This window comes from Motacilla alba, chromosome Z (genome assembly GCF_015832195.1).
Source record: "Motacilla alba alba isolate MOTALB_02 chromosome Z, Motacilla_alba_V1.0_pri, whole genome shotgun sequence".
In the NCBI taxonomy this organism is placed as follows: Eukaryota; Metazoa; Chordata; class Aves; order Passeriformes; family Motacillidae; genus Motacilla; species Motacilla alba.
In genome coordinates this window covers 43173709-43297748 of record NC_052046.1, presented here as the reverse complement: position 1 = coordinate 43297748, position 124040 = coordinate 43173709, and the positions used below count along the sequence as shown (strand labels likewise).

Below are 124040 nucleotides of genomic sequence, written 5' to 3'. Positions count from 1 at the left end.
CCTCTCATGCCTTTCATGACTCATCATGAAACCAGGGATGAATGCTGGGGTTTTTTAATTTTCATTTTATTACCAATGTTTAGGGTTTTTTCTCATCCATCTTCACTATGGGAGCTGCCCTCCCTTTTTCTTCCCTCACTCACTTCTCCTCACTAGGCTTTTCTGCTGTTCCTACCACATTGAGCCTAACACCTATTAGACCTGGAAATTCCTCACCTGCTTCTGTGCACACACTGCAGCTGCTGCCGCACACATGCGAGGTATGAGCCTCTGTCCGATCTCTTTATTTCTTTTTCCATCTGTGGGACATCATGAAGACCACATCTCCTGTGGAGGGTTGAACTGCAATTGTTTACCATCTCCAGATGTATAAAAGGATGTTTGGGGGTTTCTTATAAAATCTTTCTAGGAACTAATGCAAGGGGGAGAGGCAGAAGGGACATAATTCTCTGCCAGTTACCGCCTCATGGTGGGTGGCAACTGCATTGCTCCCCTGAGTAAAATGCACCTGATTTCATGTGGAATTATTTATTGTCAGTAATCATATTTCTTTATTTTGATTGCCATCTGCTGGCAGAATGATGTGTTCATCACTATTTCACACTTGTGCCACATAGGGTTTTTTTTAATACTAAGCATTTTGAATGTGCGTGTTGCAAAAAAGAGTTGCTTTTAGATGTCTGAATTCACAGGCTGACAATGCTGGAGGCAGAGCTCACAACCCATGAGAACAGATGCTCCACTAAGTGGACAGAAGCAAGTAATCTATGCTGGAGGATAAGGAAGAGGAGACATGCACCACAGGAGTCTTGAAACTTCAGGTGGGGATGGACACACAGACTGGAAACAGCATAGGAGAGCAAGGGGCTGGGCAGTAAGCATCCAGGTAGATCCCGGGGCTGTGCCCTGCATGTGCTCAGCTTGTGGTGAGTAGGTGTGACCTCAGCACAGACATACAGTATTTAGAATGCAGGTACTCAGACAGCTGCAGTGGGAGAAGGAAGAAGAGACTAAGCACCCAAAGATTCCAGGCAATGCAAACTGCTGTACTGTCCTAACATCTGCTCTGAGTAACAGAGGCTGTAAAATGAGGCTCTGACAGTTCAGCCCAGCTGCTTCATCTGTGGGGAGGTTGTTGAGGTGACTGGGTATGAGGTTCCCTAGTGACCGCAAAGGGTACCTGCCTGCACGGCCCAGCACTAGACCCAGGGTGAGCATCCTTAACAAGTGCTCTCATAGAAAGGCCCATTTCCATGTAGTGTTCCTGTGCCCCACCATGAATACCACAAAACTAGTCTGGTCAGCATCTTGAATACTCAAACTCAGCTTCTGAATCAAGTTGTGTCCTGGAATGTTTCCTGTCTGAAAAAAAAATGTCCACAGCTTCAAAGGAAAATTTACGTGCATTTATTAATCCCTGTGCAGGATGGTATAAAACTCAGACCAAATGACAGCAATTCAAAAGGATTTAATACCAACAAGACCTAAAAAACAAAGTTTGAGTTTTACCTGGATGAATTACTGGAAACTGCATCTTTAATATGATCAAGCATCTTGTGTAAGGTAAATAAAATCAGATGAGCTTCAACTTTTAATTCCATTGCTGTGAAGTGTAATGTCTCTGCTTCAAATGAGAAATGATAAATGCTGTTCTTTAATTTCAGTGCTATGCAAATAGTATTAGATTGCTTCAGATGCTGTATGATCAAAATCTGCTGTATTTTCCAGCAGATCTTTAGCACGGACTGGAATTCCTGTTGCTGTGACCCATGGTGGCATTTAATACTTCATATCTTTTTCCATAGACAGGCAGAAAGGCAAATACATTTCCCAAAGATATATCTCCTGGCAGTGTTTGCAATTTCTGCAGAAGCATCCAAAGAAGGAGATGTTAGAAGACCATGCTCTTATCCAGAATTGTGAAATGAAGCTCCAGTTCTGCAGAGCTGTGGTGTACCTCTTTATTGTCTAACAGGAAAAAGGCTGCATCAGTTTTAATACACAGGAGACAATGCACACACCTGCCTACTGTGCCAACTTTGTCCTCCAGACCCACCCCTGCATTTTCTTCCAGGAAGTCACTAGAGTTCAACATAAAGAAAACCAAGCGATTTTTCCTTACCTTTCTCTTAGAAATGGCTTGAGTTTTCCCTCTATGTTGTGTGGTATTTGTGAGGTCCCCAGGACGAGGGAGGAATTGAGAATCTGACTCCATGTTCCCAGAAGTCTGATTTATTATTTTGTGATATTATATTATATTAAAAAATGCTATACTAAAACTATACTAAAGAATAGAGAAAGGATACCTTCAGAAGGCTTAACAAGAATGATAATGAAAACTCGTGACAGCATCCAGAGTCCTGACACAGCTGCACTGTGATTGATCATTAAGTAAAAACAATTCACATGAAACCAATCAAATGACCAATGGGTAAACAATCTCCATACCACATTCCAAAGCAGCATAACGCAGGAGAAGCAATCAGATAATTATTGTTTATCATTTTTCTCTGAGGCTTCTCAGCTTCCCAGGAGAGGAAATTCTGGCAAAGGGATTTTTCAGAAAATATGACAATGACAATATTGCTCTCTTGGGATGCCACCTGTAGGACTGAGTCCATCTCTGCAGCCCTCAGCATAAGGATATGGACCTGTGGGAGTGAGTTCCAAGGAGGCCACAGAGATGATCAGAGGGCTGAAGCAGCTCTCCTTTGAAGAACTGGGATTGTCCAGCATAGAAAGAGAAGGCTCTGAGTTGACTTCGTTGTGGCCCTCCAGCATCTAAAGGGGACTTATAAAAAGGAGCGAAAGAGGCTTGGGGAAAGAGCATATAGTGACAGGACAAGGGGCAGGAGTTTTCTTGGAGCTGAAGAGCCCAGATGTGTCCTGGCTTCATCTTGGGCACAGCATTGCTCTTGAGCTGGCTTCTCCAACATAAGGAAAAGAGCAAAAATTTTATCCTAAAAGGTACAATGCTTTGCTTATAGCACTGGTTACTTCATCAATATCTTGCCTTATCCCTTCCTGTACATTGTTCATTGGCATTTCACACCATTTTCCTGGAAAATGCCTTGTGGATAATGCTTACTATTTTTCTTCTTGTTCTTGGGAATTTTTAGGGAGATATTTTTATATATCAACCTTGCACATACTTGTAGGTTATACGTTCTTGTCTCCTGTGGGTCCAGAGGGTTAATTATACCGTGATTATTCAGGTCTGCTGTTCCTTTGTATAGGGCACAATTTCTTAGGAAGGAAGAACAACACAATTAGCACAAACTAAAGAAAACTTACACTAAAAGACATTTGAGGCAATATCTCAAAAGAAAAAAAAAAAAGCTCTAAGCCACAGGACAAGAGCAGGCACCGACCATCGGATAGTTTTGCTGTTGCAGCTAAGACAAGGCAATAAAGGTAAATTGCAAGTGATGCATCTTAACATGCCTTTTGCACAGATGGCTAAAATCAAGCAAAGATAGATTTAAGGCCTGACAACTTGAGGTCTAGTAAAGCAATGTTTTGAAGCTCAGGATCTGTTATTAGTATGGCTGAGCTACAGGGTTACAATTTCTAGGTGAGAAAAGGCAAATCCAAGACCTCTTTGATATGAAAGATATGAAATATCAGAAATTCTGTTTTCAGTGATATGTTTGTGGAGAACACACATACACTTTATTCTGTAAGGAATTTCCAAGAGTTATAAGGAGTTAAGTCCTTGAAACAACCTATGGTACTGTGGACTTTGCCATGGGACATCAGTACTTACTGATAACTTAGGCAGCTTCTGAAAAATCCAAGGTTTTTAGATTTTAGTGCCTTTAGTATGGGTGCTACAGACCTATGTATTTCATATTTCCTAGTATTTGACTGTGTCTGAAGTAATGTTTGCCCTTGTTTTACACATCCAGTTATTGATGCTGAAGCAATTTATTTTTGGAGCAGTGAGCATGAACAAGAAAGCAGCCTGACACTCTAGGCAAATGTGTGCTGAGGCAGAGCCTTGTTATCAGGTATGTGGCTTTTGCAGAATTATCTGCTTATCTATCTCTGCAACTCCAATGTCAGAGTCATCTGAAATAGTGGTGATTTATCTGTTTTTCTCACTGTGGAATTTTTTGAATTCTGAAGACGTTCCCCTGGCATTAAGTACTGCTGCAGTCATGCCTCCACTTATCTCTTTAGCTTCAACTCAGGTTTCCACAGCAGTGACTGGCCAGTGCTGAGGAGTCCCTGGTTTGGGCAGATGTGCCTCTTAGGGGACACATGGACATCGTGTTGCTTGTGTCACCTGGGCTGTGCTCCCAAGCCAGGCCCAGGAGTGGGTCTGCATGAGGCCACAAGCCTTCATGGAGGACAGAGAGGATTTCTGTGGCATTAGCAAGGTGCTGCCTTCCCAGCAGGACAGTTTAGTAAGAAAATTATGCTTTCCATTTCTGCTTCTTGCTAAAGGGCAGAATAAATATTGATGTGCTAGTAAGGTCCAGCTGAGCTGTGTGAATAATCCTCTAATAAATTGAACAATAAAGAAGTGAATTCAGTAGGAGATCAGCTGTTTACACTGATCTGTAATTGATCTCTAGCAAATAACACATGTGGTTAGAATCTTTCTTGCTTTTAATGTGGACATTTCAGCCCTGGGGACACGGAGGATGAGATGGCACAAGCTGTTCCCTGCTCCTCTACTTGTTATATCATAGTTTGCATAGTCACCAGGACCAGGAGCAGTGGGAGCCACTGCTGGCCAGTTGAATCCTGAGGCTCTGCATGAGCAACATGCAGCTACACAGACCACGGACTGACGTCTGGCAGACATACCTTGCTAGGCAGAACTGATTCTGCTCCTGCTGTTGCAGTTTCAACACCAGGAGCTGACAAGTGAGCTGGCTTTGCATTGCTGCAGGGGAACTGTTTGCAGGAGCTTGCTCTAGGGCTAACAGAGGCTGCTGCAGGAAGATGGGCAGCTCTGGGGTTCTGGGTACCTGCTGTGGTATCTCTGACTTCAGAGCAAACCTTTTGGAAGCAAAGCACACGATGGCTGGGAATCTGCACACTGCTTCCTTGGCAGTCCTGAAATAGATCCACCTTCCCTCATGTGGTCTGCACCCCTGAAAGTCAGTCTTTGCACAGTTATTCTTTTGGCTCCACAGCTATCATATCCCGGGTTTTCTGGAAAGCTTCATACAGTGTCTGTGATGTTGTGAGCCTGAAGCATTGGAACAGCTGACCATGAAAATGCAGGTCTAATCGTCCAGCATCAGAGAGGGGATCTGCCCTTCTCCAGGGACTGGTGTCATGCTAGCAAACCCTTTTGTACCATGAGACAATGAACTGAGTAAAGGAACTGGGTACCTTCAACCAGCCCTCTATGTTCTCTTGCTGTTTTCCCTGACATACCTCATGCTTGGCCAGAAGGCCAGAGGAACCTGCTTGTCCTGTCCTGGACAGGAAATCCTGTCACAAATGTCTTGGAGAGGACTGCCTCTGCTCTTCCTCCTGTCAGAGCATCTACAAGGCAAGGGACACAATGTTCTCCTTACAGTCCAAAGCTGTACTTCTCAAGTCTTCTACAACACCTTCTACAACAGACCCACCTCTGTGTCATACAAGAGCACAAGAGGCTCTGCTACTCTGCCTGGTTTTTCCTTGGTACCACAGAGGGACAGGCACTATCCACAGGCTTCCTTCCTGCTGCCCAGCCTGTGACAGCCGTGCTGAGCTGCAGGGCAGGACACCTTCTACAGCTTCTCACCCTCTGCTGAGGAGCTGCCCTGATGCTGGGCTTGAGGTCGCAGGGCTTGTGCCTAGCAGTGAGCACTGGTTGTGCTGTGGCCCCAGAACAGGTTTTACGTGTGTCCTTTGGAGTCCTGATGTGTGTCTGGGTGAAAGGCTTGTTGGGCTGCAAACGATGCCGAGCCCTGGGTCGATGCACCCTGACAGCAGGAAGAGGCTGACAGCACCCCGCTCCTGTCATCACACAGCACGGTCTGCCTCCTCCAGAGGGCACAGGCTTAATCTGCCGGCGAGCAGAAGCCTTGGGGATGCAAAGCACGTTGTCATACGCATGGCCAGTTTCAGTGCTAGGAAGGCTTTATTTAAAGCCTGCGAAATGAGATAAGCCAGACAGCGTTATGTTGGTATCAGTGGACAAAAGAACTGAAAGTAAGGGCTCTGCATAACAGCAACAACAAAAAAAAGAGATGTATCAAGTCTGATGTTAGATGATTCATAAAATAATTAGCGTTTCCAAGTGTGTCCTAATTTCAGACAAAAGTGAAAATACAACAAGATGAGCAGAAAATGATGGGTTTTGCTTCTAGAACAAGGCACTTTAATTGAGACAGATGGGCCCAGATGTTTCCTCACACTCTGACTGAAATGATCACCTATTCAGAGAGATATGTTGTGGGAGAAACTAGCAGCTAAAGATGCAAGAGGAAATTTTCCACAAGCAATGAATACATTAAGGCGACTTGAGGCAGCTCTTACTGCTCTAGTGAGGCTAATTGTGTATGAAAATAGGAATATTTCATACTGACTTAAAGAAGTGCTTGCTGCTGCTAATGCTTCAACTTGTATTTCGATCCAAGAAAGACTTTATAATCACCCTTCTCTCTCATCAACTGATTTTGACTTCAGGTCTCCTTTTGGTTATCTGCTCTTTCTATTCCTGGTTAATGCAAGTAAATCTCTCCTCTCTGTGCTTCAGCTTTCCTGATGAGGTTGATAACAGAGGCTGCTTTTCTTTGAACCTGCTTTTAAAACATCAGTGAAATGTAAAACCATCAGAGAAATGGTTTTATATGGTTGCAACATTTGACATAATCAACCTAACAAGAGATCTCTAAAGAGTGTCTCACACTGTAAAGGTCTGCCTTCTTCCCTGCAGATGCATTTGAAGCTGCCAAGGGATTCTGTGCTTGTGAGGAGGTGTAAAGCATGTGTGCACTCATGCAGATGTGCCCACACAAGAAAATGGTGGAAATTTAAGACTATAACACTAGGGGACTTTTTGGTATTAGGAAAATATTGAGGCCATCAGGTCTGGAATGGGTCTGGTGATGCTTGATGTGTCTGTCCTGAGAGCTCCCTGGTTCCCTGCACTCCACCTCACCCTCTTGGCTGCAGTCAGTCACAGTGGTATGAGAAAGAAGGCTTCATTTATTTGTCGGCTCAGTTTTGCTTTATTTTTTGGCTGTGGTGCTCAGGTGCACAGCTGTGTGGAAGCTGTCCTTGGACAGCCCTGATTGCATAGCTCAGTATCCTGTTACTTGATCCTCTGCTTTGCTGTCCTTGTCCTTCCCTTTCACAGCTCAATCCCCTCTTAGATAAACAGAACATACAAAAATGACACAACAGGGGGGTGGCTGGGAAAGTGAGAAAACCAAGTTCATCACTGTGAAAGTCTTCCAATGGAAAACTCATAAGTCTGAGAGTCAATTCTCTTTTTCTAAAGAGAATTTTTCTCTTGGGATGAGGAAAAGGGGCCTCTCCCATCTGGCCTAATCTTCAAAGTGCTCCACTGTCAGCCTCTGCACTGGATCTGTGGCTCTTGGAGCCCCACCATATATATAGAAGGAGCTGATGGGCCTTGGATGACATGGGGTAGGGTCTCTGTCTCTTCAGAGACGCTCACTGGGAGCTGTGTACCCCTGTGTACTCATCTGACAGTATCCATCAACTGTATCTCAGTCTAGCTCAGCTGGAAAGGAAGGCAGGGTGTAATTTTTTAGTATTACACTAATTAACATTGCAGAGCAATGTTTCTCTCTCAGGTGCACCTGACCCAGTCCTCCGCTGTTAGAAACTAGTTCCTGCTCAGGCTGCCAAGCAAAAATCTCCAATGAGATTCCTTCTCTTCCTTGCATGATGAAAGTGTTAGTACCAGTGACCTGGGTTTGTTTTACAGCCAAACAGGAGACTGCTCCCTGTGACTAACTTAGGGCAGCAGGCTTCTTTCCACACACCTGAAACGCTTTTGCAGAATGGCAGAGGACCTGCACAAAAACAGCATCTGAGATGGTGCTTGAGGCATGAGAAGCTGCTGCGTCCATCAAACACAACCAGGTTCTTCTTGGAAAGGAATTCCTAAAAGGAAGGCAGTGGAGAGCTGGAAGTGGTACCAACAAACATTTCTTTGGAGGCTTGTTCCTCCTCAGCTTGGCCCATTTCCTCTGAGCCCCCAGTGTGCACCAGTGCATCAGTGGTGTTCTGATTCTTGCTGTGGAGGACTGCTTGCAGGTCTCAAATTGTCTAGAGCTGTACCAGTAGCATAATAGTCCCTGAGGTGAATTGTCCTAATGTTCTATTATTCATATAAGAAAAGCCTAAAGTCATTCTTCAAATCTTTAGCTGTGCTCTGGATCCCTGTATTGCGGATTAACCACTGAGAGTCCCAGTGGGCAGAGCTCATACACATGTTCAGCTGTTTCAAGCAATGCCACAAGCACACAGCTGTTAAAAGAATAATCTTATGCAGGTAGTAACTCCTCACCATCCCCTCACACCTGTTACCTAGTAGCTTACAAAATCTCCTTTCTGCTGATGGGAATAAAGAGCATTTGCTTTTTCCCCCTTTTCAGTAGGTTTCTGGGTAGGAGTTAGTTGTGCAGAAACAAAAATTACAAAATTTCCTGGCCTGATCTTGGTGTAGGAGGCAGTACCCGCCCCACGCTCTCCCTGGGCAGCTGCAGCACAGAGTGGATCAGCAAAACGTAGCTGGGAGGAGGGAGAGGGGAGGGAGGTGTAAAGGCTCCCTGGGCATCCTCAGGCACTATAGCTGCACAGAGACATTAACCTGCCTTGAAGCATGCCTTGGTAGATGTTTACCCTCCGCTATTGCTACCATTGGACCTCAGAAATGAGGGACATTTATTTAGGAAACAGACCTCCCCAGTTAACCACCAGTCCTTCCTTAAGCTGCTCTGTTACAATGCACAGAAGTGCGTGAACCACAGCTCCCAAATGCAGAGTGCTTTTTGCATGCCTGGGATGTGGGAACATAATTCTCTCAGCTTTGGCAACCCAAATGCAACCTTACTGATGATCTGGACAACCTCTCCCTTGTGACTGCATCACAAGCTTTCCATGGTTTTGTTTTTTTCCCCTTGGAAATAGAGGGCAGTGAGAAGTTGGGATAAAGACAAATTGCAGTGCTGTGAGACACAGTGGTTCCTCAGCAGATTTGCAGAAACTCTCCCAGGAGTGCAAAAGCTGTACTCAGATCTCTGGTTTATGTTGGTGTTTAAGCATTTAGCGTATGTGATACTGCAAGAGTCACTGAATCCTAATCAAAGCAACTTTCAAAAAGAGAGAAGCTGCTTGACAATGAATCTGGACACCAGGGGTTCACGCATTTTGAACCCTGGCATTCAGCAGCTGTTACCCGGAGGGACTCCTCTAGGGGATCTGGTATTTCAGAGAGCTCCTTTCAAAGCAAGAGTCAGTTGTTAAACCAGGCACGGGGGAGTCTGAATATTTATTCAACCTTAGCTCTGCCCCCTTGAGTGTGGCACAGCAGCTCCCTATTGTGAACATCCACCTGCGGTCAAATTACCTGCTGCAGCTTGGACAGGGAGCTGTGTTCACAGAAATCCTAGGAAGCAGCTTTTCCTATGCTGAAAACACTGCACTCTGCTTCCTGGAAGCACAGAAACAGGCAAGAATGTATTTGGACACTTAGTTTCTTCCAAATATATGTACATCCCACCACTGCTGGTAAAGGAATTGGGTTGCCTCACTGGGTATAAACACAGGTTCTTGGGGTTTTTTGGATGCAGAAACAAAAATTCTTTAGCAGTCCTCAATTTCTAAAATCATTTTAGTTCATCATGAGTTGTACAACGGTAAAATCTTCCAGTGAAAATAGGTGATCTTTGTTGCTGTCACTGCCAGTTTAGGACATGCCTTCACACATGGGACACGTCAGAAAAGGCAAAAAGAAATTTTATGAAAACCAAACTAAAACACAACATGAAGTCACTTTTATTAATGTTATCTGGCTACCAGCAATGTTGAACAAACCCAAGCCATTGATAAATGGATGATGACTAGCTCTTGGTGTAAGGAAATGCCTGACTTGTCACTGCAGTTGACATGGCCCCCAATAATGCCTCTGGCTCAGTCCTGGAGGATACTTGCAGTATGTGGGATATTGTCAAGATGAAAATGTCATGGATCCTCATTTCCACAGGCAGCTGCACTCTGGTGTGTCCTGGCTTCTGCAGAATGTTGGAGCTGGGCTTTTTGCTGCTCCCAAAGTGTTGGTGAATCCTCTTTGGTGAGGGCACCCACGTAGTTAAAAGGTGTGTTCTTTTACCACCTGAAACCCATGTATGGTCTGAGCCCTCCTGTCTCCAAAGGCCCTGGGAAGGAAATTGGCTTTGAATGGATAATCTAAGGCTGCCAAGCAGTTAGCAGAAGTGGTGTCCTCAAGTCATGCCTGCTGCAACCCCTCCTGCACAGTGGGCTGGGAAAGTGACCTGCCTGTGTGCTGTCATGAGGTGCCAGTGAACCTGCTAGGAATTATGAGGGGGTCTGCATGTGCCCTTTTGAGGGGCTTTGTAGGGGCCAGGGAGAGTGAGAGGAGAGGCCCTGCACTCTGGCCAGGAGCTGAGGAAACTCCCTGAGACAAAGTGGTCTGGTGGCAGTGTATGTGCCCCCCTCCCACTGTCCCACCATCACAGGGACTTCCAGTGTCTGGAAGAAAATATGCCTGACCACTTCTACCAGAAACACATTTCTGAGGGTTTCCCTGAGGAGAAACTCCCCTGATTTGGGTCAATGGTGCTTTCTGCATCTTGCAAACAACTATTGTAAAGATGTGACTTATTTGTGTGTACCACCTGAAACAAGTCTAGTGCCCTCCAAAACATCAGAGAACCCTCTGCCACTCGGGATTGTCTGGGCAACCAACCCCCAACAGATCCTGCTCTAACAACAGCATCCTGTCTTCCTCCTTTTTCTCAGGTAGTGTCATGTCTGACAGTTAGTAGATATGGGAGTTCTTCTGTTTCAACAATATGATAATCATTCTCTCTCTGCCCTACTTCTAGGCTTTCTGGCATTCAGAAAGGTCAATAGTTCAATTCCTAAAGGAGCTGAATACATATTTCTTTTGTATCTGAAGAACTGAATAAAACAGAGGGCGATTTTTTTTTTTGAGACTGTGTATTGGGGACAATCTAAAACTTTCTTGTTATTCTAGTTCCCCTGGTACACCTGCAATGAAGTTCTACCAGGAAAAAGCACCATTTGCCAGCTAGTGTACAGCATCTGTTTTGTCCACTTTAAACAACACTCCTTTGTGAAAACAGAGGATGTAGCATCCCTGTGCTCGAGGGGAGGGGTGTCAAACTGTCCAGGGAGCTGGTGCAAGAAGGAGGAGCAGTGGAGAGTGCAAGAGGGCTCAAGTGTGGGCTTGAGAGCTCCTGTGAACATACCCACAGCTATGCCTTAGAGAGGATGCTGAGTGAAACTTCCTCAAGGAAGTTTGGGGATTTTTGGGGACCTCTGGGGACTCTGGCTGAGGCTGAGAGGAATTATTGAGTGCTAGTATGACATGTGTGCCATGGAACTACCTATCCTGCCTGGAAACTGCTGTAAGCTGGAGGGAATTAATTTAGTATGGCTTAATTTCTGTTCGTCTGATTATAAGTTTCCTCAACAGCAGGTTGTTTATTGTCTGTTCCGACCAAAATCTGTCCCCAGTAAGGTTCATGGTATCTTCACACACCATAGTGAGTGTAGCCACAACAGAGAGATGGCCAAAACATCACTTACGTTTGTCCAGACTGAGCAGGAAGGTGGAAAAATGGAGGTCACTCCTCCCTAGTGGCTGGATGACTTGCTCTCTTTCCCTTGCATAGGTAAGAAGGAGAGAGGTTAGTGCCTACTGTTCTCACTCCAGTCTCAGCAGGCTTAACATCAACATGGTGGTGACCCTAAATGTCAGCCAGCTTCATGAGGATGCAGATCATGTGCTGTTGTTTTAGCAGATTTCCCAGGTGCTGGTCTCTGGATAAGAACTGAGTTCCAGGGGTTAGCTCAAGAGAAGGCTGACCTTGCAAAGAAACTGAACTTAGAAATTATGTATTAAAAATGAACTGTGTATTGCAGCAGGTGAATTGAAATGAATGCATTATAAATAATATATAGAATAAATAGCATGTGATTTAAATCCTATAAATATAACAGAAGGGAATACTTGTGTACTGAACATTTTGAAATCTTGAAAATGTTAAAATACCACAGATGGGTAGCCAAACATTGCAGAGACTTCTGATACAGCTCAATTTTTTTACTCTGGTTTTACAAGAGCTAGTCTGGCTTGTTGGCAGTTTGAGGGTAAAAGTAAAAATTTAGTCTACATTACTTCCATAGCTTCTTACTGAAGACCACATTCTCTGGTTCCTCTTTGATCCAGCTTAAACTGAATGTCTTAACATAATACTCATAATCCTTCAAAGGAATCTAAGGCTCTGAAAGAAATGCAATAATTTATTGCCTTTGCTACTTTCTTCCCTTTTTTGCATATGCAGCTTGGGATTAAAAGCAGCTGCTCTTGGTTTTTGTTTGCACAACAACCAAATCAGCAGATTTGTCCATCTCTGGGTTTTCTATATTCTGCTGAAAGCCTGCATTTTCTAGGCAACCATCAAGCTTGCATTCCTGCAGGAGCCCAGACTGAATCTGCATGCCTGAAGGCAGCAGCAGGTGCTTTGTTCTCGCACCCTCCTTTCCCTCATGCCACTTCTGAAATAACACAGCTGTCCTTACAAGAAATCTCTGCTTCCATTTGTATCATCTGCACCAGTCTGGAAAGACATATATTCCCACTGCTTGTACAAACAGCTATATGGTAATGCTCACTGTATCCCATGGCAGGGGGACTGGAACCAGATGATCTTTCTTGTGTCTTTCAACCCAAGCCATTCTGATTAAATGATTCCGTGATTTTACTGCAGTCCTTAAGCAAAATCTCAGAATTTTGCTCATGAAAAAGAACTGCTTTAAATGGGGGATCACTGTGCCCTGGAGGCTTTGTGAAATAAAATTCTGTTGTATAGCATAGTAAAACAAGAAGCTCTGAAAGCATTTCCCATTGGTGCTACATCATGTTGTCCTTTCCTTGATTTCCATGTAGTCTCCTGTTTCCTACAAGCTTCAAATTAAGAAATTCTTTCTATCAAGAACATACAAGAAAGCTGCTGCTTGACCACAGCTCTTGAATTTAGAGATGTGTCAGTGTTCCTTTCCTGGAGCAGTCCTGACTCTTAATAGAGCATTGTGTGCAACTCAGTGCCTGACTCCAAGACTGGCCCCGTGCAAATAACCAAAACTTCCCACAGAAAAAAGTTTTGCTCATTCTGAGTGAAAAAGCAGGTCCTTCATTAACTTTACTGCCTTTTGCTCATGCTAATCTTATGAGAGTAGTCCCCAGATGGCACTGTTTGGCCATTTAATGTGATTATTTCTTGTCTTCTTTTTTTAAAGTTCATATGCAATGTAGTCTTTGAAGAAACGCTACAGACTTTCTCCATACAGAAGGAAGGGACTGCTTCCTAGGAGCCATAGCTTGATGACGGGATTATTTATTGCTTCCTGTTTTTAGAGTCTCTCCCACAGAAATTGTTTCATTCCTTTTCAATGTCAGTGTTCCACAATTCTCTGCTCTCCAGGAGCCCCTTCCTCCATTCACAGATCTCTCACCTTAGAATGTTCTTCAAGTATTGCAGGCAGCAAGATGCTGACAGCAAAGCCCTGCTGTACTTGGCTAGGTGGCATATCCTGAAGCATCATACTAACAACCTGCCATCCTTCTTTGCAGCTCCAGATTCCCATACTTATATTGTTAAGGATGTTTATGCTTCTTTCCTTTTTTTAATGTCTATTTTTATTACTGCTTCCATTGTTAAGTCACACTTCAACTACTTATAGGAAAACCTAAGTGACTTTGATACATTTTTCTCCAGACAGAGTTTCAAGCTGGTAAGGGACTTCTAAACTGTTAATAACTACTAAGATTGCTACTGCTATGGTTTGAGAAAAAGCCAAAGAATAATTTTTCTTGTTGCATTCAGTGCTCAGGAAGGGGACCCAGAACCAGATAAAAATAGGGTAACACAATGGACAGAAATACCCAGGGAAAGATGCCATCCACAGTGGCAGTGAAACCTGTTCTTGAGTGGAAAGAATTAAGTTCCTTATCTAGTAAAGGAAATTATCAGCTTCAGAAGGAAAGAATGTGCCTATCCAGTAAAGTCATGTTAACACAACAAAATGAGGGAGGCAGATTTATAGGTATTCCACTTGAGATTCTGAGAAATAGCTGATTCATAGAAGTCAAAGGTGGTAGATGTTGACTGCAATAGCCCATTTAGAGACAGGACTGATCTGTGCGGTCCTGTGGATAGTAACTTGTTTACATTTTTACTAGTGATTTTTTGGCACAAGAATTAGGACTGGATTATTTAAGGAGATGAGAGCAACGATACAACATGAGCTTCAGTAATCCAAAGTGATAAGATTATGGTCCTGAGAACCAGCAGCTGGAATCTTTGTGTGCAGCTGGAAATACATCAGAGGTCATGCAGGCAGAAAAAAAGGCATGACAGCGTGCCAGTTACAAAATGATCAGAGAATTGGTGGGGCACAGCTGGGAGAAGATCTTCAGATACATCATGGCCACTGCCAGCAGAGAGGAAAGAGACTCAGGGTCACTTGGGACCTACTGAGGCCTTCTTCAAACACTATGGGCAGCGCTGGTCACTTGCAACATTGAAATGAGGCCCAGTGTGACAAACTATAAGCTAGGTGGGTGCAGCACATCCAAAAAGGGCGAAAGTGTGGTGACAGTTTTCTCAACAAAGTTACTAGTGCAGGGGGATGAAAAACCTGCTGGGAGTAAGACGAGCTAAGCTGGATGACATGAAGTTCTGGCATGTGAACAAGGGATCCTCAGTGTACTGAGGGAGGAAATTTACAGCTTCCTAGCAATTGTAATTCATCCTCTTGGAACAACCTAAGAAGCCCAAATAACAACAACATGGTTTGTGAGTGGTTTAAGGAAGCCAGCATGTAAGATGATAGGAAAATGATGAGGTCCTTTCATCTGTTTCCCTGTGGCATTTTGCTTGAAAAAAGAGATGTTATTTTTCATTGTTCATTCTTCCTTGTAGAGTTTTTGGGACTGAGCTTAATCACTCTTACAAGCAAAATAACAAAAAAGACCCCTCCAAAAACAAGCCAGAGGGGAAAAAACCAACAAAAAAAAAAAATCTTGACCTGCTATTGTATCTATTACACTGTGGGATTTTGGTGTTCTGCCTGTGTTGATAATTAAACTCACAGTAGAGTCGGCTGCAGTTTAAAATAGAGTGTGTAAGGAAGACTCCTACTTCAATAAAAGAGGATACGCAGATACCTGTCCTAATAATACAGGCATTCAAGGAATGGAAAACCTTTCTTGCTAAGGGATGAATAGAAATCTCATCTTCTTGACTGTTTTTGATTCTTGGTTATAGTAATTCTTGTGCTCATTGAAGGCTTTCAAAATTTATTAAAATGGACACAATTCTACTGGGTATTTTTCTTTTTCTACTGACAGGAGCACTGGTGATCTTGAACATCTTCCAAAAGCTCAGCTGGTTCCAGTGTTGCTGAGACCCAAGTCTCATTCTCCATCTACATTTTGAGAACACAGGCACTGAGAACAGCCTAAGTAAGGGAGAAATCCTGCTTAAGCTTTGTTTCCTTTGATGGATATGCCAGACGCTGTCTTGGAAATGAAAAAAAAAAACAAAAACTCAGACAAGAAAACTTTTTCAGTTTACTAGTGCAGATAAAATTAACAGCCTGCAATTAGATGTAAGGAGTTCTTGACTTATTTCCTCTAGAAATAGGATTTACAGGCTTATAATGTCTCTATGTGTCACTGTCAGTCCATCTTAACACTTTATTCCCCTTATCAAGTACAAAGAAACATGCAGAGAGGCAGCAATGTTGCGTGACTTGAGGAGACAGGTGTCTGAGTAAGGTAGAAAGGACCTATGAAAGGTTGGAAGTGATATCAAGCCCCTCAAGATTTGGGTGTCTCAACATCTGAATCAAACTTCACAATTTTTTTTGTTGTTGTCAATCAGCAGATGTAGCTAGACAGTTATGATTAAGCAACTGCATTGTGAACATTATATGCTTGGTTAGTGTCTGTTTGAGGGAAAAGGGAAGGCAATCCCAAGATGAATGGCCTGTCTGGATGAGAGCCACCAGGAGTAAGGTCAGGACTGAGCAGTAACTGGGGGAGAGGTCATTCCAGCAGTGGACCACCAACTCAGTGACCACCTACTCCAAAGAGACCCCAGAGTCAGACAGAGGGAAGAACTGCACCTGCAGACTAATTAGCATGGCAAATAGGGGACTGAGTACTAATTAATGAAGTCATGTAATCTGTAACCAATGAATGCTGATGCTTTGTTTGTTAAAATGTACAAATGCTGTCAAGTATTGATGATTGGGGAGTGAGCCTTTTGTGGGCTACCACCTTGCTCTCTCCTTTGCACAAAGCAGAAAAAGAGGTAGAAATACCTCTCCTGGGTGTGTGAGTTGGCGCTATGCAACAGAGAAGGAGCCAAAGGTTGACACAAGAGAAGCACTAAGCAAAATTCTGCCTTATTAGACCTTAGGAATCCATGAGACATCATAATTGGCTCAATTTTTTGGGGGGAAGCAAAAGGTCCAGCCATACAAATAAATGAAACTCTGGAAAACCTAGATGGTTTAGTTTTTCTGCCTGGAACTGTTTTCTTGGCCTGGCTGCAGTGATCAGGTGTGGACACAGGTAATTGAAATGTGGTAATGCAGACAGTCTGTCTCAGGATCTTACTTGCCTTGGGTGACAATGCACCAGGCTTGGCCCCCTGTGACCATTCAGGCAGGTCAAGTTCCTTCTGATCCTCTATGCTCCTTCACAGGGTGGGCAACAGCTGACAGCCTCCCCCCCGCAGAAAACACACCACTCTGCCATTGCAGAAGCAAGCTGGGAAAACCCCAAAATCAATGGTCTTGAAGAGCTAGTTGATTCAGGGCATGGAGGAGAGAGGACCCAGGGGAGAAAATGGGTACATCTCCATGGCAGGCTGTTACTCTGTGGCAAAGCTATCAGAGCAAGAAATTCTAGGTACACAGTGCTGGAAGAAATTTATCCTGAAACTATAAACACCTGAAAACCTTTTTCAGAATTTACTGATACCAGGGCTTGATGATGCTGATTAATTACCCTAGGTGACTAAAGACAGCTAAGTTGATGTTTCTTCCCCCCTCACAAATACTTTTGCTTTGGATAATTTAACAGCTGACAGTTTCTTGTTTTCCTGGCTTCTCTGCAGCCACTAACACATCTTATTAAGGCCCCTTGTATAGCTTCAGCTTCTCCCTTGGCGATGACTTGGCTATCCAGCGTGAAATTTGACAAAGTGCACACTTCAGCTAGCAAGCGCACCAACAGCCTGCACTCTCAACGCCTGCCAGCCTTCCTCACTCTCTGCTTTCTTAGCTCGGACAGCTGAAGAGTGTCTGAGCATCAAGATGAGCAGGCTTGTGATGCTGGCTTGGCACAGCACAGCTGTTCCCTGCAGTGAAAAGCAACACACAAAGACTTCTCTCCTGGAAACAAGTGCACGAGGAAGTGTCAGAGAAGAAGTTGGTTTCTGAAACAAGAAGTGCTTATGTTATATTTTGGTATGTTTTAACACAGCGTAGTGTTTAGCTAGTAAAAAATACCTAGGCCTAAGGTAAATAAAGGCAGTGTCATTGAATACCTGGCACCTGCAGGTGAATCAATTAAAAATCAAGGCTTTGGCTTAGAGAAGGGAAAGATGTGAGGCAAGAAGACTATGAAAATTAAAAAAAATGCTTTACTAGGATATTTTAGGAAGGTTATTTTAGTAAAGTCATATGTCATGGAAGAATGTAGCTACATTTCCTACTTCATTGTTGTAATTGTTTATCCTATTGCTCGCAGGGACACAGGAAGAGAGGATTTCTGCAGCATGAGAAATTCTCAGTAGGATAAAGACCATGTGACTAAAGAAAGCCCTATAGCACTATGCATATCAGGCAAGCAAGGAGGACTAGAGGGAGTTGAACTCATCACCTGCATGCTGAGTATAATGTACTAATGCCATAGAGAAGCAGTAGCTAAGCAGGAAAAGGACAGTCCAGTTTCTTGCAGTTGCAGGGAGGAGTAGCTGGATTCCCTGGTAACCATGATGCAAACATTTGGTTGTTTTTCGGGATGGGATGCTTTGGCACCTGATAGGGAGTCAGCTTACACAACAGGCAGTTTCCTTGACAGGGGCACTGACAATGTCTGTTTGCTGTTTCCAGTCATCATTAAATCTGGAAAAATCTAGTATCACCGGGTTCCCCGTTCTTTACCTCTCAAAAAATAGCTAACGGTGTCAGGAAGAGTAGGAGAGAGATAAGAAAGAAAGTGGGATTAAAGGAGGGTAAAAGATAAGCAAGATAAGTGGGTAAAATTGTAGGGAGGAGAGATTATGGTTAGTTTTCATGTGTCATGAAAAGATGTTGCTTCAGCTGAGCCCTGATTTGGCTCCTTCTCTCAGTGCCTGCTCTGAAGGCATTACAGCTGGATGGCATAACTCTAACTTGTGGAGTCTGCTGACATTTGGGGGAAGTTTCAGACACTAATACTACCAGAATCAGTCCATCTACTTAAGTGGTTTTGGAAGTTTTCCTTGAGGTTCTACTCTTTTCCATTTATGTTTTAACCAGTTCATTTAGACTAAATGAAAAACTTGCCTTGGGTCACCATCCCATGATCTGTTCTAATCAGCAGCACATATGGGGCTCATGCTCAGTGACCCCAGTTTATGGCTGCAGCTCTGAAAGAACCTGCCTGTGTGAGCGCACAAATGCAGCTCTAAAGCCAGGGCTTTCTTACACAAGAATTACTAGTTACATCTCTGTACAACCCTGCATAGAGAAAGAGGGATGCAGATATTGCTACTAAACTGCGTAAGCTTTGAGTGCAAGGCTCTGGGGGAAGCTAACAAGCAGCTTCTTTCTCCAATCAGTTCTTGCTCTGCAGCTTTGCTTCCCCTTCAAAAGCAAGTAATCTCATACTGCGGCAAGTAACAAGTCTGCAGTCTACAGAAACAAGCCGGGCTTTGGCTCCCTACAGCTCACCAGCTCAGGGGTTATCAGGGGTTATCTTCTTCAGTGATCCCTGGTTGCCTCAATCTCAAATCCCATAAGCTCTGCAAGCAGGGTTTCCAAAATAGCTAAATCTGAAGGCAGACTTCTGTGCATGTGTGCACACGTGCGTGAGTGCACAAAGATAGACAATCAAGTATTTGATGTGGATAAAGTTACTGAATTATTTCTTAACATTTTTTTTCTTTTCCTATATGAAGAAATTTCTGTTTAGTCTCAGATTTCGGAAGCTGGGTGCTTCTGAAAAAGCACAATGCAGTGCTTTTGCTTTGTGTTTTGCCTCAGCAAGTACAAATCTCTGGAGGCTTTGCAGTGCACCAGAATGGAGGAGGGAGAGTCACACTTCAGCAGACAGTCTTTTGTAACCTTTTCTGATGTTTTACTGTGTCTTAAATACAGCAGAGACCTGACATACATTCAAATTGCTATGTACTGAAGAATGGAGAAATTATAGGAGAAAAAAAATTACTATGTGTCCTTCTGAATTTCTAACTACATCACAGGGCTTTCAGAGTGTCAGATCACCTGGGAAGTCTCATTTTTAATTACAGTTTCACTTAATTTTGAATTAATTCTTCCTCACACCCCTTGCATGTAAAAATGGTTGCTTTTGCATATACATGCAAATTTTGCCACTGTCCATATTCCTGCTCCACTTGTGTATTCCCCAATACAATACTAAATGTATTAGGACAAGTTTAAGAGTTATATCACTAATTACAGAAAAGAGATGCTTGTTTAAACCACTGGCATGAAGTGTTCACATATCTGACACTGTCAATGTCAGAAGAGATGTGCAGGTTTCCCATAAACACACATTTTCAGATGTGAAATCCTGTTAAACTAGGCCTAGAGGGGAGAATAACTGAGGCAGTTCAAAAAGCAAGGTGATGAGCTGCAGATACCCAGAACTTATCAACAGCAGGTAAACAGGCCTGAGGCAAAACTACAAGGGAATTATTCAAAATAAAGCTAAGTAAGAGAATGGAAAAATTGAAAAAAAACTGAGAAAACGGACTGCATATTGCCTGTATTTGAAACTAGAGGAGAAGGGAAGATAGGGCCTGTTTTTCCACTCAAATTGTGACACATAAGAAGTGAAAGAATCAGAAAAGAAGGAGCTGAGGAAGCAGACATGCTGAGTGCTGACTAATGGGCAGCGTTTCATTAAATGGTGGCAGAGGACACAGAGACTGTTGGAAGGAGGTGTGTTCCTTCCTCACGGGACCCACCAATTTTTTTTATCTTATCTACTTTTTACTAGTTGACTCAGTAAAGAAAAGCCTGAGGGATGCCAGAGTGACTAACAGTATCACCTGGCTGCTTTAAATGCTGGTGGAAAAGACACTCACCAAAATGTGTTCCTACTGATTCCTGTATTTGCCTGTTGAAGACAAAGCTTGGTTGGCTTTCAGTTGCTCATTTCTCAGCAGATTTGGGAAAATGCCTCTAGAGAGGGCTTTGCAAAGAGCACTAAATTCCTTCTTCTTCCTCAACACATAGAGATGTAAATTTGCTTGAATGGCTCTTTACAACAGCAGCAGCAGCAGCAGCGACATGCTGTCCTGTAGGGAAAGATGAAAATTCATCTCCCACAGGGATGGGTTATACCATGTTCTAAAATGTTTGCTGGCTCTGATGAAACAAAAGCCTTCTGAATCACATGAAGTGCACTATATTGCACCTTTCCAGATATTCTGGCATGAACCTTTAACCTTCCAAAGGCTATTTAAGTCAGCCGGTACCCCTTGACATGAACTGGTGCAAACAACAGTCATTGTCTGCTTACGAACTGGGAAGCACGCAAACACTTCCTCGGAATGCTCGTGAAATCACCAGCTCTCAGGGCACAAATGTGTTATGCACAACAGAGGAGGTTATACCCAAAGGCTTGCAAAACGGCCGCAGGAGTGCACAGCAGTGATAGTCAATATATTGTGTTGTAACATGCTTGTAGACAGACAGATTTAAAGTGTTGTACAACGCTCAGGATTCTTCCTGTATTTGACCCCTGCAGTTAAGTGCTACAGTAATGGACTTGAAAGCATGTTGCTGCAAGAACTCGGCAAATGGTGATGGTACTCAGTAAATACCCAGTGATAGGTCCCGGGGAGTGTGAATCACATCCTAGATGCTGTTTTTTATGTCTGTAGAGAAATCCTTTTTCCTGAACACAGAAATTCTGATCTTCTGTGGGAATCTGAAGGTTTGAATGACAGGAGAAAGATGCAGTTTGGGGAATTTCCACTTACTGAAAGGGAATGTAAGCTTTACACATGAAATAAAAAGAAGACAGACATTCCTTAGATGCTGTTTTTTGATGCATAAACATTGCCTTCGTTAGGCTGCTTTATATTTGTGAGGCAACTTTTCCTAGTTTCTGGTTGGAGAGTCTCACTAATTCAAGGTTTAAAGGAGAGCAAAAATACCCATAAAAAAGCAACAATACAGCTTCTCTTGGACGTAAAAATAACGTAACTTTAAGGCATACTACCTACAGCCATTTTAAACTTTGAATACAATGGCCCAAAGTTGCTTTTTGCCATGTCCTACTGTTTCAGGTAACATTCCTTGCATGTTTTTTTCTGAATTTCATTGCACTGCTTATAATCAGCTGAAGTTAATTACTGAATACTAACTTTCACGGGCCTTCAGAGTTGTGCTTCTGTAAAGAAACAAGTGAATAGTGTCCACAAAAATGCAATTTCTATTAAAAATAATGGGTTTGGATTATCTCAAGAAATGAAAATGCTATCAGTATTCTCAGGAGAAACATGAAGTGGTAAAAGTGGCCAGAAAAAGCACTCAGGTAGCCTAAAGGTAGCACAGTGCTCAGGGATGCTCATATGTAAAGAGCACGAATCCACAGGACTCAGGCTCCTTGATTTTTTCTTTGTATTTGGAGACCCTGCGAAAGGCCAAATACCAAGCCTTTATCCTGAACCCACTCACACATGCTTCTCACATCATAGCAACTCTGCCTCGTGGCAGGTGTTGCAAAGCCCAGAATTAACAGCTGGCCAGTCAAACTGGCAGTAAAACCACTTATTTCCAACTGCAGCAGGAAAACATTTCTCAAACCACAGTACAACGCATTTGGCCTGTGTTTACACAAAACAGATCCTGCTTTGTGCTGAGGGAAAAGACCCAGCGGGAAAACCACCCTGGAGTCTGCTCGCATGGCTCTTTTCTGTGTTTCTACAGAAACACAGCTGTGGGTGGCGGCTGCAAACAGGTGCCATGCCAGCAGCAGACTGTGGCAGCGCAGCTTCGTCCCGAATGACCACAGCGAGACACGTCCAGGTGGAAGTGCAGCTGGCAGGGTGCCGCGCTTGTTAGGTCAGGGAAAATGTGCCACTGACAGACAAAGCCAAGGACTTGGGTACACTGACGAAACATGTGCCACATCTTTCCAGCACAGTGGGGAGCCATACAAAAATTGCCTGGGTAGAAATGAGGAGCAGTTTTCTTTGAGAGAATGAAATTTTGAGGCTATCTTCCTATTTCAGCATACATAGCGAGACCAGTATAAACTCTGCTTCACTTTGCAGAGCGTCTTCGTTTTCCTTTTTCAGAAAATTTAAGTTTAAAACTTACTTCTCCTCATCTTCTGACATGATCTGCCTGCCACAGTCCATTTCCATTCCAAGCAGGAAAGATTAAGCGATACCACTATCCAGTTTTATTAAGATGTGCTTGTTTGCGTGAGGAAACATTCTGCTTGCCAAACACCCGCAACAGTTACTGTCCAGGACTCCTTCCTCACCTGCCAAGCACTCTTTGCTGCAGCAATCCATCACACCCTCTTTCCGCTCCCGCCGGGGAACGCGGGGTCGGGATGCGGGGTGGGATGAGAGGCTGGAACGCGGGGAGGGGGGTACGATGCCGCGTTGGGTCGCAGGTGTGGGACGCGCGACCGGAATGCCGGAGCGGCAAGCGGGGGCAGGAATCCAGAGAGGGGCGCGCCGCGGGACGCGGGCGCGGAGGCGAACTGCGGAGGCGGGACGCTGGTGTCGGGGGTGGGTCCAGAGGTGGGACGCGGTTCCGGGAGGAGGGTTGTGGGGGCGGAACGAGGGGCTGTACTTCCGGTTCGGTGTGGCCGTTACGCTCTCGCGGAGGGGCTGCCGGGGCGCTGGCCAATGGCGAGGCTTGGCGGAAGCGCGCGGTGGTCGCTGGTTGGCGGGCGGCGGCCCGGAGGCGGGGCCAGGCGGGCGGGGCGAGGCGCCGCAGGTGTCGCCCCGCAGAGCCCGCGCAGCGCCGGCCGGGCTGGGTCGGGTCCGGGCGGTGCTGCTGTCGCTGGTGCCGAGCCAGTATGCGGCTGCGCTCGGGGGTATTCGCGTCCTCCTGCCTCCTCGTGCAGGCCTTGGGCGTCGCGCTGTTCCTCCGCGGCTTCTTCCCGGTGCCCGTCAGGTCCGTGCCACGCAGAGAGGCCCGCGCGGACCCTCCCGCCGAGCCGGCCCCACCCGGCCCAGGTAACGCGGGCAGCTGCCGGGCGCGCCCCGTCGCTCGGCGTCGCGGAACATCTTTCCGTAGCGCCCTGGTGTTTCCAGACCAGTTTCCCGAGTAGTTTAGAACTTGACTGGTTTTCACGTAGTTATGGATCGCAGGCAGGAGTACCTGCTCGCAGTCGAAAAGCCTCAAGTGTCAGCTGTCACTTTTTTGAAGGCTGTGTTTTTCTGTCGTTTTGTTTCCCTCTCCCTGATTCTGAGGGAGCCGTGATACCCGGTCGTGTTCAATGGAAGCTTGTTTGCTAAAACGCCTCACGCTTTTCCTGTGATCATTCACTGGCTGTGTTGTGCCTGAGATTCATTGTTTCTGTGATGTTTCTGTGGTGTGTGAGTGTCTTAATGCCACCTCAGTGAGACTTTTAACACCTCAGTAGTGACGAAACAACTGTGGTAATGCAGGTTGCAATATGTACAGTATTGCCATCCATCACTGTTTCTGTGAAATCACTGTCTTTACAGGTCCTGCTCCGTTCTAGAGCTGAATTTGTGAAACCAGAATTTTCAAGAATCTTTTTAAGGAGCCTGTAGAGGATGTGCTAACAAAGCAGTTGTCTCATATGTTCAGTCACAAGTTGTATTAAAGTAATGTGAAGAGGACTGTGTAATTGAGGGACTGTTTTTCACCAGTTTGGAGCCTGTGGGATGAAACTTCAGGTTCGCTTGGTAGCTGGATCAAGTTGTATTTTGTTCATACAAAGCTCTTGACTGGAACACCAAGTTGTGGTTAACTTTTTGGAGCAGGACTGTCGGTGCCAACCTGGGTCTTTAGCTGTTTGAAATTTACTGTTAATTCTTCTGAAGTATGTGATGTTATGCCTGTAGGGACAGGCTTACTTACATTGCGAGACATGGTGGAGAGAACAGAAGGTTGTGTGGCTTAGAGTGTGGTATGCTGGTATTGGTTAAGCAGAAACACTGAAAGAATCTAATCTGTAGCAGACTGAGTGGTTTCTGCTGAAAGGCAGGTTGATTTTTAGGTGGAGTTTACCAAGACTATCACAGATATTTGATAGGCTACTGTGAGAGAAATATTGCATTCACATGTGATTATTAGCAGAAGATTAACGTAGAATGAGACTGTTTAGGTGGGAAGGAGGTGTCAGACAATTTGGTTTTGAAAGGACTGGTTTGTGTTGAAGAGTGGAAGTGTGTGCCAGAGGGCTCTACAAGCAGTTTAAATTTAGGCATGTGATGAGCAAGCCTAGGTGTAGTAGGCAAAAATGGAGTGACAATAGGAAAATACTTTCTGTAGCACTCGGTTACAATGTGCTTGCAGAGTGATGTCTGGATGATAATGTCTAAAGGCAGTGTAATGCTTACTAAACCATGATGCAGAAGGCTTTCAACCTACTTTAGACCTATTCAGAAAAGAATATTTCTCCAGTGCTTCTTTAACTCCTGAATGTTTCACTTTGTGAGTCCTGGATGCTGTTGAGTGCGTGTTGTCTTGGCTGTAAGAAGGCTGTGATACTGAATGCTTGCAGCACATTATTGTAATAAGTTCTTGGTAGAGAATCTGTGGTTTTCTTCACAGATTCATTTAGAGTAACTGTTTACTAAGTAACCCTGGCGAGATAAATAAGCATGCTGCATGGCAAGACTTGGACAATGCGTTGCTTTAGCTATCTTACAGTCAGTGTTTTCACATGGCTTGTAAATGACTCCAGATTCATTTGAACTTCTCAACACTTTGACTTTCTGATAAATCACACTGCAGGAGGAAGTTAGAAGTAGGGCATATGTGTTCGTGATCTGAACATTTTTGGTGTGCAGCAAGCTTTCTTTCACTAAGCAGTGGATAGGGGAAAGATGTAGCTAACAGAACATCTGGTGGTGCCTTCTTGTTTTTTATGGAGAGCCAAAGCATGCCTGATAAATTGATAATTCAAGTCCTGAAAAAAGCAAAATTATCAGTTTAATTAGGATTGCTTGCAGTCAGCATTTTGTTGTTGTTGAGATTTCCTTCTTCTCCCTGCTGTGCCCTCCTCCCTCATTTCCTGATCTGGAAAAATCACTAGCAGTAAGTAGTCTGTGAGTGTCAGTTGGTTGATACTTATCTGCGTACCTCAAAATAAAATTTCTGAGGTTGTTTTTGATGTTGCTGTGTTAGACACACCATTATCTGCAACCTGTTCAAATTGTCAACCACTTTTGCAGGAAAAACCTTCACTCTAAAGGACTGTAAAACCCCTAACTTTATATAACGCATTTACTGAGCACTTGATTCAACACATTGGTGTCTGGGTAGAGGCCTGTGGGTAGGATACACTCTGCCTCGTCTGTGCCCTTCTGTGTTTTTTCCTGATAGAGAAATGAGACCTGTAGAGGTTGGAGCAAAAGTGCTGCTATAAGACCTGAATGTCACCATGTGGACCAACTTCAATGCAGATGAAGAGTTGCTGTGGCCAGAATTAAGTCCATGCAAGAGAAAGAGGTGGCCTTGAAGGCATGGCGTTGCCTACTACTTGATGGACAGCAGCATTTTTCTATATCCACCTATATGTTCAGGGAATTCTGGCATTGGATTTTGGCCCTGCAGCTGCCATCACTGAGTTAGCCTGTCATACAGTCTTCTGCCTTGAAGGAAGTGAATGTGCGTGAATCTATTTCATACAAGTTTCAGTGAAATTGTCTCTTTCTTTGTTATCTTCCTGTTACCTTATGGTTAGATTTCATACAAAGGCATTGTTTATGTTGTGATGTGCAAAACTGGGTATTAGCACAGGTGAATGCTATGTCTTTTTTCTGACAGAAGTTGTCTGTCAGATACAATTAGTTCAGCTTTACTGAAGTAAAAAGAGAGAAGGTAGCAGCTATTACTTCTTATTACTTTGAACACTCTCCATTTCAAAGCTTTTCCTTAGTTTTCTCAATTTCATGTCACACATTCCTTTCACATTGTGTTTTACTTCCTAGAGGTGGCATTGGAGTTGTTGTGTTATTCCTGTGCTGGATGGCTTGAAAACTCATCTTCTTCAGATTACTTCTTGGGTTTGCTGTTTGTAGCTTCTTGTTTCTGGGTGTAGAATTAATAAAGAAGTTGAAACCACTCATTTATGGGGTGAAGTTGTCCTTTAACTTCTGTCATGTCTTTGGTAAAATTTCTTGATGACTTTTATATGCTCTGTTTTTGTTGCTTAGGAATGGTTTCTAACTGGACCAAGATTCCTCCACCGCTTTTCAAAAAAGTTGTCATTGTGCTGATAGATGCTTTGAGAGATGATTTTGTGTTTGGATCCAAAGGTAAACAGTTCATGCCATACACTACTCAGGTTGTTGAAAAAGGGACTTCCTACAGTTTCATTGCTGAAGCCAAGCCACCCACTGTGACTATGCCTCGAATTAAGGTAAGGGGGATTTTTTTCTATTGTTTCATTGGAGAAGCTTTTGAATTATGAGTTGTTTAATGTGCTTGGAGTTGGCATAAAGGACATGTGTGTGGTGTTAGCGCAATCTATGGCTGAATGTCTCTTTGCTGTAGTAGTGCGTGAGATAGACTCCTGATTTGCCATGGGCAGGAGGTTAAGGACTGGTAACACTAAGTTACTCTAAGATTTGTCTGCCATCTGGCTTATTTCTTCCTCCCATTGCTACTGTCTTCTGAGCACTGGAAGTTTCCTGTTTAATGTGTCTCTTTTTATTCTTTCATTAGGCTTTGATGACAGGTAGCATACCTGGTTTCATCGATGTTGTTGTGAACCTCAATTCTCCAGCTCTCTTGGATGACAATCTGATATGGCAGGCAAAAACAGCTGGGAAAAGAATAATATTTTATGGTGATGATACTTGGGTCAAATTGTTCCCAAAGCACTTTGTGGAATATGATGGAACAACATCATTTTTTGTGTCAGATTTCACAGAGGTGAGAGGTTTTGTACGATCCCAAGTTAAGTGAAGTCAGTACAAACAAACAGTGTCAGTTTCTGAGAATGAGTGAGCAAAGCTACCCTTGTTCTGAAATATTCACCTGGCAATTTAGTAGAAATTGAATTTGTATGTCATTTTGGTGTGGGTGCTGTAAAGCTAAGCATTTGAGTCCCTCATGCATATGCTGTAAAAATATGCATATGCTGTTGGGATGATACAATAATCATAATTTATCACTCTGTAATTTAACTAAACATGTAATTTTCTCACAAAACTTGTTGTGGTTGGAAGGTAGACTAGTTGCTTTGTTTAAAAATCCTACTATCCACATTTTCAGTTTGCTATCGGATATTTTTAGTTAGTGCAATCTTTAAGAGGTCCATTAATGTATTAGCTTGGTCTCTTAAAGGTATACTTTTATAGTATTGCATCACTTTTGTAATTGCAATGGGAGCAGTGTTTCTTTATGTTGTAAAACAGGGAGCATAGAAAGTAAGTGAAACAAATTCTGATAATTCTTACTCTGGGTACATCAGAAGAGTAAATGCTTTGACAAATTTACTTCGTTTTTTAACCTTTATGATTTGCAAAACCTCAAGCCATTGACCTGCTGCTACTGACTGAAGTATTTTATTATTTAAGGAAGTTAGAAAGGTCTAATGTGAATTGGAAGACATATTTAATTGGTTATGTTGATGAGACTTGTACAAGCTTCTACCTGGAGTAAAAAGTACAAATGTTCTACTAGATCTGTGACTGTGTGGCTCCCAAACTCTTAATGCAGTCCTTATGCTATCTTAATATAGTCTGTTAAACACACAGCTTTTTTATAGTTCTTTTGGTAGTTATATACAGACTCAGCAAAGTAGTATCACATAGGAAATATTGTAGGGATTTTTAATAACTGAAGAGAGTATATGCAACTAAAAATGTATTGTAAGAATGTATTGTCAGTCTAAGCAGGAAAACAGTTGAGTTAGGCCCCACATAGCTCTTTTCGAACAGTTTTTCTTTCTATGCTGTCAGCTCTTTTATTCATAGCAAATACCGTCTTCTTGTGTTTGTGCACTAGCAAAAATGGAGTTGAGAGACTAGGGTTGTTGTACCCTGGAGCTTTCCGTCACTAAACTGAGGCGTGTTGTACTTGTGATACGATGTATCATATGTGAAGTGATAATTTGGAGTGTGCAGGGTGAAAGTGACTGAAAAGTTCTTGGAACAGTTTTTAAAAGTTTCTGTGGAAGCTTGGCAACCAATTTGCCTTGTCTGTGTGTAATCTGATGCGTCCTTACCAGGAAAGATTAAATGGGGTGAAGAATCTATTTTGTTAGGCAAATATATTTGGCTGCCTGGCATTGAACTAATCAATTTTTTTTCTTATTAACATTGCACATGTAATCTCATCAACATCTATGGAATTTTCACGGAGAGTATAGTTAATTTTTTTGGTGCTTTTTAAAAGAGGGAAGTTTTTTTTTACCTTATAGTTGTTTTCCTTTTCTTTGAGGTTGATGATAATGTTACCAGACATTTGGATAGAGTGTTAAAGAGAGAAGACTGGGATCTCCTAATACTACATTACCTGGGGTTGGACCATATTGGTCATATGACTGGGCCAAACAGCCCATTAGTGGGACCAAAACTTAGTGAAATGGATAACATACTGAAGAAGATTCATATTTCTCTTCTTTCAAAGGTAATACAGCTTCTTCTTGGGTCAGTGTGTGGTAGTTGTGGACTGACATTAAAGTGCTTGCTGGTTGTTTTTGTTAGCTTTATTCACAGACTAAAGTGTGTATTCTGTTCTTCCTTCCTGGGAAGTAGCACTTTCCCAGTGTAGCACTTTTAAGGATTTGGTGGCTGACCTTCGTAACATCTGCTAACAGCCTCTTCTGGGCAGCTGTGGGAAATAACATCCCCTTGATGTGCAGGAAGAGGAGAGGAATGCCTGCCAAAATTCTCTCATGACTTGTGAATTAAAATGGTTGTTGGTGTGCTTTCTAGTAACAAAATTCTGCAGAAGGAGTAATGGGCATGTGTAGCTAATGGCTCTGATGTCCAGAATTATGAAGGCATATGTAATTCTTAGATATTTGATAAATTCAAATGGAAGTGGTGGTCTTAATTTGCATTTTTTAATGGTAAATGTAGCACATCTGAATCTGTTTTTAGATTTGTAAATACTAGTTGTCACTTACTTAAGCAGTATGGATACTGAAATTCCAAGTCCTAGCTCCAGGTGACCTGTGGCTCTTTTTATTGTTTGTTTCTGGCTACTGCAACTCAGAATAGCTGATCATGAAATTTTAATAGTATTTTTAGTCAAGCGGATACTATTACATGAAAAGAAAGGTCAAATCCTGTGTGTGGAAGTTCTATGAATGTTACAGTTGTTTTGCTGCTTTTTAGTATAATTTCTTTTGCCATTTATATTCAAGCCTTTATCTCTGTTTTAGAATACAGACATAATAAAAGCACTTTATTTTTTGGATAGCATATGTACTGGTAATAACTAGAGATGATGCAAAAGTACTTTGTTGAATGACTGTTAATTTTCTGCCGCTTTGATTTGTTAGCTCAAAATTCTTGGACAGTCCTCACTTAAGTTTCTGTTTCTCTTTATTCAGAAACATACACCTCATTCATCATCATTCTTCAACAATCACTATCAATTAGTCTTCATTGGCTGTCAAATTTAAATCCCAAATCAGTCAGATTTCAATCCCTAAAGCCCTTGGGAAAGTATATACTATTAGAAACAGGATTATTTTTTAATATTGAATTGATATTATGTTAGTATTTACAATATTAATAATTCAGCATTTATTTTAAAACTTAGTGAAGCTGAAGAAATGAAGAGGGGGAATATTTCTGTGTTAATGATGCTCTTCTGGGACTCCTGACTTGCTTCTCATGGTGTGATAGCCTTTATTTAATCTTTCAAAGAGTTTCTTGTAACTGTAAATTCAGGATTTTTTTAAACAAGCTTTTTTTGTGCTTTTTTTTTTTTTTTTTTGCTAAGATACTAATAAGTGTGTCAGATATGAATGTGCCTTAACTTTTAAAAGTTCTTATTACTGAGTTACACGTAATTGCAGCGATCTCTTATTATCTGCCCCAGGGTGAGCAAGTTTCAAAACTGAAGTTAATTTTGAGACATATTCATGTTTGAAAATGATGAAGATAGTGAAATGATATCAATGAATTGTGTTTGTATGGTAACTCTAGATTTTTTTCTGTGATTTGCAGGAGGAAGCTTCTCTTCCCAATTTGTTAGTTGTTTGTGGGGATCATGGAATGTCTGAAACAGGCAGTCATGGTGGTTCTTCAGAAGGAGAAGTGCACACACCACTACTGTTTATCAGCTCTGCTTTTGGGAAGAGAAATGGTAAGGATCAAAGAAGCATGATGTTTTTTAGAAATGTCTTAGTTTCAGATGGAATAGAGTTAATTTTCTACTTAGTGGCTGGTACAGAACTATTTTCTGGATTTAGTATGAGAATAATGTTGATAACAGCCTGGTGTTTTAATGTTTACTCTGAATCAAGGACTTTTCTGTTTCCCATGCTCTGCCATTGAGCAGGTGCAAAAGGAGCCATTAAGGAGTGTAGCAAGGACATCTGACCTGAACTGGCCAAAGGGATGTTTCATACCATGGAACATCATCCCTAGTATATAAACTGGGGCTGCCAGTCACTGCTTGGGGATGGACTGGACATCGGTCAACAGGGGATGACAAACTTTATTGTGAATCACGTGTTTCTCTTGGGTTTTATTCTTCCCCTTGTCTTCTTTTCATTACTATTATTATTATAATATTTAATTTTGTTTCAATTATTAAACTTTTCTAGTCTCAACCCATGAGGTTTACCTTTTCTTTCTCCTCCCCACCACGATGGGGGGTGTGAGCGAGTGAGTGGCAGCGTGGTACTTGGTGTAAGGCTCCAGTAGATACCAGTGCATAGCGTACTCTAATAGAATGGGAACACTACTATGTATATAACTGTAACAAGAGTAGCAATAATAATTATGTGTAGATTATAGTACTTCTTATTGTAAGGGAAAGGACGGAGGGAGAGGAATAAAACCCAAGAGAAACATGTGATACACCATGTAATTGCTCACTCCTGCTGATTGGTGCCCAGCCCACCTTCAAGCAACAATCCACAGCCCCCAGTCAACTCCCTCCAGTTTGTATACTGGCTACGATGCTCTATGGTATGGAGTATTCCTTCAACCAGTTCAGGTCAGCTGCTCCAACTGTGTTCCCTCCCAGCTTCTCATGCTCACTGGCAGAGCACAGGAAGTGGAAAAGTTCTTGATTTAGAGTAAGCCCTCCTTACCAACAGCTAAAACATCAGTGTGTTCTCAACATTATGCTCATACTGAATCCAAAACACAGCCCCTGTACCTGATACTAAGGAGAAAATTAACTCTGTCCCCAGATGAAACCAGGACAAGAACACACCGGCAAGTCTTAATTCATATTATGCTAGAATTCTTTTTGAAAAGTGCTTTGGTTTGTTTTACAGTTGCTTGGGAAAGCCCATTATGTGTGATCATAAAACTCTGGTTCCAGCCAAAGTTAGCATCTGTGTCTCGGTGAAACCAAGAATCATGAATCAAGCTTTGTAACCAGTGAGAGAATTGTGTTTTTCTGAGATGATAATCTTTTACAGCACTGTCCTATCCGAATGAGATGTGTTGTCAGGATACTGGGCTAATGGTAAATAAATGGGTGTAGATCCAAAATCCTATTTGAAGTGAGTTGAAATTGTGTATTTTATGGCTAGAATCTTTCCTTGACCTCTGTTCTTCTCTCTCAGACAGCTAGGATAGAAGAATGAAAATTTCTCACACAGAGTCCACCAGAAGGAGGAAGAAAGCCCTTGGGAGACTAGATTGGAAATAGGATTTTTTTTTCAACATTAAATTGATCTGACCCTTATGAAAGGGTGAGAGGTGATGGCACTGATAACATGACTATTGATTGCTAAGTCTTAAGATTAGAATATGGACCATAAGTGTGTTTATTGTATAGGCTGTTTAATTTTATATAATTGATGTGAGTTCACATGGTTCTGAAGCTGATTTTCTACTTGTAGATAATGATAAAAAATAAAAACCAGATAGTTAAAGGCAAGAAGCAATAATGAAATGGAGTGGTAGAGATTGTTTAGTCTTTGTAGACTTGTGCTTAAACAAACTCCTTGACTGAGTGGATCACTGGAATCTAGTTATACCAGGAGTGAATATTTTCCCCAGAATAATACTCCCTTTTGCCTTTCATTCTGCCACTTGTTAATTTCCATGTGATTTCTTTTCTTCTAAAACCTGTATGCAGAACCTTGATTTATTTATCTTGCTGGAAGTTCCTGCAGCACGGTGGAGGTAGATTTTCCCCTTGTTTGTAAAGTTGTTGTTGAGCTGCAGTAGAAAGCACTGATTGAGGAGTCCTTGACTTCTTCTCAGGTCTGTAAACAAAACAAAGTCAAGAGTGGATCAAAGCTCTTGGCTAAATTTTTATTTTATGAATTTCACTAGCATATGTTGACAGCCAGGCCACTAGAGTATAGATTCTGTAAATGCAGTCTCCTGTTCATTGGAATTAGTTTCTATGAGGTTTAACCTGAATGAGCAATTCTTACAATTCAGCGAAATGTATCTATGTATCTGTGTTTTGGGATAGCATTTGTGATTTCTAATGCCTTTGTAAATATCCAGCAGTTTACTTTTCATTGGTACGGTAATCAGGATTCTGGTGATTGCTCCTTATGATCCTACTGTAAACAAAATGTAGTGTGGTTAATTTGGTAGGCCTCAAAATAGTAATCCTGTGGGCTTTTTGCATTTAGTATGCTGTCAGAGTATTACTTGTATAGCCTTCTACAGAGAAGTGTCACCCATGATTGGCTAAATGTGTTTGGTAGTTTGGCTTTTTTTTACCAGTTAAGAACTTGCCTTTAAAGATAAAATCTGAAAACTGCTGACATACAGGCACTCATGCAAAGAGGCTTTAGGGATTATAGATGGCATTCTGTACAAGTATGGGATTAATCAGAGCTAGATGAGAAATGAGGCAAATTTTAATGCTCTCAAAAGCAGCCTTGAGAGGAATAAAGACTATATAGAATTCTTTCTATACTGCATTTAAGTCAAAGCACTCAATGCCTGAAGTTACAAAGAGAATGAAATAAAAGCATATAGAAAAACACTGTTACCTAACTAGTTCAGCACGAAAAGAAACAGCTGGCAAAACAATCTTAAACAGAAGGTTCCTTATGTTAATAAAATCATTCATGTCTGTAGATTTCTGTGGGACTGAAGGCTAATCCTGATAGCTGCAGTAAGTTAATGGAATCTTACACCGGACCCTTTAAAAATCACTAAGTTTGCCTGCATGTAGCCATGGATTTGGAGCTTCATCATTCTTTACCTGATGTCTAATTCTGTTTTCCTAGCAACCTGATATTAATTAAATCTCGAACTGTTGTCATTATATCGAGATGCTTCTGGAATGCTGTCACATTATTTTAGGTTCTCATTCTTTGTTCATATATTAAATTGGCCTACTGTAGTGCTTTCTATTATTTCTAATATAAAAGTTATGAAACCTCTTAGGATGTAGGCTGCAATTTGATATTAAGGTGATGTCCTGGACCATCTGTTTTCTTACTTGTACTTGTATAACATTTATTTTGTGTTTACAGTAGTTATTAGCATTGAAGCTTGGCGGTGGCTAAGAATTTAATAAATATTGGATTTACAGAAGCAGAGGATAGCAGCTGAAAAAGATCAGTCAGCTCTCTGTAGACCACTTAAAATAGCTGATCTGACACCATTGAAACAATTCTGAAACGAATAAGGTGCCAGCTGTCTCTGGAGAAATAGAATGGGCTTGTTATTGAAATACTTGTTTTCCTCTCTCTTTTTCTTTCTCTTTTTTTTTTTTTTGTTCATTCTAGCTCCTCTAGCCCAGCCTGAGCATGTGCAGCAAACAGATTTAGCTAGCACATTGGCAATAGGTCTTGGCCTACCAATTTCAAGAAACAGTGTTGGGAACCTTATATTGCCAGTTGTTGGAGGCAAGACAATGAGAGAACAGCTACGTTTTGTGCACTTGAATGGGTTCCAGCTTAGCAAATTGCTGCAAGAGAATACGCCTGCATATGAAAAAGGTAAATTAGCTAAAAAATGTTACAGATATACTAAAATGAGATTGTTTATAAAACAGTTTGGACTTTTAAATTCAGTAGTATGGCATTACATTGCAAGTTAGCTGTTCTTTTGAGAGCAGTATTCAGAACAGTTGTACTGAATTCAATCTTTACTGCAACCTACTTTGATACACTGCTTCTGAATACAGTTTTTTTTAATGACTACTAATATTCCTAGTTGGCAAAAGAGCAAAAATAATGGTGGAGTAAGATTAAAGTAAAACTGCCAGTGTCGTTAAATCTCAGTGGTTTCATAACTGCTTTTTGTGAGATGTTCTATATAGGGCACTGACTCTGAGCTATTTGCAGAATTAACACAATAGACTGAATTTTCTAGTTTAAATAAAAAGATGCTTCAAGTAAAGCTGAGTGATAATTTAGGGTAAGTTATCTTTTTATTTCTTTTTTTATGTATTTACTTGGAATGAGAATCTAGAGAACTGCTTATTAAAAATGCATATGTGTGTGTGTACGTATTTGGAGGAAAGAAACCAAACCTAGCAAAATGTGGTATTTCATTAGGAAGCATGATACAGACTGCAGTATAGATAATGAAGTTAATATGATAATTTTGTGAAAAAAAATGAGTCAGAGGGTGAAGGAGAATATTTTACCATTGACATTAGAAGATGTTGTCTTAAAGTGACTTGTGAAGCTTGTCAAGTGATTTGTAATCTGTTGAATTATTAAAATAACTAGATGGGAATGCAGAGCTGTTGTACAGCCAGGAATAATTAAAGTGGATGGCAACATAGATTTTAGCAAAATGATTATTCTAGGTCAAGAATCAATTATCTTTCAACATCACAGCTTCTAATCATAATTAAACCTGGTCCAGGAATCTCAACAGAACAAATTTTGCTTGTAGCAACAACATGCCTATAGCAGGACCCATGCTCCATCTCTTCTGACATTTTTTTTCTGCACAGATTTCTTCACTTTACCCAGTTGTGTCAAGTAAGGAACTTGCCCAGTTGAGGGGTTTCAGGATATGACAGTGTTTCTGAAAATGCCATCACAAAACTCCATCTGACAGTATTTCTGCAAACACTGATGAAGCAGGCTCGAGTTTCTACCAGCTTCTTATTTATATCTTCATTTTCGTTTTATTTTTTGTCTGGCAACAGCTTAATCTCAACTTGTAGCTTTCATCTGAAAAGTGAAAGTCAAAATTGCTGAGAATAAAAATGTGAGAATTTTTTTATGGTGCTTGCTTGTGACTGCCGACTTACTAGAGGTGCTACCATACTGGAAAGAGTTTGGGAGGCAAAGCATCCACAATGACCTTCTCTCCTTTCAGTAATAGAAAGTCCCAATAATGTGATGCAAATCTAGGTCCAAGTCATGGTAGCTTTTTTTACAGAGACTTTATGCCAATTTCCCCTGTTTCTGTTGACTTCTTAGAGGGGTCTTGTTTTTCTTAGAGTGTCCTAGATGTGCAAGGCTATAAGTTAATGCTTTGGTCTGTTCAGTTAAGACTGGCAGGGAAGCAGTACTTTCTGTTTGTTTAGTGTTGTTTGATTGATGTGGATACTTCAGGCCTAGAAGTACTGAAGACAATGTCACTAACTCAGTGACTAGTATATGTAACTCAAGAGCATGCATGGATGGCCATTTATTTTGCATGGCTTTTAAGTGATGATAGATGCCATCCCACTACAGGCACACACACATCTGTCAGGATTCCCCTAGAAGGAGGTTACCTTGCAGAGAAGTTACTATATTCAGTACTCTGATTCATGTTCAAGAAGGTTTCTTGCTTTTTAAAAAAGGTAAAAGGAGGATCCTGGGAACTGCTTAACCAGTCAGCCTCACCTCTGTACTTGGTAAGATCACAAAACAGATCTTCCTGGAAGACATTAAAACATGTGGAAGACATGAAGATATTAAAACATGTGGAAGACAGAAAGTTATTGGAAATCACTGACACTACTTTGCCATGGGCAAATGGTGCCTGGCTAATTTAGTGTCCTTCTATGATGGGGTTAATGCATCAGTGGACAAAAGATGTGTCATCTACTTAGACTTCTGAACATTCATGCTGCTGTTGTTAGAGTAATATGGTTTGATAAATGGACTCTGAAAGGAATAAGAAACTGGCTGTATGTCTGTAAAGTCAGTGGCTTAATGTCTAATTGGAAACAAGTAATGAGTGGTGATGTAGCAAAAGCTGTCTCCATTAACAGTGGTGGCAATGAACAAGATAATCTTAAAAGCATCTTCCAGCCTGAATAATTCTACAATTCTAAGATTGTAAGTTGGGAATTTGAGGAGGAGAAATTGATCTTTATGTGAGAGAGTGGTGACAGGCATGCAGCTGTGCCTGGGAGTAGATGATGAAATAGTTGAGAACTTCTGGGTCAGGATTAGTATATAGACCAACATGGGCAATATTTTATGGGTATCTAGGGCAGACAATTGGATTGTAAGGAATTCATAGCTTTTCAGACAAGTAGAGGAGGTCTTACTTTCACCATCCATGGTGCTCATGTGGTGCTTCAGCCATCCTGTTGCATTTCAGGCTAGATAACTGGACTCAGTGAGATGGACTGAAAAGTGGCTCACCTGCTGTGAATGTGATCAGCAGCACAAAGTCCCCTTGAAGGCTATTGCGATCAACCACAGGGCTTGACTCAAGTCAGAACTGTTTAACATCTTCATCGATGATCTGGCCAGTGGGACGAAGTGGAGTCTCAGCAAGGGAAGGACACAATAGAAATCTGGGAGAAGTGCTTGATGCAGTAGGTAGGTCTCCGACCACTCAGAAGCACTTTGACAGGCTGGAGAAATGGGTTGACAGGAACCTCTTAAGGTTCAGTAAAGGGCAATGCCAAATCCTACACCTGGGAAGTAATTCCAGTGTATCATAGCAGGTTGGGTTTTAACTGACTGGAGACAGCTGGAAGAACCACCATGGGATGACTGGGGACACCAAGTTGAATATCAGGCAGCAGAGCACCCTCGTGAAAGGAAGGGCAGTAGCATCCAAGGTGGCATTACGAGGACAGTCGTCAGCTGGTCCTGCCTCTTGTATCAGCTGTGGTGAGCAGGCATCAGGAGTCTTAGGTGGTCTGGTGCTGGGCTTCTCAGTACCAAAATTTAATGAATATAACATAGTAAGTGCAGTGCATGGCCATGAAGGTGATGAAGGGATTGGAATGTCTGTCATACGAGGAGGGGCTGAGGGTGCGAGGGCTGTTTAGGAGGAGTCTTATCAATGTAGTAATATATGATGGGAGGGAAGAAACAAGATGGGACCAGGGTCTAATTGGTGGTCCTCACAAAAAATTTGGAGGAAACCATTTAGGTAAGATTTGTCAAACACTAGAATGAGTTGGCAAGAGAGGTTGTGGAGGCTTCATACCTGTAAACATTCAAGACCACATTGGACACAGATCTGAGCAATATTCTTTAACTCACTCTCCTCAGAACCTTTTAATCTGTATTTGTAGAACATGTGAACATTCATCAGAGTTGTGCTGACAGCTCTTGGGCTGTATAATTTCTGAATTCCACAGAAAAGGTCTTCTGCCAGTTTTTTTTGAGTGAAAGAAACCCCAAAAGATAGTTTGAGTCAGCTGGACATCACTCCCATTTGCTTAGTTGGATGTCACTCATATTGAAACTGCTGCTGCAGTTTCAAGCTTTGCAGTGCGGATTCTCCTCTAGTAACAACTAGTGGATCAAAACATTTCAGTTCAATGCTAAGAAAAATGCCTGTAACTGGAACTTCAGTTTAAAGTGAAAGATACACTTGAAAATGCTTGCAAGGACAGCATAAGCCTTGCTGCTTAAAAAAAAAATAAATTAGACTCTAGAGGTCAAAACCAGTAAGCTCTGCTGAAGGGGAAAACATGGCATTCCTGTCCAGTGCTGTAATTTACAGCACAGGGGTTACAGCACCAACTGTTGGGACCATGAGGATGATGACTGAGTCAGGAAAAGACTCACCCATTTTAAGCTATATCATAAAATGTACATTCATTTTTGGTGGAACATTAGTTTCCTTCTTAATACAGTGAGATGAAGTCAGCTGTCAGTTGAGTTGAATCACTGTCAGATGGGAAGGCAGAATGATTTTAACAAGCTGTTTCATAAAGAAGCCATGGATTTCCCTGAATTCAACTGCTCCAATATTAAGAGCAAACTGTAAGAGTACACAAAGATTTCTTTTCATCTTCAAGTGTGTTTTAAACATATCCGTTAATAAATAAAGAGCAGAATGAAGTCAGGTCAGTAACTTCCCCCCCACCCCCCATGTTTGTTCATATAAACATGCATTTTCAAACTAAGAGGTTGCATGACATTTAATGGGACTTGGACTTTGCTTTATTGAGGTTCCTCACCCTTAAACATATTATCAAGTAAATTAAATTTTACATGAGAAACTTGAAGGTTGACTAAGGGCTTTATTATTTAAAACATACATTTTTGAAACACGCTAATAAATTGTGATGTGAGGCATGAGGTTTTCTTTTGATAGATGTGTATATGTGCAGCTAAAGAAAAAGTCTGGAAAAGGAGAATAAAAATAGCTAGAAAAATGAAGAAGCTCAAAGAAGAATTATCTAAAAACACACTTTGGGTTTTTGAGCAAGTTCATACCTCAGTGTAAGATAGGCAGCCCTAGGTATCTAGCAATGCTTCCCTCATGTTCTGAACTTCTGAACATGTAGTTAAATGATAAATTAGGACTTCTTCTTTGAAAGACATTTTACAGTGGAATGAAGAGTTATGCTGGAGAGCAAGTTGGCTGCTGTTATTAAATTGAGTGCAAGCTTTTCAATTTGGGACTGGTCCTGAACTTGTATTAGATTAAAATAATTTGACTTTTACTGGGACATGTATATGTTGAAACTGGAGAAGTCACTTTTACATTATTCATTCTTTCTTATAACTCTTTTAAAATGATTGCTGCCTGTGACTGGAACTAAGGGAAATTATTGTCAAACAGATGCTTGCAAAGCTTATCCATCTGGTTGTGATAAGATGGTAGTGAGGCTGAAGCACAAATTGCTAATGTAATACTATGCAAGTAAAACATTGCCAGTGCTTTGTGAAATGTGCAGCTAGGCAAGCTTTCTTTGGATTTTGCTTCAATTTTGACTTGTTTTATAAGTATCCTGTATGGGAGTGACTTGACAATATTACCTGCCTGTTACCAAAATGCTTCTCCAACAACTTAATGCCCATGACCCTTATTATTTTATGTCTTCTGCATATAAATGTGCCACTGAACCAATATAACTGGAGTTCTCCAATGAAATTTGGCAAGCATGGTCTTTTATTCCTGTCTGAAAGATCTTTAAATCATTCATTCAAGAGAGTTTGGCTTAAAGTCATCTTTCATAGCATGGACACAATGGTTTTGGTGGGCAGTTAGCATGGAAAAGAGTAGATGGGAATGAAATAAAAATGCTGAAGGGGCTGAAAAGGGAGACTAGTCAAGAAGCATGAAAAGGGAGCAGAACAGGAACGGAAGATGTGAGGGAATTTATTTATGTTTCAAAATATAGCTTGAAGTCATTTCAGCCTTATGTATAATGAAGAAGTGTCATGTCAGATCTCAGTTTGATTAAAGCTCGTTTTAGATGATCCTTTATGGATGTCCTCAGACGTATGAATATTTAACTCTTATTTAAAATATACTGAACAAGAAACTGCAGGGAAGTTAAATAATTACAGGAAGGAAATAAAATCCTGTGTGTGCACTGGCAGCTATCTTGATATACGGGTGTTTGCTGCTGGCTGGATTGTGCTTTCTGGCAGATCCCTGCAAGCCCCCTGCATAGCAGGGTCAGCATGCCTTGGAGTCTGCTATAAGTCTAGGGAAAAGAGACTGGACATTTTGAGTTAAACATTACCTTTTAAAATTCTCACCTTGAATTCAGCCCACAGATGATGAAATGTCTTGTATGGTAAGAAAATTGCAAATAGTAAGCACAATTCTTTCATGTGTATATGAATTGAGAATAGAAATACTTCATTCAGTTTCATTTACGTGAAATAAAATTTCAAATGTTTCTAGATTTAATAATGCACTTTTGCTGAAAAGGCTTAAAAAATAAAGTGTTTTTTTTTTCTGACTAGAATACACTGTTCATCTACGAGGAGTGAAAAAGAACCGCAACTTAAGTCTTTGTGACACCAAAGTTATTTCACTCATTGTTTTAACATTTCTTGTCTGAAACTGTACAGCAAATGTTTCACCCTACTTTCAGCTAAAAAGGGAAGAACTGCATGTTATATAAAATTTCCAAATCGACCTTTTGTACTTGAGTTATTGTTACCTTTCAACTCAAATTGCAGGGAAATAGCAAGTACTATTAGTGTGAAGTGAAATTAAACATCTGTTTTACAGAAAAAATGCAGATAAATGTGAATATTCATGCATAGCATAAGTTCCAGTGAGATATGAGTTTCTAAAAATTACGCTCATGCTTTCCATGTATTATCAACTGAATTTGTATTGTGAATGCATACTGTATTCAATGACCAGTATTTGAAAAGCACAATCACAGGCTAGGTAAAATATCACTGCAGATTATCTAGTCCAACCACCCTGCTCAAGCAGGGTCCCCTACAGCACATTACTCAGGAATGTGTGCAGACGACTTTTGCATATCTTGAGAAAAGGGCTCTGCAATCCTCTCCTTTTAACCTGTTCCAGTGCTCAGCCACCCACAGAGTAAAAAAGTTCTTCCTTGTGTTTAGGTAGAACTTCCTGTGTTCCTGTGTTGCCTCTTGTCAACAGGCAGACTCCTGCCTGTTGCTGGGCACCATGGAAAAGAGCCTGGCTCCATCCTCTTGACACCCTCCTTTCAGATACTTAGACATTGATGAAGTCCCCTCCCAGCCATTTCTTCTTGAAGATAAACAGGCCCAGCTCCCTCAGCCTTTCTTTGTAGAAGAGATGCTTCAGGCCCCTCATCATCTTTGTTGCCCTCCACTGGACCTGCTCCAGGACCTCCATGTCTCTTTTGTCCTGAGGAGCCCAGAACTGGACACAGCACTCCAGATGTGCCTCACAAGGGCTGAGCTGAGGGACAGGATCACCTCCCTCAACCTACTGGCAATGTTCTTCCTAACACACCCCTGGATCCCATTGGACTTCTTGGCCCCCAGGACACACTGCTGGCTCATGGACAGCTTGTTGTCCACCTGGACTCCCAGGTGCTTCTCCACAGAGCTGCTTTCCAGGTGTAGGACCTGGCACTTGCCTCTGTTGAATTTCAGATGTTTCTTCTCTTCCCATCCCTCCAGTCTGTCATGGTACTTCTGAAGGGCTGTACATCCCTCTGGGGTATCTGGTGTGTGTGTTGACTCCTTTGGTGTTTTCCCTAGACATCAGCTATTTGATAATTTCTTCTATAGCTTATACAATGTGCTCTGGATAATGAGTAAGTAGTTCCAGTGGAAAACATTGCTTTCTTCCCCTCTGCAGTATCTGAAGCATTTAAATTGTTTGTCCTGGAAACATTTTGTAAAAACGAATGGTTATTTTAATAAGTTTGTCAATTGTTAGAGGTTTTGACAGTTTATTAGGTTAGAATTAATTGCTCTTATTCCAAGTAACTGGTATTGCTGCAGAAAGATAGTGTTATTTTGTACCTGTGAAAAAAATTTCTAACTGCCATAGCAATTATATATTTTTATACATTATACAAGCAAATATGAAAATATGATCACATCTCCAAGTAATCTTTGTTCATGGACCCTTTTGCTTCTTTTCTTTTCTCTCCTTCTCTCCAGATCCTGGATATGAACATTTTAAGATAGCAGAAAAATCCCATGGTAATTGGATCAAACTGTATTTAGAGGGGAATAATTCAGAAATACTCTTAAATCTTGGCAAAAAGGTCCTGAAGCAATACTTAGAGGCCCTCAAGACTTTGAGTTCTTCATTAAGCAAACAAGTGGCACAATATGACATGTATTCCATGATGGTGGGGACTGTGATCATTATGGAGGTATGAAAATAGATCTTTTCTGTGTAAAAGTGCACAGAAGTAAAGTATCTTGGTGTTAGATATGTAATGTATACACTTACTTGTCTTTCAAATTACTGAATATGGGTTCTTAGGGTTGGCTGACATTGTGCTTGTATAAGATTAATACTCTTTTTAAAGTAAAATCTGGTCTTTAAAATAATTCAAGAGTGCCTTTGATATGAATTACTTGTGTTTTAGTGTATCTAATTACAGTAGATATGCAGATGTACTGCAACTTCAATTACTCCCATATTAGTTAGCCTTCTATTTTTGAGTGACTTTACTGCATTAGGAAAAAGAAAAACAGTCTGGCATGTAAATCCCTAGCTGTTCCTCTTTATCTAATGTTGAGTGTAGCTGCTCCAAACAGGCAATACCTTATATGGAAAATTCTCACAGTTCCAGGAATTGTTCCTTGTACTGATAGATTTAGAGCCCTGAAATAAATACTTGCTGTAGGGTTATCTCTTCATAGCTTCTGTAGTTACAAGGATAAGATATGGTATATCTTTAATTTTAAGTGGATCTCTCCAAGTGATCTTTTGGAGAAAATTCAAGTGCTGGGTCTCCTTTGTCCTGCCAGGGCTCTGTGCCTTGTCTCCCGTGCACTGCTCTCTGCATACATAGTGCTTCTGAAATGGCTTTCTGGTAGACTGCTCAGGGTGGTTAGTCACTCTGCTGATCACTTCACAGGAATGAGTTCCAGGGTCCCCTTGGATAGATGGGATAGTAGGTTCTGTTCCTGCTCTACAGATGGAAAATCTGGAGGAGAACAAAGTTCAGTGCAAAGCTGAAGGTGCATATCTTTATTTGTTCCTTTGTTTTCAGAATCTGTGCCTTCACATTGTTGACAGTTACTTTAGATCTGAACCACTAGATTTGTTTTTTTGGGATTTTTTTGACTTTTGGACTGCAGTTATAGATGCTTTCTATTTCTGGAAAACAAATCTTAGGTGTTACACACAATCAGTCCTCATCAAAGAAATAGGCAGCTACTAACCACAGAAATTTTTGTTGAGAAATGTATGCTCAGCGTAGCTGTAAGACTCCAGCAAAATGGCTGGAGTTATTTCTTTTCTCCAGTGCAACACTAAAGAAACTGCCTTGCTCTCCAAAATGTTTTTGTCTTGATATCGATTTTCCACCTTGACTGAATAAATAAGAGTAGAGAAACTCAGATGTCTCTTCAAACTACACTATGCTATAAATGCCATTTATCCTGTATTTCAGATGAGGAGAATAGCTCTGAGACGTGAACTGATAACAGTGCATTTGTTCAAAAGACCTAAATGTAGTTCTGTAATACCTATAGTTTGAGCATTTTCCTGCCATGAGTGCTGTTTTGGTTTTAATTTTAAGTGATGGGCTGAAATGTAAGACTTAAGCCAGTGTGATACTCGGAACTGCATATTTTCATAACCAAATGAAATATGCAGTAGAATATGAAGAAACAGCAGACTATTGCAAAGCTTTTTTTTTTTGTCTGCTTTGCTATGTCTCACTGTAGTGTATGAAAAATTTTAGGCATAGGTCTTCACAAGTGACAGTGAAAGATTACAGGTTGACAGTGGTCTGATATAGTTGTTTTTGTTTTGATTTGTTTTAATCTTGCCCTAGCACCAGCTGATTGAGGTCAGTCTAGTCCTAGCTCCATCTCTGCAGCTTCCAAACATTTTAGCGTGTGGCTGAAATTTCCCACATTTTGGTAAAGGTTTGTATATGGGTAGCAGAAAGTTTCTTTGTGTTGTTCATCTCTGCTGCCACAGTTATGTAAGAGAAAACTTGGAATTCTGCTTGATCTGTGTGCAGGTCTGAGCAAAGTGAAAGTAAAACCAATAAATTCAACTAAGATAAGGAGAGATACCAGAAGTAAATACTGGGAGAATTCATAAGCTAGAAATTCAGCATACACTTGTGTGATGGTATGAGAACTTCCCTCGTTTGGGAAGCTATTTAGCTCAGCAGGATCTCATACATATGTATTTCTCATACAGGAAATAAGTTGCCTTTGACAGAGTGTATTAACTTCAGGCATTTACAGGTGACAAACAATGGGTCAAATTTGTTTGCCTAAGAACTATTTTGATATTGGGAGTTCAAGATCTTTTACAAAGAATGAAGGTCATACATCTCATTGGTTGCCACAGGTGAGGAGGCAAATGATGATTTATTAAACTTAGGAACTTGTGCGTTTAAGCCCTTAATAAATGAAAAGACAATATTGTGTTCTCCCATTTATATGATAATATCTTACTGAGGGAAAAGAAATCCAACATAATTCTTCACAGTTTTTTTAAATAAAGTCTGCATATTAGCAGAGTGACATGGATGACCACAGCATGATTTTTTTTGTGTGACTTCTTACTGTATGCTTTAGCTAACCCAAATTTTCAAAGCATTAATTCTCTTTTTTTTTTTCCCCTAGGTTCTGATACTGCTTTTGCTCAGTGTTCCAAAAGCCTTGAGCAAGCGGGCAGAATTTGAAGTGCCTCTCTCCCCTCCGCTGTTCTCTCTGCTGTTTTACTTGATGTGTCTGATGCTGTGTGCTGTTCATGTCATTGTATGCACATCAGCAGAAAGCTTGTGCTATTTCTGCAGTATGTCCTGGTTAACAGCAGTTGGAGTGATGATGCTGATTTCTGCACTCATGTGTGGTATTTTATCTGCTATTGCAAAGATCTTAGAGAATTACAGACTTCAACCAAAGGTGAGAGCATGCATTAATTATGGTTTAAAATGTTTTATCTTTCATATACTGTGTTTCATACACTGTCCTCTATCTTTCATATTCAGTTAAAATTTTGTTTTTTCTGTGTGTGCTTAAAGAAATTCTTATTTGTAATGTAATATGAATATGTATTATTATTTCAAGTTGTAATTGAAATGTGTTGTTGTCCCTGTGGCATGATACCGACCTAATGAAGATCTAGAAGTGCTTTTTTTGACATGATTTGAAGAATTTTTTAAAATACTGTACAGTATTTTTTGGTTGATTTTATGAGATCGGAAACAGTTATGCCTTGTACAAATCCTATACTTTTACATAGTTAGGTTTCACAATTGCAATTAAAGCAAGATGTATAATACTTTACAACAAGAACAAAGGAAAAGTGATGATACAACAGACAGTAATGCTCTAAGAAGAATATACTATTCCAGTATACCTTTTCTTGTATTGGTGTTACTAATGTTTGGGATTTTTTAAAATAGTTTTGAAAATGTAACAGAGGGAGATAATTTAATCTGTTTTTTCTACTTTTTAAGCTTAAGAAATAGAGTTTGTTAAAATCTTTGGAGGTTTCTAAGTGTTCTCAGTGCAAGGAGTTACCTTCTGTATGTTACTTGATGAGTTTTATTGTTTGTATTCAGTAGAATACAGGTAATTCCAAGGAAAGAGAATTTGCAATGTCTTCTCTTCCACTGTGAAACTTAGCGTGCCAAGAGCTGTCAGTCACACCACAAAATCAGCTTCTAGCTGTTTTTTCTACTGCTGGTTAGTCATATTTTTCAAAGGTCTCTGAAGTTCAGTAGCTTCACTGCTCATAGTACTCCATTTGATGGTGCAGCCTCTGTGCAGTACAGTCCTTCATCAATCTATGTTTCATAGAATCAAGCTTGGGGGTTTAGTACCTTTTTTTTAAGTGTCTGACAAAATACGGCAAGTACATTGCTTTTGTGATATGACAACATGCTCTATTAAGGAGATAGTTGATAATACACAAATGAGATTTTCAGCAATGTTTTCCAGGTTTGTTTGTATGTTTGTTTTTCCAGGGCTGGGGCAGATAGAAATAAAAAATACTGGATTCTTCATCCCAGGTTGGTCTGTGATCATATTCCTACCTGAGATATATCTGAAAATGTGGAAGCTTAAGTATATCTTACGAAGTTTAGGCAATAGTAATTCTGGTTGGGCAGACATGACTTTGTATTCAGACCAGTAGAAATAAATTTTTGTTATCCTGTCTTCACTCCTATTCCATAGATGACTGAATTACTGGATGTATCTCATCACATCAGTCAGGGAGGCTTTGCTGTGTCTGTTTGTAATAAACAGGGCCAGGAGAGCAGCCGCTTTGAAAGGCCTTTATTAAAGACAGCTCTCGGTGGGGAACCCGAGGGGTCATGCACACCGCCGCTGCTCTCACTGGACGATGCTGAGGAGGAGTGCAGTTTTGTCTTTCGGCAGAGCTGGGGCTTCTGTCCTCATGAGAGTCCTTAGGAAGGCAATGTTGGCTCACAGTTTAGGGGTGTCATCCAGACCGAGTACCACTAAAGTCATGGTGGCAGGATGGAATCTGGCTCTGGTCAATGGTGGGTGATTTCCCATGGTTCTGCCAGGTTAAAATCATAGTTTATGTGCTAGTTTGCTGCCTTTGAGAAGGTCCATATAGCACCAACAGCCCCTCATTTAAATTCAGTCCAGGTGCAAGTCCTTCTGAGAGCAGGGGAAGTGGTTCCCCACGGAAAGGGATGCAAATACAGGGTAAAATAGTAACACTTAAGAATGGCAACCAAAGGCAAGTCCCAGAACTTTAACATTCAATATTCAACAACAGACTAACACTTCAAATTAACACCTTATCAACTTTATCGACATCAACTAGCCATTACCACTCTGAAAAAGAGCTCCCATCTCCAGGGTTTCATTTCTCACGTGTTCAAGTTCCCAAAAAAGCTTGAAATATTTCTTGAGTTTAGTTAGTATGTGCCTTCATTCCAGATATGTGTAAAAGCAGTGACTTGGTTCTGAATAACATTTTTACCAGTCTCAAGGCTGTTGTAGAATGATGTGATGGAGTTTTATTTGGGTCTGCTTAGGCAAATACAGAGCCTGGAGAAGGTAAAGGGAGCAGTATATAAATCTGGTGCTGCTTGTAATGCAGATGTGTTCCAAACATTATCTTTGTCTTTCAACCCCTTTCCAGTAGAATGCCTAGGTTTTGGGGGAGAAACGGGTTGTTTTCATATGCTGTGTGTTGATCTCGAGGGACTTTCTGTGTGAGTCATGAGCATCACTTATGCTAAAATATCTCTGAATCCAAGTGTTTTGTGACCTGTACATCTCCACATTGCGAATCTGCCTGTGGAGTCCACTTCTGAAAGAATTCTGAAGCCCTCGTCTTCTGATAGTGGGAGTAGAATCCTGAATCTTGGCCTTTCTGGTTAAAAAAAAACCTAAAAAGCCTTTTCTAAGCTCAAGCTATACGATAAAATGTAGGTATTCTAAAAGTAATTAAGATAAGCTCTCCTGTTAATGGCTTCAGAGCTTTCTTCCTTCAAATTGTTTCCGTTCACTTCTAAAGATTTCTCTGAAGTGCTTCTCATTTGTAATTTTTTTTTCCCCACTGTGGCTGAATATAGAAACTGATTACCAAGTTCATGAATTTTCTGAAGACCAGTGCAGGCAGTGTTAGCATCTGCTTCCTGACGGTTATTTATAGATTCTGATTGCTGTGTTTCTAGCAGAACCAGTCCCTTCTTTTAGTGATACTTCAGGCTTTAAATAGTTTTGTTGCCCTTTATGAATTCCAGAAAATCGTTAAAAATTTTAACTTCTTGTTCATAGTTTCACTGTAATTGCTTGGTGGTTGATTTAAGAATGGTATTTACTACTACTAATTGTGGGGGTTTTTTACCCAGTTTCTGACAGAAATAAAAACTAACCCTTTTTTTGCAACTAGAATACAGAAGTTAAGGCTTGTCAAGTAGAGGTCTTGAGAATTTTCATTATGCAGAATTATAGTAGGATTTTTCACATCTACAAAATGTCCTTCTTTCAGTTTATTTAAAAGCACCTGTTCATTTAACAGTACTTTTGATTTTCTCTTTTGTTTTGATATTCTTGATGAATTGAACAATTTTTATGCAACTGCACCTAAAATATTTTCAGCATTTTCTAACTTGGGGAGAAAAAAGCTGATTGGGTGGTGTCTTTACCAGATAGTGTTCAAAAATATTGGAATTTACCAGTATTACTGATGGGATGTGCCTTGGCTTGCCTGGCCCGTGCGTCTGAACCACATGGCAGCAACTGTGTTTCACCCCAGAGACACTATTGGCTGGCTAGATGTTGCAATTGGGTAGGTGAGAGCAAGTCCAGGCAAGCCCGAGCTCCAGTGGTGTGGCTGGAGTTTTCCTCTTGAAGAAGGTCCGCTCCTAAGGTCTCTCTCTGACAGAGAAGCTTTAAGGCGAGGCGAAGGAAAGGAGTCGGTTCTGATAGAGGGTTTTAATCCAGAGTTTTTATTGTGGCCCGCAAACCTCTGAATGTAGCAACAGCTCTAACACAACTCCCGCTTGTGTGGTCTGCTTGCTTTTTTACTTGGGGGAGAGGGGGAGGGGACTGAGAGGGAACCCACCAACCAGGTACGGGAGAGGAGGTTCCAGGGACAAAGGTCACCTGGATGGGCCAGTGTCCCCCCACAGTGGAGGGCATCTTTTGAATCTGCCCAATCACTCGACACTCTCCTGGAATTCCACAATTGATAGACAGTACTCGGCAGGGGTTGGGCTGGGGAAAGGAGAGGTGATTGACACACCTGGGGAAGGAAGCTTCAGGGAGAAACCCGTTGTATCTGAGGCAAACTATGACATCACATCGCAACAAAAAATTATCCTAAACTGCTGTGAAAATGTAGGAACAAGTGTGATCTGTAGTACTTTGTCATGGAAAAGTTACCATCATAGAGAGAATCATGGGTTTAGGGAGCTTGAGTATCAGGAGGGAGCATAATGATAAGTGTTTAAATTGTGAGTGATGGTAAGCATGAAAAATAAAATGTTTCTCGTCTGAAAAGTAGTTTCAGAATTTCTCAGGCATTAACTGTAGATAAGTTAATCAAAAAAAAAAAAAAAAGGTAACCAGAATAAGACTCAGAACACAGACTGCAGGAGGCTTTATTTCAAAGCGAAAAAGTTTCAAAATTTAATGACCAAAGGTGCATGTACTCTGTCATTTATGTACTGACACTTTTGCAAGCTAGCAAGGTATGTTCAAAGATAGGGCAGAGAGGTCACTTTCTGTATTGCTTAAATATTAGTGCTGGTACCTCAGTTGTTGAAGTTCCCTTGGCTTGGGGGATGATATGTTTACATCATTTGAAGCCTGGCCATTTAAAGATTTCTAAACAAAAGCTTCTGTTTTAAGTTGTTTTTTTTTTTTTTTGCCAAGATACCAAACAAACTGAGAGTCATACAGGTTTTTGAGTGTCTGGAGTGTCTGCTGTGTTCCTGAGGTCTGGAAATGTTCAGCAGCTGGAAAAACAGCTGTGAATATCAGAGTAAGACCTACATTTTAATGCCTTTAAAACAAATCTAAAAACTGGGTACAATCTAAATAATCTTAAGGTCAGACTGTATATGACACCATACTCATGGCATTCATAGTAAGGCACAGTTAATATATAAGGAATTAGAAGTAAATGTAAAAAACCTTGATGAAGGTATTTCTAGAATTTCTTACGATTATCAAGGTACAGGAGATTATAATTTGCATCATAATTTTTGATTTTGCATAGTGATTTAACTCTGATCAGAAATGTGATTTATCAGTAAATATCATTGGATTTTATTCCTTTGATGAAAATGAAGGAGTAATTTTTTTCTCTTTTCACTGAAGTTATGAGAGACAAGCAGGCAAGAAATACAGATTTCTGATCCTGGGACATTTCACATTAATGCCATCATTTTAATGAGGTTTTTGTATGTTCCCCATTGATAATGCATCATTTCTTCAGTTTTTTTATCAGTTGCTGACAGAAACCAGATACTAGAGACCAATCCTTCTATAGATTTTATGTTATGTCTTACAAAAAAGACAAATTATATCACGGACTTGCTCATTCTCATTTATTTAGGATCTCAGATTCCTTTGTTTCTGCAAGCCAATGGTGCTTACATGCTCATTTATTTCGTTAGCCAAGATCTTTAAGGTCAGCATGATAGAATTATTGGAATTTAAACTTGCTGAAGATACGTCATGTACTGTTCTTGTCCCAGCTTTGTGAATTTCATGCTCTTTGGTCTTTGCAGAGACTACTTTGTCCTTTTGTTCCAAATACCAGCTTATGGTATTTGCTTTTCAGAATAGAGTACTAAACAAACCTGAGTGGTCTTTAGAACACCAAAGAAATTTCAAATGCTAGTAAATTTAGATTGAACCTGGGCATTTTTTCTGATTATTAGTGTTTCCCCCCCCCCCCCATTATTGTTGTGTGTAACCTCATGGGGACTTTTTTGGTGTGTGGGGTTTTGTTTGTGTGTTTGTTTGTGTTATTGTGTTGTCTTGTGTTTTTTTAAGTTAAATTACTTTGATGTAATGTATTCTTTAACAACACAAGAAATGAAGAAGATGTGAATAGGTCATAATTGTAGTTATAGCTCCTGCATTCTTTCACATACATCTCATTAAATTTCGATTTTGCAAAAGTTTTTTTTCCCTAAAGCAAAATTCCTAATAATGTTAACTATGTTCTTGCATCATGTCGTTTTCTCTGTGTTACATTGTCTTGCTTATTGAACAAAAATACATATGCTGCTGTCAGTAAGTCATAAACACAAGTGATACTTGCATTTAAGATGCTCAGAGATACTTGTATTGTTTATACCTGCTTTCTTGTTATCGGCTCAAAGGTCAGTTTGGTTTGATTTTCTATTAACATGACTTAAAGCGTGCAGGAATTGTAGTACACTGTGCATCTTTTAAGTTAGTAGCTTCTCTGTGAAATTTATTCCTGTGAATATTCAAGATTTTTTTAAAAGTTTGTTCATAGGTCAAATGTAAGAGGATGATGTAGCTAAAATACGCAGTTAAAGAAATGAATGTGAAAGTAGTTTCAGACATCTTTGTTCTGAAGTAAAAATGGCATGCAGTAATTTCAATCTTGCTTTTAAATTTTTGTTTCACTAGGTGCTTCAAATACATTTTAAGAGGTTCTCCATAATATTCTGTAATAGTGCAAAATTAGATAAAATAAAATGGTAATGTATGACAGTGTATTGACAGTGTCTTTCCCAGAATTCTTCACAAGCATGTATGTTAGCCTATTTGTTAAGGTATGTTAGGAAGCTTCTGGTGGTTCCAGTGTCCTCTGATTCTTGCTTTTACTTGCTCTGGTCTCAAGTTTTTGACCTACATGCTTGTCCCCAGGTACTTGCAATGGCATCTTGAAACACTCACAGGTGAGGCAGGGAGTGGGGTTGAACAGAAGATAGGATAGGATTTAGTAAGACAGGATAGATCACAGTGATGAGGCACAGGACTCAGTCAGAGATGTGCACTGGCTCCTGCTTATATATAACTGAATCACTTTTCTTTCCCCTCTTACTTTGCCCCTGTTTCCAGCATGTTCCTCACCACCCCCTCTTCCCCACCCTTGACACTTTCTTGAAGCTCTCTTTAATGAGTTGGTACAAATCCACAGGTGCTATCAGATATCTGTAACACCCATGTACTGTCACTTCTCCCTTATCTGTTACAGAGTCCAGACTGGCGCTCTTCAGAGCTATGCCTGTGATTTCTTACTGGCCTGTCAGTTAATGGCTAAAGAGTTTTGGTCATCTTTATGATCTCCCTTAGTGCATATTTACCATGGTTGTGTCTCTCTGTGGTCTTTTTATGGCTTTCTTCTCTGTGTGCTGAAATGGTTCTTTACCTGATAACAGCAACAAACTGGGTACTCTCAACTTCCTCATGCCCTTACGCTTTCTCTTTTGGCTTATCGTTGAAGGTAGTAATGGTAAGGCAATTCCAATTAGCTGCTGAGGACAGGAAATTGAGCTAATGAAGTCATTAGACAAAAAATACTGTGGTTTTAGATAAGCAGTTTGTAAAGTAAGTAATAGATGGGTAAAGGTTTAAAGTAGATTTTATGATGAAAGAGGCTTTTCAAGCTAAGCAAAGTCAAGGGGTGCCATCAGGCAGTAACTTTGTTAACTTGAGTAGTGAAGGCTGTCACTGCATTGATTTGAAGATATCACAGATTACAACTACTAGAGAATTACCTATTATCTGTATTTCAGGATTTCTGCCGGATTTCTATTTTTACTTCTACAAATATGCTACAGGGCATGAACTTCTTTTAAACCTTCTGTTACAGGGTGGTAGGAAATCTTAATCTGTAAATTGTCATGATTATTCATAGAGAAGTTTTATTCCTTAAAGAGAATGCAGTTTTAAAAATTATTACTATGTTTTAGTGCTGAGTATGCTTCACTGAAATATTGAGATTTCTAAAGATCAAAATAAGTTATCCTGCTATTTATTTTCTTTTCATTGCTGTAAATTGCTGTAAGCACACTGTGAATGCTTACGAGTGAAAGTTTTACGTACTCTTTCACCACTGCTTTTTTTTCTTTTTTTTTTCTTTTTTTTTCTTTTTTTTTGTTTCCCAGAATCCTGTTGTGTCCAGTTATAACTGGTCAGAAATAGATGTCCTGATTCTGGCTGGAACTATTGGCCATGTTTTGAGTTTGGGGGCAAGCAGTTTCATAGAAGAGGAACATCAAACCTGGTATTTTCTTATCAATACACTTTGTTTGGTGCTGTGTCAGGAACTTTGTAGAAATAATTTTCTTCTGAACGAATGTGACCCTCAACATAGCACCGATGTGAAACAAAATTTTGATAGTATCAGGGAATCCTCTGAGTGCAAGAATATAGACATTCCAGCAGCAAGTAATTCAAAACTGGGCAAGGCCACCTCTTCATCTGAATTCATAAAAGGATCAGATAAGTGGATAAGCTTAGCAACTCCGTGGATCATCCTTATTTGCTGTCGGCTGCTTCGATCCTTGAATCAGACTGGTGTTCAGTGGGCTCATCGGCCAGACTTTGGACACTGGTTGACAAGGTGAGTATCTGATTTACCGTCACACTTTCTGCCTTATTTAAAAATTAATGTATGTTTAATTTGGGGAAATATGTATTTTTCTGTATGGTCTCTGATCAGAAAGTGCTACAGATGTACAAAGCAGAAAAACGATGAAGTGACATAAGGAATTTTTCATTTCTGTTTCATGCAGGAGTAATTCCTTGTGTGCCGTCAATAGTTTATAATCTTTGCCCTGCACCATGACTTACCTAATTAATGCCAATTATACGTGATAGGTTTATCAGAAGCAAAAAGTAAATATTTTCCATGTGTAAGTCAACAGTGTCTGGTTTGAGAAATTAAAAATCACCTAATAGAATTAAACTTTTGAAATTAAGACAGGAAAGTTCTGCATAATTCCAAACTTTATGAAGTCACAGGAGAAGATGCCAGATGTAGAATTCTTTGTTGTCTATCGCATGCTTGTAATGTATGAGTGAAGAGCTGAAGGAATTTTTTGAGTGTAATATGATAAACAAGAAAGGGATTTTTTTATAACTGAAAGCACAGCAGAAAAGGCCTTCTGCTTTTTCTAATACCTTTCAGTATTTTTAAGAACTAAAGTTATTACTTAGTGATACTTGAGCTGTCTCATGTACTTCAGTTAGTGGATAGAGATGCAATACTTTTTGACCATCTAGTCAATGTTTTGCAAACAGCAGATGAAGAGGCTCTGCTGTGTAAGATAAATAGATTTCTTGCCAGTATTTTACAACACATGGATGAAATGTCGTTCGTCATTCATTAAAAATGACATGAGGAAATGGACTAATATGAGACTTGTTATTTATTGGCAGCCTCACAGATGAAATGCTAATTGCAGTGACAGGCATAAGTGCTGAAAGACATGAGTTATGAGGGAATTTATTACATTATAACGGTTGTTCTATACCAGAGTTTTCACCATGAATTTCTGCTCTTGAGGTGAGGAAATGAGGAAAAAATGTTGTATTTCCTACATCAAGTCCGTATGATAGATAACTCACTCCTTCATTATGAGCTAAGCCAATGTGTGAGCAGGATGAGGTGTGATTTGGTGTGACTGTGAGGATTTTTACAAATAATCCTGAACATCTGTGGAAGATTTATTTGCCCAGTTATGTCCTGAGCCAGACTTTTTTTCTTCAGAGTGTCAGTCCTTTTCTTTGGAGTGTGCTGGTGCCACAAGGCCATGAAACAAGGACTTAATACTCCTGCAGCTGGAAAATTCGGTTTGTTTCAGATACATGCTTCTACTCATGTGGTCTGCCAGAAATGTTTATTTACTCTTGGAAATGTTACCAGACTTCTAAAATGGTGTGTGCATGTATGGACTTAACTTTCGAAGATCCTGTCTTGCTTTAGTGTGCTCCCACCTCTGATTTCTTGGCACTAAGTATGCCTGGAAAGCAGCAAAACCTTTTGTAACTTTGGCCTGGGGGGGGGTCTCAGGGGGATAACACAGGTGGAGTGTAGATTGCAGATAGAGCAGGTGCTTCCTAATTTATAACAAAAGTGGGAAATCCTGTGTGCTCAACTCTAACAATAGTTACTATTAGGAACTTCCAAGCAACCCATTCAGGTAAACCCAAAGCTTTTTACATCTGTTTTGGTTTACTCTGGGGTTTTTGAGGGTTTTTTGTGGGGTTTTTGTGGGTTTTTGTGGTTTTTTTGTGTGTGGGTTTTTTTTTTTTGTTTGTTTGTTTTTGTTGTTGTTGTTGCTGTTGAAGAAGGAGAAGGGAGAGAGGATTATCGCTGGCCAGGGGGCTATGTACAGATCATGAACAGGACAGGACTGCTAGGCATGTGCCTTGAGCTGTTTTATTTTCCAGAATCAGTCTCATTACATGATTGTGACAATGGGAAGATGCCAACAGCTCACATCCCAGGCAGCAGACGAAGAACTTATTGTTACAACTTACTTTAAAAGTTTTTTGACCAATCACACAAAGCAAAAGCATATTGACAGTGGTTCAATCCAAGCACTATAAGCACACGTACCTTTGGTTAAAACAATGCTTGCTTATTTCAAATACAATACATGCTTGTAAGCCTTAAGATACAATGCACACAGCTCCATTATTAAGCTCAGAACTTCCTAATATCTCTCTAGATATACTTTTCTGCAGCTTAGGGAGTTATTCTAGACAAACGTTAATACACAGACCATTGTTTTAATGTCCTTACTTTTCTACTTCTTAAATAATTTTTCTGCTGACCCGTCTCATGGCTACTGCTTAGCTCTAATCACAGCTCTGCTGTCTCCGAGGCCTGCCTTTTGCAGCTTTCCCAAAACCCTCTTGATTTTATGGATTCCCACAAGGATTCTGTTTTTGTGTTTGGTTTTTGTCCCTGTGAATTGGAATTCATGTGAATTTGAATGTGTCCCTATCTTTCTCTGTACTGGGTAACCCTTAACGGGAGCTATGGTTGAACCCAGGGTGAGAAATAACCTTCCTCTGTCTTCTGGTGGGGTTCTGCATATGCAGCTCCACATGGTGTTGGTTACCTTTGCTACAAGGGCATGATGCATGCTGATTGTTGAGCCAGGTGTTTAGAATCACCTCTGAGAAGATGGTCAGCCCCCAGTCTGTCCTGATATGTGTAGCTATTCTTTCCAAGGTGCAGGACTTTCCTCTTGCACTCATTGAACTTCATAAAATCCCTGGGGGGCAATTTCTCCAGGCTGTCAAGAGGCCTTTGTGTGTCAGCAGACCCACCTGCTGTACCAACCACTTTCCAGTTGTGTATTGCGTGCAGACTTGCTGAAGGGGCGCTGTCCCATCGCCCAGGTCATTAGTGAAGACATTAAACAGTATGGGCCCCGGTGGGGGCCAGTGCCCAGATGCTAGCATTGACAGATAGTGACTGCCCTCCAGGTGGACTTTGTGCTACTAATGGCAACTCTGTGAATCCAGCATTTGAGTACTTTTCGGTCCGCCTGACTGTCCACTCTTCTAGCATGAGATTGCCTGTGGGAATGTTATGGGAGCTGGTGTTAAAAACTTTGTTAAAGCACAGATAAACAACAATGCCTGCTTTGTGCTCTTCCACTGAGCTTGTCTCATCACAAAAACCTGTCAGGTTGATAAAGTATTCTCCTTCATAAAGCCATCACAACCCTATTATTAAAACTGTCTGCCTCCCCCTTCAGTAAGGCTGAAGTATAGCAGCTAGAGATCAAAACCATCAGAATTTTACAGATTAATTTCTTACTCTGTTCCCTGCCAAATGATAGCCTCACATTGAGTGCATTTGCTTAGGTCTTGGAGCAAGTAGAAGAGAAAAAATTCTACATCTGTAGTCTTAGGCTATGACTGATTGTTTGGCTAAAGTGCTGTATTTTGCCATACAAGGCAAGGAGCTTGCTATCTTTCTCCTCACCTCACTGGCCTGTATTTTACTTGTTCCTGTGTCAGTATGGTGAACTTCTACATCCCTACATAGACGTGTCTGGAAAAATTACTTAAGATAGCATGGGAAACTCTTGGCTTTCCGTTGGATCACTTCTCACTCTAATTTACCCTAAGTCTTGGCAGGCAATTGGGCTGACTTAGGAATGCAGGAAGGGAAGTGCATACAAGTCAGCACTGCTGTTGAAATTACTGTAAGAAGAGAACATGGAAGTGTCTGCATCTTTTGAAGTGCTGCAGACAAACAGTTTTTTCTTTCTGCCGTTATCAAACATTCCTTAGGAAACCCACTTGCCTTTCAAATCTAATTGAGAAAGAAGCAATGATTCCCTACCTTGTACTTTGGGAGGTTTAAAAAGCTTATGCAACAGTCCAGAGTGTTGTGCCGTGGCAGGCTAAGAGGATATGTGATTAGGACTGTCAAAGTCACAGTTCCACCTTCTCCCTTTCATTGGTGCAACTACTTCTGCTGTGTTTAGGGACTAAGTGAAACAACAGAGCCCTGGCAGCCCTGGCACATGTTGGCTCAGGCTGCTGTGGGGCTACATCCTGACTTAAAACAATGGAGCAATTTTCAGCCTAACAGGAGAATATTATGTATGTGTCCGTGGTGACATAAACTTCAGTTGCAATGTAGAGTTAAAAGATTAGTAATATTTGAAGTATGACAATTTTTGAATTTGAGTGATGGGATGTAGTTGAGTGTATGACTCTGTTATGGCTCACTGAAGAAGCTTTGGAAAAGGTAGTCAATGATGCAGCTAAATCTTTGCGCATCCTGTGATCTGTAAAGTGTCTGGGAATTCCTATTTGGCCAGCATGCTTACATTTTCTTTGGTCAGGGGTTTTGACATCTTTGTTCCTTCTCCTTCACATGATATTTGGGTTGTAGAGATGTCTGTTTCCCTAGTGATTTGATCAGTATTGAGATGAATAGCATGAATTAAAAGTTGGTGATAAACTGAGTTGCACTTGCTCATGCATTTGCTCTTCTTCCCAAAATGCATTGCTAGTCTATAAGGTTGATTGTTATTCTATTTTTATTATTAGTTTAATTTGTGTAGTTATGTCTTAATAGCATGTTTTTTACTAGTAAGAATTAGGAATCTTACTTAGATCATGTGTGCTGTTGTTAGTTTGAGTTTGGGCTACTCAGACTTTTTCTAGCCAGCCTTCTATTTTGGCTCTAAGATAAACTAATGAACAAGTGACCGACCCTCTTTTTTCATTCCTCTGTACTGATTTTCTGGACATCTGTGCTCATGCTCAGACTAGGGTTTTGCTTAACTAGACAGTGCTTAAGGGGCTCAGCATTTGAAACAGACCGTTGTCTAGATTTTCCTGTTTGATGTAAGCATCAAAACACAGAAAACCAATCTACCTATAGATTGTTGAATTTGGCTACTAGGAAAGCATTCAGCAGTGCTGAAATAACAAAAATGTTCTTTGTTATTTGCAGACAGATTGTGAAACCTGAAAAATATTTTGATGGGACGAAAATCAAAAGAAAATCAGACAGTAGATGAAATGAAAGAAAACATGCAATCTAAATCTGACTGGAAGTCAAGTTTTTTTCTTGATTGTTTGCTATTCAGTTAGCTTTATTTGGCTGTTAATCTTGGTCAGTGCTGATACTTGAAAGGTGTCAGAGCTCCTACATGGCAGTGTCAGCTTGAAGAGAAGTGACAAGAAACATCAGCATAGGAAGATGATAACATTTTCTTTAAATAATATACTTAACCAAATCCCCAAATGCCCTTCCCCTCAAAGCTAGCACACCTTGTGACTTCTGTGTATTCAGTTGTAAAATGAAAGAAACAATTAAAAAAGACCTTATCCACTTAAGTTATTAATCATGCACATTTACAATTCTTTTCACTCTACTTGTATTTGCAGTAATGAGGTGAGGTACAAACAGTGGAAGAAAATGTCTTCAACCTTCTATTACCAGAAGTATGAGTGTAGACAAAACAAGCTGTTACAGTAGGAAGATAGAGCCAAAGTGCTCTTCTCACCAGATTTTCTCTCAGGGAGCTATTGGTTCTTCACTTTCAGTTTTGTGGTTTGTGCAAAACCCAGGACATGGCAGCTGACATCAGAGTTGCCTGTTTGTGCTTGTATTTCTGAGCAGAGTAGCAAAACCATTTAGAACTTTGCTAAATGGTAGGACTCTGTGTTAAACATCTACCATCGTCTTTCAAAATATATGCTAATTACATGTGCTTTTAGCTGCCTAATTGTAAGAAACCTTGGCTGGAAAACCTTGAAACTGTAGGTGATTTGTGCTGACCTGACTTTGCTGTCGGTAAATCCTTTCCTTGTATTTTCTGCAAATGCTATGAAACACGTGGGTAAGGTTTTTTTTTTTTTTTCCAACAGATTTATATGATTTATATATAATTTTCAAAAAAATTCCAAACAGGGATCACAGAAGACTGTTACCAGAAGACCTGGACATGAGATGTATGTTAATCCCTGTGCTAGCAGTCAAGAATGTAAACTCAATGCGTATTGAGTTTTTTAGATAAAGAGACAAAGATGATGGTGAGGGTGTGCTGTCATTTATCCCTGATTTGACTTGCTCTCATACTATGACTAGCCAAGGAGAATATGACCAGAATGCTTAGAGTTTTCTATAAGTGCTCATTTGAAAGGTTTAGTGGCTACTAAATTAGTTAGTTATCTTTTGATAATAAAGAAGGTTGTGCTTGCATTATCTTCACAGGTTGCTGCAGGAGCCCACTGTTTTTGCTCTCTCCATGTGTAGAGGAAGAATAATTGGGAGGAAAAACATCAAGACTACATTTTCTGTCTCATAGTATTCTAGATTGTATGCCTCTCACTTTTCTCCACTGGGTTTCAGAGAACAGTGCATCTCTTGGGAATTTTGTTAAGATGTACAAACTACTTGACTGGGTCCTGCATGTAGAACTAACAGGACAATTTATCTGCCCTACAACCTTTTCTCCATGACTTTTCAAGCACAACACTTGGAATGCTATTGGTCAAGCTCCTGATAAAGTGTACACTAGGGAATAGGAAAGTAAACCTGGTTTTGAAGTACAATAATTTTTATTAAATCAGAGATAAAACTGGAGTTTCGTAAGTGTGATTGAATTCAATGCAGGTAGCAGCCCAGGCACACTGTTGGTTTCCTGAAGTTAGTGATCTTTTATCAAGGGATTTTGAGTTGCGGAAAACACAAGATGGAGCCCGTAGCTCTCAAAATCAACGTGTTGTTCTTAACTGAAGGCAAATTTAACAACATTAGTGGTTTTATATTATTTGGTATACTGGGAATATTTTCAGTAGGCATGGGTTGGCAATTCTTGGACTACAGCAGGCTTTCTGAAACTACATGTTAAGGAGTGGGTGCAGATCTTTGCCTTACTCCACTACATTTTGCAGTGCTGGCTCCTGCTACTGAAGATTTAAATACGTAACACTGGCAGCATGCTCAGTGGAATGCCCTTGTTTCTGGAATGAGTGTTACCTATTTAAGATGCAGGGGAACAAACAAACAAGCTGTATCTGTGATCTTCTCTGCCAGCAATGCAAATTTTCTGTCTGTCTCTTGTGTATTGTATGTATTGACAGAATACAGGGTTGTATAGTTGCTTAAGGGAATCATGTTGTGCTAGTGAGTTTGTGTGTGTGTATTTTAAACAATGTAAGTATATCTTTGGTCATTTTGGGTAGATAAAGTATTCCATAGGTAGTAGGGTAGGTAATGTGTCTAAAATGAAACAAATACATAGGTAGTTATTTCAAAAGACAGTTCTAATCCTGTAGTGCAAACATATTTTGTGTAGTGCTAGAAAATAAAATCCTGTCATATAAGAAAAACACACTTTTTCAAAATGTATAAATAACAAAACTCTAGGTTAAAAGCAGTAGACCCTTTTCCCATATGCAATATGCAGCTCAGTTTTGTATAATTAACAGAATAACTAGCATATGGTGGAACACAATAATTACACTTTTAATATGCATGCTTGAATAGAAAACCTCATTAATAAAACTGCTTTTCTAAAAATACTAAAATATTTTACCATACCTCTTGGAAAGTTCATAACAGACACCACTGCAGTGATTAATTTGGTGCTGCATTAATTCATACAGTTTGTTTAATACAGTGCTGTAGCTAAGGCTTTATCAAATGTGTTTAGCACTAATTACTGTTTTTAAAGGTTTTTTTTTGTTTGTGGTTTTTTTTTTTTTTTTTTCCCAGCTCAGAACATAAATCTGAACTCTCCTTCTTGGCTGCAGTCTCCCTTCTTATGATCTTCTTTCTGGTTCAAAGAAGATGCTCCCTGGTTTCAAAAATTGCTATGGCACTCGGGCTCCTGGGAGTCTACAGTTACCGGGCAGCTATTGGAAATGTCACATTTCCATGGCAACATGGTGGCAAAGATATTTCAAAGTAAGTTCATCAGCAGATAAGTAACTGTTTCTAGCAAGGTGTTGAACACTTTGGCTATCAGGATGAGGTGGATAAGATGTTCTAGGTTGGAGTTACATTCTTACAAATAGAATTGTAGTTTGTAGGTAACCAGCACTGAATTTTTGTAATGTGTGCCTAATTATAAGCCACATGAAGTGTCTTTTCACTGTGACAGATGAGAAGCCAGTCAGATAAGAATTAATATGAGGAAAATTTAGTAGTTATATTCTATATTTTTTTGCTTTTAAAAACTCCACATGCACTATCTCTTGTTTTTAGATGGATTTGCCACATCTAGCACAAGCCAAGTTCATTTAGCTACTTCTTAGTTTCAAAAGTGCTTAGTAGTTCAGAGAGCTGCTTTTCCATACCTTACTTCTGCAGTTGAGTGTTCTATGACATGGGCTTTCAGTAAAGGTGAATCATGCTGAATCACCTGACTGCCTTCTGCAAGGAAACAGATACAGAGATGAACAAGGGGATAGCAGTAGATGTTGTCTACCCTGATTTCAGCAAGGATTTCAACACTCTTTCCTACAATATCCCTGTAGACAAGCTCAAGACGTGTGGACTGGATGAGTGGACACTTAGGTTTTGGCTGAACTGCACATCTACACAGCCCAACAGGCTGGAGAGCTGGGCAGAGAAAGGGGGGGGTTGACCTGCTGTAAAATAGCTCTGCAAAGAAGCACCTGAGGGGCTCTGATGAACAGCAAGCTGTCCATGAGCCAGCAGTGTGTCCTGGGGGCCTAGAAGGCCAATGGGATTCTGGGGTGCATTAGGAAGAGCATTGCCAGCAGGTTGAGGGAAGTGATCCTGTCCCTCTACTCAGCCCTGGTGAGGCACATTTGGAGTGATGTGTCCAGTTCTGGGCTCCTCAGGACAAGAGAGACATGGAGGTCCTAGAGTGAGTTTAGAGGTGGACTCTGAAAGTGGTTAGGAGACTGAAGCATCTCTTCAATGAGGAAGGGCTTAGGGACCTGGGCCTGTATAGCCTTGAGAAGAGAATGATTGAGAGACAACGTCAGCAATGTCTCTGAAAGAAAGGTGTCAGAGGATGGATCCAGGCTGTTTTTGGTGGTGCCAAGCAACAGGGCAAGAGACAATGGGCAGAAACTGATGCATGGGAAGTTCAACTTGAATATGAGGAAGAAGTTCCTTACTGTGAGGGTGACTAGACACTGGAACAGGTTGCATGGAGCTGTTGTGAAGTCTCCCTCACAGGAGATATTCGAGAACTGTCTGGACACAATCCTGTGCAATGTGCTCTGGTTTGTGCAATGTGCCCTGTTTCAGCCTTGAGGAGGAAGGTTGGATCAGATGACTTGCTGTAGTCCCTTTTAGTCTTAGTTTCTCAGATCTTGCACTTCTAGAATATCAGGTCACAGTTTTAAAGTTTACTGATCCTTCTTCTTATCAGCTTTTTTGAGCAACATGCTGTGTTTCCTTCAGAAGCTGGCTTTCACTGGAAATTAAGAGGCAAATGAATTTAAAAGTGGTTGGAAGATAATGTAAGCGCTAATTACACTTACAACTTAAAACGTACTTTTTTTGTAATGGAATTGCTTAGGGATTTCAAAAATACTAGCCTTGGATTTAACCTGTTCGGCAGAACTGATTGGTCTTGACCTCTCTTGAAAGGCTGTGAAGTAGGTATTAGTAAGTAACTAGTCGTTCTGGTTTATTTACTTATTAACTTTTTTCAATTTTTTTTTTCTCTTTAGGGGGATTACTGAAGCTCGTTTTGTTTATGTCTTTGTTCTTGGCATAGTCTTCACTGGCACTAAAGATTTACTAAAGTCACAGGTTATTTCTGCAGACTCCAGCACGAAGAGCACAGGATTATGGGAAATATATAGTGGATTGGTTCTACTAGCAGCTCTTCTATTTAGACCTCACAATTTACCAGTCTTGGTGTTTTGTCTGCTGATTCAGACGATGATGACAAAATATATTTGGATACCTTTGAAATTTGATGCAGCACAGATTACTATCATGCACTACTGGTTTGGCCAAGCTTTCTTCTATTTTCAGGTAAGCTGAATATTCTCTGTGCTGCAGAGGTGGGAGATGGAATAGTTTTTCAAAGAAATATTGTCCATTGTAAATAAAATGCTAACTAAATATTACAGTGGAAGAGTTTACTGAGTTCTCAGAAGGATACAGTTTCTAAATGCTTTTATAATGTTTAGTTTCCAGAATCAGGGAAAGATGCATACCTTAGTGTCTTATCTTCATTGTAGATTTCCAAAAGTGTTACAAAGATCAGAGAGCTATACCAGGATGATTTTGGTCTGTTAATGGGCCTCGTTAGTACTTTTCAGATAATTACTTTAAAAATGTCATCTTGAGTTGATTAATACCAGTAAAAGACAGGTGGCTTTTGTCACTGATTATTGAGAATTGCGATAAGTCTATATGCTGTTTAAGATGAAAGAAAGTGCTGTGGCATGTAATATCTCTTATGAGAACAAGAACTAATTTTCTTTCTTATTATATCAAACGATACCTTCTTTCCTGAAAAGCCTTACTAACTTCAATAACCTAGTCTCTGTATTGCAAGAAAGGTTACAATTCCACAAAAAATTTTGCTTTGCACTGAAGCTGGAGAGGACCTTTCTACTTTGAGTATTGTTAAAACTTTAGCGTAGCAGGCTATCTAAAGAGGGCATTTGTTAACCTGGGAATCAGGTTTAAGAGGCGGGGTTTGAAAATTTCAATGTGGGACCTCCGTTGACTACCTCTGAGCCATGGCTGGGGATGTTGAAACTCTGGTCAAGCTTAGGGTACTGTAATTGCAGATTGAGGGTTGTCTTGATTGAGAGTATTATATGTCCAGATAAGGAACTGGTGATGCTGGTAAGATCATCATGATTCATTCCTTTGTACCCGCTTTTCCTGTTCAGAGGGCCTAGCATGTCTTGTTTGAGCGGCTTTTGCATGTTTTGAATGTTACTATTCTGGCAGTCAGCTTTGATTACAGCCTTCTGAGAGCACCCCTTAGTGCAGCTGGCAAAATGCTGAAGACAGCCATCTCTATACTGAGGTACCAAACGAAAACAGCTACCAAAAATTTAATGTTGGGGAGGCTGGCATGAAAATCCTGGTGGAAAAGAGACTAAAAAGAATGGTTCAGATTTTTTCATAAAGCAGCAAATGGTTCATAAATGTTTTCAGTGATGTTGAATTCTTGGTACACTTGGCTGAGAATTTCACAGGACCATGAAATTACAGGAGAGTTGAAGCTGGAAGATGCCTCTGGAGGTCATTTAGTCCAGCCTGACCCTGACATGAATCAGCAGGTTAAACAGACCAGGTTGGTCTGAACTGTGGCCATTCTCTATTTCAAATACCTGAAAAGGTGAAGACTCTGCAAGCTGTAGTTGGTCCAGGGCTTGACCACCCTAGCTAGTAAAAAAAGCTTTTTCTGATTTTAATCAGAACTTCTTGTATTTCTGTTTCTGTGTATTGCTTTTCATCCCTTTGCTAGTCACTGTTGGGTGACTGAGAAAGTCACAGTCTGGCTACATTTTCTGTACTTCCTCTCATCAGCTATTTATGCACATTGTTATGATCCCTGCTGAGCTTTCTCCTCTTGAGAGCAAAAAGACCCAGGGAGTTGCTTGTATGACATGTGCTTTGTTCCTGCTGTCATCTGTGGTGCTTCAGTGGATTTTTTTTGGCGCACCCATGGCTTTTCCGTGGTGGCAAGCCCAGAACTGGACCCAGGCACCCAAATGTGGGTCTCACCACTGTTTATTAGAGAGAATGGAGATCTCTCTCTTATATAGCTAGGGAGGCCCTTAATGGAGTCCTGGATGCTGTTGGTCTTTGCAGAAAAAGGACAATGGCTGGCTGATCTCTTCCAAACTGCTTTCCATATGCTTAGTTCCCAGTGTCACCAAAGGCATGATTTTATTCCTCCCCAAGTGCTAGATTTGACATTTCCCTTTGTTGAACTTGCTGAATTTCTTGTCATTTCATTCCTTCAGCCTGATGAGGTGCCTCTGATGGCAGCCGACCCATGTGCTGTATCTGTCACTCTTCCAGTTCTGTATTGTGTGCAGACTTCCTGAGAAAACTCTCTGCCCACTGCCCAGTGTTAAAAAGATGTTAAACAGTGTCAGGCCCAATGTCAATCCTTGTGGCTGATCACTAGTGATTGGCCTCCAGATGGACTTAAAGCTGCTGATGGCAGCCCTGTGAAGGCAACATTTGAGCAGTTTCCAGTCCACATGAGTGTCCAGCTTCCTAGCCTGGACTGCATCCATTTGTTTGCTTTAAACAAAGGAGATGGAGGAGGAGGAGAGGAGATGCTTAAAAGTGCTTGTGAGGTGAATGTGCTTTAGAGAAATGTAGCCCATGTGTCTTCAACCAGTATGACATGACGGAAAAGAAAACAAAAGCTTCTTAAAGTAATAGTTTTGTTTTGGAAGTTTAATGTGGCAGATTAAATGTTGTGTCTTTTCTGCTCTGAATGATGCCAAAATTTTGGACTAACTTTCCTGGAAGAATTTACATCAACTTTGAAGCAGCTATAAACATCTTCCAGAAATAAGCTATTAGAGCTATAAAGAGCTTGATACATCTTTCCATTTTACTGTGCTGTGTCAAAGGGTTTTTTATACACCAATGAAAATATATTTATGCAAGACCAATAGAAGATAACAGGATCTAGTACCATCTGTTTCAGCTTTCTAGGGGTCTTAAACTGGTGTTATGGGGAACACTGCTCTTTTTCATGATGAATGTTTTGCAGTTTCAACTACCCTTGCAACTGAGGAATTTTTTCATTTTTAGAAGACTGGAAGTGATTTCCATTTTACGTGACTGCAAATTGTGTTACTGCACATCCTGCAGTTTCAGAGCATCTGCCTAGGCCCTATCACTCTTCTGGCAATTTTGACATTTCTTCTAGAAGTGTTTCCTTTGGAAATAATGAATTTCAGTACGACACAGATTTCAGCAAACTTCAGGATATTTGAGAAATTAGATCTGACAAGGGAATTTCTTCCACATAGACATGTTGCTGAGTCACAGCATCCAAATCTCATAAATGAGAAATTCTCCATTGCTCTATTATGAGCCAGATTTCTAGATGGGTCTTTGCGCATCTCCTGTCACTGTCAGATCTATGGAAAGTTATCTGAACTTGGCAATAGTTACTTATCAAAACTTCTGTTAGAAGCACAGCAAAACTTTTTCACCCATGTAGTTTCCTATGCTGCTATATATGAAATAGAACAGGCCCAGATAAGAAGCTGCCCTTTTGTGTCCCATCACATGTCCCAAAGCTCTAGCTTTGAAAAGATTATTTTGAATAGCAATGGCTTAGTAAAAGTTTTGAGGAATTAAGTTGTTTTAGCACAGTACCCTTTAAAAAGTATAAATTACAGAAGAACATACTAACAGTCTTCTAGAATTTTTTTGTGTGTCTGTCCACAAAAAACTGAGGTGCGTGCCTATTCACGATGCTGAAGACTGATTAAAATGACAGTGAATTGTAATAGAACAGGAAGGATTTCCTCTATTTTCTCTCTTAATTTCTCTTTTTGTTTTTCTATTTTCAGAACATCTTAGAAATGTTTCAGAAATAGAGAAATCAATTCAGCTAGTGAAAAAAGAGCTTTTAAGGGTCAAATCAGATGGAATTTTCTTTCCCAACCCTCCCTTCCCTGCCCCCCCGCCACCCCCTTAGAGAACAAGTTTTTTGGTTCTCTTTTACAAATGTTGTAAGTACATTAATACTAGATGCCTTTTTAGGGTGGAGATTAAGAGTTTGACCAAAATAGCCATCTTTGGATGCTGGCTTGTTCTTTTATTCTCTGATGAAAAAACTGTTCTGAAGGTATGGAAAGAAGCAAATTAATTCATACAAGGGTAAGAGGGACTTTTTTTTTTTGCATTTCACAATTGAAAAGCAGTTACCTGATATACAGAATATTAGCATAGAAAACTAGAATGGTCAAACTGGTAGTTCATAAATTACAGAGGCTACAAAGGTGCTTCAAAATCTAATTAATGCTCTCTCTTCAATTTGTAAATTTCTCTTAGTTTATGCTGAGAATAGTTTTTCCAGTCTGGGTCTATATTTCCAAGGATGGAAGGTACTTCTTCCAGAAATGATGTGTGATTTCATGCCTCTTTTATGTTGTTTTGCATAAAAGACAAACATAAAAGTTAGTGTGGCATTCTGATCTGCATTATCTGGGACAATAAAAAAGCTGGAGCCATACAAAACTGAATTCTTCATTATTGTTTTTTTTTTAAATGTGTTTAAATATCTTTTTCCCTTTTCTTTGAGTTCTGTCTAGAGTATGAATGACTTGTTACAAAGGGAAACCTGCTCACTTTGTACAGCTTAAAATCAGGATTGAAATGTTTCTTTAGTTTATTAGTGACACATAATTAACTGGCAACTCTTTGATAATTAACTGCCAGTCACAGGACTATAGATGCAGGATCCATGCCAGATATACAACGGGTGAGCTTTTACAGATATTTATGCTATTTTGTGTACCTGATTTGGAAAAAAAATCTATCGCCTGTGCTGGGACACCAGTTTCCCAAACACATGGAGGTAACCTCTCCCTGTTTACTCACACCTCTTTTGACAAATGCAGGCACTCAAGCTCTTTTCATGTATCTTGAGGGTACCATAGCCAGTGACTCAGGTGAAGCTAGAGGTGATTCTGCATGATTGTGTACATTTTCCAGCTCTTCCTTAAGTGAGTGATAGAGGGTGGAGATCTGTATGTACCCATGTTGGTTCAGTAACAGATTTTACTTGTTTGAATAAGCCATTTGATCTTTTTCCTTTACTTTGTGGGAAAACCAGGAAGGTCTTTGCTTAGTGACAAGTAGATTCAGATCCCCACCTTCTGTGCCACCCCGTGAAGTGACACTGTTCTTACTTAGTACAGTTCAGGTGTCCCAGGTTTAGCAACTACCTGTCTTGTCCATGACCATCAGTGCTGAGTTCATACATTTTGACTGACTTAGGACAGGGTTGTCTTTCAGACAGAGCATGTGTGGTTTGTTCTCAGACACTGAATAAACATTAAGGAAGTACAGCTGGGCTGTTTCTGCTGGAGGAGTCCATCAAATTCTCCCCTTCAATATTGACCTCTTGCTCTTGGTAACAGTCATTTGTTTACTGCCTCAGGTGCAAGCAATACTTATGCTAGAATTCTAGGGGAGAGAAGTGAAGGAAGCACAACTGTATTATTAGGTATGATATGTACTGCTGGCATGGGTTTAAATGTCTTCCTTTACTTTGTTTCTCCAAGTTTTGTGGTCACTAGAGCTGCAGTATTAAACTTACTGAGTTCAGAGATGATAAGGTTTTAACTTCCAGACAGACATAAAGATCTAATGTAGCATACAAAAAATAGCAGGTTTATGGTTGAAATACAAAAACTGAATACCACTTAAATTCACTGGTGATGTAGATCACATTGGATACTAAATTTAAACTGCGCTGGCTAAATGAGGCAGGAGAAGAGAAAAAGAAATGAAATATGGAATGCTTCCATCTGGAAATAGGAGAGAGGTTTGGAGAACTACTTTTTTGCATGTCTTGGTGTGATTATGAAGTAAGTGAGACTTGCCCGTGTTGCTGAGTCTTTATTAAGTCTGAGTAGACGATATGGTACATAATGACTAAAGGAGTAATTCTGTCTTGCTGAGTGTGGATTGTAAGTGATGGCCTTTTGAATATGATAGTAAAAATAGCCTTGTTCAGGATAGCATATTTAATGAATTAGGCACTGTTCTTTCAAAAAAGTATTGTAGAGTCCTTCAAGACTTCATGGAAGTAGATCTGCAAAAATCTTAAGTGTACAGAATAAGCAAGGCTGACAGGAACAGATACTACTTTTTATTAATCAGTTCATCAGCTACAGCTGATGAACAGGGGGGGAAAAATCGAGTGCCTGGGTGTGGAAGCTAACTTTTTGATTTTGAATGTAAGTAGGAAAAAAAAAGAAGGATGGGTTGAAAACAAATACCTTTACCTTACACTGGGTTTTGCAGTCTGCATTTTGTTTGTGTCTGAACCCCGAGTGTGTCTCCTGTCTCAGAGTTTAGTTAGCAGACTTCAGGGTAATGTCCTTGATTGAGAGAGGAGCTGATGGGAGAAAAGCAGAAGGAAAGGCCTGGCTCTGCTTTAATCTGATGCTTTACTGCCTGTGTTATATGCCAGCTGGGCAAGCAGGTATGTGTGTGCCTGTCTTAAACTTTCTTGATCCTACCCCTGGGCCTGGATCTGATAGTTGGGCTTTCTGGCCTAATCTTGGACTTGCCTTGTCACTACAGACTTGCAGTCCCTGGGATGCATCTAGCCCTGATCATTGTCTCTGGATCCAGCCCTGACCTGGACATGCCACTGAAGAGTCCTGACTTACTGCTCTCACCTGCCTTGTTTTCACACTGGTTTCCCAGCTTACTTTCCCTCGCAGATCCAAAGTCTCTTTCTGCTTTCTTGCAGTTTGGATCTAAAAGGCCAGTTTGTTAAACAGTTGTAAATTAAATAGGAAGGCTATATGTGATGTCATTTTCCCAGCATTTTAGCAAGATTTTTGAGAATATTAAGTAGAGGAAAAGGTTGCTCACACAGGTTGTGCACTCTTCATGCTTGGAGGTCTTTAGAGATTGTCTGGATAAAGTGCTGTGTTATTAATGTGGAGCTGGGTTAACCAAATTTGTTTTCTAGTCTTGTTTTGGTACTTAAAGGCCTTTGCTTGATTTATCACTTTATGTGAAGTGATGAAGTGAAGGAAAGTTTAAAATGCTCCGGTATTGTCAAAAATAGATGAAATTAAGACATTTGGTCAGAATACTACTTATTTATCAGGATATTATTGCAAGCTTGATAATCTCTTGATGAATTTTGTAATGAACTTGAATAATTGATTGTTTTCTCCTAAGCCCTGAGTTGTCCACATCTCATAACTCAGCAGTCATTTCCCAAAAGTATGTTGTATCTTTATCATTAATATTTGTCCTTAAAATGAAGTAAGAATAGAAATAAATTACTTGGGTTTTTTTTTCTCTTTAATAAACCAGCTCATAAAAAACTTGTTTTGCTGTAAATATTGCTAAAAATATTTTTGTTTCCTTGTGTGAATGCTCATAAATGAACAAAAATTCCAGGTATTTATTTATTAGTCTTGAGGAGTTTTGTTGCCATGCTTAGAGCATGGTAACAAATATCTGTGGAATGGGAGAAAGAAAATACAGTTCCAGTTTCTGGTGGTTTTTATCACTGGAGGAAACCAGAATAGGTTTGTATATTTAGAATTATTTATATCTAATTCAACTTGCCTTTAAGTAAAGAGATGGACTGAGTGACTATTTAAAGTGATTTTAACTTTTTCTTGTTATGATTTCAAAGCATTGTAGGATAATTTACATTAAAAAGGACTTCAGCAGGCTCACAGTTCAGTCTCATTTTCAGAACAGTGTCAGCTGTGAGGTGGCTTAGGGTCTTGAAACCTCCAAGGTGTGTCCGGAGACAGCAGAACCTTCTGGCCAACCTTTTCTGAAATACTAGAGTGATATGTTAAAATAAAAGGGGGCACTCAGAATTGCCAGTTATTTATTGTGTGGAGTATTAGAATTTATAGTTATGAAAATTTAGTGTAAATACATGAATTTGTATAGGAGAAAGATATTTAACGCGAAGAAAAAATGCTTCTTCCTACTCATGGGGACTCTTCCAGTAGAACAGTGGCAATAGTATCCATGAGGCTCGGCAGATTCACAGTAGGAGTAAGATGTTTGGACACTTCACAGTGTGATTGGAGTTGTGTGTGGATCCAAATGTGTGTCCTTTAAGCTATGTCACTTTAAACAAAGTCAAAGACAGATGGAGTGAGCCCTGTGGTGAAGACACTCAGGTAGCTGAGGAGGAGAACCTGTTCCTCCAGGTTCCTTACTTGCCTTGACTACCTTCCATAGGGAAGTACATATTTTTGCCTGCACCAGTTCAGCAGGACCAGTGACGTGCACTGCAGTGAACAGTGGCATGGGGAGTTGCCCCAAGATGCCAAAGATCAACCATGTGCATGTGGATTAAACAGTGTAAAGAGACCTTTCAGCTCCTCATGACATGAGCAGGAAAGATCTCCTGATGTCTCAGCTTTTCTACTCTGTATACATCATGCAATATGAAAAATAAGTAGATGTGGTGGGCAAAAGACCTGCTGCTGTGGACAGGGACTGGAGGAAAAGAGACCAGGTTCCCTCCCTACCTGTACCTGTCAAACTGTAGCTTATTGAGAAGCAGCACGATCCTTAGCACTCAAAATGCTGCACTTAACATTTCTCCTCTTGCCATGACCTCAATCTTTACTGGTTAAACCTGAGAAGTAGTCTTATTTTACAGCTTTCTTTTCTAGTCTTATATTACAGGTTCTAGGGCACAGGCATGCTTTTTTTTTTTTTTTAGCTGCTTGTTCTTAGTTGTGCTGTGCTTTGCTCCTGGCCTTGCTGGGCATTGCACTAAATGCGTAAGAATAATTGATTACACCGGTGCAGTGATTTACTACAGTGGAGCCTGGTGAAAGTCTAAATGATGAAGAAGAACAGTCATAAGTGAAGATTTTTATACTGTATGATATCTTGGTAAACTCCATACCTTACAGCCCTCTTACAGCTTCAGGTTTATATTCTGGGGAAATCTTCATGGTGAGATTCATGGGGATGGTGACTACTCATAATGGGCTTTGAATGGTACCATCAACACAGATGCCTTTTTTCTCTTAGGTTTTAGAGCTGCCTCAGAAATAGGGTTTTTTGCTGGTACCTCGTTAGTTATGTACCTAAAAGAGCTGCCTATCTCTTATGCTTCCCTGTGTGCTCTGAGCTTTGTGACAAAAGTGTGTATTTGAAGATAGCACTTCCTTGCTGGGTTAACTTGCAGTTCAGGAGGACTGCAGTCACTAAGGTGACCCAAGGTCAGTTTTGAGGGAAATGGGGATATTTCCTCATATGCTCTGCTGGGATTGAGTCTAAGGCTATTGGTGGTGACAGTCTGTATATTAGGGTTGTTCTGGGATTCTGTAGGTGGAAAAAGAGAATTTGATGTTTGTTAGAAGATCAATGCCATAAGAATGAATCAGTTTCTCAAGGTACAGCAAGAATATCTGAGAGCTTTCTTACTAGTCTGAGGAAATCTATCTGTGACCAGTTAATTTAAGAAATATTCTGCCTTAATCACAGTGTGTGTTTGTTACTTTAGGTATTTGGGTGAAGTTAAGTAGTTTTGGATTTTCAATGGAAAACACTTCCTTCAATTTTACAGTGTTTCTTGTTATTTAGTGGTCCTGGTCACTGGAAAAGGAAACTAGGTAAAACATACCAGACTTAGACAGCTCTTGATACTTAAATTGCTGTATGTTCCTTCTGTTTTTCTTGTGGTAGGTTTAAATGCGTTTTATTGGTGATTCAGGCTATCTGGACTGACTTCTGGTCTATTTCAATGCAATCTTATGTGGTACAAGGACTTGAGAAGGAGAAACCTCTCTAAATTTGCCTGTCTTAATCTGTTTACATGCAGGAACTTGTGCTGTGAGGCAGGCAGGTGGGCGATGTAATGTTCCATTACAGCTCTAAATTAGAGTCCTGCTGTCTCTAAGGGCAAGAAATATTTATTCCTGGTGCAATTTTAGGCAGCAGACCTAAAATCTTGTGTTCTAAACTTGTGTGACAAAAAAAAAAAAAGCATCTTTTTCATTAATGTGTCTGAAATCAGCAAATGGAGCTGTTTAAATTCTTTTTTTTTTTAATGTAACTTATTAAACAATAGGCATGTTCATTTGCAGAAAAAATAAGACTTACAAAGTAGCATGCTGTTTATGCCTTTTTTAATCTGTAAATTTTAATTAAGAGCACTTGTTTGGTAAGCTGTGTTATTGAAATTCAGATGTAAAGAATATGGCTGTACTGTAAAGCAATTCAAAGAGTAAGTCCTTAATGGGTGCAATAATTAATATTATTCTAATGTATTTAAAATGTATCTTTGTAGCTATTTGGATATTTACTATTTTATCCCTGTTTTCAGGGAAATTCAAATGGCATTGCTACTGTGGACATTTCAGCAGGTTTTGTGGGACTAGACAGCTATGTGGAGATACCAGCTATCTTCCTCACAGCATTTGCAACATATGCAGGACCTTTCCTTTGGGCCATCCATCTGCTCTGCTACTTGAGTTCTGAAGTTAGCAGGTAATAATTTTTGAACCAAAGTAATGCTCCTCTATGCACTGTAGTTATAAACACCATCTATAAAGTGTATATATTTTCAAAGAAATTTTTGTTCACATACTCTTTTTCCCTGAAAGCTATTTTTGTATTAAAAAATGCATGTTACTTTTTTCAGTGTAAGTTCACCTAACTCTTCCAGTTCCATTTTATCTGCAGAAGATATTTATTTGCTTTGGGAATATACATGTATGTTTTACTAATTTTGTTTCTTAATGAGTTCTCAGTTTGCTGTGTTAAATTACTTAAAATTTTTAATATTTTTTATGACAGCATATTCTGCCTAAAAACATTTTTCTTGAAACCTTTTGAGACCTGAGAAGGGCTTTTTGAAGTATTAGAATGGAATTGAAACTTAACTAACATGATGTTCTTTGAATGTCCTTCTTTGACATAGTGACATGCAAAGTTTTATAAATAAAACACACTAATATTGTTGTATATTCCTGGTTATTGCAGTCATTTGTAGCTAAAATATTTGTACTTCTTTGGACATCTTGTGTAGTGGGTGAGTTAAAGTAAAATTAATTATTGCATTGGAATTGGAATTTTAAGAAGACAGTTGTAAAATGCTAATGTAATTTAGGAGTGTGCATATAACATCCTATTGGACTCTCTAAAATTGCTTTTAACTCATCATTCAGGGTATTTAAACTGAGTGATACAATATGTTTAAATAGGGAAGTTATTGTATCATATCAATGTACAAATGCCAAAACTTTATGAATTTTCAGAGTTGACAGAATTGACATTTGCCAGTGACAAAATTCTTACCATCTCAGAGTCTTTTCTCTGTAATCTACTTTTTTTTTTAGTGATTGTAAAAATATTGCAGTAGGTTCAGCAGGTGTGATTTTAGACATTACTTTGTTCATCACAACTTTTTGCCTTATTGTCAACATCTGTAAACCTCTGACTCCCTTTTATCTACACAGTGTCATCTGGTCTCATCCTGTCAGTGGTTTTTGTTTTCTGGCTTCTCTCTTCACCTTTTGCTTCTCTGTTGTGGCCTATGCCTGCACTGTGTACTTGTGTTGGCTCGTTAAAGCTGTAAGGAGATAGGATCACCAGCTGACCAAGCTGCACAGACCAGTGGAGGTTTTTGAGCCAGGGGGGACCTGTTGTAGCAGACTAAATTTGTGCCCAGTCACTGTGTCCATTTTTCTGGATTAACAGGCTCCTTAACAGATATTCAGAGTGATTAACCTTTGTTCACTGATTTGCCTGTCTGCTACATGGCTCTCTAAAGATGTCTAGCAGTCTCTTCTTGTTGCTGTGGATTTATGCAGACCAGTGCTGAGCCATTGTATTGATCTACTCATGCATTTCTTAGTAAATTGAGACTCACTATAGAACCTTACCTCTTAGTCCGAGGCCAGCTACCCTGAAGTCGTCTTTAGTCTTAAGTAGGTTGATATGGTCTAAGTACTGGTACTTCTAAAAGCCAGGCTTTTCTCTGTTTATTCACTCTGTTCATTTTTTTTTTTTGCTTCAGCAGGACTAATTATTGATGTCTTGATTTGTATAACCTTGGAAAGCCCTTTCCTGAATTTTCCTTACTGCCTGCTGACTTGACTCCAAACTGAGTTTTAACTCTGTTTCTGATGTCCCCAATTTAGCTTTAGTTACTGCTTTGCTCAATCAATACATTTTTCCAAACTCTTCAAGTGTTCTCCATTCTTTCACTCTATTTTATAGACTAGTGAACCTGTATATATAAAAAGTGTTGCCACTTGTCTTCTGGTAAATATGTTACCCACGAATCTGGGTATTGTTTGCATTCTGTCAATGTCCTGTTTTTCCCAATTCCTTTATACCTCTGCTGTGATTTGTTTAAAATAGCTCTGTGCAGTTTTAACAGTTCAGATCCATGTTTCTGCCATGTTGAATTTTTTTTTGGGGTCCAGCTCTCCCTTCTTCGTTGTTACACTGTAAGTGCTTTGGAACTGGCTTTTTCAGTTTGAGCTTGGAAGATTCCAAGCAGAGTAGAGATCACTGCCTTGGTGGCATTGTCTGAGGAAGGAGGAGAAAAAACTTAGCTCCTGTAATTTAGAGAACTGCAGTTTTATTGTTGTTTAAAACCTATACTGCAGACTGTGATGAACACTACCACACAATGAAGAGAAAATGATAACATACAGCATGTTTTTGGAAAGCTCTTCTAACAAAATAACAAAAAACTTTTGGTGATGAAATCTATGAGTATCTGTACTTGTTTGATATTGCTTCAAATAACGTGCCTCTACAGTAGTGTTGCTTGTTGTTCTGATGTTTTCCTGGTTGAATATTTGCAGATTAAATCTCAGCTAGTAGTGTTGCCAGGTACAGAGCTGGCTTAACCTGCTCTCAAGTGGGTAGCTATGGCCTGTAACACCCACATCACTTATGTAAGTGGATTCCATCAAGCAGCTTGTGTCTGTAGCCATTCTAAGGTTCATTTTGGTCAACTGGTAAGGCTGTTTCCTCAATGAAACAGTCCATAAATATGGACTGGAATCTCTAGCTGCTGGGACTTGCTTAAATTGGTATGTTAATCTGCTCAGAACTTGGTCTTTATGCTTTTTATTTTTTATTCTTGTGCTTTGCCATTGCTGTCCAAATGGTTCTTATTACTTGCTTGTTACTCCTTGGAACCAAAGCGAAAACTGCAGAAGGCAGTGGGTTGGCTACTTTATGTGTTTTCTTAAGTGTATAGGAGACTGAACTTTTTTGAAAAAAGTGCTAGATGCTTTAGAATGTTCTTTATAAAAGCTTCTTATTAACTGCTTTATAGCAATATGCCTTGGTCAGTGGAATTCAAGCCCCTGCTTTTTGATTGTGGTTCTGAGAGTAAGATTAAGATGTGCCCAGAACAATTCAAGAGTGTCATTCTTAGCAAAGAGTCTTGCATTCTGCAGCCTGTTTTAACAGCTGTTGCATCTGAGGAGGTTGGCCTGTATAGGAAAGCCTGATTCCAAGGCTGTCTTTGCTAATTTCAGCCACTCTAGTAGAGTCCAAGTAATTTACAGCTGCATCAGTTGGGTTGGCTTACCAGAGCTTCTTGCATTGGGCATCACTGCATAGGTGCAAGTACGCATACGTACCCTTCCCTCTTATGGCACTTTGTATTTCTGAAGCCACAGAATTGGCTTGAATCTGGAGTCCAACCCTCCTGCTGAAAGCAGGGTCAGCCAGAGCAAGCAGCGATACTTCAGGGTCTTCTTGAACAACCTGTTCCAGCATATGACAGCACTTGGAGTTAAACAGTTGTTCACTAGTGTTTGAGGGCAATTTGTTGTATATCATTCATCCTTTCACTGAACACCAGCGAGACAAGTCTGAGTACCTCTTCTTCTGCCCATGAGACATTTGTGAAGGCTGGTGAGAACCCTGCCAAACTTTCTCTGCTCAAGGTTAAACAGTCCCAGCTTTCTCAGCCTCTCACTTTGTCAGATGCTCCAGTCCCTGAGACATATTTGTGAGCTTTAAGTGCATTCACTCCAGTAGACCCATGTCTGTCTTGTACTGGAGACCCCAAAACTGAATCCAGAACCCTAGGTGTGATCTCACAACTGCTCAACAGAGAGGGAAGATCACCTCCTTCAACCTGCTGGCTCTGCTTTTCACACTACAGCCCTGGGTTGGTTCATGGGGTCATTGCATGCTCATGCTCAACTTGTTGTCCAGCAGGAATGACGTATGTCCTTCTCTACCTAGCTGCTTTCCAGATCGTCAGCCCCAAGCCTGTTCTGGTGTGTGGTGCAGAATTTGGTGTCTGCCTTTGTTATACATCTTGAGTTTCTTGTCAGTCCATTTCTCCAGCCTGTAGAGATGCCCCTGAGTAGTAGTAGACCCACCTGCAGACCCAGCTCCTGCACAAACTATTCCTCCCAGTTGTGTATTGTGTGCGGACTTGCTGCCCCATCACCTAATTCATTAGTGAAGACATTAGGCATTACTGGCCCCTGTGTGACATCCTGTGGTTGATCACTGGTGACTGGCCTTCAGACGGAATTTCTGCAGCATCCCAATAGTTTTTCAGTTCACCTGAATGTCCACTTTTCCTAGCTTGGACTAGTCTAAGAAAATATCAGAAAATATCAGTTTGCTTGTGGAGATGTGATGAGAAACATTAAGAGCCTACTTGTGAGATGAAAGTGCATTAGATACATGTAGCCCATATGTATTTTGCTGGTATGATAAGGTGCAATAGAAGATAAGGAGGTTTTCAGATAGTACATTTGCTGTGGAAATGTAGTTGGAAGTCCTTAAAAAAATTGCTTTCATCTGAATAAACTCATGAAACTATAAGATATTCTCCTCATATGGAAAGGTAAATGTGTTTTTAAAATAATTAAGTGGCATGTGATAGACACTAACATGGATATTATTGCCACTTTTAATCGTTCAGGCTCTCCTGAGAAACTTGGCAGCATAAATGTGAGGGGATTTTCACAGACTGAAATAGAAAGAACTCTTTAGGTTCAGTCTCCATGGAAACTGTGCAATAACTCTTGAAACTGTTTTTGAGATGGGGAATACTGATTAAACTGATGCCTGAACTTAACCAAGTGTTCTGTGTGCAACTTGCATAAATTCCTGCGAGTACCCGGTTCATATAAAAGGCAGCTTTTACAGTGACCACTCTATTGCTCTGATCTGAATTAGAACTTTGGGGGTTTGGGTCCTTAAATGTGGAAAAAGGCCATGTTGTTGGATAATTTGACCTATATTATATGACCTCACTGTGCAGTACACTCCAGATGGATTCAGTTTCTGAGCTCCTACCCAAACAAAATTGTCATGTGGGTGATGTTCACAGTGTTGTGTAATTACCACTCTTCAGTTAGGCATCGTGATAGTTTTCAGATTACCAGCACATTGAAATCTGTGTTTTAGCTGGTTTAGTTAGTTAGGTGTCAGGGTGAACTGGTGGGTGTTTCCTAGCACTAGAAGCCTGCATGCCTATTAGTTTTTGTTCCTCAGATATCAAAGTTATAACAGTGCTTTCACATTAGCAAATGGCTTTCAGATAGCAAAAATGGATGTATGCCCAACAGGAGGGTGTTAATAGTTGCATAACTTTAATGTTATGCCTTGACTTTGTTAATGTAGAGCTCTGGCTCAGCAAACTTAAATTTTGCTCTGAATTAAAGAATTCAGAGCATGATGCTGATCTAAACAGAATTAGGGAGGTGTGCTAGCTGAAGGAATTTCAGCAGTTCATGTCAGCTTTTGCCATCTTCATCCTAATGTGTTTGATTGATTGAGTCCCTCGTCTTGGTTTGCAAAGTCAGGTGTCTCCTAAGGAGGGTAGGAGCCTCTCTTGAAATGGAAAATGTAAACTCCCTCCCTCTGAATTATTATAATTTTGAAGTTAATGGGCTCTCAGGCAAGATATGGGAGTAGGAATAACAGTTCTTTATTAGGAAAAATAAAAGTACAGTAATACAAAACAACACAGACAGAGTCAGAACACAACCTGACACCCCGGGTGGGTGGGTCAGGATGTTGGTAGCAGTCTGATTAAATGGTGGCTGCAGTCCTCCTGGAGTGACAGGTGTGGTTCTGTTGAAGCAGTGACCCTGTAGAAGGGGTGTAATTTTCCTCTGAAGGTCCAGCGGTGGTGTCAATGGGCCTGGTCTTCCTCTGGGAATCCAGTGGAGAAGAAAGCTGCTCCTCTGGGAATCCAGTAGGAAAAGGCTGCCTGTGGTGTTCCATATGTCAGATTATATCCAGGTAGGAATGCCTGGCTCCTCCCTCTGGATGGAGCATCTCACAATGGGATGATGTGATTTTATCAGTCATGCAGTGAGACTCAATGGCCCATTAACAGATGATATCTCCTGGAGGGAGGATGAGTCATAGAAGAGATAAAGAGAACTGCCTAATTAAGAGAAGATCCACCTCTAACAGATGGCAATAGAATACACACTCCTATTTGCAATCTAAGACACCCCGTTCACTACCCATGTTAATGCATTAAAACTTTCCTTCTGACATAAGGTGGACATGCTGTGAGTGTTTCAATATGGGTTTTTTGAGTCCTAGGTAGAAAGTGTCTCCTTAAAGACAAAGGACAGTCCGAACATTTTCCACTGAACCCTTCAATATTTTATACAAATAGTTTTTAATTCTTCTGTTTAAATCCATTCTGTCTTGCTTAGGTTAGGTGAACAAGGTGCAAGCTGAAAAAAATGTTGGCATCTAAGAGTATATGCTGCTGTATTCTCTAAAATTGTAACACTTGTTATCTGTTATACTGTAGCAGTGTCAGTCTCTAAAGAAAAAAAAAAGAAATACAGAGGTCATCTACCTTTTTGTTGGTATGCATGGAAATCTGGAAGTGATTGGCTAAAACTGGGCTGGGGTTTTATTGCCACAAGCTGGAAGAGCATTCTACTCACTTATGTTTTTCCTGAGATGCTGTCACTGTAGAGATGTCTGAAGATTTCTCCTTGTTACTGCTCTGTGATGGATACCTCTTCATTCATTCCTTTTTCATGTTGTTGAGACACTCACTTTTCCTATGAGGCTTCCTCCAGGCAGTCATGACTCTCAGTGTTGAAGAGTGTTTCCTAATTGAAAAGTGATCCAGCAAAGTAGTGTTGCTTCTGTTATAAACAATTAACAAGTTACTTCAAAGCCATTTGCAAAATAAATATCATCCTTTTGCTCCATCAATCAATTTTAGGAGCTGAAGCACTTTCTGTGTAAGTATTAAGGAAAGTTGTATGCACAGAATTTATGAGTACACAGATTTGGGGTAGGTTACGTTATTTTTGCTTTCTATAGATAAAATTAAGTATCTGAATAGATTTATAACTTAAAAAATTATGATTATCTGATTTTTGGGGAAGTTAGCATATCCAACATGAGGTTTGTTTTCCAGTAATGACTGATGACCCTAATTGAGAACTCGTCTTCTAGTGTGCTAGCTACTGCCCAAATCATTGAGACTTATTCACTTGGCTTTTAAATGGTCTTACTGATGCTGTTTATTGCAATTGCTATGAGATCTCTTCTCATCAGAATAACTGCAGTCTTAGGTAGAGACCACGTCGAGTAACATAGTCTATACTTTTTAATTGAAATGGTGTATCACTTTTTCTTTGTGGGTAATACTGTATTGAAAGGGTTCTGAAAATCTTTTTTATATTTGCCCAAGCTCTGATTTGTGGTTGTCATGGTTACATTATCTTCTTCCTCTTGTTCTTCTGGTTTTCATGTGACTTCTGCTCAAGAGCACATAGCTGAGTTGACAGTTCTCATTGCATCTTTAGACTGCAACTACCTACAGTGCAAGTATGTAGTACCACTTTGCTGTACAAAAGGGTGCAGTATTTGTTCTTTATGTTTGTTTGGAAGCTCTGTGTTGTGAGACAGTATTTTCTGCCATCCTATATGGTTAGATTTCCCAAAGTTGCTTGCACAAAAGAGTTCATTAAATGTTAATACATGCAAAGCTTATTGAATATATTAAGACAATCAGTATTAACCATGTTGGACATGAGTAGCCTAGGGGAAGTTTTGTGTTCCAATGGTAAGCATGCAGAGTATCCTCAGAGAAAAATGACAGTCTAGTCAGAAACTGTTAGCAGGATTCTAAAAGGACTTGAAAAATTGAAAAGATAATAATGAAAGGTTGGTTAAGTTTTATGTCTGTAAATAAATTTATGGCAGTCCTTCCTATTGTTACTGAATTATGCTTACTGCAAGTAAACAGAGGAAAACTAACTTTCCTCAAAGTTGCAGGATAATAGGTGGTCGTGCAGTATGCTATTTTCAAAAAACACATCATTCTCCAATAAGTGGAATTTTAGTAAGCTTGTATGAAAGGGATTAGTTTTTTCTACACTGCCATGTAAGAAAATTTTGATTAGTCAACCCGGCTGATAGTAGATGAAGAGCTGTGAAGCTTGGTGCTGCTATAAAATGAAGTTTCATTTTCCCATGTGCTTTCCTGCTGTCTCTGACTCACTGTCCTTCATTATATCTTGCTTGCTGTCTCTCCTCTCATTCCTCTGTATCCTTTTCTTTAGCTTGTTTGATATCTTCCCTATCCCTCTCTTGTTATCCGCTTGCCGCCACCACCACCCCCCCCCCCCCAAACTTCCCTTCTCTCTTGGACACACTTTGCACCTGTTTTTCATACTTTTTCTCACTTACATGCGCATCATATCTCTCCCTCTGACACTTGCATTGAGATAAGACTGCTGCATGGAGACTGAGGAGAGAGACCAAGCTGGAAGGCATAGAATTACAACAGTAAATATTTATTTATGCATATGAGGTGTTCCAGTCAAAATGAGGCCCCTGGATGTGGTTTAACGCCTCTGTTCATGCTCCTCTCTCACCGTGTCAGTCTCTCTCTTTGTCTCTATCTGATGCTACATCTGTCTTTTCTCCCATCCCCACCGGCCTCCTTGCTTTCCTACCCTGTCAGACGCTTACCCTTTTGTGCACGTTGCCTGTCTCTCATGGCTTTGCTTTTATCACCCCTTGTATTTGGGTTTCCCACCTCTTTTACATGCAGACTTTTCCTACTCACCACATGTGTTTGCTTCGTGCCTCTTGGGCATGTGCTTCCTGTCCTGGCTATGCTTACCTCTCTCTTGTGGGCTTCCCCACTCTCATGCTCTCCTCCTCAGTGCCCTCCTGTCACTCTCGTGGTTGTGCCCCTTGCAAGCATGCTTCTTCCTGTTTCGTGCTTCTGCATGAGCTTTCCTCCTCACACACTTCCTCACTCACACTTCATGGCTCCCTGACTCCCCATCAAGACTTTTCCCCTTCTCTCTTACTCACTTTTTCCATGTCCCAGTCGTGCTTGCTTCTTCTCATGTATGTGTTCTTCCTGCTTTATGTGCTCTTTACATCTTCTCTCACACTCTTCTCCCCTTCTCTCACATACCTTTCTCCCTCTCTCTCGCCTCTTCCCCTCACCTTTATGCTCTTCCCCTGGTTGGCACACTTCTCTCCTCTTTTGAGTATTCCCATCTTGCAGCTCCCCCCTTGTATGCTTCCCTTCTCATGCATGCAACTCTCATTGCTCATGCACTTTCTCCCTCTTGCAAGCATGCAAATGGTCTCCCTCTCTCATTTGAATGTGCTTTGTTTTTCTCTTGCTTTCTTGTGCATGTTCAGTCTCTTGTGTCTTTCTCTTGTGCATCCTTATATCTCTTGTTTTCCCTTTTTGTGTCTTCCTTTCCCTTTTGTAGCTTTTCTTCTTTATTGCATGCTCTCCCTTACCTCACAGATTTTCCAGCTCTCACATGCACTCAAATACTTTCAAATGCAAATTGCTTGCACTCTCCTTCTCTGTCCCATGTTAAATCTTTTACGTGGGTCCTCATCTTCTTCCTCACCCTTCTTCTTTCACATGCCTTTTTCTCTAGGACTTCACTCCCTCATTCCTTTTTTCTCTTTATCTTTTACTTTCTCCTTTGTATGCTTTCCAGTTTCTTGACAGACATACTTTCTTGCATGCACTATGCTTCTCTTAAGCTTGCAGTGCCTCACTTGTGCTTTCTTCTTCCCACTTGTTCTCTGTCCTTTCCATCTCTATAGTTTTTCTTCTAAACCTGTAGAGCTTCCCCCAGCCATACCCTGCTTTTGGCTTGTCTTGAGCCTGCTTTTCCTCCCTCTTAGATTTGCATTTCCTCTCTCTTGGGGACTTCCTATCTGTCTTTCAGGCTTTCTCGAGTCCTTCCCAAAAGAGAGCGGCTTCTCTTCCTCTCTCCCCTCTGTCATTATCTCCAGTTGTTCCTCTTCCTCTTCTCTGTTGTTCCTTTCCCACATCTCCTCCCCCGCTCACTGTGAAGCTTCTTCTCTCTTTATCTCTGCACCCACATTTCCCTCTCTCTGATAGGCTTTGCCTGCCCCTCATCTGTATCTTTATCAGTTATTGTACAAGGGGATGAAGTCACAACACCAAGTTAGGTAGAAGTGTTGATCTGCTGGAGGACAGGAAGGCCCTGGAGAAGGATCTGGACAGGCTGGATTGATGGGCCAAGGCCAATGGTATGATACTCAAAAAGGGCAAGTGCCAGGTCCTACCCTTGGATCACAACAACCTACAGGCTGGGGGCAGAATGGCTGGAAAGCTTCCTGGTGGAAAAGGACCAGGGGGGTACTGGTTGGCAGCAGCTGAACATCGAGTGCCCAGGTTGCCCAAACAGCCAATTGCATCCTGGCCTGTATCAGGAATAGTGTGGCCAGCAGGAGCAGGGCAGTGATTGTCCCTCTGTACTTGGCACTGGTGAGGCCACACCTCAAGTTCTGTGTCCAGTTCTAGGCCCCTCACTACTGGGAGGATATTGAGGGGCTGGAGCATATCTAGAGAGGGCAGTGGAGCTGGTGGAGGGTCTGGAGAACAAGTCCTATGAGGAGCAGCTTAGAGACTGGAATTACTTAGTCAGGAGAAAAGGAGGCTCTCTACAATTACCAGAAAAGAAGTTATAACTAGGTGGGGGTCAGTCTCTACTCCCAAGCAGCAAGTCATAGGACAAAAGGAAGTGGCCTCAAGCTGGTGTAGGGGAAGTTTAGATTGGATGTTAAGAAAAAATTTCTTCACTGAAATGATTGTCAAGCATTGGAATAGGCTTCCCAGGGAAGTAGCTGGGTCACCATCCCTAGAGGTATTTAGATGTGCAGATGTGGCACTTTGGGACATGGTTCAGAGTGGACTTGACAGTGCTGGGTTCATGGTTGTACTCAAATATCTTAAGAGTTTTTTCCAACCTAAATGATTCTGTATGATTTTTGCATGAATGTTCCCTCTCATGCTTTCCCTGCTATTCAATGCTTGCTTTCTCCTGCATGTTTTGCCTCTCCTGCCTTTCCCCTGAATATTGCACTGTGCCTCTCTCATGTGCCTTATTTTCTTGTAACTTTCAACTTCTCTTTCTTTTTCTGCCACTTTGTTCTTCTGCTTTGACCTTTGCTTCCACTTGTGTGTTTCTTCTTGCATGCCTTTACCCTTCCTTGTGCACTCCACCTCTTATGTATCTTTCATTCCATTCTGCATGTTGCCATCTTTACATACGTGCTGCCTTCTCTCTGACTTTCTTCTTCTTACTTCTTTCTAACTTCTTTCTTTCATGTTGGCTTTATCTGTCACATGCTTTGCTGTTCCCTCCTTTGTGCTTTGTCTCTTGTGTCATGTGTGTCCTTCCTTCCTTCCTTGCTTCCGCCACTTCCGCCACTTCCTTCCGCCACTTCCGCCACTTCCGCCACTTCCATCACTTCCGCCACTTCCCCCACTTCCTTCCTTCCTTCCCCCACTTCCTTCCTTCCTGCCTTCCTGCCTTCCGCCACGTCCTTCCGCCACGTCCTTCCGCCACGTCCTTCCGCCACGTCCTTCCGCCACGTCCTTCCGCCACGTCCTTCCGCCACGTCCTTCCGCCACGTCCTTCCGCCACGTCCTTCCGCCACGTCCTTCCGCCACGTCCTTCCGCCACTTCTGCCACTTCCTTTTGCCACTTCCGCCACTTCCTTCTGCCACTTCCTTCCTTCCACCCCTCCTTCCCTCCTTCCTTCCCTCCTTCCTTCCCTTCTGTCCCTCCCACCATCTTTCTCTCCTTCCTTCCTTCCTTCCTTCCTTCCTTCCTTCCTTCCTTCCTTCCTTCCTTCCTTCCTTCCTTCCTTCCTTCCTTCCGCCACTTCCGCCACTTCCGCCACTTCCGCCACTTCCGCCACTTCCTTTCGCCACTTCCGCCACTTCCTTTCGCCACTTCCTTCCGCCACTTCCTTCCGCCACTTCCTTCTTCTCTTCCTCTCTCTCTTTCTTTCCTCTCTCTCTCTCTCCTCAGTGTTTTGTGCTCATGCTTTGCTTCTTGTTCATGTGCACTTTGCCTCTTGAGTGTGTGCTTTGCCACTCTGTCTCCCGCAGATGCATTTTGCGGCTCTGTCCTTTGTGCTTTGCTGTCATCATGTTGATTTAGGCATTTTACTCTCCTAGTCTCTCTTCTCATAGTGTCTAACATTCTTCTCTCTCATGCATTTCCATCTTTCAGTTTTTCCCTCCTTGTACTTTGTCTCATGACAGCTTTCTGTCTTTTACTATCCCCCTTGTGTCACTGTCTCATTCTATGCCTCACTGTACTTCTCTCTTCTGCTCACTATCCCTCCTTCTCAGTCACACCAACCATTCCTCTCCCTCCTGAACTTTCCATCTCACTCTGCATCTCTTTTTGCCTCCCTCTTCCCCATCAAGCTTTGCGCCATGTAGACCTCTGTCCTTCTCTTCCTTCATCTCTTCTGCTCCGTCTCCTATCTTTCTGCCTCCATGAGATGAGCTTTTCCTCTCTCATTTGTATCTCTGTCCTGCAGCTTTTCTTGTCTTCCAGACATATGTCGCCTCTCACTCACTTCACTTCTTGCATGATGTTTTTTCCCATGTTTGCCTTTTTACATTCTCCCTTGCTTTGCCTCTTTCATTTTGTCCATTCCTCATTTGCTTTCCCACCTCTTTGACATATTCTCGCATGCGCTTTCCCTCTCCTTCATGCTTTCATTCCCTTGCTTGTGCTTTCCCTACACTCCTTGATATTTCTTACTCTTGGCATCCCACTGCCTTCCTTTCTCTATCCATCAGTCTCTTGGGCTTTTTCTTCGTCTTTCTTCGTCTAGATGTTTTCTCTCCCTCCCCTCTGTGGTGTTGTGTGTTTTTCAAGTTTTATTGTTGGTTCTGTTATAAAAGACAGCTATTTTCTGTTAGTTAGAAAAGTGGTTTGATCCTCTGTACCCGCATTTCAACCCCTCAGAATGTTTTCTTCCTAAGTTGTTTACTCCCTGCTTTTTCCACCACTTGGCTGTCCCCGAAAATGACTATCCCCCTGCTGCTCCCCTCAGGTCCTTAAATGCCCATGTCAATCCCAGTGGTGCTGCCCACCGTCCCTGTCTGTCATCATAACCACCGCAGTTTTCTTCGAGAAAGTTCTGTGTCAATCGTCCCCAGTTCAGTAGATTATTTGACTCCGAGGCTTCTCCCTCATCTGTATAATCCCCATTGGTTCTATTAAGTGTTGTACCCCTCCCATTGCTTTCACTCATGGGTTGCCTTGTGTTTCCACCACTCACACCCACTCCCTTTATAAGAGCTATCTGGACCCTTTTTCACTGGCACTTGTCCCTGGTCACACTGAGGAGTAAAGCCTTCATGGTATCCACACAAGTGTCCTCTCTCTCATTTCTTTGTCCTGGACCCCTGTAGCCTGCATTTGCCTGCGTCACCCACGCTGCGGCACTCACCACTACCCAGGCGGTCTCCGTGAGAGCCTGGGAGTGGTCACTCTTGTGGCCCATTCCGGTCACGCGAGGAGCAGCTAGCCAGCACCTCATCGCTCCTGTGACCGCAGTGCGAGCCTCACCCCTCCTCACAAGTTATCTCCCAGTCTCACTCTTACTTTTCTTCTCTTTGTGTAGCTTCTGCCTTTGTCTCTGTCTTACGCTTTCTCTGAACTCCTCTCTGCCTTCCACTTGTCTCTATCCTTCCCTGTTCTCTCTCTTAGCAGCGTGCTTTTTTCAGTCAATTCCGTCTTACCTCTCAACCTTTGCCTCCCTCTTGGCCATGTTGTCCCCTTCCTAAAGAAACTGTCTCCTTCTTGTAGAGGTGCTTCCTCTTCCATTCTGATCAGCCTTCTCTTTAACAAACACCTCCCCTCTCCCGCAACCTTAAACACATCTGCTTTCTCTCACATACATAATTTCTCACACACATGTTGCTTCTCTCTTGCTTTGCTTTTCCCTTACATTTTTGTGAATGTTTATGTTCTTGTATGTTTCTTTTCTATTTTTCTGTGTTCCTCACTTTTTCTCCCTGCTGTCATCCTGTTGACTTCTCTTTTTCTTGCTTTCACTTGCCCTATGTATTTTTCTCTTCTGTCTCTGAATTCCCCTTCTTTCTGAGATGTGCTTTCCTTCTCTCTCTGATAGGTTTTTCCTCTTCTTCTAACATGTTCCTGCTTTTGCAGTTTTCATCTTTTACTTGCACCTTCAAACTTCACTTTCTTGTTTTTGTGCTGTTCCTTGCTATCTGTTGCTGCCTCTCTCTCATGTTTCCCTTTTTTCTCTCCCGTTCCTCTTTCTCATTCCCTTTTCCACATCCTTGCCCTTCCTACCCACCTTGTTTTGCTTGATTTTGTCTTCAACTGGCTTGTCCCACTGCCTCCTTTTACCTCACTCTCATGCTGTCTTTGCGTGTGACTCACGTGCCACTCCATCACTGAGAATTTTCCGCTTTCTTGTGCGCACTCTCATGCTTTTGACTTCTTGTTTGTCCTCTGTTCACTATTTCATTCTTGATTGCTGACTTCCTCCCTCTCTTGCTTACTCTCTCCTGAGCCTTCCATTTGTCTCAGACATGTTTTCCCTTTTTTATGGATGTGCTTTGCCATTCTATTGGACGTACTTTCCCACTCTCTAGTAAGCTTTCCCTCCTGATTGTGCTTTTCTTCTGTCTTTTCCTCATCTCCCTGATGTGCACCCGTTCACTAGCACTCCCTCTAGCCTGCTTATTTTCTCATGGTTTCCCACTTTCTCCCTGTCTTGCATGTTTTCTCTCTTCCATGCACACATTCTTTCCTTCCTTCCACAGCTCACCTTTCCTTGCACTTTTGCTCCCTTTCACCTTTCCCCCTCTGTAATTCTCCCCGACACACATGTCCTTTATATCACTTTACCTCATAGATGGTTCACTTCTCTCTCATGTTACCTGCCTTTCTGAATTTGGTGTCATCGTGGTATGTATATGTGTGCATCCCTATGCACTTTCCTTCTTTTGACCCCCTTCCCTTCACTTTTCTTTGTTCTTAGACATGCTCTTCTCCCCACCTAATCTTTCCTCTTTTTTGTATTTATCTTTCTTGTTCTGCTTCACTTTCCCTCTCCCTCTTTTGCTCTGCTGGTCAGTGTTATGGTTTTCCCATCCCTTGCATACTTTTCCATTTCTGAAACATGTTCTTCATTGCTCTCATTTTTACTCTTAGTGTCTCTTTCTCATGTTTTCCCCTCACTTTGGTTCATTATCCCTCCTTTACTGCACAGCATCTCCCCCACTATCCCTGTGTCTCTTAGGTGCATTGTCACTTTCTTGCACACACTTCAGCACTCTCTTATGCTTTCCTTTGATGTCTCATGTGCTTTGATTCTCTTGTGTGTTTCTTTTTCTCTTGTGGTTCCTTCTCACTCTTCTGCATCTTCTTTCTCTGTATTACATTCCCAGTCTCTCTCGTCATGTTGTATGTTTTCTCCCTGTTATGCAAGTTTCCTATCTACTGCTTTCAGTTTTCCTTTTGCTCTTGTTTTTTGTGCTTTGTGATTTTCCTCCTTTTCTTGCATGAGCCCTTGCTAAACTTTGCTGTCCACATATCTGTCTTGCTTCCCGCCTTTACCTATTCTATTCCATTCCGCCCCACACTCTCCAGCTTGATTTATTTTCCTTTTGTTTTTATTTTTTCTCATTACCCCCCTCATTTGCTCTCTCTATGTCTCTGGCTTAGCTTTCACCTGTATAATCTTTCCCCTGGAATATTTTCCCTCTCTATGCCATACTTTCCCAAAGTTGTCTACTTTCTTCTCTTTCCCACTTTCAGGTGCTTTTTTCTCGGTCACACGCACTTTGCATCTCTTTGCAGTTTTCCAGCCTTGCATGTGTTTCTTCTTTCTCTTGCTCTTTCTTATTCTTCTCTCTTCCTCTCCTTAACATGCTTTCTATTACACAATCCCTTTCTCTCCTGCTAGTACCTTTCCTCCCTCATACTTTGTCTCTTGTGCTTCCCCACCTGCTTTCATGCTATCCCTCTCTCCCCTTCTTTCTCAATCTCCTTCTTTCTCTCACTTTCCCCTTTCAATCTCTTGTTTCTTTTTCCTCCCCTCCCTTCCCCTTCACTCTGTCCCTCCTTTGATCTTCCCATTTCCCTACTGTGTGTCTCTACCCTCCTTTTACTCTATATCAGATGTTTTCCCTTTCACATTCACTCTCTCACATGTTCTTCTCTATTTGCTTTCTTCACCTCTCTCACACTGCTTCTGACATGCCCTTTGTCCCTCTGTCACATGCTTTGACTGTCTTGAGTGTTGCTGCTTTCTTTTGCACTTCCCTCTTCTCACTCTTTCTTCTCTCTGTCATTCTTTGCTCCCTTTTGGGTGCTTTTCCATCTCAGACAGGTTTTTCAACTTTCATGTGTGCACTTTCCCTCTTGCTCATGCTTGCAATCTCTTGCCCATACTTTTCCTACCCCTGTTGCTTGCTATCTTTTCCCATTCCCGTGCCTTTCAGGCATGCTTTTCCTCCCTCATGTGCTTGTTCTCCCCTTTCTTCACAGATTTCTCTCAAAGGGATCTGAGCAGGTGGTCTGCTTTCTCTGAGCAGCCATTCAGGCACAGGGAGGGGCTTCCTCTGGCCATCGGAGGTGCAGAGGAGTGATTAAAAGAAGGCTCTTGGGAGCACGGTGAACAGGGGTGTGGCATGTGTTTGAGGGGGCGGCACGGCAGTTCGCGCAGGTAAGGTGGCAGTCATCCTCCTGCTAGTGGGGTTTTTATTTTGTGTTGGGGGTTTGTTGGTTGGTTGGTTTTGGGATTTTTTTCAGCAGTAGTCTCCAAACGATACCATTGCTAGTTAAAGTGTACCAACCCAAACATGCCCCCCCAAGAAGGATGCATCTGTCCAGACCCTTTCCTGTAAGGAGTGTTTGAGCCTGTCAGTAGTACCAGGGGATGGTGCAGAAGATGCCTACCTGTGGTGTGAACAGGTGAATGATCTCCTCTGTCTGGTGGCCAAGCTTAAGGAGGAAGTTGAAAGACTAAGGAGTATTAGAGAAAGGGAAAGGGAAATATTGTGGAGTTTCACCCTTCCATCCCTTAAGAGAAACCCACCAGGAGCCAGAGGACTCCTGTGCTTCCTATAATCAGACAGAAGGACAAGACCTAGTAGATGAAGGAGAATGGAAATGAGTTCCTTCTTGAGGACTTATAAAAATTCTTCCCAACCCCCATCACCTGCCCAGGTGTCACTTCAGAATAGGTATGAGGCCTGGATCCAGAGGGTCAGCCAGATGATATTGAAGAAAATAATCTACCTGGAGAGCCTTCAAATTACACTTCATCTGTCAGATGGATCACTACCTCTAGCATTAAAAAAAAAAAGGTAGTCATAGTAGGTGACTCCCTTGTGAGGGGAGTGGAGGGCCCATATATTGACCAAACCCATCTTACAGGGAGGTCTGCTGCCTCCCTGAGGCCCAGGTATGGGATATCACCAGGAGACTTTCTCAGCTGATTCAGCCCTCTGATTATTATCCTCTTCTGATATTCCAGGCTGACAGTGATGAGACTGAAAAGAAGAGTGTCAGGGCAATTCATGGCTCTCGGTCAAGTGGTTGATGGGGCAGGGTGGTGTTCTGCTCAGTCCCTTCAGTGGCAGGGACAAATGATGAAAGGGAGATGAGAACCCACATCATCACCAAGTGGGCTGATGTCAGCAGAATTTTGGGTTCTTTGATCATGGGGTGGCTTTTACAGCACATGGCCTGCTGGAGTCAGATGAGCTAAATCCATCAGTTAAGGGCAGAAGGATTCTAGCCCATGAATTGGCAGTACTCATTTAGAGGGCTTTAAACTACATTGAAAAGGGGAAAGAGATGCAACTAGGCTCTCCAGAAATAAGCCCATGGGTGGTAAGCCTAAGTCAGGGGTGAAATCAGCAGCCCAGTTGAAGTGCATGTACACTAATGTGTGCAGCATGGGTGACAAGCAAGAGGAGCTGGATCCCATGGTACAGCAGGAAAGCTATGACTTGTTGCTGTTACAGAAATGTAGTGGGACGACTCACATAACTTGGAGCGCTGCCATGGATGGCTACAAGCTCTTCAGAAGAGACAAGAAAGGAAGAAGAGGTGGAAGGGGATGGCTCTGTGTATTAGGGGGGCTCTAGACACCACAGAACTTGAGATTAATGATGATTAATGGTTGAGTGCCTATGGTTAAGAATCAAGGCTGACATCCTGGTGGGAGTCTGTTATCCAACTAGGATGAAGAAGTGAATGAACTATTCTATAAACACCTGGAAAATGTTTCACAATCACCAGCCCCTGTTCTTGTAGTTGCCTTTAATTTGCCACATACCTGCTGGGAACTCAGCACAGCAGAGAAGAGGTAGTCTAGGAGGTTCTTAGAGTGTGTAGAGGACAACTTCTTGTCACAGCTGGTGAGCGAGCCTACCAGGGTAGGGACAATGCTAGACCTGCTGTTTGCAAACAGAGAAGGGCTGGTGGTAGATGTGGTGGTTTGAGGCCACTTGGGGCACAGTGATCATGAAATTACCGTTTTCATTATTTGGTGAAACAAGGAGGGGCGTCAGGTCCACACTGGACTTCCAGAGGGCAGACATTGGCTTATTCAAGAGACTCATAGAGTTCCTTGGGAAGCAGCCCAACAACAAAGGAGTCTGGGAGGGATGCTTCAAATCAGAAATCTTAAAGACGAAGGAGCAAGCTGTCCCTATGTGCCAAAAGATGAGCCATCAGGGAAGACAACCAGCCTGGGTGAGCAAAGAACTTCTGAAGGAGCTAAGGGAAAGAAAGAGGATGTATCACCTTTGGAAGGAGGGTCAGGTGTCTCAGGAAATGCTTAAGGGAGTTGCTGGCCATGTAGGAAAAAAATTAGAGAACCAAAAGCCCAGTTAGTACTCAATCTGGCCACTTCTGTGAAGGACAATAAATTTTCTTTTTAAATACGTTAATGGCAAAAGGAGATGCAAGGATAACCTCCATTCTCTATTAAATGCGGGAGAGAATTTAGTAACTAAAGATGAGGAAAAGGCAGAGATACTTAACACCTTCTTTGTCTCAATTTTCAACAGAAAGACAAGTTGTCCTCAGGACAGCTGTCCTCCTGTGGTGGTAGATGGGGGCAGGGAGCAGAATGGTCCCCCTGTTATCCAGGAGGAGGCAGTCAGAGACCTGCTGAGCCACTTAGATGCTTACAAGTCTATGGGCCATCCCAGGATGATGAGGGAGCTGGCAGATGAGCTTGTGAAGCCACTCTCCATCATTTACCAGCAGTCCTGGCTTATTGGGGAGGTTGCAGATGACTGGAGGCTGGCCAGTGTGACACCCATCCACAAAAAGGGTGGAAAGGAAGATCCAGGACACTACAGACCTGGATGTCATGTTCTGCTTACCTTGCACTTTTTCACACCCCTGGCCCATCTTCACCTTACCCATATTTCCTCTGTCACACACATCTTCCCTCATGCTGTCATTCAGTTTTATTGTCTGTCTGGCATGTGTTTTTTGTCTTGGACATGCACTTTGTGCTTGCTCTCTAATGCTTTGCTTCCCTTGCATGCTTTTTCTTTTCCTTGTGCTGTACTTTTCCTTTTTTATCTTAAGTCTTTCTCTCTCACTAGCCTCCTCTCTCATGCTTTCCCACCTTTCTCACATTTTTCTTCTTGGATTTCCCTCTTGCTTATGCTTCCAGCCTCTGGCTAATGCTTTCTCCCCTAGCTTGCTACCTCCCTCTCTGTTGCTCTCTGTCCTTGTCCCACTTGCTGCCCTTCACACTTCCTCTAGCTTTACATCTCTCACAGTATGTTTCCCTTTCTGTCATATGCCCTTACTGCTGTCCTAAATGTTCATGTTCTCTCTCTTGAGTGTGCATTTTCTCTCTCTTGGATGCACTTTGACCCCTTCTCTTGCTTTCTATCTCTCACTTGCATGACTTCACTCATTTGTGTGTATCATCTTTCCCTTGCACACCCTTGCCCTCAATCCCTTTGCTCTTCTGCTTCCCCTCTTTCTTGCACTGCTGTACAAGACACACAGTTCTCTCCTCTGCTTGTACTTCCTCTCTTACTCCTATTGTCTGTCAATTTCCTGTGCTTCTTTCCTCCCTCTCTCTCATGCTGCCCCTTTTCATCTTTTGTTACCTGTTTTGCTTTCCCTTCTCTTGTTTTCCTTCCCTCTTGCACATGATTTCTTGTTTTTCTCCATCTTACCCACACTCTTCCCTCTTATCATGCTCTCTCACTTTGCCACCTTGTAGTTTTCTCCCTTGCATGCTTCATGTCACTCACTTGCACTTTAGCCCCAGCACATGCTGTCACACTTGGTTGTGCTTCTCGTGTGTCTCTCACTCAATAGCACACCTCTCACTGTCTGCTTGCTAGTTCCCTCTGTCTTTGCATTTCTCTCTTACATAATTTAATTCATCTTGATGCCCTCTCACTTTCCCTCCAAAATTCACCCTAACACTCCCTCTCTTGCTTTCTTACTCTTCTTGCCTCTTACACACCTTGGCACTCACTGGCATACACAGCTTCTCTCACTCCCACATGTTCTTTCCCCATCAGTCTGTCTCTCCTGGGGTCTTTCCCTCTCCCTTGCACTCCCTTCATCCCTCTCTGGACATCCCTTCCCTCCCACCCACTGTACCTTTGGCTCCCCCATCAGATGTCTTTCACCTTCTTACCCTCTTTTTCACACACTTCCCTCTTATCACTTTCCTGCTTACTCTCTCACACTTGCCTCACAGGGCTTCCCTTTCTACCATGCTTGTCTTCACTCCTGCTCTTCTGCATATGGATTTCCCAATCCCAACGGCACTCCTTACATATTTTTTTCCTTTTCTTGTGGGTTGTCTTACATATTTTGTTTCTCTTTTATACTTCATTGTCTTTAATCCTTTCTCTTGACCACATTTAGTTTCAATTGAACAGTATCCCAGTCTCTCTTGCTTGTAGTTTTCTAATTTCATGCACACTGCCTTTTTCTTACCTGTGCTTTCACTTGCTCTTTCACTTCCCCTCTTCTCTTTTGCTCATGCTTTCTGTCTCACTTTCACACATTCCATCCCTCTTTCATACATTCCATCCCTCTTTGTTTTTTATGCTTTCTTTTCAATTAATGCTTTCAATTCCTAGAATTCTCTCTCATGCCTTTAATTTGTTGCATGTGTTTTTCCTTTGGTCTGCTGCAGTTTTCCTTGCTTGCCCTGTACACTTTTCTCCCTTGTGTATGCTTCCCCACCCTCTCTGCCTTATACTCTGTCATTGGTTTCCTCATCTTTCAAGTTTCTACTTCCTTGCATGCATGCTTTCCTTCTCTCTATAGTGTATTCCCCTTTTTCTGCATGTATTTTTTCTCTCTGGTACACTTTCTCAATCTCACAGTCTTACACTTCCTCTCTTTGCTTTTACTTTCCCTCTCTTGGGCACACTTTCCCTCCCTTATGCAGCCATTTTCCTCCTTTCCTGTGCTTACTTGGAAACTTTCCATCTCATTCGTGTACTTTCCTCCTCTGTCACATGCTTGTGATTCCACATGTGTATCCCTAATAAAATCATCTTCTGTGTAAAGTCTCTCTCATTTTTTCATCCATTATCCCCTGCCTTTCCCCTCTCTGATACCTTCTCATTCTTTCTGTTGCACCTTTTGTCTCCTATGTGCACACAATCTGTCATTTTCTCTCTGGCTTCCCCATATGCTTACACGCACAGACACATTCAGTGTGTGTCCCTGCTATGCTTTCCCTCCTTTTCCCTGTTGTTTTTCATCTTTCTCTCATACTTCTCATATTTCTCTCATGTACTTTCTCTTCCTCAATTTCTTGCTCTACCGTGTTCATTCCCTCTCCGACAGGCTCTTTCACTTTCCAATACACGCTTTAACTCTTGTTTGCTCAAGTGTCCCTTTTCTTGACTGTGAATGTTTATCACTTTTACACTCTCTGGGTCTCTCTCAATCAACATATGTTCCCCTCTTGTGCCTTCCTTCCTTCCTTCCGCCACTTCCTTCCTTCCGCCACTTCCTTCCTTCCTTCCGCCACGTCCTTCCTTCCGCCACGTCCTTCCTTCCGCCACATTCTTCCTTCCTTCCTTCCTTCCTTCCTTCCTTCCTTCCTTCCTTCCTTCCTTCCTTCCTTCCTTCCTTCCTTCCTTCCTTCCTTCCTTCCTTCCTTCCTTCCGCCACTTCCTTCCTTCCTTCCTTCCTTCCTTCCTTCCTTCCTTCCTTCCTTCCTTCCTTCCTTCCTTCCTTCCTGCCTTCCTTCCTTCCTTCCTTCCTTCCTTCCTTCCTTCCGCCACTTCCGCCACTTCCGCCACTTCCGCCACTTCCGCCACTTCCGCCACTTCCGCCACTTCCGCCACTTCCGCCACTTCCGCCACTTCCGCCACTTCCTTCCGCCACTTCCTTCCTTCCGCCACTTCCTTCCTTCCGCCACTTCCTTCCGCCACTTCCTTCCTTCCTTCCTTCCGCCACTTCCTTCCGCCACTTCCTTCCGCCACTTCCTTCCGCCACTTCCTTCCTTCCGCCACTTCCTTCCGCCACTTCCTTCCTTCCGCCACTTCCTTCCTTCCGCCACTTCCTTCCTTCCTTCCGCCACTTCCTTCCTTCCGCCACTTCCTTCCGCCACTTCCTTCCGCCACTTCCTTCCTTCCTTCTGCCACTTCCTTCCTTCCTTCTGCCACTTCCTTCCTTCCTTCTGCCACTTCCTTCCTTCTGCCACTTCCTTCCTTCCTTCTGCCACTTCCTTCCTTCTGCCACTTCCTTACTTCCTTCTGCCACTTCCTTCTGCCACTTCCTTCCTTCCTTCTGCCACTTCCTTCTGCCACTTCCTTCCTTCCTTCCTTCTGCCACTTTCTTCTGCCACTTCCTTCCTTCTGCCACTTCCTTCCTTCTGCCCCTTCCGCCACTTCCTTCCGCCACTTCCTTCCTTCCTTCCGCCACTTCCTTCCGCCACTTCCTTCCGCCACTTCCTTCCTTCCTTCCGCCACTTCCTTCCGCCACTTCCTTCCGCCACTTCCTTCCGCCACTTCCTTCCTTCCGCCACTTCCTTCCTTCCGCCACTTCCTTCCGCCACTTCCGCCACTTCCTTCCTTCCTTCCGCCACTTCCTTCCTTCCGCCACTTCCTTCCTTCCGCCACTTCCTTCCTTCCGCCACTTCCTTCCGCCACTTCCTTCCTTCCTTCCACCACTTCCTTCCGCCACTTCCTTCCTTCCTTCCGCCACTTCCTTCCTTCCGCCACTTCCTTCCTTCCGCCACTTCCTTCCTTCCGCCACTTCCTTCCTTCCGCCACTTCCTTCCTTCCGCCACTTCCTTCCTTCCGCCACTTCCTTCCTTCCGCCACTTCCTTCCTTCCGCCACTTCCTTCCTTCCGCCACTTCCTTCCGCCCCTTCCTTCCGCCCCTTCCTTCCGCCCCTTCCTTCCTCCCCTTCTTTCCGCCAATTCCTCCCTTCTCACAGTGCAAATCAACATCTGTAGTCTTCTGAAAGTTGTGTACTGTCTGTTTACATTATCTGTCTCCGAGCCATTACAATTACAGTACCACCAAAACTTGGGCATGAAAAATCCTGTGCTGATTTGTCTGTCTTCTCTGCTAGGGTCCAAAGAGGAGGAGGGTCTGCAGCTACTGATCAAGGTATCTTCATAAGACATCAGATTAGTCTTGTAATTAATTATGTTTTTGTTCACGGTTCCTTTTGCACTTAATGATATTAGCAGTGTCTCATCCTTTGCAGAGGTCTTAGGGTATGGTTCTAAAGATCATGCTGTAATGCATTTTGTTTTCCAGAGAAAGTATGTGAGGCTCTGCAATCTTTATCCTAAAAGTAATTTGCACAAATCTGATTTACTAAGTCAAACACTCCTATGAACTTGCCAAGGTAAAAACTGTATATGACACTTGGGCTTAGTAAGAGTATCCCTGGGTAATCCCAGAAGACATCTCATTGCACCACAAGGAATAAAGAGTCTCTGAGGATGAATATGCTGTGCATTGTGCTAGAAAAAGCTGTGAAGAAAGTTGGGAGCAATATTCTGATACAATGCATGAATGCACAGTTCACTGAAAAAATTATTCCATTGCCCCTTTCTCTAAAGTACTTTGCATTTTCCTTCCTATTTATTCTGAAACAGTTTGGAGCATAGCACCAACTTCGTTTCCTTTCTTAAATTAGCAAGAGCTGCATGATGATGTTGGACTCTGAGTGGTTTATGCTGCTACTCAAGCAGAAGCAGAGTTTTTCAGAAGAACACCACTGGAGAGGTTCATACTTGCAGACCGTTGCTTATATACCTCTTTATTGTACCTCTGTACCTCTTATTTATTGTAGCAATATTTCTAGATGTAACCTGTACTTTTGCTGGTATTGGCCTAGTCCTACTATTCTTACTATTTTTTCCTTTTTCACCATTAGTTTTCTGTTTTCCTCTGTTTCATGGCCAACATAACTGTTTGGTTCTGGTAGCTGTGGATAGGACTGTACATGACATACTGTCATTCTGCATTTATCTAGGATTTTTCTATCTTCTTTTCTCACACCTTTTCTTGAAGCTAACAAATTCTTCTTGAATGTGTGTGTTACTGGGATGGCAGGAGTAATTTGAGGAGAGAGCTGTTACTTAATTTAAGTTGTAAGTTTAAAAATAGTTACTGTAGTGGAAAAATACAAAAAAGAATTGAGTCTGTTCTCAGTGCAGAAGAGTGAGCATTGATTCGCAGAACCACAGAACACCCCAGGTTGGAGATGCCCTTAAAAGATCATCTGGTTCAACCTTTTCTGGGAGGAGGAGCCTCCATGAGATCATCTAGTATGCTGTCCAGTCTCGTCTTGAAAATTTGCAGTGATGGGGACTCTACCAGATCCCTGGCAAGATTGTATCTGTGATTGACTGTTCTCAGGATAGAACATGTATTTAATACTGAGATGAAACCTCTCCCAGCCCTACTTGTACTTGCTCTGTATTTTCTCCATGTACCACCTGGTGAGGAAAGCACCTCCATCCCTTGTTGCTATCTTGAAATAATAAAGTACAGGAATGCTGTGATGAAGTCTGCCTGAGCCTTCTTCATGAAGAAGAGACTTAACTTCTAATATCTTATGTTGTACAGCTCTTTCATGCTCTGAAGTCCTTCTTTAGAGCCCCTCCAGCCTGTTCATGTCTTTTTGGAAGGGTGGGGAACAGAACTGAACATAGTACTACAGGTATTGGCCTGACAAGCACTCAATAGAGTTGGGATAGTCACATCTCTCCCTGCTAGTAGTGTCCCTGGGAATGCAGCCCAGGACAGGATTTGCCTATTGCTGCAGCAGTGCTCTACTGACTCATGTTTAGCTTGCTGTTGCCCAGTACCCCCAGGTCCCTTTCAGCAGCACTGTTTCCCAGTCACATGCATCCTAGCCCATAACCCGTGTGCAGGACTTTACACTTGTCTTTGTTAAACATTTATATATATAGGTCTTAATAGCCTGACCAGATCTCTTTGTAAGACAGCCTCCCTTCTGTGTCCACCTCAACACCCAGTTTGGTGCCAACAGCATATTAGTGAAGGTGCTTTCAGTCCTACCATCTAGACTATTTATGAAAATGTTGAGTAGTTTGGGGCTCAGTAGCATTCACTGTGGGACCCTACTTGTGACTGGGTAAAAACACAGATCACCACCCATTCTGGCCTTGCTGACCAGTTTCCTATCCATACTTAAATAAATTGTGCTTTACCTTTCTAGAAGTGCCTTGTGTCACTGTCACTATGTCTTGTTATACTGATATATTTTAACATATTACATTTGAATTTAATTGAATAACTTGGACACTAACAGTCTGTGTCAAATTTCTTCAGATCCCATCTGTCAATAACAATTGCTAGATGCAATTTTTCTTCACACCTTTAGCTAAGGTGATGAAGAATAACTGTTTGTTTACAAAGATGGGCAGGAAAGCCTGCAGATGCATCTTAACAGAAAATCAAGCTATAAATTTCCTTGTTATTCCTTGCATGTATGACGCCAGTGTAAAATGCTTCAGGTTTTCTTCCTACTGGAAACCTTATGAAGTGTTCAGCGAATTTTGGAAGAATAGTCACAGAAAATTGACTGATGCACTGATGCTGGGTTTTTAAATACTTTGGATTTGTGTTTTGCTTGTTAGGATGGTTTGGTTATACCTTGCTGCAATAAAATCTGGGACAGTGTCAACAGGAATAGGCTGGCTTGGTTTAGAGGTTTTTGTATTGTTTTTTTTTTGTCTTTTTTGTTTTGGTTTGGTTTTTGGTTTTTTTTGGTTGGTTTTGGTTTTGTTTTCCTTTTTTTTCCTGTTTTTTTGGTATGTGTGTGGTTATTTGTTTTGTTTTGTTTTGTTGTGTTGGGTTTTTTTTGCTTATTTTGCTGACATGAAGCTCACAGCACAACTGATTCTGCCAGCAGTGAGAACTGGAAAAAACATTGATACAATTCTATTTTTCATACTCTTGATGCTGAAATCAAGAGAATTGAAGTTTTAAGTGCTAGTAGCTTTTTACAGCTAAGTCTTTGTGAGAACCTGCTGAACACTGTACTACAATCCACATGTGCTGCAGTCCCCTGTAACTTACTGCCACTGACATGGCCTTGCTCAGGTAGTAGTACCTTCTCTGCCTTTCTTAGTGGGAAAAAGAATGCAGAGGGCAGAGAAAAATCAGTCATCCCCAAGTTCCTCATTTCCATGGCAGTAGAATACACTTTACAGCCCTTTTATCTTGCTGGCAACCACCATTTTTGACATCTATCCATTGATAGGATGTGGTGACAAAAATCGTGACTTCATAGCATTAGAAATGTGGTTCTGATTGGTAGTTTCTACCAGAATTAATTGTGTAAATTTCCAGAGGACTCTTGGTTCCCTTGGAACTGCTAAAAATATAAAGTGTTTTTCCATGAAAATGGAGGATTGTGTTCTACAATCTAAAATAGTGTTGTAGAATTATACTAAGTGAGAATGGGACATGTGGGAGAGATGTAGCAAATTTGTTCTTGCTGCTGAACTGATTGATACTTGCTTAGATCAGAGAAATTTCTTACACACTGCAGATACTCTAAGACGTTGGAGAAATTTGGAGTGCTACACAGTTTGCTTCTGAGTGCAACCCGTCATTAGTATATATGGAGCAGATGAACAAAATGCCAAGTAATTTTCAGAGGGCACTAAACAGGGAGATCTTTGAAACTGTAGAATGCCTAGAAAGAGAAGTACCACTTAATACCACAGAGGATGTTAATACAGTAAAGATTGCCTTCAAATAGGCAAATTCAGTATCTCCAGTAGGATATAACTTAGGCAGTGATGTTCAACTAGAAAAGGGGGGGGCGGGGGTGGAAGGGCAGAAATGCTGGAGGGTAACTTGCATTAAAAGGACTCAGCACATTCATACTGAAACCCTCCAGAGCAACCCTCTTCTAACCCTAGAAGAGCAACAATACTAGGGTATTCCACCGTTATATGCTTGCATATTTCTATACTGTTTATTTGGTATGATGTGTTGGAAAAAGAGTTGGAACACTGTAAACACAGTAAAGTTTATTTTAAAATTCCATGTGGATGCATGTGTGGGGCTGGCTGTAGAGATGTTTTTCTTGATTTTTAAGCTACAAAACTTGCTGCAACCAGCTGCCAAGTATTCTGTTATAACTAGGAGACATGTTTTCATAGTGGTTTCAAAATAGTCGTTTTGTTGTTTTGTTTTGCGGGGTGGGGGGTTTGGTTTGGTTGTTTGTTTTTTTTGGGTTTTTTTTCATTGTAGTTTTTTTTTATTTATTTTGCAAGCCTCGTATTACTCAGAGTCACCTCAGAGATGGATTGAGATGTGAAGAATTTGTTGATGAAACATCTACTATTAGGGTTTAGGATATCAAAAGAAGTGGTAAACCTATTAATATAACAGTTTCTTGGGCATATTTTACTATGCATTAAATATTTTCCATTAAGAAACATTTTTTTCTGAAAGCCAGTGTTTTCTAGACTTACTTAATGTTTGCATTCTAATCTGTAGTGCCCCTTGCTTCAGGACTCTCCAAAAACATTATTTTTTCCTGGATTTCACATGAAGTTTGGATATACTTTGTCATCTGTAACACATATGGATCTCTCTTTCAAGTCCTTATTAACTGACTTCCTAGATGAGCTGATTATTAGAAGCTGAGTATTCCTTTTTGTTACTCCTGCGTTGTGCAGAGGCCTCAATAGTGGGCTGTTTTTGTCAGAACATGGAGGTAGTTTATATCTGTCTCTGCTCTTCTCCTTTAAATAATGAAAGGTATTAATTGCTGGAGAGATGATTCAGTGTGGATTAGTTACAGATTGATACTTTAGATGTGTCCTGAGAATTTGCAAGGTTATTCTTACTGGCTGTTCCAGATCATAAACATGAGGATACATGAGTGGCATCCCACAGACAGCTTTCTCTGTTCTTCTGGTGAATTTGTATGGAGTAACTTAGAAACCGGCGGAGCTAGCTGGATTGTCATGGTCATGTTATCAGCAGCTGTCTGATCCCTCGATGCTGCCTTCCTTGTGGCCTGGACATGCTGTGTGCACTGTGTCTGTAGAATGAGAAGAAGGTGCACACAAAGGGCATTACTATTCGCTGTGCAAATTTTGTCCCTGGCGGAAGTAAGAGGAAAGAATGACGATGTGCTTGAAGGGCTGAGTTGTTGCCTTAGGATCAGGCCAAGTAGATCTAACTGATTCTGCTCAGTCACGCCAGTGGTCTGTCCACAACAATGCATGTGTGAATGCTTTCACCAGCTCTGAGATAAACCCAGTTATTCTGCTGTTGAATCCCACTAACACTTTAACTTTGTGGATACAGTGTGCTTTTGCTGCCATCTGCAAATTGCACCACTGCATTATATAATGAAACTCTCCAAGATTTCCCTCTAAAGGTATGTGTCTGTTATCTTGAGAGGTGAAGTGAGTGCCGAGAGCTTTTTTAAGTAGAGGTATCCTGTAAGTAGAAAACAGTTAGCTATTTTTATGATATCACAATGTAGAAAGAATTGTATCATTGATCTAGGGATTCATCTATATGGTCTATCAAGTGTATTTTTTAACTCTAGAAAATGTTTTTAAAAATGCCTGTTTGTCTGATTGAAAAGCCATTTCCTGTCTTTATTTGGTGGTCATCTGACTATTACAAATACTATTTTTACTACAAATACTGTTTTAACTCGTATCAGCATCAGAACAGCTAAGACTGAGTGAACTGCACTTTGTTTAATCCTCGTCAATAAAATCAGTTATTAAACATAAAGTCGGTTATTTACACAAGCTCACTGAAGACTAAGATAATTATGCAGAAGCAGGGAGCAGTCTAATTCACTCCCAACTCTCAGTTTCCTTGGCTAAGCAGCAAGGGAAATAGTTTTCTGTGAACTTAATATATGTTTTTCAGTCATTCATGCCTGCTGTTCTTGATTTTAAAACTCTGCTTTCATTACCTGTTCTTCCTTCTACTGAAAGCCTTGGGAATTTAGATCTTGACTTCACTAGAAAACAGGGCTGTATCCAAGTTATCCGTATTCAACAAATAAGAAGTTTAATGTTTTATGTAAAATACTGCATTCTGTAGCTTACTTAGTCATAAGTGACTAATTAACATCTTGCAGAAGTGCTAGTCATGTTAAATTTTTATTACTTGGAACAAGATTAGAATTAAAAACTGGGAGGAGCAGAACAGATTCTCAGATCAGGATTTTGCTGTAAAACATTTCTACTTTTTGCCAATATGTTCTTTTGGGAACTGCTTATGTAAAATATTTTGATGGGGAGAGGAAAATGTTCGCTTATTATTCCAGTGAAATAGTTTTTTCCTTCCTTTTGTCTGAAGGGGTAAACATCTGAATTTAGTGTGAATTAATCTCTGCAGATGTATTTTGGGGAAATTGCATAGGGGCCAACCCAGCATTGCTTTGAGTCAGTGCCTCAGGAGAGGGAGAACAATCAGAGTGCAGAAAACCTTTTCACTTCCATTTTCATCTGACTCTTGTCACCCACCATAATACATTGATGTGGCCAATATGGTCCATGTAGGTTACATGGGGCAGACATTTCTTGGGATGCAGTGGACCCAGCTGAGCTAAGCAGCTGTGACAGGAATGCAGTGTATCGCTCTTGTGAGCCTAAGAATATGGTATTCTTTGGAGAATGTTATCTTAGTTAGCTTTGCAAAGTTTTCCAATGGCATAAATTTTGTGTTGTTTTGTACAGTGTTGCTGGCCATGGGCAGCGGTGCACTCTGACAAGTTTTATGCCCTTTACAAGGGGGCTGCATGCTCCATCTGACTGTCTGTTGAACAGGTTAGGAAGCTTTGTGAGGAGTACTGTTGTTCTCTTCCTCCTACCATTTGGGTTCGGTTGAACGGCACTGTAAGGCTAACAGGAGACAAAGTGATCTTGAAACTACTTAATGGAAACATTGACAATTAGAATAAAATACATCAAAGTACAGAACAATCTAAGTGTAATGTGAACTACCGGGCACCTTTATTGTAATCTATGCTCACACCTGACATACACATTATAGGATATATAGAGGTGACAAGAACAAATTTTATTGGTTCATCATTGCATTAACAATCAGTTTTCTAACACAAAGTGGAGATCTCTGAATACTCCTTGTGTTGTGAAATAATGCTAAAGAGCGGAGGAACTCCAGTGTCTTCTCTGAGTTTGCCTGAGAATGACCTCCTCTGTTTTTGTTCCCAGGAATTCTGCAGCAGTGGGTCATGGCTGTTTCTGCTACGCTCTCATGCGTTCAATTCCAGTTGCCATCTACGTTGTTTTGGTGACAGGTCTGCGCTACCACCTGTTCATCTGGAGCGTCTTCTCGCCAAAGCTCCTGTACGAGGGAGTGCATGTCTTCATCACAGCTGCTGTCTGCCTGTTCTTCACAGCAATGGATCAGAACCACTCTTACAAAGTGCAAGACTGAAAATAGGTGTGTGGTATGTGGTTCTGCATTGCAATGTCCACTGTGCCACTGGACTGGAAGAAGGAAAATACACTTTAAATTGTTGTGGAGATTTTGAAGAGTAAATTGTTAAACAAGTTGTTTATTTTAGTCAAGATCAGTCTTGTGTTAGAACTGAGCTTGCTTTAAAAATGTTGAATTGAAATAAACTGTTTTTTCAAGGATACCTTTTGTTCTACAGCTGTCATTATAGTACTTCCCAAATAACAGAGTGGTGATATTACATGTTTTGAATTTAAAAATGTACATCTTGATATAAATACATACCAGTGCCTCGTAGGCACAGAAAAAATCCTGTGTGCATATATTTTTTTTATTTTCTTAGACTACAGAATCCTAAAAATGTGCAGGATTTCTAGGTGCTGTTCACAAGATCCTGAATCCATTAGCTTCAGGGGATTTTTGTGTTCGTTTTCTTTCTAGTGGATGCATTGAAATTTTTATTGTACAAACATCCCAGGTTAGAGATTTTGTTTGTTTTGCATAAGCAGCAAGCATTTCTGTTTAAAAGCAGCATTTTTCTTTGTAAGATGAGTGCCATCATTGTTTGTAATGGATTTCAATCTGCACTTCAGACACTGAATAAGAAACACTTATTGTCCAACAAAGTAATGAATCTTTTATGGAGTCCATTCACTGCTAAAATGTTGTTTCTTCTTATCAATGTATAAATGATAAATCGGGTTGGTGCAGCTATTCCACACACGGGTAGAGAGTTGTGAGCAGTGAAAAGGAAAACAGTTTAATGGATTAACTTACCAGCAGAATAAAATGTGTAAAAGGTGTGTTTGCAGTTTGCATCACCACAGCCCTAGTGACCTGTCTGGCCGTCTCACTTGAATGTGCTGTAATTAATTTCTAACAATGTTGTTTTCCTTGCTTCTGTCAAGAAGATACATGTTAATGACCATACTGACTATCAGTATTCATGGGGGGCCTATTCTTTTTGCCTCTTTGTTTTGTCCATGTTTTGTCCATCTTACCATCTAATACGAGTTAGTCTAAATAAATTTGAAGTATATCAGAAGAGAAGCATACAGAGACCTTTTAACTTTTGTTGCAAATGTGGAAAAATAAAGCTTTCAAGACTGATATAGCTGATAGCACAGTTAAAATCATTGATGCACTTTTTGTCTCATGTTACAGATAATGCAGATCTCAAAATGTAGGCCTTTAGTTTTTATACATTGATAATAGGCCTTCTTGATTACTCATAATCAACTAAAATTTTCAATACATTGGCAGCATATTGCTCTTTACCTGAAGGAGAGAATACTGGATCTTAATGTCCTTTACTGTGACCTGCTGGAAGATTGACAATTAAATACTTCTAATAAATCACTTTTTACTGGCAATTATGGTTATTTAAACCAGTTTGTATTTGTGAATGTATCTACCATTTTCACAGTTCTCAATATTTTTTGGTTACCTGCTGGCTAGCAGCCATATTGGCATTATCAGCATATTCTCTGTTTACTTACGTCGTTAATTGGTAAGCAGTCTTCCCTAAAATTCATACAGAGTATGTTTATAAGACATTTGAGTCAGAAAGAAAGGGTGCTAATAAAGGGATGGAAGGCATAGAGCAGAGCTTCTGGTGTACAGAATCCTAAACAACGTGGTACGACATTTGCAAGATCTTTTGTTCCTTCTTTCTGGGTTTTTTTTGGGTTTTTTTGTTTGTTTTGTTTTTGTGGTTTTTTTGTTGTTTTTGTTTGTTTGTTTGTTTTTCTTCTAGTATATCTCTTTTATCAAATAGTGGAATCTAAACTATTGTGGGTGTATTAAGATTGCATTTTTTATGATTACTTAGTCAAATGATCAGTGTCCCCCTTCTCCTCTGAAGCTGAAAGATACCCAGATTGGATCTAGGATTAAATGGCTTGGGAAAGCTGTTACTTAGATCTTCAAGACCAGGAAAGGGGGGAAGAAGGAGAAGAGACTGCATCTCTGTCTCAAGTCAACTCATGAGTTTGCATGATATATGAAAGAAACATGGTGCATTCAGCTTCAGACTTGACATTTCTATTATTTTTCACCCTTTCCCTTTGGGTGTAGGCAAATGAAATAATGCTTCATGAGCTTAAGGGCTCTAGCAATGCAAATCTTAGGCAGTGAAGGAATGAATTAGTTCCTGCTGCAGGCTACCAGGTTTTAACTGAGGGATTATGTTATAATAGTTTTGTTTTAAATCAACATAAAGCAAATGCCTGAACACAAATTCTTACCTCAGTAGTTAGTTGTTCCACCTCACTTCTCATTATGTTTTAAACCCTCAGACAAGGAGACAAGTGGTGTGGGAAGCAGGAATGCAATGCTTTTTGCCATTCTGAGTTTATCAGTCTTCTGTCCAAGTCACCTGTAGTCCCTGCTCCAGTGTGGGATCAGCCTGGAATTCCTTGGTAGTGCCCTGTGCATAGGCACAGACTCCTCCTTAAATACCTTCTGAGCAGGATGTTTTCTCTGAATAAAATTTTGCCATGTTAAGTATTTCTGCTCAGCACCTTTACTGCTGGTCAGACAGTGCAACCAGTTACTGTGGGCTACTGCTTGCTCTGCTAGATTTCACTAGATCACCGCTAGTCAGCACAACTCAAAGCTCCTAGCTGATGTCTGGTGTGGTCCCATGGATTCACAGTGGTGAGGCTTGAGCTTCATTCTTGTAAATGAATTCAGATTTAAGAAAAAAATATTAAATCTATTCGTATTTCAGGTACTACATATATGTATTTTTGTTCTCTATGAAAAGAAGCCTCCATTTTCCCTGCCTCTACATAAGCCAGCCCAAAATCCACCGTGTGAACCCCAGCCTTTCCAGCAGGCAGAACACATGTGTTAGGCCACTGTTCTTCCATGGTTCTCTCTGTAAGGGTCAGAGCAGTTTCTGGAATCTCTCACATCAGGCATTTGCAAACTAAAGATCCAGGATTTAGCTCCACAATTGCAAAGTTGCAGAGGAGGGGCCACAGTTGCAAGTTATCATGAAGGGCTTCCTCTGAAAAGCCAAGGTTTTCCTGAGTGCTTCACCAGCAGAAGGAGGGGAAGGGAGCTGTGATCCCAGTGGTCAGTGGGGCAGGAGAAGGAGCTGGCTGATGTCATTATAGGCTTCCTTCTCTCCTAGCTATGAAGGACTGTGATCAGGAGATGTTTGTGAGGCTGGCATTGCACCATCTAACAGAAGTATGGAATGTCTGGGAAATAGCCTCTCTTCAGTCCACAGGCAGAGGAGTCCAATACAGAGGGAGACTCTTTGCTAAGAGCTAGATGGAGGGAAAATGACTGAGAGGGAGTTTGCAGGACAGTTTGTGTTTGGCCCATTGGTACTTCATTTCTTCTCTTAAGAGATGACAGACTCTGTGGAGAAGGAAAGAACACTGGATGTTGGACAACTTGAGCAAGGCCTTCAGCAGGGTGTACTTGGCAGCCACATGTTGAGCTAATAGCAAAATCATGAGATGAGTGGGCTTGTAGAACAGACTCGATCTCTGGGCTCAGACTTCAGTGGTCTGAGTCATCTCAGCCTTGGTTGTCAGAGAAGTGATGTCATACTAGGGCAAGGCACTTCAGGATTAATCTTAAGCTGGATGAGAGGAGAGACCAGAGCAAATCTGGAAAGGTATCAAGTAGGAGGAGTGCTGTATATGCTAAAGGGGAGGACCACCCTTTGGAGGGAGCTTGGCACAGTGGAGAAAGGGGTTGCTGACAACCTGCAGTACAGCCTGGGCACATGTCCCTGGCTGGTAATGGTGCAGGATGGTGCTCGTGGGCTGCTGAGCAGCCCTGACAGCCTGATCCTGTTCCTCAGCTCATCACTGTTCAAGGAGCAAACACACACACACGTCTACATGGACAGTTTATCCAGTACCTGGCCTAGATCCCAGTGGCCTGCCTTGCTGCTGTCATTCAGACAAGGGAACCCTAGAGGTTTCCAGCTTCTCTTGCTGGTATCGAGGCCTTTTCTCTTTTGAGTGAGTCCAGCTTGAAGTTCACTGCTGTTCATAAACATCTATCAAGAGTAGAGGATGCACTCAAAAGGAGTAGGATTTAATGAGAGGAGGGAACACTCAGCAGTGATGAAGTGAAGGACTCACACATAGAAATACACACACTAGAGGCCTGTTTATACAGAGCCAGCACTTTTTCTTTACATTTTCCTCTGCTTTCTCATGTTTATTCCTTTCTGAGCCATCTTGGTCTTTTCTTTTCCTGTCCTTTTGTCTCTTCCCTAAGTGTTATGTAATGACTTTCATGTTTCATCAATCCCCATAAACACATGCCATAAATTTTACTGAACACTGAAGTGCTTTTCCCTGTGGATCCCATGAGTCCTATGCTTCTCCAGGCAATAAATTCCTTGAGTCTGCAAGGTCTTCAGGAGGAGACATTTCTTTTTTTTTCAATAATCCTGGTGTGCTTCACACTAAGGATAATTGTCCAGTTGCTTAGTGAGTGATTATATTGTCATCTAAATAAATTACTATAAATTGCTGATTGAACAATTAGGTTAGCTGAGATCCTCATCAAGTCCTTGCCCATCTGACCTTTGTGCAGTCATGAACAGTCTGTTATCACCTAAGTTTGCAGTGATTTGTTCCTTATTTCAGCCTGGGGATGAGGATGCATCAGAGACCTTTTTGCTGCCATCAGCTCGAAGGAGGGGAGGCGCACAGGTGAATTTTTCTCAGAAGGGCAGAGGGAGAGCCTGAAAGGCAACAGGCACAAGCTGGAGTACGGGATAGTTCCAGGAGTTCAGAGGACTCTTCTTACCTGTGTGTTTACTGTGGGGATCAACCCCTGGTCTCCACCCTGGGAGATCTTCCAGCACTGGAGCAACCTTATTTAGTAACCCTCGCTGTGTGTTGGAAGTTGTACTGTGTGTGCTCCAAAGTTCTCTTCCAGCCAGCATGCAGCAAGGATTCTGTGTTTTTATTGTGTTTGAAGTTGTCTCTGCAATTTTTTACTGACGGGTTACTTCCTGAAGTCAAAAACCTTGTAATTGATTTCATAATAAAAAAAAGAAACCCAAAACCAACAAAAAGGAAAATGTCTGTGTCATTTTTTAAAAAATAGATAAACCTCACAGTTGAAAATGGTTATTAATTTCTGTAGCCATGCATTTACACCCTAGTTGTAATGTCACCTGCCCTTCAGTGCCTCCGTAGCTTGAGTATTTACAGACTTGATTACAAAAGGTGCCCTATTCTGTATTGCCTCTGTTATGATTCAGATGGTTCCCCCAGATGTTCAACTGGCCTATCATGCCTGAAGTGAAACTTGTGGCCTGGTTGTGATTTCTGCAGGTCCTTGTTGGGTGTGTTTGGCGGGACGCACATAGGTGACTAGCTTGCTGAATTTTTTTCTGTTTTCAGATTGAGAAATAGGCCTGTGGACATTAATTCCTTTTGTTTTCCTGATGGGGGACAGAGGGTCATCCCAAAGGATTTGTCACCTGTCCCTCAACATTTGATGAAAAGCTTGGGTTGCCATCAGAAACAGCTGTGTTCCTTCAGCTGTCTCTCTCGCTCAGTATAGTACTGTTGTCCTCCTCATCTGAGGACACATTTTCAGTGTGATACAGTGGTTAAGGTGTAACTCCGTGAAAAATTCAATCTGCTGCTCAAAGCACCACTGTTTTTGCATAACATCATTGTCGTTTGAAGAAGTAACGATGTCAGCCACTAGAGATGGTCCTTAAGCATGGTACTTAGTCTCAAGACGAACTATGCATGGCAAAACTTTAACCACCTATGCCTTTTTTAGACCTCTGCCATTTCTGCTGCAGTATGTTGTATTTGCTGATGTCTGTTGCAAAGACTACCTGTGACACAGAACAGTCCCATTCACGCAGCAAATATGCACCCAGGGTTGCATGTTGGTGTATTACTCACCAGCAGGAAGACATGAGGTCTCAAACACTCAGAAGACCCTGCACATGTTACCCTGAGAGCTGATTCTATCTGTGCAGATAGAAAGACTTGAGCTCAACTTTTCCAAATAGAAAAAATAGCCCTGAAAAGCTGCTGTCTTTGGAGGCTGAAAGAGTTCCCTAAATAGCCCTTCTTGGTCTTAAGATTTTGCTGACCTGCAAAGGCTGTTAGTATGGGGTGGTCCCCTGAGACAGCTGAGTCTGTCTGACAGCACTGGAGAGCCATGTAGTGTCCGGCTTGCTAGTTTGGCACAAGTTGGTTTGTATTGTGGGTGGCTTTTTGTTTTGAATAAATGTTTAAAAGACTAACGTGACTGGAGTCAACCACCCAGAGCAGTGAGTGGCTTAGGAATGGGTGAACAGCTTCTTAGATTTTGCTTGCACATGAACTCACCCTACACATCAGTGGTCAGGCACTTTTGGCAGTGGCACTGAAAGCCTAGTTCCTCCACAAAAGCTCTGCTGGAGGTGCCTTGTCAGTGGAGTAAGGTCCCTGGTCCTTCCCATTTGCAACTGGAATGTAAGGCAGCTGCTGAGAAAAGACAGAGTGGCCTGTTAGGATTTTCACAGCTGGAGGTACAGATATGAGATTTGTTGTCCACAGCTCTGCCAAAGACATGCTTCTGGGAGTGTGAACACCTTCTTTCTGCTCTGTGAGGCAGAAAGTCTCCAACGTTTCCTGTTTAATGCTCAACAGTGTGCCACGGCATGTAAGTAGTGGCTTCCCCCCTGCTTTGCCGTAAGCGTGAGGGCAGCCCTGGTGGACCTCACGCCATGGTGGAGGTCCACCATGGGAGGGAAATGGGTGGCAATGCCTCAGGGAGCCCAACACAGCACAGCACAGCACGTTGTGTTGTCACTTGCACTGAGGTGTCTGCAGTGATAAATCCTTTGGTGATCAGCAGCTTGGGGCATAGCTTTGGTTTACAAAGCGCATTCTGATGTGTGAAGCATGTGAAAGATTAATATGTGGAGAGCCATTCTCAGCTGTGTGTGATTAGAAGCTCCATGTCTGGCAGATCTGGGTGCACAAAGGGCAGCCCGGGGAACCCTGTTAGGGCACTGGGGCTCATTTTTGAGGCTTGTAGTAGCAGACTGAGAGGATTCCCTGATGGGATGTGAAGAACATCTAGGGAAAGTAGAACTGTGGTAAGGGATGTCCAAGGATGAAACAAAATGGTAGTTACTGAGACCAATGGTATTGAATTTTTCTGTTGTAGGGTAGTTTTTGCAGGGTTCACTGTGCTGTCAATGCCATCTGCCCTTTCAACACGTGTAGCATTTCTGAGCAAGCCAAAATAAATCCCTTTGATGAAAACCTTAGAACTGAAAAAATGGAAAAACGAACCAAGCAAAAACCCCCAAACCACACCACTCCAAACCAAACCAAACCAAACCAAACCACACCAAACCAAACCACAATAAGCCAAACCACACCAAACCAAACCAAATCCCAACTAGAAAAACCCAATCACAATAATCAAAACAGTTGTCTGACTGGAACCAATAGTTCAGCTACATACAAATTCACAACAGCTGACTTCCAATAGGCTTTGATTTCTACATCCTACTCAAAAAGTTTTGCTAGTGGAGAGAAAAGGGGACAAAGGGAAGCAAAATGTGTGTGAGTGACCTTATCTGTCCTGCTGACCTGTTTAAATGAAACCTAGGGAAAAACAGAGGTCGCAGGATATTCTGAGTTCCCATATCCCTTGGCTAAACATCCAGTGTCTTATGTAGAAAGTTCCCAGGGCAGGTTTCTGCTATTACCTTGACTTCAGCAATGCTTTTTACACTGTCTCACATAACATCCTTGTAGGTAAGCTCAGGAAATGTGGGTTAAATGAGCAGATAGTGAGCTGGATCAAGAACTGCCTGAAATGGCAGAGCTCAGAGGCTTGTGACCAGCAGAGTAGAATCCAATTGAAGGCCTGTAGTGCTGGCATTCCCCAGGGATCAATACTGGATCCAGTCTTACCCAGCGTGTTTATCAACAACCCCGATGAAGGGATTGAATGAACCCTAAGCCAGTTTGCAGATGATACAGAACTGGGGGGAGTGGCTGGCACACCTGAAGGCTTTGCTGCCACTCAGAGGCACCTTCATGGGCTGGAGAGCTGGGCAAAGTGAAACCTAATGGGGTTCAACAAGGGCAAGAGTCCTGCACCTGGGGAGGAACAACCCCAGGCAGCAGCACAGGCTGGGGACTGACATGCTGGAGAGCAGCTCTGTGCTGTGCAGAAGGACCTGGGGGTCCTGGTGGACAACAAGCTGTCCATGAGCCAGCAGTGCCCTTGCAGCCAGGAGGGCCAGTGGAATCCTGGGGGCCATCAGGAAGAGTGTGGCCAGTCGGTCAAGGGAGGTGATTGTCCCCCTCCACTCCAGTGAGGCACATCTGCACTGCTGTGTCCAGTTCGGGGCTCCTCAGTGCAAGAAAGACAAACAGCTACTGGAGAGGGTCCAGTGGAGAGTTGCCCAGATGATTTGGGGCCTGCAGCATCTCTCTTATGAGAATAAAGAGAAACTGTGAGAGCTGGGCCTGTTTCGTCTGCAGAAGAGAAGACTGAGAGATTTGTATTTGCATACAAATACCTCCAAGGCACATGCCCAGAGGATGCTGCCAGACTCTTCTCAGCAGTGCCAGCAACAGAAAAAGGGTTAATGACGATAACCATAACACAAGAAATTCCACCTCAACACAAGGAGGAATTTCTTTACATTGAGGATGGCAGAGCACTGGAACAGGCTGCCCAGGAAGGTCATGAGGTCTGCCTCTCTGGAGGTGTTCAAAACGCACCTGGGCATGTTCTTGTGACACCTGCTCAGGGTGACCCTGCTTTGGCAGGGGGGCTGGACTGGATGATCTTCTGAGGTCCCTTCCAACCCTAAAAATTCAGTGATTCTGGGCAGTCAGAACTTAGCTAGTGTCCATTCCACATAACAGCAGCATGACCAGTCTGTGCACATGGGCTTTGGGCAAAAAATAGGTGTTGAAATGTGGCCTTACTACTTCCCCTGGTCCTGGAACAACCTTATTTAAATGCAAATTGAAGAAGCTCCTACAAGCTCCTTCTTACTCACTAAAGAGACAGTCATCTGACAAATGTGCCTCAGTAGCAGAATTTTACTGGGTTTTTGATGAAGGCTCTTATCCACAACCATGGCCAACACCTGCACCCCTGCCTTAGCATCCTTGTGGTGGAGTCTGGACAGCTGCTGCCTGTTTTGATTCCTGAGTACAAGTGCAGGATCAAAATGAGTCACCCTTTCCATCTTTCCCCCCCACTGCTGCACCTGTCAGGGTATGTGACACTGTGTGCACTGTATTCCCATCTCAGCAGAAAGGGAGCCAGGAGTGTCACACAGCCTGCCTGAGACTTGGACAGTGAGCTGGGAATGAACCCTTTTTCCTCTTCACTGAATGCTGTAGGGCCATGGCTGAGGGCTGTCTGTCACCCGAGGAGACACACAACACTGTCCTAGCTCACAGATCAGCACAGACAGACAAAGGTCTGGCTTTCCTTCTGCATTTTAAGGATCACTTGTGTGGAGTCTGCTTGCTTGCCCTAGGGTGAATTTTGCAGAGCAAACATCATGACACCAAAAGTATAACATGTGCTGTATACCACAGCTAGCCGACAGGTATAGACAAACAAGATATTTAAAGCCTGAAACTCAGATGATAAAATACTAGATGATTAGCAAAGTAATTTTACTCCATTTGTAACAAATGTGCTCATTTGCATGAGGAGTGCAATGAACGTAGATTAGATGAAACAAAAGCACAGAGATTGGGCAGTTTTCCTCTTCTGTGCAAAGACTATAATTAGTCTGTATTTTGATATGTGATGGTTTGAAAATATCTTAGCTGAATACAGAGCAAGTGCAACTTCCCTGGAATTGTTTCACCTGCTGTTAGATGCTTAAATTGAACTGCTGGATTTTTTTCATCAGACCAATTAGATTATTTTACATTCTTAAATGTGACGTGCCTCCCCACCCTCACCCACTCCCCCCATCCCTCCCCTACTAAACATACTGTTTCCCTGGAATGGGCTTTTCAATTGAGCCTTGCTTATTCTCACTGAAATCAGGGGCGTTTTTCTCATAGTGCCGAGACCCCTAATTGCAAATCATTTCCAATTGCCATCACTGAAATCTCTTGCTTGCCTGATGCTGTATTGCTTGAGATGTATGAAGTAGTCTTAGAAAATAAAGTCCAAATCAGTTTAATTCTTCATTTGAAATATTAGTGCCATGCTGCTTTTATGTAGGCATGTGCATTTTGAGTATTATTTTCTGAGTATAATTGCCTTAAGTGCTGTTGTTCGTGCAAAGAGAATGGTGTATCTTCTAATTCAAGGGCATCAAAGATCCAGATCATGAAAATACTTAAGCATGTGGAGAAGGCCTTCTCAAGGGATGACACAGACATCCAGCTACTCTTGTGTTCAAGGCTGGGTCTGCGTTTGGCAGACTGATACTAGGAGAGGCACTCTCCATCTTATCCTTGAGCAGTGCCGGTTGTTGGAGGGAGAGACTTGGCAGGAGAGGAGAAGTGGTGAGAACAGTTGCAGGCAGGAAAAGAGCAGTATGGATAGAGTGTTTGGAATCAGATGGAAGTAGCCAGATGGGACACAGAAAACAGCAGGAAGGCAAATGAACAGAGGCAAAAGAGAAAGACTGAAATATGTGAGTCCAGTGCCAGAGAGTGATTCTTCAATTTATTGGTGGCAGTGTCAAAAAACTAGGTTGAAATCTACTTTCAAGGTGTTTCTTGAGGGGTTGTGACTAACTTCAGGGTGCTCTATTTGTGAATTGAAATACAAAGAAAATGAAAGAGGGCTTGAAAATATAGTCTGGACAAAATGACTAGTGCTGGAAAACTAAGCTGGTTTGAAGACCAGTAGCATTTATAAGAACTGCCAATTAAAACTCCCTGCTCTTCCTGAGAACTCTCCCTTTCCATCTCATGGAACATTCATTCTGTTCCACTGGATCAGAAATCATCCACTGGATCATTTCTTATGAGCAGCATCCCACAGTACAATATTTGAATGCTGGGATCTCACTGTGTTTAGCCTGGCTTGCTGACTAGGTTAAACACAATGTCATGATCACCCTGTGTGCAGCTTCAGACCTGTGTGGAGCAATGTGCCTTGATGTAGTGGAGGTAGAAAAACAGTGCAAGAAAGACATGGACCTAAGCAGGTCCACCTAGTGGATCCAGAGAAGAGCCACAATAATGATCAGAGGGCTGGAGCACTTCTCTTAAGAGAACAGGATGAGAGAATTCAGGTGGTTCATCCTAGACAAGAAAAACATCCGAGAAGACTTACAGCACCATCCAGTAATTAAAGGGACTTAACAAACTTAAACAAACACTTTGTTAGGATCTGCAGCAATGGTTTCAAATTCCAAGAAGATTTAGAATTAAGAAAAAATTATTTACTGTGAGGGTAGTTCTCAGAGAAGCTGTGGATACCCCATTCCTGGCAGCAATCAAGGCCAGGCTAGGTTGAGCTCTGAACAACATGGTCTAATGAAATGTGTCCTGGCCCACAGCAAGGGTGTTGCAACTAGATGACCTTTGAGATCCCTTCTAACTCAAACCATTTTATGATTCTAGGGTTGATTCTATGATTCTATGAGATTTAAACTAGATATAAGGAAGGAATATTTCATTATAAGGGTGGTGAAACACTGGCACAGGTTTCCCAGGGACATGGTGGATGCACCGTTCCTGGAAATGTCCAAGGCCAGGCTGGACAGGTCTCTGAGCTTCCTGATAGATGTCCCTGCTTATTGCAGGGGTCTTGGGCTACAGGATCTTCAAAGATCCCTAACAAGCCTAATCTTTCTACGATCTTACGAAAAGCAGTGGTAGTGTGGGAAAGCTGTAAATGTAATGTACAAATATCCATAGACATTGCACCCTGAGCATTGCTGGAATTGATAGTACAGAGCAATTTCCTTTTTCATGCATGAATGTCTTACAAAACACTCATTTTATGGCTCCCACTTCACAGAGCTGCTTGCTCCCTCAAGGTAACATCTCAAGAAAGGTCCTGTCACAGCTCATGAATGGGGGGAAGCTTGTTTTAAGAAGGATGAAGTTAGAAAGTGGTTGAAAACTTTTATTGCTTTAAAGATAGAGAGTTTTACTGCTGAAAGAAAAACACAGCAAGTTTGTGAATAGATATGTATCTAGAAATTTCTTATTTTCTGAGCACAGCCTCTTACAGGAAGATGCAGGACCACTCCAAGTCAAAGACAGCATCTGTATTTGCTTGATTTGCTTGTTTTGCTTGTTTCTGTGTCATCGCTTCTAGCTTTCAGGCAACTCCTACCCTCTCTTGCTTTAACTGCTGAGTCCTTGCACTACTCAGCTGCACACAAACCAGCTTGTGGGAACACCACTACCATGTGCCTCCTTCAGGGTGCATCTCACAACTTTATGCATACCTTTCTGTGTATGTGTTTGTCCATCTGCTGCATCTCACGTAGCTATGTGAGAGAAACTACTATGTTTCAAGAGGGAGAAAAGATGGTTTAGATCAGTAGTGCTGTGCCTCTACTTTCACAGGGCAATTACTGCCTTGTTGGTCTGTAGACAAATGGGGTAGGGGGAAATTTCTGAGATTCTACACCTTTTAATGGCAAATTATACATTTTTTCCCAAATAAAATGGCAGAGATCAAACTCATCCTCTTCTGCATGCTTCTCCATAACTACTGTCTGTTGTGTAAAACAACACAAAACCAAAAGTATTTCAGTCTGCTAACGGATGAGGCTGGCAGCATACTGTGGCATGGAAACTGCAGCTGGTCTAGCTCTGATCTTGCAGGAGGAGGCATGAGGAGGGCCAAAGGGAAACACTTAGCCTATCCTTTCTTGTTCTGTGCAATGTATTCAGAGGAAACCATGCTCAGCTTCCCCAGTCCAGGCTGAATTCACAGCGTTGATTTCATGATTAGAGGAAAAACTTAGAGATGGGTCACAAAATGGGACAGAAAACTGGCAGTGGCAGGTTTTTCTCCAGAGCTCTCTGATTAGAGGTTCAATATGGCCAAGATGAGGGGACAGTTGTCTGAGTCCCTCCAGCTCTAGGCAGTCAGGAGCTTTAACTGAAGTGTGCTTTTACCCACGTGGTGGTTTGACCCTGGCTGGATGCCAGGCACCCACCAAAGGCACATTCTCACTCCTCCCCAACAGTGCACAGGGAAGAGAAAATATGACAACAATATTCATGAATTGAGATCAGGACTGGGAGAGATCACTCACCAAATACCATCATGGGCAAAACTGACTCCACTTGAGGATATTAATTCAATTTATTGGTAGCAAAATCAGAGCAGGATAATGAGAAATAGAAAAAGTATTAAAAAACATCTTCCCCTCCTCTCCCCCTGCCCTTTCCCAGCTCCACCTCCTTCCCCAGAGGAGCAGGGAGACAGGGAATGGGGGTCAGTTTATCACACATTGTTTCTGCTGCTGCTCAGGGGCAGGAGTTGCTCCCCTGCTCCAGCATGGCATCCCTCTCACTGGAGACAATTCTCCATGAACTGCTGCGACGTGGGTCATTCTTACACAGGGTGCAGTCCTTCAGGCACAGTCTGCTCCAGCATGGGTCCCCCACAGGGTCACAAGTCTTACAAGAAAATCTGTTCCAGCTCCTCTATCCATAGGTCTGCAGGTCCCTGTCAGGAGCCAGTTCCAGCACAGGCCTCCCACAGTGTCACAGACTCCTCTCAGGCATCCACCTACTCCAATGCAGGGCTCCTCCATGGGCTGTGGGTGGATCTCTGCATCCTGGTGATCCTTCATGGGCTGCAGGGGCACAGCTGCTCACCATGGTCTGCACCACGGCCTGCAGAGCAATCTTAGCTCCAGTGCCTGGAGCATCTCCTGCCTCTCCTTCTTCACTGACCTTGGTGTCTGCAAAGTTGTTCCTCTCTTACATTCTCATCCCAGTCTTCTCTGGCTGCAATTGTATCTTCACAGTAAATTTTTTTCCTCCTAAAATATGTTGTCACAGAGGCATTACTATAATTCTGGGCTGTCTCAGCCCTGACCAGTGGCAGGTCCACCCTGGAGCCATTTGGCATTGGCTCTGTTTGACGTGTGTTACCACTGAATCAGGACCAGGAAGGATAGGCAACACATACTCCATACATGATCAGAGGCTAATAATAATTTTATTAGGAAACTCATTCTTTTTATACATGATTCCAATACAGGTGGACCTGATTGGTCCTTTAATCAACACACCGTCACCACTGGCTAATTAAGAAACCACCCTTTGGTAAACATCTTCCAATAACACATTCCACATGTTCACAAACAACAGGTGCAGAACTTAAGAATTGTTAAATTATTTTCTCTGAGCTTCTCACAGCTTTTCCCAGAACAATTCCTGGGAAAGTTTATCTGGCTTTCTCTCTCTGACCAGGCTGTCAGTATCCACAGACATGGGACCACTCCTGTAGTCTCCCCACCACCAAAGCCTGTCCAAACAAACTCATTGCAATCCCCTCCTGCTGACTCTCTTTTCTTTTGTAAGAAGCAGCTGAGCATCCATCAGAGCTGAGGTTCCTCCCTCAGATAAAGAGCTGTTTTCCTCTGTGCTGTGAATATTTACATTACTCATGCAAGCTGAAGGACTAAGAGGAAAAACAAGGAGCACTGCTCTCAGCACAGCTTGCAGTGTGACCTGAAGGGAACCAGTCGAGATGTCCTTGTGCACGATTTCTTGTAGAGGCAAGGCATGAAGGGGAGAGAATAAATTTTATTAGCTAAGGCAAAAATCAGACAAGATCTTGTGAGAATGTCTACACAAAGAATAGGCATGAGAGGAAAATATCAGTGATAAAAAGTCAGAACGCCAAAGGTAAACATGTGCCACCTCCCAGAAATCCCAACCAACATTTTGTGATATGGCCATCCATAAGGGCTTGTGGAAGAAGGCAGCTTACTACACTGCGGGTGGCTGCACAAAGCCCTGGAAGCAGCTCACTGCCAGCTGATGTGCAGGAAGGAAGAGCTTGGTAATTCCTGCAGCTCTGCAGGAAGCTTTCAACTGGTGCTCTTAGAGACTGATGTCCTTTAAGCTAGTACTCAGTAGTCCCACCCAGACTTGTGAATGTCCATGTTCATGTAAGTATCTAGACAGGAATGATTTCTCTGGTGAGTCCACTCCTCTGGTATGTGAGAACAACATTTCAGTCGTTTCTTCCAACTGTTGGAGACTTTATTGACCTGAAGACAACTGTTTTCCAGACCTCAAAGAGAATTTGTGAAGAAAAGGCAAAAACTTCCTTAAACTGGATGAAGTTAGCAGGGCTGTCTTGTCCAGACAAAAAGCCTGAAAGAAAAGCAGCACAGTTTCAAGAGGTTTGTGTACTGCCAAGGATAGTTATCTGAAGGTGTGCATGGGTCTCCAGTGTCTAATCTAAGAGGGCAGCAGTTTTCTGGGCTTGTTGCTCCCTCTTGTGCACCCAACAAAAGCAAGAAGTCGTGAGGTACTGACAGGTGAGGGTGGAGCTCCTTGGGGACTTCCAAGGAGCTAAGGGCTGCCAGAGGATGAGACTCCCAAATGAAATGGAAGATGGGGAGCTCTTAATTTCTGTGCTTTGCAGAAAGCCCCCACCATTTTCCCATGTGTGCATATGCTCATTTGGGGGACTTCATTTTTGGTGTGTGAAGTTCTGGCACAGATAGGTTATGAGGGAAGACAGAAACCCCATATCCATGATGTGGGCACTAGCACGGTCTGAAGGTAACTGTTGCTTCTGTCTTAAGAGGATTTACCTCGAGGGTCTGACACAGGCAGAACATGGCAGGAAGGGAATTTAGTGTGAGGTCCTTGGTGAGGAGGCCACCCTCTACAGACATGGATGGGTCAGGGAGGGTGGTTCAGTGCAAATGCTGAGGCAATGGCACTGGGACTGTATGAAGGTGAGCAGCTGCACTGGGGATGCTGGGGCAAGGTGTGAACTCAGCCCTGGTCCTCCACAGGCTGATTTTGGTGGATTTTCAACATGTCCTTGAAAGCAGATGCAAGCCCACACACATTGTGGAGCCCCAGCCCCTGGCCTCCTGTCTTACAAATGCTGCTTGGGGACAGAGCAGCTGGAACTCCCTGCACAGAGATGTGTTGTGATGTCTTCTGGAGAGCCAAGCAACAAGCCAAAAGCCAGCCCTTACATTCTTTGTAAGGGTTGTCTGCCATGTGCTGCCATTAATCCACTTCTGTTTATTTGGCAGCAGCGATCAGAATGAATTAATTTGGGATTTTCAGGCTGTTGAAGGTTTTTCCTCAGGCAGCTTTATGTTGAGTTCTGGGCTCTGGGAATTAGCTACTATTTAAAGCAGCAGTGTGTGAACTTTTCTGATGGCTTGTGCTCTGTCTGTCCAACAGAGAGAGAGGAAGAAATGATGCGTGAGGGTGCTAGTCAGGGCTCTGCCTTGGCTCCTCCATCCCCAGTGGAATTGGTCTTGTTGAATTTCTAGGATGTAAGCTTTCAAATCTTCCCGTGTGCTGGGGTCTGCTGTGTGGCAGCTGATGTCATACTAGAGACCTGTACCGTCTCAATCTCTTCAGGAAGGGAAGGTGCTTGACACCCACTTCTTTGGGGCTAAAGAAGTGGGTTTTTGTGCTCTTTGCTTCTTGATGCAGGCAATTCCATCTGCTGATTCTACTTACAGAGCTGCCCCAAGGGACCAGTCTTCAGTGCTGGAAGTAAAGCAGCTAAATAGAAAGATCAAGCTATGAAAAAGTGGCAGGGGAATTTGGGGAGTGGTGCAGGAACATGAGGAGCTGCTGTGAGAGAGAAGCTGTCTCCAAGCTGCTCAGAGCAGAAGCAGGAGGCTGTGTCCAGGGACCTGAATGTGCTGCACAGAGGCTGCCCTCTCCCCAGCCCAGCACCAGCATGGGCGGGAGGGTTCACAGCAGCAGCACATGGTGAAAAGGATGAGCCATGTTTCCCTGCTTGCCTGAGCATTTAAGCACTCCCTTCATACCTTTCATAACTCCTCCTAACAGATTCTTTGACTTGGGTGCACACAGTAAGGGTCACAGGAGCCTGTGAGAAGAGCCTGGAGTCTGGAAATTGCTTGCTGAAAGGTAGGTGCTTAAAATCTTACATAGAGACTGAAATCTGCGGCCTGACTTTCAGATGGGCAGAGAACATACCAAAGGCTTTAACATTTGGAAAAAAAAAATAAAAGAACTACCCAATGGCTTTGTGTGACTGACATCTGGTTTTCAGCTTCTCTTTATCTTCAGTTCCTGTTTCCCCCCTTTTTGTATCATGAAGTAGCTTTTGCTTTGTTTTGCAGTGAGAATTTAAAGGGCAAGCCAGGATGAAAAATAGGTGCAGTGGGTCTTCTGGTTTTGAACTTGCAAATGCTCTTATCTGGGATGCTGTAACACAAGGTCTGTGAGATCCACACAGAAGGCTGTGGGCCACAACTGGCCCAAACTTGCAGTGGCCAGAATCTGAGCATCAATCCTATGTTCAGATGATATAGCTCCATTTCCTCCAGCAGCTGTAGGAGCAAGCCTTGTACTAACCCCTGGACAGACTTATTCTTTGACCTCAACCTGTAATCTGTGGTTTAGAAACATGAATCTGTTTTTTGAAACATTTAGATAAAAATCAATGCTCATCTCACATCTTTCTATTTTCAAACTAGGAATTTTTCACTGGAGAGAAGTATAGGTCTGTGACAAAAAAGATAGCAGCTAGAACTGTCCTCGTGACAGATTTTGTATTTGGAAGTTACTATAGAAAACTTTTCAATCCAGAAATATTTTAGCTGGCACTTGTTTAAATTGGATTATCTGAAAATAGAATGAGTTATTTTGGAAATCTTTTCTGCCTTGAGCTTCTTAGTACCTATTAGAAAATTTTAAGTGTGCATTCACTATGCTGAAAGAATAATGGAGAAACTCAGAGCAACCAGTTCTGTGTGGGATGCTTAAGGCATTAACATATTTTGAAAAGATTATTTCCAAAATAAGATACCTAGAGTTGGAAGTGATCGTAATGTGAAATTCCTGCTGTTGAAAGATATAGAATGGGAAATGTAGAGAGCTGGAGTCATGTATGTGTTCTGGATTAAGATGAAGTGTTTATGTGTGCACTCTTCCAGCCTACTGCTATAACATTACTGATATCCATTCATACACAACAGATTTAAAAGTTATTCACTATAAGAGTTGGTTTCTGTGGTCTGAGAACTTCACATGGAGATACTAAACTAAGTTCTGACAACTCAAAACAAATAATATTATTTGTTATTATATAACTGGTTTTATTGTTTCTTGTTTTGTACGTTGGAAGAAATTTTCCTTTCAGTGGGAAAATTACTACTTCTTCCACAGCAAGGAGAACAACCTTTTGCCTGTGCCTTTATTCTGGATGCAGGAGTTTGTGCTAGAGAAAGACACATGACACTGGATGGAGATGCAGAGGGGTGAGCTTCTGTCAGATACGGCCTTGGCCACCCTGCTGCCCCCTAGGAGCTCTGTGATTTTGGAAATGTTAATATTTGCTTCTGTCTGAAGACCTCAGATAGCTTCAGGATCACCGGCTGATCTGGTGAAGGAGTCCTGGGAGGAAGCGGGGGGATATTTGTATTACAGGCTGGAACATCTGCAGTGTGCAGGAGTAGTCTTGTAAGTTTCTGGGGGCTATTCTGAAAATAAGGAAGTACTGCAAGGTAGGGACAACCTGTAGGGATGATAAAACTAGTGCCTGTTTTCTCTTGTAAGTCACAGGGCCACCCCTAAAGCTCTTCTTGCAGCATCCAGAATGCACCTTCCCCTATTTATGCAATCATGTCCTCATTTATGGACCTTTTCCTGTAATGTAAGCTTGTAAAATGCTAAATCTCTCCAAAAAGCCCAACATGCATGACAAAATGTTTGGCATAAGCCACAACATGAAAAAAGCCGTATGCTCTTCCTCCTAGTTTGTCCTGCTGCTTGAAGCCATCAATTTAGGCATAGCTATATGCATGCTCAGTCCTGAGGGACAGAAGTTTCTGTCCACTGCTTGGACTGCTGCACCTCTTTCTTGGTCCACCTCCTTATAGAATTTGCAGTGAATGAATTTTTGCAGTGAACTCAGTCAATGAATTCACTGGATTCACATACACAAACACATACACAAACACACACACACACAGAGTTTCATAGCTCTGCATGACTCGTCATCCAAAACCGAAACGTCTTATCTGCATTTATTCTGTCTACTGAGTTTATTCATAGTCTACTGAGTCTTCTTTTCCTCCTGCAATGAGCTGACAAATGTGCTCTTAGAAACAAAGATAATGTCTGCACTTAAGGTTTTCTCCTTACACAAAATTAACTCAGCCCTCAAGCTCCTTTGTGTTGTGTTCAGTGCCTTGCAACAGTGCCTCCCTGCTTATCAAAAGAAATGTGAGCTTTTTGAGAGTGGCTTGAGTAATAGTCAAGCCAAACAGCTACTGGTGGATATTAAAACACTTTACTACTTAAAAAGTTCATACAGCAAACATTTGTTAATGAACAAGAGTTCTGGA

At 41.7% G+C, this 124040-nt stretch overlaps 1 protein-coding gene across 12 annotated transcripts; it reads left to right on the top strand.

Annotated features, from left to right (window-relative positions):
* Nucleotides 1-23436: 23436 nt before the first annotated feature.
* PIGG (phosphatidylinositol glycan anchor biosynthesis class G) lies at nucleotides 23437-105900 on the top strand. 12 transcript variants are annotated; one of them, XM_038124002.1, is made up of 14 exons: nucleotides 23437-23702; nucleotides 26880-27085; nucleotides 27391-27600; nucleotides 29113-29301; nucleotides 30855-30993; nucleotides 34571-34783; nucleotides 42575-42792; nucleotides 45239-45520; nucleotides 53206-53663; nucleotides 61308-61499; nucleotides 63245-63554; nucleotides 73585-73748; nucleotides 97143-97180; nucleotides 104281-104513. In XM_038124002.1, the coding sequence occupies exons 1-14, from the start codon at nucleotides 23543-23545 to the stop codon at nucleotides 104361-104363; spliced, it is 2862 nt and encodes a 953-aa protein (XP_037979930.1). In that variant the 5' UTR covers nucleotides 23437-23542; the 3' UTR covers nucleotides 104364-104513. The 12 variants fall into 12 exon arrangements, 9 of the variants coding, with proteins under 9 accessions (XP_037979930.1, XP_037979936.1, XP_037979938.1 ...); XM_038124003.1 differs by lacking the exon at nucleotides 97143-97180 and adding an exon at nucleotides 26047-26172 and having other exon boundaries at nucleotides 23564-23702; nucleotides 104281-105900; XM_038124001.1 differs by lacking the exon at nucleotides 97143-97180 and having other exon boundaries at nucleotides 23543-23702; nucleotides 104281-105900.
* The last annotated feature ends 18140 nt before the right edge of the window (nucleotides 105901-124040 follow it).

Bases quoted from the DNA above. Each gene is read 5' to 3' on its own strand.
- PIGG (XM_038124001.1), top strand. From the start codon at position 23,543: ATGCGGCTGCGCTCGGGGGTATTCGCGTCCTCCTGCCTCCTCGTGCAG. The intron at 42,793-45,238 runs GTATGAAAATAG...TTTTTCCCCTAG, and splicing joins GGACTGTGATCATTATGGAG to GTTCTGATACTGCTTTTGCT. The intron at 45,521-53,205 runs GTGAGAGCATGC...TTTGTTTCCCAG, and splicing joins ATTACAGACTTCAACCAAAG to AATCCTGTTGTGTCCAGTTA.